The 118929-nt window shown below is 41.4% G+C and overlaps 16 protein-coding genes, 1 long non-coding RNA gene, 1 other non-coding gene and 1 pseudogene across 28 annotated transcripts; 9 read left to right on the top strand and 10 right to left on the bottom strand.

Moving 5' to 3' along the window:
* Window positions 1-2587: 2587 nt before the first annotated feature.
* On the top strand, window positions 2588-3498 carry LOC103987386 (uncharacterized). Its single transcript, XM_009405679.3, has one exon. It carries the CDS (start codon window positions 2759-2761, stop codon window positions 3233-3235), a length of 477 nt encoding a protein of 158 aa, XP_009403954.1. The 5' UTR covers window positions 2588-2758; the 3' UTR covers window positions 3236-3498.
* Window positions 3499-16885: 13387 nt separating this feature from the next.
* Window positions 16886-22226, bottom strand: LOC135639872 (derlin-2.2-like). Its single transcript, XM_065153854.1, has 6 exons — window positions 21907-22226; window positions 21560-21659; window positions 19035-19249; window positions 18860-18943; window positions 18167-18220; window positions 16886-17366 (listed from the first exon to the last, which is right to left on the bottom strand). Exons 1-6 carry the CDS (start codon window positions 22180-22182, stop codon window positions 17193-17195), a joined length of 903 nt encoding a protein of 300 aa, XP_065009926.1. The 5' UTR covers window positions 22183-22226; the 3' UTR covers window positions 16886-17192.
* Window positions 22227-24712: 2486 nt separating this feature from the next.
* On the bottom strand, window positions 24713-25708 carry LOC135640782 (E3 ubiquitin-protein ligase SINA-like 7). Its single transcript, XM_065155516.1, has 2 exons — window positions 25472-25708; window positions 24713-25351 (listed from the first exon to the last, which is right to left on the bottom strand). The coding sequence occupies exons 1-2, from the start codon at window positions 25706-25708 to the stop codon at window positions 24713-24715; spliced, it is 876 nt and encodes a 291-aa protein (XP_065011588.1).
* Window positions 25709-28320: 2612 nt separating this feature from the next.
* LOC103987390 (transcription repressor MYB4) lies at window positions 28321-29506 on the top strand. Its single transcript, XM_009405681.3, has 3 exons — window positions 28321-28566; window positions 28658-28787; window positions 28877-29506. The coding sequence occupies exons 1-3, from the start codon at window positions 28437-28439 to the stop codon at window positions 29292-29294; spliced, it is 678 nt and encodes a 225-aa protein (XP_009403956.2). The 5' UTR covers window positions 28321-28436; the 3' UTR covers window positions 29295-29506.
* Window positions 29507-31660: 2154 nt separating this feature from the next.
* On the top strand, window positions 31661-34188 carry LOC135640581 (tetraketide alpha-pyrone reductase 2-like). Of its 2 annotated transcripts, XM_065155180.1 has the most exons (6): window positions 31687-31820; window positions 31897-32069; window positions 32493-32681; window positions 33088-33250; window positions 33347-33536; window positions 33626-33767. In XM_065155180.1, the coding sequence occupies exons 1-6, from the start codon at window positions 31715-31717 to the stop codon at window positions 33765-33767; spliced, it is 963 nt and encodes a 320-aa protein (XP_065011252.1). In that variant the 5' UTR covers window positions 31687-31714. The 2 variants fall into 2 exon arrangements, with proteins under 2 accessions (XP_065011251.1, XP_065011252.1); XM_065155179.1 differs by having other exon boundaries at window positions 31661-31820; window positions 33088-33536; window positions 33626-34188.
* LOC103987391 (uncharacterized) lies at window positions 33513-36864 on the bottom strand. 2 transcript variants are annotated; one of them, XR_001978382.2, is made up of 4 exons: window positions 36724-36864; window positions 36296-36385; window positions 36122-36210; window positions 33513-33761 (listed from the first exon to the last, which is right to left on the bottom strand). It is a non-coding gene; the product is annotated as an uncharacterized LOC103987391 (long non-coding RNA). The 2 variants fall into 2 exon arrangements; XR_671890.3 differs by lacking the exon at window positions 36296-36385.
* A 3050-nt stretch (window positions 36865-39914) lies between these two features.
* On the top strand, window positions 39915-51592 carry LOC103987393 (carbon catabolite repressor protein 4 homolog 5). Of its 6 annotated transcripts, none has more exons than XR_010497032.1 (16): window positions 39915-40269; window positions 40616-40779; window positions 41479-41544; window positions 41617-41669; window positions 42759-42840; window positions 45064-45119; window positions 45335-45416; window positions 47864-47956; window positions 48087-48119; window positions 48209-48303; window positions 48435-48558; window positions 49275-49360; window positions 49448-49532; window positions 50649-50752; window positions 50838-50894; window positions 51392-51592. XR_010497032.1 is itself a non-coding variant. In XM_065153717.1 (15 exons), exons 1-14 carry the CDS (start codon window positions 40062-40064, stop codon window positions 50736-50738), a joined length of 1317 nt encoding a protein of 438 aa, XP_065009789.1. In that variant the 5' UTR covers window positions 39915-40061; the 3' UTR covers window positions 50739-50752; window positions 50838-51360. The 6 variants fall into 6 exon arrangements, 1 of the variants encoding a protein (XP_065009789.1); XR_010497030.1 differs by lacking the exon at window positions 51392-51592 and adding an exon at window positions 51003-51360; XR_010497031.1 differs by lacking the exon at window positions 51392-51592 and adding an exon at window positions 51025-51360.
* A 1898-nt stretch (window positions 51593-53490) lies between these two features.
* On the bottom strand, window positions 53491-55363 carry LOC135641582 (pathogenesis-related genes transcriptional activator PTI6-like). Its single transcript, XM_065157056.1, has 2 exons — window positions 55041-55363; window positions 53491-54943 (listed from the first exon to the last, which is right to left on the bottom strand). Exon 2 carries the CDS (start codon window positions 54791-54793, stop codon window positions 53861-53863), a length of 933 nt encoding a protein of 310 aa, XP_065013128.1. The 5' UTR covers window positions 54794-54943; window positions 55041-55363; the 3' UTR covers window positions 53491-53860.
* Window positions 55364-58443: 3080 nt separating this feature from the next.
* LOC103987396 (uncharacterized) lies at window positions 58444-59291 on the bottom strand. The gene has a single exon (XM_009405689.3). The coding sequence runs from the start codon at window positions 59138-59140 to the stop codon at window positions 58559-58561; it is 582 nt and encodes a 193-aa protein (XP_009403964.2). The 5' UTR covers window positions 59141-59291; the 3' UTR covers window positions 58444-58558.
* An 11375-nt stretch (window positions 59292-70666) lies between these two features.
* On the top strand, window positions 70667-72960 carry LOC103987399 (uncharacterized). The gene is made up of 2 exons (XR_010497345.1): window positions 70667-71671; window positions 72562-72960. It is a non-coding gene; the product is annotated as an uncharacterized LOC103987399 (transcript).
* Window positions 72961-75480: 2520 nt separating this feature from the next.
* Window positions 75481-77293, bottom strand: LOC135641013 (uncharacterized). Of its 2 annotated transcripts, XM_065155972.1 has the most exons (4): window positions 77138-77293; window positions 76618-76826; window positions 76436-76499; window positions 75481-76231 (listed from the first exon to the last, which is right to left on the bottom strand). In XM_065155972.1, exons 2-4 carry the CDS (start codon window positions 76785-76787, stop codon window positions 75950-75952), a joined length of 516 nt encoding a protein of 171 aa, XP_065012044.1. In that variant the 5' UTR covers window positions 76788-76826; window positions 77138-77293; the 3' UTR covers window positions 75481-75949. The 2 variants fall into 2 exon arrangements, with proteins under 2 accessions (XP_065012044.1, XP_065012045.1); XM_065155973.1 differs by lacking the exon at window positions 77138-77293 and having other exon boundaries at window positions 76618-76846.
* A 2377-nt stretch (window positions 77294-79670) lies between these two features.
* Window positions 79671-80957, bottom strand: LOC135641012 (ribulose bisphosphate carboxylase small subunit, chloroplastic-like). The gene is made up of 3 exons (XM_065155971.1): window positions 80694-80957; window positions 80473-80604; window positions 79671-80292 (listed from the first exon to the last, which is right to left on the bottom strand). Exons 1-3 carry the CDS (start codon window positions 80871-80873, stop codon window positions 80062-80064), a joined length of 543 nt encoding a protein of 180 aa, XP_065012043.1. The 5' UTR covers window positions 80874-80957; the 3' UTR covers window positions 79671-80061.
* Window positions 80958-82279: 1322 nt separating this feature from the next.
* LOC135582714 (metal tolerance protein 7-like) lies at window positions 82280-85504 on the top strand. Of its 3 annotated transcripts, none has more exons than XM_065155968.1 (6): window positions 82280-82606; window positions 83853-83953; window positions 84080-84325; window positions 84498-84578; window positions 84650-84880; window positions 84970-85504. In XM_065155968.1, the coding sequence occupies exons 1-6, from the start codon at window positions 82429-82431 to the stop codon at window positions 85312-85314; spliced, it is 1182 nt and encodes a 393-aa protein (XP_065012040.1). In that variant the 5' UTR covers window positions 82280-82428; the 3' UTR covers window positions 85315-85504. The 3 variants fall into 3 exon arrangements, with proteins under 3 accessions (XP_065012040.1, XP_065012041.1, XP_065012042.1); XM_065155969.1 differs by lacking the exon at window positions 82280-82606 and adding an exon at window positions 83394-83766; XM_065155970.1 differs by lacking the exon at window positions 82280-82606 and adding an exon at window positions 83403-83685.
* A 2989-nt stretch (window positions 85505-88493) lies between these two features.
* Window positions 88494-92200, top strand: LOC103988317 (uncharacterized; annotated as a pseudogene).
* A 2872-nt stretch (window positions 92201-95072) lies between these two features.
* LOC135640785 (uncharacterized) lies at window positions 95073-96096 on the bottom strand. The gene is made up of 3 exons (XM_065155524.1): window positions 95779-96096; window positions 95249-95317; window positions 95073-95177 (listed from the first exon to the last, which is right to left on the bottom strand). Exons 1-3 carry the CDS (start codon window positions 96094-96096, stop codon window positions 95073-95075), a joined length of 492 nt encoding a protein of 163 aa, XP_065011596.1.
* Window positions 96097-100507: 4411 nt separating this feature from the next.
* On the top strand, window positions 100508-102326 carry LOC135639440 (transcription factor MYB78-like). The gene is made up of 3 exons (XM_065153189.1): window positions 100508-100922; window positions 101059-101188; window positions 101427-102326. Exons 1-3 carry the CDS (start codon window positions 100697-100699, stop codon window positions 102073-102075), a joined length of 1005 nt encoding a protein of 334 aa, XP_065009261.1. The 5' UTR covers window positions 100508-100696; the 3' UTR covers window positions 102076-102326.
* Window positions 102327-105566: 3240 nt separating this feature from the next.
* On the bottom strand, window positions 105567-107136 carry LOC135640111 (uncharacterized). The gene is made up of 3 exons (XM_065154248.1): window positions 106189-107136; window positions 105981-106040; window positions 105567-105883 (listed from the first exon to the last, which is right to left on the bottom strand). Exons 1-3 carry the CDS (start codon window positions 107080-107082, stop codon window positions 105833-105835), a joined length of 1005 nt encoding a protein of 334 aa, XP_065010320.1. The 5' UTR covers window positions 107083-107136; the 3' UTR covers window positions 105567-105832.
* Window positions 107137-109389: 2253 nt separating this feature from the next.
* On the top strand, window positions 109390-110630 carry LOC135582725 (uncharacterized). Its single transcript, XM_065153271.1, has 2 exons — window positions 109390-110261; window positions 110435-110630. Exons 1-2 carry the CDS (start codon window positions 109533-109535, stop codon window positions 110495-110497), a joined length of 792 nt encoding a protein of 263 aa, XP_065009343.1. The 5' UTR covers window positions 109390-109532; the 3' UTR covers window positions 110498-110630.
* Window positions 110631-112945: 2315 nt separating this feature from the next.
* LOC103987405 (uncharacterized) lies at window positions 112946-118342 on the bottom strand. Its single transcript, XM_009405699.3, has 5 exons — window positions 117714-118342; window positions 117572-117642; window positions 115750-117492; window positions 114839-114965; window positions 112946-113861 (listed from the first exon to the last, which is right to left on the bottom strand). The coding sequence occupies exons 1-5, from the start codon at window positions 117850-117852 to the stop codon at window positions 113155-113157; spliced, it is 2787 nt and encodes a 928-aa protein (XP_009403974.2). The 5' UTR covers window positions 117853-118342; the 3' UTR covers window positions 112946-113154.
* Window positions 118343-118929: the final 587 nt, after the last annotated feature.

Raw genomic sequence — 118929 nt, forward strand, 5'->3', positions numbered from 1 at the left:
CATTTAGTAATCTCCATTTACTAATATGAGTATTAAAGAGATCATATCAAAAAATTATTTTTAACCTCGTGTAAATGATACATCGAGAGTTTCATCTTGAAGATCTCTCAAATAATTCTTCGGATCATATTAAGCTAATAAAAACATCAATGATATTTTTTTTTAATAATTATAAATTTATGAGATGAGATAATAATGTGATTGACGTGAATTAGACGAGAAGAAAAGGAAAGCAAACAACTCACAGCTGATAAATCACAAACTTTGACTGGTTCTCCGATATCAGATGGTCAATTGTGTTACTTTCATGGGACGTTGACGATGGACAACTTGGGATAAGTGTCGACTTCAAATTACTTGTCAAGCACGCTATATTCTCTTACTCTGACATCATGCAAGAACAATATGGTGGATTTCAACCTACCAAACTAAAAGTCAATCGACCATCAATCTTCTAACATGACTTGAGGACATTCCGAACTCAACCAGAGAAATCAAACGGGTCAGATAAATACATATATCCAAAAATGATCCGACATTTTTTTTTTTATGATAGAGAGAAATGAAATTGATTCAAAATCCACGAATTTCATCTTACTAAAACCTGAATAAAATTAATTATATAATTATCCAATTCAATCTTGACTCCAGCAATTAGGCTGCTGGATACCAAAGTTGATATCTATCTGAATTAGCTTCTTTGTTGCAATCAAAACCTCCGCCAAAGCGGTAACACTTAATATAATTAAGATCATTCGTTGCCTCGGTTTCTTCAAAAAAGAGTTAATTTTTTTCTTTGGCACAATAATTTAGTTTGCTAAAGAACATTAATTAATGGTACGTACTGCAAAAGACGATCTAACCAGCATTGGTTAAACCGTCCCACCAACGTAGACATTAGTAATGATCACACACACACTGGTCCTCGAGTTACAATTCCAAATCCATGCCACATGATTAGCCATTGGCGCAATCATGTAACCCTAATTGAAGTGTTATTAATCCATGCATACTTTAATCATTTAGGGAACAATCAAAGCGACAGGGTCTGCCTTTTCACTACTGCCATCGATTACAACCAAAGAACACAGAGCCTCTTATTTAATTGAATATTCATTCAGAAAGGACATTGGCCCGATAAATAAGGGAAACTAAACAGGGCCGGGCCACAGGCCCAGAAGGGGAAACTGATGGTTTCTCGATCACATCATAATATATAGCAAACTATATATAAGCTCATGCCAAATACACAAAATCTACTGGAAGCATAATGTGATCCGTCCCATTAGATTCTTCGGCTTCTTGTTTTCCCAGTGTTGAACCCGCGATTAATTACATGAGACTCTCATCTCCATTTCATGGATGAGGGCAGGAACTCGATGACAGACTTCCACAAGACCCTCGAGAATGGAAGACGACACCATCTCCGGAGACATGAGATTAAAACTTAATTGATGAGAATTCAGATTGCTAATGCTTAAAAAGAGAAGAAAAAGATTTGAGGAGATACTTATGTACAAACACGGTTTCCTTCTGGATGTATCCGCAATGAAGACGACACCGAATAATAATAGTTCGGACTCTGCACTTTGGTCCACAGACTAGTCGGTCTAAGATGAACAATCTGTCTACTTGATTGTTTTTATGTTCTCTAATCATTGGTTCCGTGCCAACTTGCACAGCCTACCTACAGGAAATCTTTGGATTACAATAAGAATAGCTTAGCTCCCCATTGAATTGTTTTCAGGATTCCCCAAATGATGAAGCGTAGACCCTTTCTCATCCCCACAACCACCGCGGATCGTTCGAACTGCAGAGATATGGACATGACATGAACAAAACTACACCAACATGCAACTGAGAAAAGTTCGCTCTCCATATTAATATATGGCCATATGCTTCTCTGCAAACGCCAAGTCCAGTATCATTTTACCGAGTATGCCGAGAAGGCAAGGTTGCTGCAACTTCAAGAACAACACAGACTTTTCCTCCGATCCACTTGACAGTTCTGAAGATGATAAGACCCTTTGTTTTAGTTGAGTTCCCTGGCTGCGACTGAACTTGTTCAACACAAGTTGGGTCATTATAGTTTTTCTTTACATGAAAGTATGGGGAAGATTTGGGCCTGCGAACAAGGACAGAGACAGCTTGCACGGTCATACCAACCAGTGATCGGTCCTTCTCAGGCAGTGACGGTGAATGGGGGCCAAACCAACCAGAATGCGCCGAGAAAGCAAGCTGGATTTGGCACTTCCGGTCACTGGCCAAACCCCATTAGACCGAGGTCAGTCCATTGCCTGAGAGAAAGCTACCAACATAAGGTGACAGATGGGTAGACTCCTACATGATCCTATGAAGCCTCTCTCTCTCTCTCTCTCTTTGCTTTTTTGTTCTACCTCTATCAGAAAATGCCGCGAGAGGTGTTAGGTGACGGCCCAAGCAGATGCAATGACTGTGCTTCCTTATTTGATTTGTCTGCTTCCCAGCCCATGTGCTGTCCATTAACAATTCCCCGTGGACAACAGCGACCCCTTGCCAAATCTCTCCTCCGTTCCCTCGCACGCCTTTTAAAGTGCCTGCACCATCGGCATCCACAGGCATTCATCGGCTCTTTTATCATTTGGAGGTGGACAGCAAACGGACTAGTCGTCGCTGCTTTCTTCCTCGCCTCCCCCATCTCTCCCTCTATCAACCTCTCTGTCCCTTCACCATGTTCATTTAGTTGCCGGGAGGGGTACGGAACAGAAACGGTATTCTCATGGGGAACTCTGCATGCACGCCTTTTGCTGCCTCAGGTGGATCCACAAAGGTCATCAACGGCGAGGGCGGACTCGAAGAGTACGTGCAGTCGGTGAGAGCGGCGGAGCTGATGGTAGAGAACCCCGGGCAGTTCGTGTGCAGCTCCAACCATCTCAGCGTCGGGTGCCGGATCCCCGGACTGAAGGCCGACGAGGCGCTCCAGAGACGCCGGGTCTACTTCTTGCTCCCGATGGACATGCTCTTCTCGGTGCTCACCGAGGAGGAGATGGCAGCCCTTTCACGCAGGGCCTCCGCTGCAATGAAGTGGGGGGCGTCCAAGAACAATATCAGGAGGAGGATCTTCCCCGTCCTCAGTGACTTGTGCCTGCTCCCTGCAGAAGCCAAGAAAGTGAACGAGCCCGCCAGGATCAGCAAGAGGATGTCGAGGCAGCGGTCCTGGAAACCGGCACTGGACACCATCGTAGAGGTTCCATGAACGAGTGTCGGCATCAGAACGAATGTGGAGCTTCATATTATTTTGTACATCTTTTGGTTCTCTTATCCTGCACGGATTTGGTTCGAGCTTCCACCCTGACATCTGCAAGATCTTCCTTGAATTATAATGCGCGACTTGGAATAATCTGAAGAGCGAGTCGCCTATGTAATTCTATCTCGCTCCGAACATATATCTACATGTATCTTTTCTTCCTTCTCTTTTGTTGGCTCCACGGAATGATGAGGTAAGATGGTCATTATAAATGCTTCTTGATTCCTCTGGATGGACTTGGACAAGGAGATCGCAGTCCTTATGGCAAAGCCATGTTTTAACCCCAGCTGACTGCAATGGTAATATTTCGTTGCTCGACTGGACAAATGATATCAGCTTTTAACTGTTACCTGACAGGTTGAAATCTTCTGACCAAAGATCTAACTCTGCCTAGTTTAATACACAACTCGTATGAATTGGGTGAGAACAGATCGATTAAAAATGTTACTGAGCATGACTACTCTGAATTATGTTGATTAGCATGGTAAGAACAATAAAGCAATAAGAAAAGCTTGACCAGCTATGGAAAACAAGATCTAGCCCGTAGGCAATGGCGAGACTGTTAGATAGCATGTTTTACCGGAAGGACAGCAGAGCAACATGGCAAATGATTACACGGTATGCATCCAAACAAACTCCCTACAGTTTCAAGAAACAGAGAGGGATCATCACTTTGCCGAGATGAGATGCATCGTGTTATTTTTCTTTTTATTTTCATCATGATGATCAACACCTTGAGGTCATCGTTCCTCATTTTCTTTTGTCTTCAGCAGACGAAGTGAGACGATCACACCACACAACACGCACGATCGTCATTGATCGACTGACAGACCCATATCTACGAGCGAAGACAAAATGGTGTTGTCTGCTTACTGTGACGAGATTCTAATCTGCCTCTCCTTGCAACCCAACTGCACTCAAGGAGGCCTTAGCCCTACGAATTTAACTTGGAAGTCCCACCCCTGGCATTTTTATTTATCTTTTTACTGTCGTAGACTTTGTTTGTAGAGCTGATCCGATATAGAATATTATATAAAGACCTAAAGCTTCTATCTAACACAAAATCACCAGCAGAATCAGTCGAGCTTTAGCCTGAGCGGTTGACCAGAGGAAGAACTAGCACTGTGGTCTGAGCATCAGGGACGACAGAGGTGGTTGTCTGAGAGCAGAGCCACTGCATTTAGTTCTTAGAGTTGGTTTCCCCATCGTTTCTCCAATAATGGATTTATAGGTGGCAACGTACAGAAATCTGAGTGAGAGCAATCCGCTCCTGCCCACAAAGATCAGCGTTACATATGGGGGACATGTGAGCGTGTTCAGGGGAGAGTCAGTGGTTCTATTCATGCCACTAAGCATTGTCTGAAGACTTCCTTAAGATTATAGCCAGAGAGAAAAGAGTAAAGGAACAGAGAAAGGAAGGAAGTGGGGGGAGAAGCTCTCCTATAAAAGCACCTTCCTATCTCCCAGTAATCACGCCCACCTCGAGATTTAAGTTGTCGTGTCATGGCTTCTGGCCTCCGGTTTGCAGTACGTGGTTGTGGATGGCATCTGAGTTCGCTCCATTTATTTTTCTTCTCATGGTTCTTTTTGGGACTTTGGAATCGATGAATTGAGCTAGAGCTCCCCCTGTGTCCAGAAGTGTGTCTTGGGTGGTGGATCGAGCTGCTGTGTCATGGATTCCATCTGCCTATCCCATGGATATATCTTGCTACCGAGGCGTACTAGAGTTGGAGAGAGGGATGGGTAGCTGTGTTTTGAGACAGGCTTATGGCTTGCATGACCCAGGAGCTGCATTACCCATTCCTGATCTTTGTTTGGATTGAAGGGAGCTCTACATCCAGACATTCTTCTTTTCTCCTGTATAGCTGCACATTTTCCAAGTTTTTGACAAGTTCAATGTCTCCGGAAGCAGATTCTACGGTGGAAATCCCTCCTTGTTGCAGGGAGCTGCCCTTGGATGTGATATTCCTGCATGTTCTTGCCTGTTAGATTTCCATCGGATTCTGCATGCTTGTCTTCGGATGCACTTCACCTATTATTTTGCGTATCTATGTATATCATCTAGCACAGCAACAAAGTGCAGAACCTTTTACTTTGTTGTCTTCATGCATGATCTGTACCTTGAATCATCTGATACTAGTTCTGCTTTCTTATCTTTGTATGCTGTATCTTGATGCATGCCTTCCTTTGAGCGCAGATGGAATGGAAACAAGGCAAAGGAACTATATTTGCTGTTCTTCTGTTATTTTCGTTTTTTCCATTTTGTGATGGAAAAATTCGTAGATTGAAGCCTCAAAGTTTGGTAAATCTACAGGCCACAAACTGAGACAGAATGGGATCTTGCAATGAATGGCCTGTCATCAATTCGCCCTCCCAGAGTTTGTACCTCACCGGTGATGCATTTACTTTCCAAGATGGATTGCCGAGCTTCGAAAGGAAATGTAGTAGAAATCTTTACTTCGGGTTAAAGCTTGTGAAGACCGACAGAAACATGTCGTCAATCGTGCAGGGTTTTACTGCCTATCAGTCTCCTTCTTTCGGTTTTGTTTGCATGGAGAGGTACACTCAGAAATGCAACTGTGATTCGAGACATGATGAGCAATCTCTTCCTCCTACAGAAGACAAAAAGAAATGGCAGTAGACCTCTCAATTAGTAAGGAAAATAAAGGGAAAATGATGTTTGTTCATCCGTCCAGTGAGCATGATGGTTTTACTATTTGATATACGTGACATTGAATTCTTTAACATGATTATTCGTTAACCATTCTTCTCCGTGCTTTATTGTATCCGAAAAGCACGTAAAATGGTAAAAATATTATATTATTTATTATTGTACAATGTCGAGATCTTGGATTCTTTTTGTTCTTTGCACCGTACTCGATGATTCTTCCTGATCTTCTATTTTCCTCTTGTTAGTCTCTCCGTGCGTGATGAACTGAGATAGTATGGCTTTCTTTGACGTTTCGACGATGCCACCGAACTTGAATGCGAGCCCAAGAACGGCAGCGGCTTTCCTTTTACTTTCATGGGACGTTGACATTGCATTAGACGAAGGAAAGATCGAGTGTCAACTTCAAATTACTTGTATGCATGTTACACTCTTTTAATTCAACGAAAGAACAATATCGTAGACGTGCGAGGAATTATCTATTTTGGTTAATTTGTATGTCTTGGTGTAGCCCATAGGCGTGCGAGGAATTATCCGCTTTGAACGATGAGGATCGAGCCCGTATGGTTTTGTCATTTTGGAGCATGTAAACTCCAAAAAAAGGTAAGGAAGACCCAACGAACTTACAAACCCTTAGATTCCATGCTACTCAACGAAATGGAATTTGCTCAAAATCCATGAATTCCATCTTACTATAATCTGAATAAAATTAATTACATAATTATCTAAATCAATCTTGTTCAAAATCTGGTTAAGGCGTAGCTGCGGCTACCGAAGTTGATCTCTGAATTAGCGCTAATACTTAATATAATTAAGATCATTCTTTGCCTCGGTTTTCTTTTGACACAAGTAAATTAATCCAAGGCCCCAGGTGAAAATATGGGCATGAACAAATATTTTCTTATATGTGATATATTATTTTTTATCAAAATCTAAAAAATAATACATTGCATAGGATTGGTAAACGTAACCTGAAATTTTGCGTTGGGCTTAGATGGACATATGTCATAGTTTTTATGAAATATTCATCGTGAATTATGTGTCTTTTTTATTTTTGATAAAATTTTCTCATTTTAATAAAAAATATCATTAATCCATGTAATGTTTTTCTGACATTTGAGCTTCTAAATTAATTCAAAATAAGTGATAAATATATGGGAATGAGCAAATATTTCCTAACATGCGATGCATTATTTTATCCAAAATCTAAAAATAATACATCACGCATTGAAACTAGATGAACATATGTCATTGATTTTCTATTTTAGAAATTTTATTTGATATTTTATAAAATATTCATCTTATGAACTGTGTCAATTTTTATTTTTGAAAAACTTTTTTTTTCATTTATATAAAAATATCATTGATCCATGCAATGTTTTTTTATATTTGAGCTTTTAAATTGATTCAAAACAACTGGTAAAAATTTGGCTATGATCTATTTTTTTTATTTTTAAAAAATTATTAGATATTTTTATAAAATATTTAGCTTGTGAATTTTGTGTCATTCTTTATTTTTGGTAACTTTTCATTTTTCACATAGATATCATGAATCCATACAATATTTGTTGATATTTGAGCTTATAAATTGATCTTAAACAACTAGAAAAAAATTAGGACTGAGCAAATATTTCCTATTATGTGATGTCGTATTTTTCGCTCAAAATCCAAAAACTGCATCATATAGAAGGACTAGTCAAAATGATATGAACTTTTTAAAAAAGGTTTGCATCGAACATAGATGGATCTATGTCATAGATTTTCTATTTTAGGAAATTTATTCTATATTTTTATGAAATATTTATTTCGTGAACTATGTGTCATTTTCTATTTTTGACTAATTTTTTTCTTGTTTCCAAGAAATATCATGGATCCAAATAATGTTTTGAGCATCTAAATTCATTCAAAACACCTTAGTATAAATTTAGGTGTGTGCAAATATTTTTTAATATGCGATGCATTATTTTTGATCAAAATCCAAAAACAATGCATGGTATAGAATTATTGATCAAAATGAAATATTTATTTGATATTCAAAAACTACTAATTTTCTATTATAGGAAATTTATTTGATATTTTCAAGAAATATCTAGCTTGTCAACTATGTGCCAATTTTCATTTCTTCCCAACCTTTTCCTATTTTTATATAAATATCATAGATCTATATAATACTTTTTGACATTTGAGCTTCTAAATTGATTCAAAACATTTGGTAAAAATATGGGCAAGCATAAATATTTTCTAATATACGATGCACTACTTTTGGTCAGATAAAAAATAGTCTATTTTAAGATATTTTTAGGCTCTATAAATAAATAGATCCTTAAGCATCTCAGATATTTGCACATAAAGATTCATTTATTTAGTTCATCAAAAGAGGCTAAGTCTCTCCAAGACATTGCTCGTAGGAGGAATAAATCTTTGGGTAGAAGTCTTGGCTAATTCCCAAACATAGGTATCGGATTTTATATTAAAAATATACTTATGTACCTTCTTAAACCTTTTTTTAAATTTATCATTTCAATATTTATTATTTTTAATTAGATTTATGTTTTTTTTACAAAACAATTTAGTAAAATCTTGATAGATTTTGATTAAGGAATTATTGAAGAATTTTTCAAAATAAATTATTTTTTTGTTTGTATTGTGTTGTCGTAATGCTCTTTTACAATTATAACTTTGCATTTGATGTACATAGGGATTAACTTCTCAATCATATTCTTGTTTGTCGATTAAAAATAAAGGTAGGATAAAACAAAATTGGATATTGAGCTATTTATTCCCATGCTAAAGTAGGGACTTTGCCCAGGTATTTAATTGATGAAGTCATGTTAGAAAATATCTGAAAGTAAAATTTCAACTTTCAAGAATTTTTTTGGTTCCTTTTATATTTCAATCTTTACTTGAAATAAGTGTGGCATCTTTGATTTCACTTTAACAGAGTAGTTATTCCACCTTTAATAGTCTTATAATGATGTGTAAACAGTAGCCACTGGATTCTCATTATTTTGTTTCTTCTACTATGAGTTTTAATGAACTCAAATTATTCAGTTTGTTTATTAATTATATTGGAAAGGATCAATTTTTTTTAATGAAATTCTCTTTTACTTTTCCTTTTGTGAGTATAATATGTTAACATATACTTCATCTCCACAGCCACTCATTTATATTTGCAGAGAGCTACCACTGCCTCTTTTTCATTTGTTTAAACTAATTCACAATCTAATAATAAACCATGACTAGTTGAGAGCCTAGCTTTAATTTTCAAAATGCATTTGTTTGATCATAGATTTCATTTTTTTTCTTGTATTTAATATTTCTTATATTGTATATCGAATCGTTTATAATAGCTTTTAACTGAATAATATTTATTATTGTATGATTTCATATTATAATGTCAAATGTTCTATGTGTATATATATATACACACACAAGAAAAGGAAAAGAAAAAGAGAGGTCTTCAAATGTAAGAGCTATAAACATATCCATCACATTTTTACCATTTTCAAAATTTCCATATATGATAATATTATGTTTACCAAAATTATAAGAAGAGATAAGAAAACAAACCTCTTTTATTTTCATCTTCAATTGAGTTGTTTCTGTGCTTACTCGATTGGCTGAATGAGATGAAGTTAAGTGTATATAAGATTGTACTCGTATGAGAAATAATACTAGTTGAATCTTAGGATAAAACTATTTACTAATTTTCATACATGGGATCGAGATTTTACCTTAATATTGTGTTTATATGCTTCTGGATTCTTTCTTAAATTCTACCTTTTGATTTATTATTTTAGTATTCCTTAGATTCCCTGATTAGATTATTATTATTATTATTTCTTCACCTCCCCATTGGATTTTTTTGCTCATTCCCCGTTATTTTTATGTACAAACCCTTCTCTCTATAAATGGAGTTGTAAAGCTGAGATCGAAGATCGATCTACTAAGATATGGGCGGATCGGATATTAATAGTAGTTATTATTTTTTATATTTTGAAAAAAAAAAATATTTAGATTGAACATATTTTCCACTATGCAAATTTAATATTTTTAATTTAATAACAAAAGTAGTGACACGCTTTGTGCTGAGAGAATTAATGGCCTATAAGATCATATCAAAAAATCGGAAATAAAATTCTCAATGGATTTAGTTCATAAATTATGTTTTAATATTTAATTCATTCCCAAAGTTATTTAAACTTGTCCATGCATCTTCAAATCTTTCGACAAGGAAAATTTTATTATATTTACTATTTTCTCTAGGGAAAATTCTACTTAGCTATTTAAACTTGTTTAATATTTAATTCATTCCCAAAGTTATTTAAACTTGTTCATGCATCTTCAAATCTTTCGGCAAGGAAAATTTTATTATATTTACTATTTTCTCTAGGGAAAATTCTACTTAGCTTCGAATCATTCCCTTCCACTAGATTATGAAAATTCTTTTTTATGATATTATTCATAAATTTTATTTTTTAATATAAAATTATAATTTATTATTAAACTTGTGATCCATTGGTTCAGGAAATGAAGCAACAGCATGAGAATTATGACATATATGATCCTGGGATGTTTATGGTTGGTTTTGGTTACTATTTTAAATTTTTTCTATTGATTTGGTGCCCATCATATTTTTGGAGTCTTACGTTAGATTGATTTAGAAATTCATGAGTAAAAGATCTTATGTTAGGCTTATATATTAATTTTTGACTTTTTTTTTAGGCAGATTATTGGTGTACTTTTAATGATAAAAATATTGTTAACTCATAATTGTGGTTTTATTATAAAATGTTAAGATCTTGGGATATTTGATATGTTAGTTTGGTATATGCATAAATTGGATGATCATAACATCAAATTATTAATTATTTATAATTTAACATAGGTTTCAGGATACTGAGTGAAATAGGTAAAACCTAATTTAGTAGATCAATAGTATCATACTCAATAAAGGGGTTATAAATCCATGAACTTAAGGGCTAATTACATATTATCTCTATAATTAGCTACGTTAGCATCCCAGTTCCTATACTTTCAAATGTTATATTAGGATTGAAACATTAAGATCTCTAGAGTTAAAAAAATAATTTCATAAGATTAAAAAAGTTTTATTAGAGTAAATAAGTTAAATATTTTATTTTCGTAAGTATATGAATCTCAATATAACTTTTAAAAAATATATGGATCGAAATGTTAAAAATAATTAATTATAAGAGATAATCAGTAATTAGGCCTAAACTTGATATTGGTAAAAAAATATCACTACAAAAAAAAAAAAAAAATAGTTGAGTCATGCAGCCCTGTGGACCTTCATAATGATCCTCTCACTGAAACTAAATAAATAAAAAGAATACAAAAAAATTATTCTTATATGCTTAAAGAAAACTCAATTTAAACACTCATTATATCACATATAACAAATCCTAAAACTAGTACAATTAGGACTTCGCTAGCCCTGTCAAATTTTATTGAAACCCTAACTGCACTATGATAAAAGTTATTGTAGATATTTGTTTGATGATATGCTAATGGCATTTGAATGCTTCCTTTGCATGTTTGTTCATCTTTTGCTTAGTATACAACATTTAACTTAGTCATGACTATATAATTGCCTTTTTTATGGGAATATATCTGTTGATAGACATTGTTGGACTCAGTGACTAAAAAAGTTTGTAAATCTATGACATTGTTGAACTTAGTGACTAAATAAGTTGTGAGACATTACAAATAAATGATAGCATGTTTCTTGTTTCTATTTAACTTTGTAAATCACACCATGTAATAGTATATTTTATTTTTCTCAATTGATTTTTCTTTAGCCTATAGAACCTACTTCGTACTCATTTTATCTTATATTTTTTTCTTGATAGAGAATTAAAATAATTATTGAAAACAAGACAATTTTATGGAAAGGATACCCGAAGACATTATTCACTTTGAAATCCTCCAATGGCTTCCCTACAAGACCCTCTTGAGGTTCAAGTGTGTTTGTAAGAGGTGGCTTCAGCTCATCACGTTCGACCTTGTATTTGCACAGCAACACTTAAAACACAATGGATCATTCGGCTTCATATATATGAATGATCAAAAAATTGAATTTCAACCTATCAATGTCCTTGGAAAACTTGATATTTGCAAACCTATGTCATCTTTCTTTCCCGATGACATCGAGGTTGACGCGATTATTACAGTTACTAATGGACTCGTCTTATTAAAGCTGCAAGGATTGACTCCCTCCAATAATAAAATATATTATGTATGGAATCTAATGACTAACGAAGGTCATGCCATCCCTGAATGCTCCAAAAATAAGGTTCTTGGATTGGCTTTTGAGCCATGGGCTACTCCGACTAATTATAAATTAGTAAATCTTTTTGAAGAATATTTACAGGGATTTCTTAAGTTTACATTCAATATATACTCTTCAGATATTGGGCAATGGAGGATGTCTAATCGGGAGGTTATCCTCTCGTTTAAACGTTATGATATACCAGTTCCGTCGAATATGTTGTACAAAGGAGGTGTCATGTACTGGAACCTTTCTCCCTATGTATTATGGTATAATCTCAATGAAAACAGCGCAGGCTATATGTTGTTACCAGCATTGAAAAAGACAGTGTTTCGATTAATTGGGATGACAGACGAAGGGTGTTTGACAATCATTCAACCGAATCCCATTGATGAAAACTTGGTATGGATAATGGACAATGATGGAAAATGGGTCAAGAGGTATACCTTCTCATATAAAAGAAGATACTATAAGATTGACTGCTTCCACTTTATACTGCCATTTATGGGAGGAGATCGGATATATATGGTGGTGACGGATGAATCCCTGCGTTGGAAGAACATGCTGTGTTATCACAGCATGACGACCGGGGAGATTGTAACGATCGGTGAGTTGAAGAGTTTTCATTCTGCAACCTTGTACACATTGTTGAACTACAATATCTTGACTCGGATGGGTGGCGTACAAAACTGAGTGAAGCGAAGCATATCTCAGCAGTTTCTATTTTGTAAGTGATGCAAATACAATTAATATGTATATACATATTGTGTTGGCTATATATGTTGATCAATTTTGCAAACCTACCTCGAAGAATTTTATAGCTAATAAATCAAAGTGAACCACTCGACAACATCTGTTTGTTCACCGTCCTCATTCGACGTCAAGAACAAACATCTTTTCTTTTTGTGCCTGTCAATGTGTACAGGAAGATGATCTTATGGTGAAGGGTGATATTGCATAGTGGATTAGACCCTCAAGATTAAATTATAATAGCTGTAGTTTAGAATTAAGATGTAATAGGTGGCACAGCGCCCTTGAAATCATCCCACGATCAAGAAGAGAACACAACATCAGAAAAACCAACGCAGGCGTCTGAGGAGAAGCTGCATGGCAGCCCTTCCTCTCTTCGGCAGAGAGCGGGAGAAGGAGAGATCAAAGAGCGAAGAAGAAGAAAAGAAGAGAGAGAAGAAGGATATTTTTTCCTTCTTCTTTTCTTCTCGTCCTTGATGTTCGACAGGCAGATCTTTTTCGATTTCTTGGGTGTGCAATGTCAAGATCTTGGATTCTTTTCCATGCATTTTTCTTATTTATATTGTATATTCCTTTTTTTCTATTTTAATAATTTTATGTAATTGCACGAATCAACCCATTGAAAGTATGTGTCCGTTAGAATAATACCCACTCGAGGTCTCTTTTAAGACACTTTTAGACTCATCTTAGATAAACATACTTAAATATATTTTTTTATATTTTAAATTATATTATTTATTTTTATTTATTTAGTTCGTTGAAAGAGATCAAGTCTCATCTCTCCAAGATATTGCTTGTTAAAGGAGTAACTGATAGAATGAGATAATGAAAATGAAATTATAAGGATAAAGCAAAAGGCACACTTCAAGTAGTATAATGTGAAGTCTATTTATACATAGTGAAAGAGGATATTTCTTTAACTGAGCAGAGAGATTTCCTCATGCAATTGAGGAAATCTCATCTGCTATGCAGTTGAGGATATCTCTCTTTTATCAGAGAAAATCTCTCTGTTATCATGCCCCCGCAAGATCGAGCTCCTGTCAAGGATACCGATCTTGGATCGATGAAACAAAAATAGTTTGCGGGCTAGAGGCTTCGTGAGTGAGTCTGCAAGTTGATCAGCCGCATGGACATGAGAGACACGAAGTTGATGTCTGACAACTTGATCTCGCACGAAGTGAAAGTCGATGGCGATGTGTTTCATGCGCGAGTGGAACACTGGATTGGCACATAAGTAGGTAGCTCCAACATTGTCACAATATATTGTGGGAGTATGAGTAAAGCTAACTTTGAGTTCTTTGAGAAGATTTGTGATCCAGTTGAGTTCAGCAGCAGTGGTAGCAATAGCACGATATTCAGCTTCAGTTGTAGACTGAGCTACTGTCTTTTGCTTCTTAGAACTCCAGCTGATTGGATTAGACCCAAGAAAGATGACATACCCTGACGTGGAGGTTCTATCATCAAAGTTTCCCGCCCAATCAGCATCAGCAAAGGCATGGAGATGAAGTTAGAGTGGTTTTGCGGAGAAAGAGACCATGATTAAGGGTCCCTTTAAGATATCGCAAAATTCGTTTAACCGCAGACCAATGTATAGCAGAAGGTTGGTGCATGTATTGAGACAATTTATTGACTGCAAATGAGATATCTGGACGGGTGAGAGCCAAGTATTGTAAGGAGCCTAGTACTTGCCGGTATTGAGTTGAGTCTGTGGTAGAGCTGCCATCACATAATTTGAGTGATTCACCAGTAGAGAGAGGAGTAGCAACTACTTTCGCATCCTGCATATTTGTCTTTGATAATAAGTCTTGAATATACTTTCTTTGAGAGAGGAAGAGACCGGAAGATGTAAATGTTGCTTCCATTCCCAGAAAGTAGCTCAATGGTCCTAAGTCTTTGAGGGAGAATCGATCAGCCAATTGATTTAAAAATGTCTGAACCTCCAAGGGATCATTGCCGGTAACAATAATATCATCTACATGAACTAGAAGATATATTGTATTGCCATGATGTTGTCGGAGGAATAGAGAGGTGTCAGACTTGGAGTTGATGAAGCCAATTGATAGCAGAAACGATCCAAGTTCAGTATACCAAGCTCTGGGAGCTTGACGGAGACCATAAATGGCTTTTTGTAATTTACAAACATGTCTCGGATACTGGTGATGAACAAAGCCAGGGGGTTGCTGCATAAAGACATCTTCAGTTAGAGTCCCCTGTAAAAAAGCATTGTTAACGTCCAGTTGTCGTAAGTTCCAACCTCTGGAGATGGCCAAACTTAGAATAAGCCGAATTGTTGTGGGTTTAACTACAGGACTAAAAGTCTCTGTAAAATCAACTCCAGGTCGTTGATGAAACCCTTTGGCTACTAATCGTGCTTTATATCGAGCAACGGACCCGTCGGGGTTTCGCTTAATTCGGAATACCCATTTACACCCAGAAGGTCCTCTCGGAAGCAGTGAGGATAATGTTGCCGGAGTCGAGGACAGCGGTGGCAGAGGCGTTGGAGGAAGAAGGCCAGGAGCTGGTCGATGGACCAGCGCGCGGAAGCAGAGCAGATCTGGAGTAGAGGGTTAGTGACGGGGCGCTGGCGGCGATGAAAGGTGGGAAGTGAGAGGTGGATGACTGCGGTGGTTTGATGATGATGCAGCAACAGCTTCCATGGCCTGCCGTGAAGCTGATGGGTGAGGTTGAAAGACTCAAGGAGGAGAACGCCGCTCTGATACCATGATAGAATGAGATAATGAAAATGAAATTATAAGGATAAAGCAAAAGGCACACTTCAAGTAGTATAATGTGAAGTCTATTTATACATAGTGAAAGAGGATATTTCTTTAACTGAGCAGAGAGATTTCCTCATGCAGTTGAGGAAATCTCATCTGCTATGCAGTTGAGGATATCTCTCTTTTATCAGAGAAAATCTCTCTGTTATCAGTAACTCTAACTGAATCTTTGGGTAGATATCTTGACTAACTCATGCATTCTTAAACCTTTTTTTATATTTATTATTTTAGTTAGATTCATGAATTTTTTTCCCAAACAATTTAGGGTAAAATCTCGATGGATTTTGATTAAGGAATTATTGAAGAACTTTTCAAAATAAATTATTATTTTTTGTTTGCATTGTGTTGCCATACTCTTTCATGATTATAAATTTGCATTTGATGTACAGAGGGATTAACTTGTTCAATTGTGTTGTTTCATTTCTTGTACTTGCTCAATTGGCTAAAAGAGATTAAGTTAAGTCTATCTACGATCATACTCATACTCATACTCATAGGAGAAATAAGATTAGTTGAACCTTAGGATAAAATTATTTACTAATATTGTGTTTATATGTTTCTGGATTCTTTCTTCCTTAAATTTAACCTTTTGATTTATTATTTTAGTATTCCTTAGATTCCTTGATTAGATCATATACTTTTTCTTTTTTTTTGCTCCATTTTAGATTTTTTTGCTCATTGTATTTATGTATAAACCCTTTTCTCTATAAATGAAGTTGTAAAGCGATCGAAGATTGATCTACTAAGATGTGAGCGGATCGGATATTAATTTATTTGATATTAATTTATTTGATCACATGAACCCTTCATTTTTTTTTTATTTGATCACATGAAAAAATAAACATGCAAACGAAGCATTCGAATGCCATGAACCCTTTACTGTTTTTTCACTATATTGTAGCTATTTATTTGATCACGACTACATAATTGTTTTTTTTGTGGGAATATATCGGTTGATAGACATTGTTGAACTCATTGGCTAAACAAGTTTGTAAATCTGTAACATTCTTGAACTCAGTAACATTGTCAATTAGTGACATTGTTGATAGACATTGTTGAACTTAGTGACTAAATAAGTTGATAAACATTGCAAATAAATGATAGCATGCATATCAACGCACAACAAAGCGGCAGTATTTCTCTGTTGCTCTCCTGGCATTTGACCACAATTAATTGCCACTATATCTTCTATGTGTTCAGTTAATTGTTTGAATCCGGATGCTGCAACCTGGCACCCTTCATCGACAAAACTAAAAATAAATCTACCAATAAGTGCCGTCCATTATAAAACTTCTGCATTTACAACACACTTTGCATATTAGGTTCTAAAGGAAAAAAGGGTGAATTCAGTTTTTCCACCTATAGTACAAAGATGAGCTCAGCCTTCTCGCCAAATGTTACACGAACAGACGATCATCATCAATCTTGATGAAGATTCTGTGCTGGTGGAGCAAATCTGGCATCTGCCGCCAACACCACATTGTCATCTGCAAAGAGTGCTTTAATAAACCAAGGGGTTTTCAGCAGTCGGCGTCCTGTCATTTGAGGATAGACATCCTCGAGGAAATAGTATGTATGACCCGCAATCATGCCCTGCAGTAAGAACCACATATAATCAGCTCAGAGATGCCAAAAAGATACATCGTAAGAATGGCAACACAACCATATGGCAAATCACAGATCAAACGATGCAAGTGGTCACCTACAACTTTTGTAAATCTCAGATTAAGCACAATATAATTTAGTTGGGCCAACAAATCTATTTTATAGTTTCCACCTTGAAAAAGGTGAACCAAGAAACCAAACCTAGCGAATCCAATGGTCGAATAAAATACCAAAAAATTGAGATTTTGGAAGTTGACTCTGTGAACTTTTCGCTAAGCATGTGTAAAACCACCAATGAGGATCAAATCTCAAAGTGTGTTTTTCTGTTGTTTTTGTGCATAAACACAGGGTGATAAGTTTCAACTTTCAACTGTCAGCATCACATAAGTTGCAACAACCTTTGACTGATTCAACTAAATGTTCTAACAAGCATCATATATTTAGAGTCTAAATTCTTAAATTAGACTATTAATAATTACCAAACCAAACCACATACCCGACAAGACAGTGACCAACCAAAGGCAGCAAAAGGTCATGGACTAAAAACTGAGCACGTCACTGCCACCTAAGTAGAGTAACCCTTGCCCAGTTTAACAAAATTGGGACCACCATCACCCATGACAGTCATTTACCAGAATGCAAGTCCACAATTACCACCATATCGATTATCTAGACAGCAGACCTTCCAAGGACATTATTCAGAAATATGGAATTCATGGATTAACTAAAGTATAACATTTATTTATCTGAATGTCAGCTATGCAATACTTATATCTTCAACCGCTTACCAGAAGATCCACCCATGCGTTGCTGCCAACAAGAACAGAGAACCCCAGAAGAACCTATAACAGGGAAACTGTAAACATTTAGATGACTTTTTCAAACATTGTTACTACTAAATCCAGCTGGTAGAACACAGATGTTAAGCACTCATAATTAGCTGAACATCTATTGAAAATAAGAAACAATTAATTTTCATTTTGATGCCTGTGCAGACACCCTGTACAAAGAGACATGATGTTCATGACAAATTTCATTATTAGAAAGCCAAATTTACAGTCATGCAGTACAAAGAGACATGCTGCTAGAAAAAGGGCCATAACAAAGTAATCCTTGTCAAATACACAATATCAAACAAACTGAAAGTCTTAGAAAGCCTTTTCCCTCCTAACAACATTTCACTGTGAGATTCTTTTTTGGAAGTGTCAGAAATATATGCAACCCTCCCAATTTCTTTTCAGAAATTACTAAGTAGAGAAGAGGACATCACAAAAATAGTATAGAGTAATAATCAGAAATATATGCAACCCTTCCGATTTCTTTTCAGAATGCACTATCAAGAGAAGAGAATATCACATTAATACTAGAATTAAGATACATAAGTTAAAAATTAAATAAGTTGGCTAATTAAGAAAAGAAATAATTCAATAAAAGCTCATGTTGAGCTTGGCTGAGCGAGAAAATTCAACGATGCCACTCACCCATGGTAGATAAGCAGCAGTAAAAGTGAAAAGACCCAAGAAACTCATGGGAATAAAAGGATTATGCTTGCTCCAAACATAGACCTGCAAATTTCAATATAAAGAGAGACAGAAGGTTAATCAAGGTTTTAGCTATCACACACGGAATAAGAAATAATAATATTCAACAACTGACCATCATGAACGTCAAAGAATTGCTCAGGAAGAAAAACTTTGCAAAAGTCTCAGACACATACGGTATCATCCCACCAATTAAAACAATCCCAGTCAACACAGTTGCACCAAATAAAAGCATGAAGAAAAAATCAGCTGTCCGGCCCCTGAATGAGTTATCCTCAAGCAACTTGCAGTATCGAGCCAGAAAAAACATATGGAATAGGAAGTCAAAGTCTGTCAAATTTCAACAAATAAACACCAATGAGAGATACAGCATATAATGAATGCTTCTGGTTAAAATTGCCTCAACAGAAAACTAAATGGTTAATAAGAAGAATAAAAACTATTGAATGGAAGTCAACACTTAGCAACAAGAACCACAAAAATAATGCACCAAAGGAAAGGATTATTGGTGCATTTGTATGCTTGTTTTGACTTGCCAAGCCACTGTAGTGATTTTTTTCTCAAATATTTTCAAACAGAATCATACCTAATTGCTATCACAAGTTCTTTTTTGGAGAAAATATAAACAACATACAAGTATTTTCTTTTTACATTTTCTTCATCAACTGTATCGACAAATAAATAGCAGCAGTGTCTCAAGAAAAAAAGGAAAAAAAGTATGGCACTGCTGTTTTTATAGGATGGTAGCAAAAAACTTATCGGACAATTAGACATACTAATAGTTTCTGACACTTCATCAAGCATACTAATTATAAAGGCATGTCATACTACGGCACACGGGCGGTATGTACCGGTACAGGCAGTACATGTTAGTTTGTCAGTATGCCCTATCATACCATGTGTCAGTATATCGGTACGATTTGATATGTACCATATCAATGATTGGTCGATATACCTGTATGGACCAATAAAGTGAACCATGCTAGTTATCCAAGATACTATGATCTCCCACACTCAGGCAAACTTCAATAGAGATATTATCAATTCCTTTGATATATAGTCAATGTACTTCTAACTACACTGTCAGGAGAACTATCATCTTTTATGCCTAATTGGGTGGAGATGCTAGTTAAATATTATTCATCATAATTTATAACTGCAAAATAAAAGTCAACTTTTGTAGTATATATTATCATACATATATACATTGTTACATTCATGTTGTTATTTCCATTTTTAAAAAAATCAATTTTCTTTGTTTCATATGCATCATAGCTTAGATATGCTAACATAATAATACTTTATAATTTTTTGAAACCAGGAATTACCAAATTGGAACTTGGATTTTTTTAGCTGAAACACATGTTTTGTTAATAATCGATCAGAAACCTTTGAACTGTAACACACTAATAAATGAGAAAAGACTGCAAGATGATACACTTTGACTTTTTTTCATAAAAATATAAAACAAAATAGCTTAATTCTTCTAGCCAACACATACAATGTGCCGAGAATGGACTTATTTATTCAACTTTCAAGTGTGGCCTAAATGAAAAAAAAATCAATTGTTTATTCAAACTTAACAGTGAACAACCTGACTAGCATGCTTTGAAAGACATGAACCAAGAAATGACCAACAAAATGATAGCAAATGTAGAGGCTTCTAAGGCTTATTTGATGACTATATGGTCACACCAAACGAAAGATTACGGCATCAGTACCTGAGATTTTTTGTCAACATTGGACTCTCCTTGGTACCAGCATAAAATTAACATATGAGGGAATTTAACCAGAATCTAGTTTTCATACACAGCAAAGAGCCAGATAATCCATTAGCTTTGTGTGACAAGCATTAGATGAAGCTAACATAATTTCATCAAAAACTAGCAACAGAAACAAGCTAGAACAACATGAGAAAGCAAAAACTTCTAGGGGGATATCCATCCTAGTGACAATCTCGCTCAAGCATGCTTAACTTTGAAGTTGCGATAGAATATAGTACATCGGTGCTGGATGATCAAACCCAAGATATTTTGCTGGGGATTGAATTGTGAGAAAAATCAACTTGATACAACAACCAGCGCTCCTTCTAACATTTGACAGATGTTCCCAATCTATCTCCACATGTTCATAAGGAGTCTCAATCTAAACACTTCACATTATGAGTACACCTTCCTTCCATAAATGTCTAGAAAGTAGCATCCAGGACTCCAAATGGATGACTCTGTATAATCTCATTATTAATAAATCAAAATTTTCTAGCATATTGAGAAATTGGGAGATGGCTCGGTCACAGCGGCATGTAACTGCTACTCAATAGTAACATGCGAGTTTTTAGAGTAGCCCCTACCGACCATAATTCGTTCATCAAGGGTTCCATACATAACGGAGAAAATAAAACCAGCAGGCTCCAAGACCAAATAAAAGATATTTCTGAAAATGATCTTGTTTTTTCGTGTCAGAATGATCTTTCCCGATGTACATGAAAGATCATTCTGATACGAAAAAACAAGATCACAAGAATGTGACAGAATTCAAAAGCTTTATCGTAACCCATTTTTCCGAAGCACATAAAAGATCATTCTGAAACGAAAAAACAAGATTCCAAGATTGTGACAGAACTCAATACTTATTCGTTACCCATTTTCCCGAAGTACAAGAAGTTCGTGACCAGCCGCCAAATCTCATACTGCTGCAAGACGAGCTTGGGATTCAGATACAAACTGTATGGCGATAGTATCTGAGAAAACAATCAATTCAAGCATCCATCAAACGAGTACCCCGTCAACCTAAGAATATATGATGGACAACCTAATAAAGAAGGCATACAAGTGCCAACCATTCGAAACTCCTTCCAAGAAATCGCTAATATTCAAGAACGAAAGGGGTGCGAGAAGCATCGACAAGCAACAATGAATCTTGAACCCTAACCCTTCACCGAACGGAGAGATCGGAGGAAGAAGAAAAATAAGAAGAAGAAAAGATACCTCGATCGAGCACCCGAGGGTAGTGGCGACGGCCGCAGTGAGGTACGATCTCGTGATGAGGGGCATCTGCTGGTACCATTCCTCCACCGCTTGCGCCATTTCCAAAAACACCGAGTCGGAACCCAACAGAGAAGGTGGGAAGGAACGCACGCCTCGCAATCCACAAGCCAAGAAGCCAAAACCCAATCGTGAAATTGGTTGAGGGTGAGAGACGCGTTGAAGTACCACAAGGTGGACCGGATCGAGTTGGTAGCGAACCACATTAAATATGTCCATGGCAACGGCGTTGCCAGAGACACGTGGAACCCATCAAAGGAGTGCTAGTGAAACTTAATCAGGTTGGATCGAGTCGGTTGCTTCTTGAACCGAACACATCGACTCTCTCTCTCTCCCTCTCTCGCACAACAATGCTACTTAATCGAGATACTTAATTTCAGAGAATAGTGGACTCTGATACTTATATCAATGATTACACTCAAACACCACTTTACTTATACCACCCCAATAGTTGAATCAGAAAACCCATGCACTAGTGTATCGAGTGATACATCAGGGTATACCGAGTGGTACATCTTATACCGAATAATTTAATATATTTTCTTTATTACTGTAACACTATAGCACTACTACAATATAGTACTGTAACAATGTAGTAATACTATAATGTAATTCTGTAGCACTATAATGATATCGGATGGTCCGTGTACCAGTATGCTGTCGGATCGGTATATACCATCCTGAGCGGTATAATTTGGTACTGCATACCATACTTCACACTATTCTAACTTCGTTGCAAGAGAAATAGATAGCCTGGCATCAAGTAACATAGAAAGAAAGGAAGCAATGATGCACTCTAACCTGCGAACTACAAGAGCAAGCCAAGCACCTTTCCTAGAATGAATTGAACCGACTCACTACTTGGGGCTGTACTTCAGCAGAGTTGCAGAAGCCAAAGTGCGTTAGCTTATGTTTATTTCAGGCTCTGGCTAATGTGAGTTTGCCGATGTAAGAACCAAAAAAACAAATAATAAGCAGAATGCAGGTAAAGCAGAGTCGAAGCTAGCCGTAATAGGTGTTGTTACCCAAAAGAACTCACTATCGGCACACAGAACATTGCTGGTTGGAATCAATCAGCAGTCTTGTCACTCAATTATATTATAGGATAACTCTCCAATTCAATTCTTAAAGCAATTCGGGTTATGCATTTGATTCCGAAAGACCAGATGAAATAGCTCCTCATACATTGCAGCAACAGCACTTAAGGGAGAACACCTTAAGCTCTTCTCCTCTCCGCACTAAGCCCAACTAGAGGCACATTCATGTGCACAGGCAATTCAATTCAAAAAAGCATTCTCCTACAGCTACTAGTCCTAGCAAAGAGCGACACCATCTATTCTAGCAAACCAAGGGAGATCCAAGCAGCAAAATCAAGAGGCTTAAAAAGAGAGTGCGTTTCAATACAAGAAATGCCGATTCTGATTTGAAACCACACCTTCCCATCTGCTTAAACCAACCCTTGGCTTGGTCTGCAGCTTCTGATTCAATTGCTAACAAGCCCTTCGTGGCAAAGGAGAGCCTTTGATATTAGTCCTACCGTGGCCTAAAGGAAAAGTAAAACTACTCAGGCTTCAGAATATACCTATTGATACAGACTACAGCAGGTTATAGTGATGAGAGAAGAGAGTCGAGAACCTGCAAGTGAGGTGGACTGAGGGGACCGAAGTATCTCCAAAGAAAGAAAACCCGCATCGACAACACAGCGGACATCGGCACCGGCAGCATAAACCTTCGTGTTCTTTAATGTCCTGTCTTTTCTTGTTCGCCGAGTTCTAAGCGGTCACAATTAACATATATCAGATTTCACACCATCAACGCAAAAGCTTAAGCTTCTAAGTTGTCGATCAAACCAAATCAGATTCTCTCGATTTTTATCGCCTTCCTTCAATCTTCACACACCAAAATTTCGGAACAGAGAATTGCAAGATTCTTTCCCATTCCTTATTCCCCACGATGAGCCCTCTTCGGTTTCTTCCAGCGCCATCGAGATCGCTGTTTCACGATGACGCATTCATTTATCCAAGAGAATCGAGTTTAGCAACACTGGCAAACATGAATCTTGAACCCTAGCCATAAATCGAAAAGAAGAGATGAGAAGAAAACATATCTCGAGTGAGAACCCGACGGAGGTGGCAACGGCGGCGACGAGGTGCGATGAAGCGACCAATGGAATTGAGCCAGATCCAAAAACAACCGAATAGGAATCCTGAAGAGAAGGGGGAAGAAGCACGCCGCGCGATCGAAAAGCAACAAAACAGCCATAGCGACAGTTTTAACGGTGGAATTGGATTGGATTGACAGAAAAGAAGAAAGAGAAGGGAGAAAGGAAATCGGATCGAAACGAATAGGATGCGAGTGGCGTCGAAAACGACCGGCAACCATTGCCACGTGAAAGTGGCGGACGGGAACATAGACCGATAACAAATATAAATAGTAACTACTTCCGAGTAACGAGAGAAGATGAACGTCAACACATTCCTTCAACCTGTCAAACCAAACCGTCTAAAGATAAATAAATATAAATTACTTCTGTCTCAGAAGAGACCACATCATTGTGGTCACCGTAAATAATAAAAAGCTTAAAAGCTTTTAAAAGGTCTTAAAAGAGACCATCATAATAATATAGAAAATTAAAGAGATTTAGAGTAAGAAAAATGTTTCAATAGGTAAGCGTACAAAAAAGACAATGCAAGAAGGAGCTAACAACACCTAAACCACAAAACAAGGGAGACACCAAAAACAACACCTACTATGAGATTTTGCGAATGCAAATTCTCAAGTTGTCCACAAGGGGAGTACAGTATTTCTGAGGTACAAAGAGAATAGTTTCAGAAGAGGACTGGTTGTCCAATTGTTCAACAGGGGCATCGCATAGCCGAAACTCCAGTACATCAACCAACGACAAATCATACAGCCAATTTGTCCTTCGCAAGCATGATCGATTGGATACGACTGAAAAAGCTCGCCCTGAAGCTATCTCACCACTATTACGCAAGAGAAAGCAGGTATTAGTTTCATGATGAATAAGAAATATAGATTGGAAATCCAAGAACTCATAGAAGGGGCTCCCGTCGATGAACGAAAGGGTTGGGAGGTGATGCTTTTTCGTGGCGTGGATGATCAGTTCTTTAAAGGAAGCCGCATAGTTACAATCCGGAAACAGGCACGAGGAAGGAGCATAGGTGCACTTCTCCGCGTGCTCCTGCTGCTTAATGTAAGCAACAGTTTCTTCGCAACCAAACGAGGCATGAGGGCAAGAGATCATCACGGATTCCATCACGTTCTCCAGAGCTAGATTTCGAGTGTAACTCAGGAGAGATTTACAGGTGTGGCATATATAACGAAGCTTCTCGTAGCATGGATGGCATGCAACATGACCATTTTGGCACTGAGAAAAATTACAAGAGATGACAGTATAAAACCATCTCCGTGAAGCTCACCTGTACACAACAGGATTGCTACAGACTAAAACAACCACCGATAGTCATGAGAGAAGAGAGATAAGAACCTGGTAGATAGGTGGCAACAGCGGGCCGAAACATACTATGCATTCCAGAACCCGGAGGGCAATGCTGCCGGTGTCGACGCCCGTGTCGTTGCTGTTGCGGCTTTTCTGGCTCCCTGCTGCCTCAGAGGGAGCAGTAGATGCATGTTCTACCTTCGATTTCGATTTCGATTTCGATTTCGATCCCGAGCACTTGGTAGAAGCAGCTTGCCCTCTCTTGCTCCTGGTGTACTTCTCCATGGCTGACAGGCGCCGAAGATGCAAATGCAACTGAGCAAGGATGATGCAAATATACTACTCAAGACGACTGCATGTTACTTGTGACTTCCCACTTTTCCATACGGGAAACCTGCAATAGCAGACAAGCATCATGACCATGAATCGATTGGAGAGTCGCCTCGTTTCCAGTTCAGAATGGCCCCTTCATATCCTCAAGAGACTCGTGTTGCCAAGCCTCGCACGCTTGATCAGTGTAAAGAAGGTACAAATAGAAACAGAAAGCTGAACACATTGCACATATAAATAAGATACGACACCTGAGCACTACGTAGTGAAACTTACAACAAAACTTCTACGTGAAATGATCCCCCCCAACTCCCATGCTAACGATGCTCTTTCACCAAACTGTGTTTTGTTATTATGCATCGTAATTCTTACGGTAACCTGCACTTTCACTGCATGTAGTTTCCTGTTCCATATTTCCCAAAAACGACACCTCATGGCGCACTTGGATTCTTCAGGCGTGGCCTCGTTTGCTGTTTCAAGATGGCCCGTTCGTATACCCCAGAGATCTGAGTTTATCTGTACTGGAAACAGATGTCTTTATTGCATATGCATGCATCCATTTGTCTATCTTTTACTTTCGTTCAAGTATCATATAGCAACATATGTACTAAACGCTTCCAATGCAACTCGGAAAAACCTTTGTTGATCGAACTGTTTGCAGGTCTGCAAAACATTTTATTGTGATCAGTAACTATGATTGGATAAAACTTATGTAACCAGCAGACCAAGAGAGTGATGAGGTCACAAGGCAAATTAGTGGTAGGACGAGAAACCAAGCATCGTATTTGTGATATTTCCAACATAAAGAGGAGAGCTTTGTAACGCCTAGAATTAACCTCTGCAAAGTTTTGCTTGATCGTACTGATACTTCATCTGACACTCAATCATAATGATCTTATCTGATTGAAAACTCAAAGAGTTACAAGTTTACTACTGATAGGACACATTTTGGTAATCTGTCAACTACTATTTATAGCCACATCAGCATCAAAATCAATATAACGGACCATGCCCCTCGGTCAACGTCGTTCCGCAAAGGTCGAACGACGTCGATCGAATACAGCGTCGTCCCACAAAGATCGGGACGGTGCCGCCCGAGCACAGTGCCATCCCGCAAAGGTTGGGATGGCACCAACCAAGTATAACGTCATCCCGCAAAGATCGAGACAACGCCGACTGAGTACAGTGCCGTCCTATAAAGGTCGGGACAACATCGAGTGTGACGTCATTGTTCGACGCCATGGCACTAAAGACGTCCAACATTTGCTTCAGGAGTAAGCCCACCGCCCGATGGGTCGACAACCATAAATATAATAGGTACGGTCGGTCCCGCTGAAGGATAAAAACCATCGCGGGGTCGACGATTGGAGATCGGTTCTTGGCTCATTTTCCGCCCAGTTCTAATAAAATCTTCGGAGGGATCGAAGTTGGGAGTCCCCTTCCCGACTCTGACATGTGTGTAGGGATAGGCGATAAAGTGGAAGACGACCAACCAAAGGAGAGTCTCCAGATCTTGAAGCCAAAGCTCAAGCCCGACCCCATCGGACGACGACTCCCACCGCCCAAGTACCGACGTGAATAATCTTGCACACGCAGGATCGAACCAAACCGTGCTAACCCCTCAGCAATGGTGTCAAAGGATCACTATCAACTACCAATTCAAAGAACCAGAGTTCGGATATCGTCTTCCACATTAGAGCAAATGGGGCTGGAAATAATTAGAGAAGATGGTTTGATGCTGAACACGGGAGAAAATTATTTCCCTCAAAGCCTTAAGCAAAATGGTCATCTCCTCACATTTTAAATGAAGTTGGGTCCGCTGGAATAAACGTAGTTGCGACACTAAATTGGAAGACACGAAGTATGATGGAACATGTTTTTATTACGATAATAACTAGCTATAATGTTTTCCAACCGTTTGAGATGAGCGAAAGTGACGACAATAAATCCTAATTTGTTTAAATCGTAGATCTCTCTCGATTTAAAGCGAGCTTATCAGGATGGATTTATGATGGTTGATATCAAAGCAAATATAATAAATGAGATTTGAGTGGACTGTAGATGAAGGCCTCAACTTCCTGCCAACGCGCATCGCACACGGTGGCATGGGATTAGGTAAGACCGTCCAGTGTTATCTTCCCTGTACATGCAGTGCAGGTGACCGGAGCTCACAGGCCTAGCTTGTAATTACGGCCGATAGAGCAACAAAGCTCCGTCCAGAAGTAGTGTTTATCCTTAAAACCATGAAAGAAAAAGAAGGATCCCATGAAGGCTCCGATTGATATTCCAAGTTTGGACTGAGCATGAGCTGGTGGCACATTTATTATTATGGCTGTGGGGGAGATGACCGCTTGGAAATCTATCAGTCAGCACGTGCTGGCCGTCCTCATGCGGCTTCTCGATTTCATGATATCCACAGAGTTTGGTCACTTTACTTCCTTCAAGAGTCGCAAAAGACTTTTAAGTTCTACCTGCAACTAACAAGCTGCACATCGCAACCCCCACCCCCATCGCCAAAACCACCAGTCTTCGGTCAACTCTCTCCCTCCTCGCCTTTCAACCACAGCATCCCTTCAATCTCTGTACCCACTTCCCTCATCCCCCATTCACGCTATATATCCTCCAACTCTCTCCTTAGCCTTCATCATCTCTCTCTCTCTCTCTTTGGTCTATACCTACAACAATGAGGAGTCCTTGTTGTGAGAAGCAAGGCAGCAACAGGAGAGCGTGGATAAAAGAAGAGGACAAGAAGGTCGTCGACTGCATCAGAGTGCATGGCGGAGCCAGTTGGAGATCAGTCCCCCGGGGTGCAGGTCGTCGGTCGACAAGCACATACAGCTTTTTATCATGAGGTGTAGCTTACGTTCGCTCGACGGCTAACCTTTGAGACTGTTTCTTGGACAGGACCTCTTCGACGCTGTCAGAGTTGCAGGCTACGTTGGAGCAATTGCCTCCGTCCTGATGTGGGAGGAGGGTGCTTCGAGGAGGACGAAGAGGACCTCATCATCAAGCTCCACGCTTTACTCGGCAACCGGTATGCTTACTGTTCCAGACTGGCCAAAGAAGCGTGTCGAATTATCTTAAGAGTAACGATCTTTCTCGTCCGTGATTTGATTGTTTTAGGTGGTCGTTGATAGCCGGGAGACTGCCGGGACGATCCGACGACGAGATCAAAAACTACTGGAACTCTCATCTGAGGAAGAAGCTCAGAAGCATGGGTGTCGATCCGGACAACCACCGGGTGACCCAGAACGTGCTGCTCCGTCGATCCCAGAGCTCGCACAGTGCAACTCTATCGAGCACCAACGACGCCACCAATGAGCGGGTGGAGTGCTGCTGGCGCTTCAACCCCGCGACGGAGGGCCACCGGGTTTGCTACGCCGACGGACGTCCGGAGGAGAACTGCAACGGCGGGTTGCCCGATCTGAACCTTGACCTTACCATCTCCCTGCCATCTTCGCTTGTAGAGAAGAGACCAGGCTCGGAGGATTCGACCGACCCAGCACGTCTCGAGAACCCAACGCTCCTCCTCTTTCCATAACTCGGTCGCACGTACGACGTGGAGTGATGGTGCAGCGTACGAAGGTCTCGGTTATGGAGTAGCGGAGAAGAGGGCTGCGGTTGCTGAGCAGCGGAGGCACTACGTACAATCTGACGTGTACTGTTCGATTCTATTGTAGCGTAAATATATTATTTTTATCCCTCAAGTATCTCCGAAAAATCAACGAATAGATGGGATCGATTACATATGAAGTCATAAACTTTGTCGTTCAAGAACGAGTACAAATGATCGGAGAAGCAAACGAACATGATCGTCGACGTCGCATACGGAAAACGTCCTCCGTTCTCTGTGTGCGTGTGCAAGCGTCGTCCGACTGTACGTATCTTGGAGCGTATAAATTGGCAGCAAGTAGATTTTGAAGGTTAATGTTGGATCTTTACTTGCGAAGGGTAATGTTGATGCGAACCTACCATTCCTTGTGCTTGCGTACCACATGACCTTGATTTTTCTACAGTCGTGATGGCTTTAAGAAGCTAAAATTTAGGTGCATGGATGATGGAAGATGAAATTAAATACTCCGAATCGCATGCCTCTTCTGAAAAGCGAGAGTTATTAAAGAGGATTTGCCATTAAGAGCTTGGTCTCTTTTCGGGACGAAGTGGGGCATGCAACATTAGTTTCAGATAAAGCCAAGATTGATATCCTTATGATCATCCGAAGGTCCCATGTAGGAAGGAAGGAAGGAACACACTCCACAGTGCTTCTGCATGCATTAGTTCTCCGGTCTGTGACGAACATCATCGTAATTAAAAAGATGGAAAGAAATCAAAGCCTTCGTTCTTTTTTCTTTTTGTTATTCGAGCGAGCTGTAGATAAGCATGCATGAGGGACCAGCCCTCGTCCGAGTGTCACTGTTCTCCAACCTGGCCATGGTGACACTTGACTGGAGGCCATGCCCCCCCACAGACTGTGCTGCCTCTTCTATCTTGTGATGACGGCGACCGTGGAATAGAAATCAGACCGTGGCTCTCTGTCTGCAACGAATGGATGGAACCTGGAACTTGGAACTGAGCACCCACCATACGATCGAGTTCATGTTGGACGTCTGATGTCGACGAAGAGGCAAAGTTCGAAAGGAACATGTGGAGTACCTAAAAGTCTTAACCCTTCGCTTGGCTGCAACTTGGAATGGCAACATGAGATCAGCATGTAAAGCTCCTGATATAAGGGGACACCGATTGTGCTCAAAAATTTTAATGTCGATGTGCATTGGAAGAATGGATGAAAGCTTGTCCAGCACGGGCTGTGATGTGGATGTTCTCACAGGACCGGACTTGTATGCGTGGGGTCCATGCGACTGTCGCATGTTTCATCTAGATTGCGAGAGACGGACCATTCATATGACTCATCGTGAAGGATGTTAGGATGATCGGTTCCTCCACCTAACATACAAACCACCTGAATATATAGTACAATCTTTATATACCTTTGAATAGCGAATAGCGCATCTCCTCCTCCTGCGAGTGCGGTAGATGTTGTTTCTACTATCGATTTCAAGTGTTATTTAGTTATATATTCTGGATAACAGGAACGAATAAATAACAAGTAACTGCTGACCTTCAAACTCCTAGCAGGGTTTTTCTTTTTTTTGGATTCTCAATTTTATTCTTTGGTCCTCTGCAACTTAGCATTTTAATTCCTCCAAATATTTAGATTTCATGTATCCCTTCAAATATTTATGTTCTTCTAATTTATCACCCCTATTAGCATTCATGAAGTAAATTTAGAGTAAACAAATATTTAGTTTGAAAATTCTTAAAATTTTAAATATCTGAAGCGCCCAGTACATTTCACCAATTATGACTCCTAATTTTCTAAAATTAAATTTACAATAATAATAACATGCAATTTATTAATTCAAGAGGAATATATATATATATATATATATATATATATATATATATATATATATATATATTCTTAAAAGATGTTTAGTCTAATTAAAATGTTGACATTAATATGCGACCAATCTTACAAATTTGTAAGTTTGTTAGTTTTGTATGACAAGTTTACAATATGAAATCAGTAATTTTACAGGAATATATATGTGTACTTTTATAATTTTAAACTGCTATAGTTCTGAATAAAGTTTTCCCTTCTTAAATTAATAAAATAATAATGAAAATTATTATCTCTTTTTTGTTTAATTTCACTGTTATTATCAAAATCCAACACAAAGGGTCGTCCCATTCTCATACCTGTGTCGCAACTATCTCGTGAAGAACATTTCATATTAGCGCATGATCCAAAGCATGAAACCCTGCACACTTCACATGATCTGCCTACCTTTCAACCTGTAGCATTCCCAACACCAAGTATAACAAGCCAAGGCTTCACCGGCTCGGGAACAGGAAGCACACATCACCAGAAAACGAGGCCTTCCCTGGAGAGAGAGGAAGATGCCGGAATACTGTGTGACCGGAGGAACAGGTTTCATTGCGTCCCACCTCATCAGAGAACTGCTAAGCAGAGGCCACACTGTCCGGGCAACGGTCAGAGATACAGGTATATCCAACTAGCTCTTTGTCTTTACGGACTCGACAAGGCCTCAATTATCTCTGTGACCGATTTGTTCCCTCAGAGGACGTGGCCAGGGTTGGGTTTCTGTGGAGCATGGGTGGAGCCAAGGAGCGGCTGAAGCTGGTGAAGGCAGACCTGCTGGTGGACGGAAGCTTCGACCTTGCCGTTGACGGCGTTGACGGTGTCTTCCACACTGCATCACCTGTCTTTGTTCCGCAAGACCAAAACGTCCAGGTCCACGCACGCACACTGAACTCCATTGTTGTTCCCTTCTTGTTGATTGTGATCTGTGAGTAGACTGCTAAGGGAAAATTTTGACAAAATATTCGTCTGTCTTCTCCGATTAAACCTCGGTAGATCCCCCGACTAGTGGGTCCTTTGTGCTTTCTCCAAGATGATCGGCGACAACACTGCGCTAGGTCCTCCTCGTTGGTCTTTATCATGTTAGGATATAATACCTGGTAGCTGCATCTGTCAAGCCTCTGCTGAACGAGTTCTTCCTCCAAACCGGTGATGGCCACTGCGCTGGTTGGATTATAACTGGAGAGAGAGAGAGAGTGAGAGAGTGAACCACTAAAGTAAAAAGATATGCACCAATGTCATGCTAGTCTCGACTGTTCTATAGATCTAATACCGATAAGGTTCAATTGTTGGCAGCAAGCTCTGATAGATCCAGCCATACAAGGCACTACGAATGTGCTCAAATCCTGCTCCAAAGCAAGCTCGGTGAGGCGTGTCGTCCTCACCTCTTCCTGCTCTTCCATCAGGTACCGATATGATGTCACTCTGGTTTCCCCACTCAACGAGTCACACTGGAGCGACCCCGAATACTGCAAAAGATACAATGTAAGCCTTCTCATATTCCTGACATGTTTTCAGCAGTGTGCTTTTCATGATACCCATAGAGCTTGCTCATCTATCTGGGAAGAACACTTCCGAACAACTCTTTGCAGCTGAATAATTTGTATATGGCATCTGGTTCCCAGCAGATGGCCAGGCCCACCAAAAAAAGGGTCCTTCCCTGCAAACGATTCCTGGCCAAAACAAATATGTGTTTGCAGGGAACCCAGATGCCCAATGCAAGTTAGTTAACTGACAAAGAACTGCTGAGAAGTTTTAGCTTGTGTCAGCAGCATATCGGCAAACTTCACATCCAACTGCGATGCGCTCTATCTGTATGTGATGGATGTCATTGACACAGCACAAAACTCTGGGTCTACCCTTTATTAATTTAAGCATCTCCAAATGGCAGCTGTGGTATGCATATGCGAAGACATTGGCTGAAAAGGAAGCATGGAGATTAGCAGAGCATTTTGGCATCAATCTAGTGGTAGTGAATCCATCTTTTGTCGTCGGACCATTAATTGCACCACGACCAACGAGCACCCTCCTCCTCATACTCTCCATCTTGAAAGGTAAATACACCTATGTTCCAATTTCATGCTCTGAATCACAAACATCACGCAAACACTTCAGTCTTGCTCTGTTAAAACCTGACCATCTTCTTAAAGGAAATATTTCCTGGTACCCGAACACAACCGTGGGATTTGTTCACGTTGATGATGTAATCTTCAGCCACATTCTTGCCATGGAGGACAGCAGAGTCTCTGGAAGGCTCATTTGTTCCGGTAGTGTTGCCCGCTGGTCGGAGATCGTGGAGATGATTAGAGCAAACAACCCATCTTATCCGATGGCATCCAAGTGATACTCTTTTGTTGTTCCCTGATTGTTTTAGTTATCAGGAGATGCCTCCTGAGTCAATATTACTGACATCGAATTGGAACCGACAGGTGCAATGACCAGGAAGGTGACAGCAATCCACACAGCATGGACACTACCAAGATCAGGGAACTCGGGCTTCCATGTTTCAAAACTCTCCCACAGATGTTTGATGACTGCATCAAGAGCTTCCGAGAGAAGGGACTCCTGTGAATAAGATGGCCAACAGAAGGGATATCAATGAAATAAGGTCCTTGAAAGTGACACATCACAGCCAATTAACATGAAAAAAAACCATAGTTTAGATATCCACTTAGCCTTAGATGCTATGATGCTTTCATCTATTTTTGTTTAATTTAGATTAACTTTTCCATTCAGTCTGCTTCCACATGATTTGTCACATCACGAGAAAGGTAATGTGATAGCATTTAAAGAAATCTTGGTGTGACTTCTTTTCTAAAAATAAATTCTAAATAATCACTGGGTTTGGTATTGAATTTCTTTTTCGATTAATGGCTTTGGTAATGTTAGAAAATGAGGTGTGAACTTACAAAGTCATAATCTCAAAATGAGACTTGCAAAGAAAAAACATGAACATTATTTTTACCAAGTAAATGAAGGTTGAACGACAGCCTGTACTTCTGAAAATATCCATACACACCAATAATGGTATCACAAAGGCCTTCACTCAAGTACTCATTGGAACGGTAAACTAAACAATCTGTATACAGACGTCCGGAGACCAAATATTATCATCACATCTCACAGCAAAGACCGATTGGAAGACTATGCTATTCTCTGCTTTTCAATTTGTATTTTATGTGTCTCATAATGCACTCAAGCAATTTGGTAAAGCTTTAGGAAGACAGTCACAATAAAGTCAGATAGAAAATGAAGATGCCTAATCATCTATTAAGCACAAGGGGGCCTTGTCAGGTTAGTCTAAACTGATTAAGTGCTCAAACCAAAAGGAACATGGCAACAGCTCTACCAGTCAGCTCCGACTAGAATCCATAGTCTCTAAACATTCAAGTCTTTGACAAGTAGGTGAATAGTATTATCAAGGATGATTCAAAAAGATCATCTCCAGATTATAATATCAAATCATTTCTAAGATATCGAGGACTCTTTGACATCAAGGTGACACTCATGCTTCTTTTGGATAGCAACATTAAAAGAAACCGAGTACGATTGCAGGATCCATCTAAAATCTCTCTAGACATCTTCAAGGATGATCGGAATAAAGCGAACAAACCATTCAGATGATCAGAATAAAGCGAACATAAGAAACCGAGTACGATTGCAGTCTCCGAACAAACCATATCAGATGGTCATACAGCTCTCAGTAAATTGACATCATAACGTACATATAAAAAATAGGAATCTCACGTAACTCATGGTCATTTGAGAAACCTGACTGACATGATCACTATTTCATATTTATGGAAGCAATCAAGGGAACTCCTGATTGATCGCAGCAGGAGTGAAATTCTAAGGAACGAAAAGCAAGCCCTGTTCCCTCGGATCTGATGGCCTCTCTACACCGGTAGGTGGATGGAAAAGGTCTTGCCAAGAAACCAGTGTTTTTCCACATGAAAGTCAAGCACAATGAACACAGGAACTTATAAGTGCCTTTAAAATATGATTTTAAGTCATTGACTCCCCTGGACCTAGAATGTATGCAACCCCAGTCTCAATCCTATGTGCTACGAAAACATGCCCAATTAGTTGGTTCTTTTCTTTCCATTGTCTCTACCACAACATCTAACTGCTCTGTTGACTTTAGTGAGTAAAAGCATTAATTTAACCTCAGAACAATAACCAAGTGCTACCACATTGACAACAAACAAACTCAAGCAACACCTAACATGTAGGCCTTGATTATGTGTATTAACAAAGACTTCACCCTCATGGCTGCAAATTAGGTGCCTCATTTGAATCTTGCCAGAACACTCTCTCATAATCCAAGTTCTTGGACTAATGAAGGAAACATAGAACTCTTTCTCGGATCTTGCTAGAAAATTATGGTTTTTCACTTCTTAAAAAGTGTTTGGTTGTCATTCCAATGTATAGAATAATAACTTGGGCATGCTGGCCCTATAGCATGAAGCATGGATTCTGATGTTGTATTCTGGTACGCGCAGATACGGACCATATGGTCACTCAGTTGCGTAGGACATAGAAATGAAAAAATATATATTATACATGTATAGTATGGTAATAACTGTACTCCTTATAATATTATATATATAAGGGACCCTGATATTAATTTATTCTTGATGTGTGTTATACATGAAAAATAAATTAGAACAAGTAATAAACAAACACTCGTAATCTATGCGCTGGACAACTTATATTCAATAACATAATGCTGAAAAGCTGCAGCAAAGATAACAAGAACTAAAAATAAACATGCTGATCCAAACAAATGACATCAAACAACAAATATGGAATCATAAATCCATCTCATACATCATTAAAAGATCAACATCCAACAATAAATTTTGAAAAACATATACACACGCAACGTCGTCCCAAAAGCTAAACTTAATTATAAAATAGCCTACCTTAAGGAAGAACCAACATGAATCTAGGAAATATCCTACGCCCATTTGTATCTCCTGCATATTTTGCACGGCAATATTTCCTCAACATTCTGTCACACAAAAAAAAAAAGGCATCCACACTGTTTAGATTGTACTATGAGAAATTAGCATTGTCCTTAAATGAATTTTGCTCACTTCAATGCATCTTTGTTGTTATTGAGCCTTTTGCCCCTTCATTTGTCAGTTGTGTCAACGTAATTCGCATTGCAATACAATGGCATGCATCTGTGATGGTTGGCAATTTAGCCAATAGTATAGCTTTATTTATAGCTACAACTACATTTATAAACCAGGCACGAAGATCTACTAGATTGGTGAACTTAATGAATACTAATCAAAGTACCAAGTTCTAGGCCTATCGTGCCTTTGTTCCCAAGGAAACTAAACTTGGCAAGAATAGAGGCGTACCAATTGGAGTGGAAGATTAAAAATTCAAATACAGGAGGATCGTGCCTCCTAATCTCTCTCGGATATCAACCATCCGACTGCTGCGATGGTGCTAAGAATACGCAGATGACAACATACATTAGGTTGTGTGCATGAGGAGACAGAAGGGTCGTTACCTCGATGGGGGCTACGATGGGGAAGTTGAAGGCACCGAGGGAGGAAGCGCCGCCACCAGAGAAGTGGGAGGACGGCGCTCGATTTGCACAGAGGAACGGCATCCTCCATCACTTCCGCACACGATCAGGAAAGCCCGTTACAGAAAGCTATAACGTCTGTAAAATGTACGGTGCGGCGTTGTGATCGCAATATATCATAAACGAACCATTGTAACGGCACGCGGGTACGTATACGCAATGCTAAGTAACATATTGTCGAATTTTATTGTTGTATACTATACTACTCGTTCTTTACGGCGGCAGATTTTTGAAAAACTTTTCTTTTTCAAAAAAAATTTACAGACCTTCATTGTTTTAAAAAGAAATTATAAAATATTATTATTTTTATAAAAAGATAATTTTTTTCCCTTTCTTTATTATCATTTATGACAATCACGATTAGTCACCTTCATCAATGACTTTGGTGGACGGATTATGGGCAAAAAAGGAGAGGTTGTGAGGTTATCATCGCCTCCATCGTCACCTTAGCGAATGGGTGTAACAGACGTTGTCTTCAAAGGTGTATGGCCCGTCCGTTTACTCGTTGTCACCTTAGCAAGAGTGAGGTTGATGATGACAATAATAAGGGAAGACGAGAGGGGAGGGTGGGCGAAGACGATATGTTACAAGAGTAATATTATTATTTTAAGAAAAAAAACTCTATGAGAATTAAAAAAAAGAGAGTGCTAACCAAAATTTTTTCAAAAATAGAGGTTTTATTTTTAAAAAATTTGCCCTTTTTTTTTTTAATAGAAAATACGAACCACCTACTTATAAATCTACTAAATATGGTATATATATAATTCATTTTTCATTTTCCTTTCACTTTTTTTTTTGCAAATAAAAATCTATGAAACGCGAAGTTGGATATAGTTTATTTCCCTAAGGAAATAATATTATTCACCTTTTATTTTTTATTATTAGGATCCATATGAACGTATGCAGAACAAAATTACATGTACATTTGATAAGGGGTGAGTCATGTTATGTTTCGGTGGTTGCCACATAAACTTAACTTGATGTTACATTCGATACCTAATCTTCGATTGAGCTCCCCACCTTGATTTTAATGCTTATGACAATCTCCAACATTGAATTCGTGTTAACTCTGACCTATTATATATCTCGGACATAATCTATAGCAACAACACCTTTATAATCAAAGGTTTCTTATATAATTTTTTTTAATTCGATATCAGTGTTTATATCGCCATAAGCCCATCAACTTACATATTTTTCTTTATATTTTTTATCATTAGTTGGTTATCGAAGTAGATATATATACGTTCAATAAATATAATAAAAATAATAACAATCGATGATTGTTTAATTAGTATCTCTTATATAATTTTTATTATTAGATAATTAGTATCTCTTATATAATTTAAGTAGATCTATATGACGTCGGTTAATCATCAATTATGAAAGAAAATTCTGATGATTATTTATATACTTAATTATCGGATATGCCATCGGACAATAAAAAAAAGAATAAGATGATATTTTATTCTTATCATTTATGATCGAAAAATATTTATAAATTTTTATAAGCTTTCTTCTCATCATTAATGTGCTCGTTAAGACTAAATATATTCCCATTTATGTCAACTGTAATCATAAATTTTTTTGTGCTCCCGTCTTGATCTTTATAGACGGTTGGTACCAAAAAAGTTTGATGTTTCTATCTTAGAGGCATCTTTGAATAATCTTGTACATACCAATCCAAACCATATTAGATTGATCAAGATGTTAATGATATTTTTTTAATAATTAAATATATCCTCTAATTAGAACTAAAGACGTACATCTAAGTTAGATAAAATCGAACTATCAAATATGCCACATTAGCTTAATATTTTCTTAATTAGCATATGGTTAAGGAGGATCGACTAACTATAAAAGGGGCACAAAAACGGAAGCTCTTATCCTTTTCTTTGTTTCTACTATCTAATCTATTTTAAGAGTTCGACATTGATCTTAGTCTAAATCGATGTCACATCGAGACATACAATAACTCTTTACGTGAGACCAAAGGCTCTAACATAAGTCGGATCCTAATAGAATTACTTATAATTCATTGCCAACATCATCCCCTAATAATATTCTATTAAATTTAAAATTATCCTTTCTCTCTTTCTAACTAAAAATCTTACTTAATCTTCTTCGATTGACTATCGACATAAGGATATTGAAATTCAAAGTGATATTAATACTCTCTTAATAAATATTTAAAAATAGGTAAGTCAAACAATTACTGAGACTATCGAAGGATATTTGATGTATATAACATTTAAGAAAAATAGTAACAATCATGAGTAATAGTAGTTATTTTATTTTCCATGCGAATGGAGATTGAAATGACATATTTGTTAGTGAACTTTTATGTCGTGATTGAGGTGTCAGCATGGCTCGGTCCAATCCTAGATGCGCAAGGTTGCCCATGCGGATACTTGGGTCACGTCGACGTCGAGTCGGGTTAGGTCCAAGCGTCGTCTCTCAAGTGCGATTCACCCTTGACGAGTTGCTGTTGTTTCGTTGTTAATTCCTGCACAAAAAATCGAGGTCGGGAGGAGGATTTCTCGACTCGACCCTTTCAAAGTTCAAGTCAGTGTCGTGGAGTTAAGGGGACTTAAGTGTCCTCCCTTCCTTATCAAGAAAGGGTTAGTTTTTATACCTGCAAGAATGAGTTGGTCGTACAGGATCAATTAACTACGGTTGGTTTCTCGGGTAGCCGGCTTAAGCTTTTGTGCGAGCGCCAATCAACCTACATGGATCGGCATTGCGCAACGTCGCCCTGAGCTTTCTGGGACGACTATACCATGATTATGTCATTCGTACGAAGGGGGCGACTAGTGAGTGTTTGTCACGTGTGTGCTACGCGTCACATCGGATTTGAAGTTACATGTTTGTATTGTCGTGTTTGTTTCCCTGGATCCACATGGGCGATACCAAAATATTTAATATCAATATTAAATATTTAAGTGTTTATTAAAATTTTTAGAGAGATATGCATGTAATAAATTTGGAGGTCTATTTCCTAAAGTTGTAAAGAATAAAGATGTAAAACCTCCTCAAATTTATCATAGCAAATATAATATTTTTGAACTCGCAAAAACATTTTAAGAAAAACATATTCCGGACCGACGCGCGACTCGGTTTAATTGGGGACGAAAAAAAGGCCGGGTCGAGACGAGAATTGGGGGAAGGCCACCAGCGCCGTTCCGATTCACCTCAAGCGTCGTTGTGGCCTACGAGAACGCCAGAAGACTTCGCCGGCGGCCGGCGTCCTACGTCCGGTGATGAGAGCGATGGAGGACGGCACGGCCCCTCGCGAGCGACCTCCTGCTCAACATCGCCCTTTGTTGGATCACCGGAAGCGGAAGCACCAAGCCGAAGGCGGCCGCAGCGACCCTGCCCACAATGCCAAGCAGCGGCGAACTGGCGGCCGTCCCGACGATGGGGCTCGCCAATGGGTCTTCTCCCCTCGAGACTTATCCTCTTTCAAGGGTAAAAAGATATGCTCCTCGCTGCTTCTTCTTCTCCCTTTTTACAGCAGTTGAGGCTTCTAGGGTTAGGACATCGGTTTTTGAATCTGTGGCCTGTTTGAAGTTTCAGTAATACAGTCGTAAGTGTTGTGTAACTTCATTCCTCTCGAATAAAGTGACAATTTATTAATTGAGGTTGACAACTAATACTTTTAGAAGCTTTTTTTTTTTGTCACTGCCTTTTATAACATATATGACGACTTTGATAGTGGATATGCGCCTTTTATCATTACCAAAAGATTGTAGTGATAACCTTTTCTTTTCTGTTTTCAATACTGATGTCTGAAGAAGCTTCTTGTATCTTGCAGAGAGGTTTGTAATTGTTTCCTACAATATATTGGGAGTTGAAAATGCTTTGAAACATTTGGATTTATATGATTCGATTCCTTCAGAATGTTTAAGTTGGGACTTGCGGAAAAGGCGAATGCATAAGGAATTAAGATCATATAACCCAAGCATTTTGTGCTTCCAGGTAAGCATTAACACCCTGTTGTACCTTTTTGCATGGTCAAATGTGTATCTACATAAAATTCACATACTCATGCATAAACATATACTGGTTTTTTGTGTGCAAACTCTTATGTACAGATATTGCCTATCATTATGTGGATGTAGATAGTTATAGTTGGAAAGGCAAATATGTTGGATTATACATGCTGAACAACAAGCTCTTTTTTTCATCTCAATTTGTGGCATATGAGTTACCTATGTTTTCTGGCAGAACTCTGCATAGTTTCTGTGGATGTACTCGTGCCTTCTATATCTGTTTTGTGCTCTTTATCATTGAAGTGATAATTCTTATTTGTGCTTGATAAAATAAAAAGTATTATGTATTAAAAGATGATTTTACCTTCATATTTCATTACTAAACATTTAAAAAAAATGAAATCCAACATATAAAAGACAAAATCTATGTAAGATATCAACCAATCCACCTTTTGTGGATTTTGGCTTGATTGTTACTTAGTTATAGTTGTTCCTCCACAATCGTCAATTTGTTTTATCACATCCATCTGCTGTCCACAAGAACTCAAAACATCAGTATCTATGGCATAATACTTTTAGTTGCAAACAGGTAATTAATCCATCCACTTTTTTTAGTTTTGGGCTTGATAATAACTAAAGTTGTTACTCCATATCTTCAAGTATGACAATTATCATTGGACCACAGGAGGTTGACAAATTTGATGATTTGGCTGATCTTTTTCGGGAGGATGGCTATACTGGTATCTATAAGGTGTGTATTGGCCCCGGAGATTTTTGTAATTTGCATATGTTCCTGTGAACATTCTATATGTTGGTGTTTCAGCAAAGAACTGGGGAAGCAACTGATGGTTGTGCTATTTTTTGGAAGGAGAATGAGTAAGTTTTGTTTTACTTTCTTGAGGATGATGTAGTATATAAAAGATGATATTGTGAAACTTGTATGACATATAATTTCTTATGTGCTTAACTAAATAAAGGTGATACAGCATTTGTGTTAGTTTTGGTTTACAATGATCTGGCCATTCACTGATACAATTTGAGTAGTTGTTTTGAACAATCTTGATATGAAAATACTGGCTATTATTCTGTAATAGGAAAACCTTCCGTGATTATTAATGAGCATGCTGATGAGAAAAATGTGCAATCTATATATTCAAAGTCATAGCAGCCTTCCAGGACCGTTGGTTAAATAGCTTGACCTGTGGCCCTTCTGAAAAGACCATGCTTTGCTTGTATTGTAAAGCAAGGGAAACATACATTTAAACAATCAAAGCAATCTAGTGACTGTTATACAATTCACTTGCTTAACATTTGCAAGCGATTTAGGCAGAAATGTCAAAGCATACCACTGCAAGCATTATTCATTTAACAAATATCTGGCTTACATTTAACAAATACTGCCTTTTTATGGGACAGTATTGGAGTTTTAGTACAGAAAATGTTTTCATTACTGTGAACTAGATAGCAGGTTATGTTGTTTCTGTAAGTTTTTCTTATATGGTTGACTAAAAGTTGTATAACGTTGCCTATAGTTTGGGATTGTGTCACTTGACCCTGTGGGCTGCTAATTTTCACCTCATAGATGGTGTAAGTTCACACTATCGGGTTTTTTCTTCATTCCTTTTTAAAACTAGAAACTTAGAAGTTATGAGTGGCTTGCTTGAACCTGAACTATAAAACCAATGAGGTAGGTTTCTTCATTAATTATATCAGTTGAGATTTATATTCAAGGCAGGTCATTTGGTAGCTTAACTCTTAGCATCATCTGTTGAGTTCAACAGAGGAATGTTAAAGTTGACTGTAATTTGATTGATGAGCTGATTGGGTATGAGATAATGCTTACTTGTTGGTGTGTGACTTTAACTTGTGCGAAAATGGATTTTTTTTTTTAATATGTTTTCTGCCTGATCCATGGTACCCACACTAATTTTTTTTCTTCTCATGATATGTTTATTTTGAGGGTAGATTTACTCTTTTGTACCAAGAAGACATAGAATTCCAAAAGTTTGGTCTTCGGAACAATGTCGCACAACTTTGCCTTTTAAAGGTATAGTAGATTCTTTGTGATAATCACAATGTTCTTATCTCAGTTTTTAATTTTACTTCTACCTCATTTTAATTTACTAATTCCACTGTGAGATGCTTTTTGGTTTGTTAAATAAAACTGAACTGCACATGATTTAGGTCATCACTGGCTTGTTCCATTTATCTACATTTTAGCTGTTGTGTGCTTATCTTCTGTCTTTCACTGCTGGATGAAAATTTTCATTTTCTTAAATTTTATATGATTGAATTATTAGTTTATATTTTGTGCATCTGCTTAAATACATGATAACATGAATTAAATCAGTATGAGATTATTGTCTTTATCTTTCGTGATTTATGGTTCATTTTTTCCCTTTTTTTAGGATGCTTATTCTGTAGCTAGTCTTTTGAAATGACCTGTCTTTTAAGACAAAACCTGTATCTTATATGTCTAATTGGATTTTCTTGAAGTTTTAGATCCTCTGGTAGATGATACTTATAGTTACATTGAATTTTAAATCTCGGTTCAAGTTATCCGTGCATATTGTTACACTTTCCTTTTGTTGCAAGTGTAAGCGAGTTGGATTTCCACACCATGTCCAAACTCCATATAAGAAGTTATAAATTGATACTTTCCAATCACCACTCAAGCCAGTCATAAATTGACATAGCTTTTCACATGCATAATCCACTATTTATTTGACCATGCATTCTTGAGTCCTGATCACAAGAATAATTGAGCTGCTTTTGTGTGGGGTTTAATTTTCATTTTGACCACTTAAATATATGAAAATTCTAATGCATTTTAATTTTCATTTTGACCACTTAAAGATTTGAAAATTTGAAGGCCTATGGTTGCTCATTCGAGTGCCTGTAACTCCCAACAATTGGAACAGAGTTTTTTGTGGTTTATGTATTGACCCACAGGTAGCATTTTGTGAGTTGCGTATTGAGTTCCTTCATAGCAATTCTCTAATCTGCATCAAATGAAATGATGAAAGATTGTTTTTCTAGTTTAACGAGTATATCTTTGTTAATTAATGAAGAAGGTTCTCCTTGGCTAATTGATGTGATTTGTGTCCTTTGGTTGATATAAATTCTTAAGTCTTTCGTTGTTGATTCTTTGTAAATGCACTCTACCAAATACAGATGGATAGTTTCTTTCTTCTTTCAAAGAGACTTTCACTGCACCACACTATTTTTTTCTAAGACTTTGCTTAATAGATGCTTTCTTTCTGTCATTCCATGGCTCTAGTTCTTTGATTGTAGATGAGGACAACATTCTTAAGGAACTGAAACTAAGGAGGAATCTGGTTTCCTCTAGTGTAAGCCAATAAGGCATTCACTGTTTTGGAAAGGCAAAATTTTGGTTGATATCTGAATATGCACTTTGGGCATTTCACCTAGTTTTTTCTGTGTATTCAATCTGTTTTTGTTGGATGATATTTTTATTTCTGCCTTGATACACAATTTAACCAAAAAGAACCAGTGAGAATGCTTCTTTATGTTGTTGTTAACTGTTGAAATGTGAATAGCCAATGAGATGTTGTACTGAGTGTACTCTTGACTTACCGACTCATCATGAATATCTTCCAAGTAATTCTAGGGAGGACAGTAGGTCAAGTGTTTTGGCACTCTTACCTACCTGACCTGCTTATGCCGGGTTGGATACCCGTGAAACAGGTATGGAACAATTATGAATTTGAAAATAGGCATTTGAGTTGGGCATGGGATTAGTTCATGTACCTAGATAGTTAATTGGGTCCCGGGATTGGTAGAGTGAAACTCACGGATAACGTGTCCATTGTCATCCATAGGTAAATAGCAAGTCATAAGGGGTATACTGACTTGAGAGCTCAGTGGTCTCAGATCTTGCAAGAGCGAAACTGGAAACTCAATCCTGTCTTTATTTCTTCATGCTAGTGTTCTTTACTTATTCACTTATTTTATCTGTCACTTATGACAAGTTGTTTGTTTCTCTGGCTATTAACAAATCGGAGGTTTAGGCATTTATTCATTAATCTGTTTATGGATCTGAATGATGAGCATCATGTAGGAATTTGTTGTTGAGTTATGGTCCTTGTTTTGTGCTGAGTGAAACTGTACTTGCATATTTAACATCACATAAGCTGTCACCATAAGCTAAAGCAAAATGTAATGCTTTTATCCTTCTCATGATTTAATGGTTTGAGATGTTTTCAGCTTAATGTACTCTTTGCTTTCTATCTTTATTCCCATCGTTCAGGTATCTCTCAATCAATCAAATGATCAGGTGGATAAAGATGCAGGTTCTGAAATTGAGTAAGTTTTCTAAACCTTGATATACAAAATGGTAGTTTATCTCTTGTTCTTGTTGGGGGTAAATTTGCTTTAATGAGCAAAAATGGAATTCATGCATTAGACAACCATTGATGGTTATGGTTTGTTGTCACACAACCAGTTGCAATATTTTTAAGTAGATAAAAAATATAGTTTTTTCTATCGATATTGGTTGCTGATGTCGTTAAAAATCGTAGGCCAGTGTCTTGTCGGACTTTACTTGTTGGCAACATCCATGTCTTATTCAATCCAAATCGTGGTGATATCAAGTTGGGACAGGTATACTAGTCCAAGTGCCCATATAAAGTTATTGATTTTTTGTTTTGTCTATGTAAAACAGTCACCTGTTTGCCTCTACCATACCTTGATTATTTGCTAAATGATCTCTTTGGTCATGGATATTATTGATGCTTTTTTTTGGTAGCTTAAGTCAAGGAGTTTAATTACATAGCACATCCTGATTCCAGCGAATGGCTAGCTGGGTAAATGCCATCAGCAAGGTCTTCTACATTGATGCAGCTTGCCAATGGCTAGCTAGTTAAATGCCATCAGTCAGGTCTTCTATATTGTTGTAGCTTTGTGTGCCTGCTGCAAAAAAGCAACAAGAAAAGTGACAAAAAGGGAAAGAATATAGATGGAGAGAGTAACACAAGTTGTAACCCCTGAATTTTATAATATTATTGTATTTCGAAAATTTATAAAATAGGAGTCTCATGTAACTTAAATAGTTATGCAGATAGGAATTTCAGTTCTATTAGAATTAAATCCTATATGGTCTGTCCTCTATATAAACCCTAGCTTATCGGCCCTACCCAGTCCCTCTCATCTGCATCAATTCTTCGGATAGCTCGATTTGGCTTGGGTGATCGGATTGATAGCAAGAAGGGAGTCATTGGTATAAGGAGAACAGTAATTTTCTTCACTACTTTTCTATTTTTAAATTTATTATTTTATATTATTAAGTTTTTTGAAATTATTGTAAATTAATTGGATTTTTATTGGTTATAAAACTATTTCTTGATTTGAGTATACTTCCATGTTAGATCTAGAAATAAATTATTGTATGAATTTAATCTAGTACAATAATGTTAGTAGGGCATTAATAGCCCATGTTTGCACTATTATCTAATTGTTCTCTTGTACATTAATATTTTTCTGAAGATAATGTAATGTTATAATATATTTGTCATCACAAAATTAAATTCATGAAATAATATTGATGGTTTGATTAGTAATCCAATTCTTATTTAGTTGATTAATTTTGTAGCATGGTATTATTATTTTATTGTGATTAATCTAAATTATTAGGATTTATAATCTAATTTTTATGGGGGAATAGAGAGAGAGAGAGAGAGAGAGAGAGAGAGAGAGAGAGAGAGGGGAATCAGTTCAAAGCTGGTCCAACATAGGGATGGTCTGGCTTGGGCCTGATATGGCTATCCATTCCCAGGTCGGATTCGACCGGGCTGACTCGATTGGCTTCGGGTCCGGTTGGATCAGATCCAATGAGCACATGGACCAGACCCAGACCATGAGCCCAGTGTCAGGCCCAAGCAGTTGAACACAGCCTCAAACAAGCTGGCTAGGGCAAGTTAGCTCAGTTGTGAGCCTCACTCAAGCCTGAGTCCAGGCCAGCCACCCAGCCAGGATGGCCCAAGTGGCTGGCCTAGGCTAGCAGCCTATGTGGCTGGCCTGTAGTAAGCCCAACAGGCAAGCAAGTCATGTGGTTTAGCCATAGCTCAAGCGAGTCGGGGCCATGCCGTTGGTTTGAGCCTGGTTTAACTTGATTTGAACTGGTTCAGGTTGATATGATGGGATATCTCCATCAGCTGTTGGGAGAATTAAAACTTAAAGGGTTAGACACTCCATTAGCCATTTGGGGAGCATCCGTCAAGACATCCAATCAATGCCCTTGATGTTTGTTGTGGACACTATGGCGTATGTTGGATGAAACATGCTTCATATCTATAGCATGAATATTTAAATGTTATTTTGATTATTTGCTTCATAACCTTTTAGTCGGCCATTATTAGTTGATTTTTTGAGATTATTTGGAGAACCTACTTAGCATGGAATGTCGATCTACTTGTTTGTTTAATGTTTCAGAGCACTTTACTTAAAGTGATTAGCAAGAAGTTCTATTATCTATAATTTAGTCAGAGTTAGTTTCTTTCATGGAGACATCAGCAGGAATAGATTAGACATATGGATATTTATTTTTTAAACAATAAATTGGATTTACTTATTTGATCCGAATGGCCTGCAACTCTGAGATTGTTTATTAGTGTTATTTACAAAGATCTCAGGGCATGACACCTTTTAGTGGTATCAAATCATGGGTAGGGAACCTTTAGGTGTTAGAGTCCTATGATTTCCATAATGATTGTGTTAATGAATTGTAGGAAAAAATGAATCCTGATGCTTTCCAATGAGGCATTTGATAGTAATTTTTTGTGGATTTTTTCCCGGTCCATTTGAGATATCTGTGAATTCAATGAATACAATACTATGATAATGATAAAGACATTTATTGATTTAATATGTTGTAATTAAAGTTGTTTGACCATAATTGTGTTTCTAAAAAAATGTGCCAGCTGCATATGCATTTGTAAAGAAGACATGGGATGTGAGATGACTTGCTTTTGGATGTGTTACATCCTAATATATTTACACTATTCTTTGAAAATAGGTGTTTGATTGGTTCCTTGTTTTTCTTGCTCTGATAGATGCGGGTGTTACTAGAGAGAGCAAATACATTGTCAAAACAGTATGGCAACACTCCTGTTGTAATTTCTGGTGACTTGAATAGCACGCCAAAGGTTGTATATCTTGTTGTTATCCACTTTCTAATTTATTGTGCACTAGATCTTATGAAAGGGAATTGTTATTAATTTAAAAAATTTCATAATCTTTTGTTTCTGGGAGCTGAACATTATCATAATTACTCAGAGTGCAATATGCCAGTTCTTAACTTCGAATGAGGTAGTGATTTGATGCTTCATTCTTTGTGAAAATACTTATGGTTAAAGATATGGCTGAATAACCTTACTTTCCAAATTAAAATATTGCAGCTCGACATTCTTCAATATGATCGGAAGAAGATCTCTGGACAAATTGAATATCCAGTAAGACAGATGACCTATGCTATTCAGCATGATCGATTCAGGTCTTTTTAATATGAGACTCTGTCTAAGACCTTCTATTTTGACAAGAATGTTGGCCACTTGGCATTATGTGATTATTATCTCTTAGCTAATTTTGAGTGATGCTACATATTTAAATCTGCTGGATGTGGAGGTGCATGGCAAGTCAGCAGAAGTTTAGATGGAGTGAAGAAGAAGTCTGCCTTGCATCTGGAAGGAGAGGATGCACGCGTTTGCAGAACCCGCTAACCCTTTCCAGTGCATATCGAGGGGTTCCTGTAAATTCTAGTCATTGCCCTTTGTTTTTTCTTTTCTTACTCTGTAGTATGCTTGTCATTGAATTTGAGTCAAACTTTTCTTTTGTCAAGGGGTTAATTGGGAACATCTGTTAGTGAGGTTCTAACTTATAACACCGTGGTGCTTGTTGATACATCAATAGTGGAAAGCTTGTTGAAACAACACACCAATCCACTTGGCTGTATCTGCCCTATTAATATTCTTTATGGATTTATTTGAAAATTCACCAGATGGAAACACACACACAAATATAATAACAAAAGGTCATGTACATGTAAAATTTAGCTCCACGATCAAGCCATAAAATAAACTAGAACACAAGGATTTTTAGTTTCCTGATAAACAAGGTAAATAGTTGAGTTTCTTGTTATTAGCTTTTTGTTGCCATTTCTTTTTACCTGGTGAAACCTTCAAGTGGAGGCATGAAAATTAAAAAAAAAAATTGTGGTTCTAAAATTTATGTTCTGCAGTGAAAGTTGTACCTGACTATCCATCCATGCAGATGCATATGGTTTTGCATTTACTGCTTAAATATTCTTGGTTCTGAAAAAGTAACCATCTTAAGGACCTAATGATTTTTTTCTTGGAATTAAGTCATCATAATAGTTCTGGCACCTTTTCTCTATGAGCACTAGTTTATTCTTCTGTCATCAGTTGAGATATTCTGACTATTTTCATATTGCAATTTGTGTGTCAGGGTAATCTCCACACAAGAGATGAAAATGGCGAACCTTTGGCTACTTCTTGTCACTCCAAGTTCATGGGAACTGTTGACTACATCTGGTGATAATTTCTTATTCAAAGTCAAAAGTTTCTGCTGCTAGAAAACAAGAATGTTTATTGCAATTTAAAATAAAAAATGATATCCAGGCATTCTTCTGCACTAGTTCCTGTTGGGGTGGTTGATACCTTACCAATCAAAGTTTTACGAAGACTGAGAGGTCTTCCTAGTAAGGTATATGCCTATCCTGTACTTCCATTTATGTGACAGCTCTCGTGAACTCCTCATTCCATTTTCTTCGAGAGTTTATTTCATTTCTGATTTGGTGTTAAGTGATTAGACAACTTTTGGAAGAGGATAACCAGGAAAGTAGTTGTATTTCAAAGTTGTTGATGAAGGAATTTAAACAAGCTGCAAGAAGCTTCCATTTTGGTATGTTGGAATTAGAAAAAGGTTACTTTACACAAAGAATATCTTTCAGGAGTATCCCGGAAGAACGAAATATTACTAGGGAGAATTAAGTTTGCTTATGATTGACAAGCGATCGTTGTCCAGATATAAAACGGAGGTAAATATTTTAATATGAAGAATGCTAAATATTAAGGTCAAGAAAACAACACATGAGTATCTATTTAGGTGTGGGAAAAAGTTGTAAAAGATCACTCAAAATGTATGAATCCATGAATGATGTTGACATCTTTGCATTATTGTCCAATAGAGTTGTAGCCTCTGGGATATCTGTCGATTAAGGATTGTGCATACAGATTATGCCAACCAGCACATGTCGGCATGGTAGGGAAACAGAAGCATGCCACATATGGTGTTGCAACTTAGCATATGACCATCATTGTTTGCCATCGGTTTTCATCTCTGCCAACCTGTCCTAACTGGCTAACTCACAATTTACTAGCGTCAACCTACACACTACCGGAATGGGGTTATATGATTAAACTGAAAACCTTGCAAACAATGATGTCTTAGGAACTTGGACACACAACGGAGGTGCTGTAGGAGAGACTGGAACTGAAGTTTTTTATGAAGAATAGAAGAGAGAACAGGCAGGATGGTTGACTAGATACTATTCTTTTTGAAGTGTCTATTCTTTTCCTGTAGGCTGCTAGTGGTCGGTTCTAAACAAAAGCTGATCTTCTCTTTTCAAGTGATCAGTGCTTCTTTTCAAAGCAATTATTTTTGCTTTATCTTTTTTGTGGTCTTATGGTATCACTTGTTTACCATTCTAATGATAGAAAATATATCTTATGTTATTATATTGGACGATGAATTTATGATGGCCATATTACCCCTTTTTCCTTTCATCTCGGTTCTTGTTTGACCATTATTCTTCTACAGAAATGGGGTAGTGATCATCTTGCTTTGGTGTGTAAATTTGCTTTCATCGATGATGAGGCCAACGCTGCTAGTACTATGGACAATCATTAGCTTAAGATTGATTGGTAAAATATTTTTTATAATGTTCTATTTTTTTATTTCTATATAGATGTCATGGCCATTGTAATCTTGCTTATACTATATTTGCAGGTGCACTCGATACTTGCTGGCTTCTCATTTTCACAGTGTTGGCTGTCGTTGAGTCAGGTTTTGTGTTTACTTGTTAAGATCTCCAATTTTGACATTTTTAGATAATGTCACCCTTTTTTTTTGTTTTGCCTTTTGACCTCAACTCGCACTACCACGCCTCTGAAGGGGTGGGGTGATGTTGTACCAGGATGGGAGTGGAAATGACGAAAGGATTAGGAACAGCAGGGAAGAAAAGACAAGGAGAGGGGAGTGGAAACCTTTCCGTACCCAAAAGGCTCCTCCTACCTATGTGGAGTCTGCATAGAAGCCTTACCTGTTTCTGTGACTTGAATTTGGACTCTCAGTAGCACGAGACTCCTAGATCAACATTATTATTGTATCAAAGTCTAGATTTAATTGCTCATAAAAGAAAGTTAGATCTATATTTAATTATTCATAGACATGTTTACTTTTGTCCAAAGAAATACATGGTATTGAAACTGTAGTTGATTAATTATCAAGCCTTGACCAATCTTATGTTTTAGTTATATTAACTGGGTCAAATATTGATGCAGGACTTTGTGGTACGGGAAAACATGCTGATGAATTAGCAAGCATACGGCTGTAGCCCAATAAATTATGGTTCGTTGATTTTTTGAAGATGCGATTAATTTTATACACGCACTCTCTTTAATCATTTGTATCGTACTGATCATTGGTGCTTCTATGGATATCGGTTGCCAATGTATATTTATTCATGAGACTTCATTTTGTTACTTGATGTATGTGCAAAAAGTTTTCACAGCACAGAAAGGCAGCAACTCTTTTGGTTTAAGAGTTGGTGTGAGTGCAAGGACTTGTTCGCATGTTTTCATGTGAGGAATTAATGATGTCGGGTTTGTTTCTCGGAAGACTTTATTCACGTCACGAGTTCCCCGCCCCTGTTGTGGCAGCCGAGCTATATTGTCTTTCCCAGCGGCAGCCGAGCCCTGTGGTGAGTGACCAAGACAGACGAGAACGATTGGTGTCGCAAGCAGCACCATCTCGGCTCGGAGGTTGAACTCTGGCTGAGGTGGATCCTTATTATGATACCAAAAATACTCCTGCGGCAGAGAAGGGGTGTTGGGAGGAATGTATCGGGTGACATCCTTCTCCCACGCTCGAGTAAAGAGAAGGAAAGCTCTTTTACCTTTTGTGGCGACCCCTTTATAACGTGCGAGTCCTTAACGATCGAGCCTTGGTGGATTATTTTTCTTATATAGATAGATGGGTTACGTTATGATTCGATGACGAAAGAAAACAAAAGATCGTGGAGCCATTCCTTAACACAAAGTTAATTGTACTGAAAGTGAGTGGAGGAGGGTACAGATCGATACGTCCAAGGAAAGCAGCGCCGGGGGGAAGACAAAGACGTGTTACCTTTCCACTGGCACTCGTGGTCATCGATGGGTTGAGGTAACATGGTAAGATAAAGCCGGCTGACTAATCTCTCGGTGTCGCATGGAGTAGCTCCAAAAGACGGTCGATTTCCTTGTCTGCGACTCCATCGGATCCCCCACAAGCCATGACTCCCATCCCATCTTATCCGTGTGTTGTGGCCCTCGTCATCCTACCCTCGATCTTCCGATACAAAGCGACAAGCGGTGTAGATGGATGGATACCTCCAAAACAACAGCATGGGCTCTTCCCTCTGGCAACCCTCCTCGACCGAAGCGATAGGGTATCCGACGACTCACCAAATACTTTTAGCATCACCATGTTTTACCGCACACCCAGCCGGAGATTAAACTTTGGGTTCTGCTGGTCGCCTCCGGGCTGGAGGTATCGAGTTCGACATTCAAGGAATCCTAGCGGGCTTCGAGCAGTGGTGGTGATGATGATTCGCTTCTCACATAGAACGACCATTTCATTTGTTTGTACCGTCTTATTCATGACTTATATTCTTCGATGACAATGTCTGGAATTGTTGTGTCTCACGTTTCCATATCTCAAAACAATTTTCACCTACCATAATATTAGGCCTTCGTTTCCCGTGGCTGGGCTTGGGTTGGCTTGTCAGAAACAGCTTCCCTGGCACTGGTGGCATTAAATGGATAGTGTTGTATGCCGATCATCCCAATAGCTTACTCATGTTTACACGACGACCTTTCAGGCGTAAGTCAACCACTGACTGATACACACACATGTTCTTTTGATTTTACCCCCCATTCAGCACAGAATGCGGTAATCACCGGCATCTCTCTGCACAGCCCTTGCCATAGAGAGAGCATCCATCAATAGTAGTAGCCAGGGTTGGGCAATATTGTTTTTGTTTGCACTTCAACAAAATAATCAGAGGTCTCTGTTTTTTATTTGTCGTAAGACTCTGTTTCCTGCATCTCGAGGCCAATATTAACTCTGATGACCATGGTAACAAATACGCATACAAATCAAACCGGCTTTAAATAAATATATATTTGGTGTACCATAAATGCATAAAATACTCAAAAGGATTGATGCTAGACAGTCAAAGACAGACTGCCACGTGATGGATTCGATGTATCACTGCCCTGTTTGACAGAGATTGCAACCTCTCTTTCTACAGAAGACAGTGACCACCATGAAGAATGGATCCACTTCACCCATCAACTTGTCCAGCAACGATGGGTTGAACAGCACACGGTAACCATGAGGATTCACAAACAATGGATGACAGATTCCAACACACAGTTTGAATGACAAACACAAAGCAGCGACAGATGAGGAGAAGAAGAGACAGAGAGAGCATGGTTAGGTGACAACAAGTCTTCTTGGGGGCGGCTCTTACAGCTCCGGAAAATCCCAAGAATTGTTCGCTCACGCTCCAAAACTGAAACCCTCACAACACCAAACTCTTTCTTCGTCTCTTCCCCTCACCAAACTCTCCAACAATAGCAACCTCACAATTTCATATCCTGACATGTAATATAAGACTATTGTACTAGCAGTCACCATAATAATAATAATAATAATAATAATCACTCTTGAATGGAAACTAAGCTGCAAAATTATCATCCCCTAGTCCCTCAGAAATCGATGTCCATCCACTGGTTAAGGGCCTCGAGGGAGGGGAAATCGCCGCCGACGATGTCGTCGTCCATGTCGGGAAGGTCCTCTAGGCGGAGGAATTCGTTAGGGAGCAGCTCCGACCCGATATCGCCAAGAATGAACAAGTCCGACCCGAAAGCGAACTCTGCGTCGCAGGTCGGGAGCGGCAGCCCTTGCCCCTCGAAGAGGTCCGCGATGGATGGCTCCTCCGCAGCGTCTTGGGCAATTGAAGATGAATCACGGCCATCATCCGCGACGCCGGAGGCGGAGGGGGAGACGTCGAGCACGGAGGATGGAGAGGAAGGAGCCGCCACAGCGACGGCGTCCGAGCGCATGGAGGGAGATGACGAGGTGGTGGTGGAGTTGGCAGAGGCGACCGACAGGTTCTTCTTCTCGGTCTGGAAGCGGAGCGCGGCGGCCGCGTAGGCGGCGGCGGCAGCCTCCGCGGTGTCGTAAGTACCGAGCCAAAGCCTGACGCCGCGGATGGGGTCGCGGATCTCCGCGGCCCATTTCCCCCACGGCCGCTGCCTGACGCCCTTAAACCTGACGGCGGACGTGGTGGAAGACGAAGTCACCGAGCAGAGGGTTTTGACCTTGGGCCTCCGCAGGAATTTCGGGGTTTTGTTGTTCCTCCTGCTGCTCTCCTGCGACGAGGCATCCGATTGAAGGAAGGGGAAGGTACCAGGTAACCGCAGCTCGACAGTCGCCCTCTTCCTGCGGCAGGAACGGTTCACGCCCTCGTCGTCGCTCGACTCGGTTGCGTCGGGATCGTCGAAAATGACGCGAAGTCTTCTGGCGAAGAGCTTAGATTCGAGTTGGGAAGTGGAACCAGATCGGTAAAGTTGCTTCCTCCCTCTCCTCTTCTGCATCTTTTCTTGCTGCCTCAGGAGGAGGCACTGATGCGGCGGCATTTCTCTTTCCAAGAAACCAAAAAAAGAAAAGAAAAAAAAAGGTGAAGTTCTCGTTCTCTCTGTCAAGTGAGGGCTCCTCGCAAGAAGATGAGGAGGAAAATACACAGATCTATATGCTGAAATCCGAAGTACTTCACTCCAAAACCAACCCTGCAAGCAAAACACCCAAAAAGCGACGATCGTCAGGAGTCTCCCAAATTTCTCCCAAAAACATTTCGTGAAAACAGAAGGCGAGATGGGACCGTACCTTGTATATCGCATCGAATCCGTCTTCCTCGATCCCTCGGGCCTCTGTCGCATGCGGAGAGGGGAGGAGCCGAAGGGGCGGGAGGAAAGAAAGAGCGAGAAGACAATACCACCGATGACACAGCAGACGGAGAGATGCCGATCGAAAGCTTGGATACTTTTGGCAGCGAGAAACAATAAATCGAAGGAACCAGACGACATAAATCCACGCCTCGCCTTCGATCTCTCCTCGCCCTCTCTTCGCTTTCTCGATCTCTTCGCCGCTTAAACCCCAAAGCGAAGAGGGAGGAGGAGAAAAGGAAGGGAGAAAAATGGGGTTTCCGCGCATTAATAACGAGCGAAACGGAAGCGGATGAGGAAAGCGGAACCGAGATGAGGAGCGTACGGCTCAGATTTGTCACCGGCCCCGTCCTTCTCCCTGCGTCGCGAATCTCGAGGGGGGAAGTCGCTAAATTAACGCTCACGACGGGATTCGTCGGGGTGTCGAACCGCGACGTCAACCCAGAATCTGACACGCCAGTGAGACGAGGTGGGCCACGCGTGTATGCCTCCGGGTACAGTTTTGGGTCTGCGGAAATCAGTGGCGTCGGGTGGAGGGTTAAAATAGGAAAACAAATATACGACGCAGATGGTAACAGCTGGAATAAATTAAAAGGAAAAACGAAGAAGAAGAAGAAGAAGAACTAAGAAACGTTTGGTCTTCGCAGAACCGTCGGAGGGAAATGAGTAATTTCCTGAATAATGAATACTTTTACTGAGCTATTAATTTATGGTACTTTTATGTTGCTTTTATTTTCCGTAGTAGTAGTAATGGTAGTACTGCCATTAACCTTTAAACATGCTAAAAATTACGGGTGACAGCCAAACATCTATCCCAATTTATATATGTTACATCCATCCCAATCCCATCAGATCTACAAATCTTGGGCTGCTTGCTGACTGTTAGCCACCAAACATGGTACTTTTCCTTTATATATATCTCCTGTTAGATACACAAAATAATTGTTGATCGATCGCTAATAATTTAAATGTTTATGGATATCTTGATGTTTTATTTATTTATTTATTTATTTGTCCTCTCCCTATTTTCTTTTCTTCTTTTTCCCTTTTCCTATGACACACACATGGAATAAAATAAAGAATTAAATTTACAACATCAAACGTAAGAAGAGAGTTTAGAAGCTTGTCGATGATAAAAGTTCGCATGGAAGCTTGGCGAGCTGCGAAGTCGATAGACTCGACGACACATCTTAGACCAGCACGAGGAGGAGGAGAAGGAGGAGATAATCCAAGCTTGCATGCTGCTGAAAAAGAATGCTAAGAAAAGAAGTGCCCCCATTCGGTGTTTGATGAAATGCTTGCTTTACGAGGGGCGTGAAGGAGACGACGCGACGCTTGTTGGTGCGCAGAATGATATCGTGGTACAGGAGAAGATTCATCGGCGTCTGCAGCCCGACCAGCTTTTTTGACCTCTCCATGATGATGATGTGTGGTGACAAAAGAGAAGGAATGCTGCTGCTGCAGTGGCAGTCCATGGCGTCGCCGACCAACCGATCCATCGATGCAGAGTACCACCACCACAGCTCAGGACTTGCCCCTGCTGCCATAGGCCTCTAGGACACTGGAGCCAGTCCCCCACACACCGAATCATTTTCCCATCGAGCACAGCAGCATGCTCTTCCGATGGTGGATGTCCGAGATCCTTGAAACCCAATGCTCCACATGCTTGAAACCCAATTGCTCGAGCCATGGTTTCACTAAAAGATGAGGAGATCACGTGAGATGCCACGTCGTGAATACATGTATGTGTGTAAAGTGTAGCAGTTCTTTTTTCATTTGATATTATTATTATTCCCTCTTTGTAGTCAAAGATTTGAGTCAAGATGGACTGTCAGATGGTGCAATTTCCATGGCTTTAAGGATGTCGCATGTGACGCCCTCCGCCGGTGACGACGATTCCGCTTCTCACGACGCACGTGACAGTCCGCACCATATGATTCTAATATGAAAAGTAAATATTAAAAATAATAAACTAAATCAAATAGTCGCACGACGACGTTTGCCGTCAGATGGGTTGGCCCAGAGAATCCCATGCCACTCCCGAACGTGTGGATCAACACGTGCACGCCCGTATAAAGGCGACGGGAACCAATCGAATACTGGAATAACAAGTCCTATCACATTCACGATGGGAAGAGAAAGCATTTCATTATATCCGATGGTTATAAAGCCTTCCCATCATGTATACATTCGCGATCAATACCATTAATCAATCGCATGGCAGGCTCCGGAGGTGACGATGCGATGGAAAGAGGGTGATGTAAGCCCATCAGGCCGACACCAATCCCAGTATGTTGAATGCTGGACCTGCACGGCTGCATGGAGAACTCACGTGCGACAGACCTCTCACGGGGCAAAAGAAACCTTGGTTTCTGCTTATGTAATTGAAATGCTTATAAGATTACAGCAAGCTTTGGATCCGAACATCCAAATGGGTGCGATGGAAGAAACAGGGAAGAGACGTGCATTCCCGTTGCGGCATAAAAGGAGTGATTGATGTTTTAGCACCTTCGTCACGATTTAGTGTCATTTCTTTAGATATTAACATAAACAAGTCGAGAATAAAGAGGGAATCGAGGACGCGAAGGGTAGGCTCACGCTTTTTAGGCTTATAGACTTTCTCCTGCCCGCGAAATGTCCGCATGGCTTCCCGCACCGAAAGATGGTCTCCGTGGGGCCGCAGTGTGGCCTGGGTTTGACCCAAATCTAAACATTTGGGTTATGTTTGCTAAGATTGGGATCAGGAAATCACGATTGTACCTTGATTTGGGTTAGGCTGCGGCCCAACCAACTCGAGATTACTGCTAGATGTGCAACAACACCGTCTTTAGGATGTATTAAGAATATAAATAAGCATCGATCATCTATCGCAGTGTTATAGCATCGACTACTGGAGGCTTCACGCATCGATCATCAATCTTAAATCTAAATTAGGATATAAGATAAATTGGAAACAGTGAGATAGGTGAGCGTTTCTTTGGGGCCATCGAAGTCCATTGACATATTCGCGTACGGAATGTTCGCAGGACATCATCACATGGTGGAGTTAGTGTGGAGCCCACCACCACTGGTTTCGGACGCCGTCGCTGAGACGCCATGTTATTTAGTAATCAGTATCGACATCACCATTATTTTGGCGAGAGCACAGTTAATTCGCGGATTGAGGCCAAAATTGACGATACAGATCCAAGCATTCACCCACGATCGTTTGCCTCGCCAGGCGTACAGCGCCTGTGCCCGGAGATATTTTTCCGATTGGTGCAGGCCACTAATTCCGCACTATTGGAGTGCGTGGTGAGGTCGATCGACGAATCTCTTTTGGTTAAGATAGAAAGCGGAGGACCGATGCAATACTTTGCGACTTGGCTTTCTTCTTCCTTGGTAATTTCCTTGTTGCCAATTCATCTTCCCCTAACCTTTACAACCTAAACGTTTCATAAAGAAGACGAAATGCTTCCATCAGACGGCAGGCAGCGTCTCCGATCGCCAGGGGAGATCGGCGTAGTCGAACAGCCCGCCGTCGAACACCACCCCGTTCACCTCGGCCTCGGCACTCTCCTCCGGCCGGATCCCGAACTCATCCAGCCAGCCGTAGCCGTTGATTTCGTCGTCGAACCCCCAGATCTGGCCGAACCCGATCCCATCCACCTCACCCCCGACGCCGGGAGCCACGGCGACCGCCGCCTCCGGGGGCTCGCCGCCCTCGTCGGACATGGACGGAGCAGGGGGAGGCGGCGGCGGCAGGCCCAGCTCGTCGTCCGAGGCCTCGAAAAGGTACCCTAGATCCGGCTGGTCAATCGCCACAACGGCCAGCGGTTGAGGAGGAGGAGGTGACGGGAAAGCGATCTCCTCCTCGAGGCTTTTCATGACGGAAGCGAGGTCCTGGTCGCTGTCGCTGGCGCCAGCGCCGGCGTCGTCATCGAGGATGTCGTCTAGGAGGAGGTTCTCGCGGAGGCGCTTGGCCTCGGGAGAGGAGATCTCCGGGGAGCCGTCTCCCTCCTCCTCGCCGCGGCGCCTCTTGTGGTCGCCGGATTCCTCCATGGCAAGAGAGAAAGAGGACTTCTATTTGGGCGGTGGATAGAATGAGGAACCGAACAAACCGAGACGGAGGGCGGGTACAGTGGGAAAGTACAAGAAAAGCAAGTGGGAAGAGTATGCGCGGTGGCGGTTTTGTACACGGTGGAGGAGGCGGAGGGGGTTTATATAGGAAGCGGAACGGAGTTTTCCTGGGGACTTCTCCGTAAAAGACGATGCAATACGTCAAAAGCACAGGGACGAAAGTGTAAAAAGGAAGAAACGAGAGAAAGACGTGGGCGGATGGGGTGGGCGATTCTAGGGCCGTCTATCACGGGCGCTTTGCCTTTTCTTTTTCTTCATTAAGAAGACAAATAAAAAAATGGTAAAGGGACACGCCCGTCGTGAACTGGGCTTCGAGTCCGGATGGAGGGGGGACCACTGACCCCGTCGTCGACCTATCTACTCGGCTCGGCTTGATGTGGCGGGTATGTGGTTTGGCTTGGTCTTCTCGGCTCGGCTGGATTTGGATGCCGTCTTCTCCCTCTCCTTTTCTCCGAGGGCGCTTCCTTCGAACGGTGGGAAGCGTTTCCTGCGGGCTTTCTGTCTGTCGTCTTGGACGGTGTGCAACGGCAGGTGTCGTCACATGGCGTGCCGTGTCCCCTATTCCCGTTTCCCCAGACGAAACGAGACCACCATGTACGCCACCCAATCCCATGAGATGCAAGACGTGGGTCCCATGTGAGGCCCACCAACGACGCTATACTCTCGGTTATACTGGTTTCCTACGCAATGGCGTCACGCGCGCCAACACGACCACCTTCAGTTACACCGCGGAAAAGTCGTTGAGGCGTGCCATCTGCATGCACGATGAAACCGCGCCCATGGAAATGCCAAGGGAAATATATATATATATATATATATATATATATATATATACGACACAAGATTTTATTCGTTTCTTGGCGAGGGATAACTTGAGCAAATAGTCCTGTTCTGGTCCGGTTAATTAACCCACGTCACACAAAGCAAACGGATGATGGCAGGTTGAGGATGCGTGTTTTATCGACGTGTAAGAGTCTCATATGAGGGAGCGGGTGTTTGGTGTCGGAAGGGCCGGACAGTAGGGGTCCGGGTTTAGGTATCTGTCGATCTCTCGTCGGCCCGTCTTCCCCATGCCTATCCAGGAAATAGCGTTGGGAGTAACCGAGAAGTGGCTCGTGATACGAGCCGTGGGATGATGGGGAGAGCTAATTGACTCCAATCCGCGCCGTCCTACCGCTTGTCGCTATTATTAATTCTAAAAATATATAACACCTTTTAAAGATTTTTCTTCCGTTTTGGTCCTGACGGGTATGTACACATCATGGGCTTCACGTGAGCCGACGTCTCGAAACCGCCTTCTTCTATCTCGATGTCTACTTCTTCTTCTCCCTCTTTTCCTCTCCCCTCAGTCCTCGTTGTCGCTGCATCATACGACCAACCAAATAGAACACAAATGAGAAAATATGGAACCCGTATCATCAAGTGAAGAAGAAGAAGAAGAAGTAAATCTCTCCCGTATCCAACGGACCCAACGATGGCTACAACGGTGGGTCCCTCGTGATGGACAGCGCATGAAAACATCATTAACTAAGATTCTTCCAACAAGATGATAATATTTGCTGTGAAAAGAAAAGATGCATTGATTGGGCTACACTTTCTTCAATATTCTACATCCAAATCTCTCTTTCTTTAATCGAATAGAAGCATCAAGAGCGGGATTTAATATAATTGTTGCTAGCCTAGCAATTGCTCGATCAAAGTAGGTCCAAAAAATACGCCTGAGGTGTTCGTTCTCGGCCATTTAGTACGGCTGCTTGCGTCTCAAGTAGGGGGAAGAAAAGAATCCCCAGGCGATGTTAGGTTTCCATATTCCATGGCGTAGTGGCCCCAGATAGACGGCAGCGAAGCACACAGTAAACCTAACTATGGGTGTCTGGGTTCAAGATTCCGAGGTTGTCCTCTGCTACTTTTCTCGATGGTTTACTTGGCGTGCAGCTGAGGTAGGCGTCATGGCAGACTTGGCATCACAATACAGTCAAACTCTTCGGCAGGTAATTCCCAGAGGAGACGAGGGGGCGGAGTTAAAAGTGTCGGCATGTCTGCTCCTCGGTCAACTGGGCCACTGCATGTCTGCTCCTCGGTCGAGTCCTAATGGAAGATGCCAACTTGGGCGTAGTTTACTATAAAACATGATATGGTGTTGAATGCTGATCGAACTAAGAGGAAAACATCAAATTAATCTCCCTTTATTATATCGGGTTGCTTTCGTTGCAATCCTAGTTAGGCCCCCACCGGGATGCGGACGGAGCAAGAGGACTTCGCTTTGAGGTTTGGCCTCTAACCATTGTTTTAATGCATCAGGACATCAACGTGGACCATGCCAATCATGCACCCTAGTCTTGTTTTCTTCATCCTTCTCTCCCCCTCCATCCGGCGGTAGGAGGTCGTCATTGTGGCGAGTGTTGGACGCAAGAACACGCATGAAAGCGGCATGTCTCGAGAGCATGGTCTGTGACTTCACATCGCTGTGAGTCACGGATGGTTCCATACGCATGCTTAACTATTTTGCCGACCGCCCACCACCGCAAAAGACACGAGGACAGCTGGGTGATATCGAGCTGCACGCTTCGTTGGAAACCACGGTGAACAGTACAAACGATGTTGTACTATAAAATATACTGCAGTCTCTCGAGCAGTGGGGAAAAGTTTCTCTAGAGTGGCGGTCTCGATCAGCCTTGACCCGTTGTATTGCGTCAAAGACGTGCAACACTATGAATCATATCCCTTCTTCCTCTCGTTCTTGTCGATGGAAACATGGTGACTGATTACCCACTATATATGGACTAGTAGATGTTGTTGACTCGATGCATGATGAACAAGAAGATTCGTCATAACGTGAGGTGGAGATTACTATCGGTGACCGCGACTCTTTCCAGAGATGCCCATTCGTAGACGAAAGCAAAGCCCCATGGGAACGACAACACATGGTGGATCGAACTCGCCCGGTGCTTTGGGCCCTTTATTTGTGCCCAGGGTTTTGCTTTACATGTCACGTCTTTTCGCGTCGACCGGTATCTGATTCATGCTTGAGAATGGCAACAATGGTCTCAATGGCCAGCCACTGGGGTTCATGGCGAGCATGATCATCTACAAGTCGTGTTATTCAGCCTTCGCTGTCCCTTCGTCTGAAGAAATTATTCCGAGGCTGCTTAAACCCTCTCGTTGTCAATCTTTACGCGGGCATCTCCTCCTTCAGTCCCATTGTCGAGGTTCTGTTCTCGTCCTTCTATCATCAAATCCCTAATTTGTTTCCCCTCGTCGAAGGTTAGAAACTCGAAGGAGACGGCTAACTCCTCGAGAAGACGAAGAGCCGGCACAGTGACCGGAACGGAGAAGAGGCCTCAGCGTTCTCATCCATCGTTCTTTCCTTGCATCACTAGGCTGGCCCGCAAGGGTCTCTCTCACAAAACCGGTCCCGGGAATTAAGCAAGCTACTGTGTTTTGCATAAACCAAGTAGCGGCGATTCAAGTTCATGGCCGGGCGACGGCAGAGAACCGCCGCACGCTTCGCACAAAAAAAGATCTCAGGAATCGGTTTCGCGAAGAACATGAAGTGATCAGCTGACGCATCGGCCAATAGAAGAATGAACATGTTGATGTGAAGATAAATATGTACATCCGAAGCTGTCCACGTATGTCTTTTCCAGAATGCACCGCCCACCTCCGTGTTCAAGATATTATTATCTTGCGACAAGGAAATGGCAGTGACCGCACAGAGAGAGAGAGAGAGAGAGAGAGAGACGTGGCCATCAACCTCCAGCTTTTGGCATTATTAGGCAATCTTGAGATGGCTTTCATACCTCAATCGGATGGGGGGTTGGACAGCGGAGAATGGCACTGATCCGTAGCTGGTGCACTGTGGTTTGAAGGTGGCCACGTTGATTGCTTGTGAGCCCAGCAAACTGTGCCATCCGTGACTTCCTTCCACCTATCTCATCAGAATTCAGAAAGCTCTGTTTACGGACGCATTTATTTGCCATGAATTTAGTGACACAGATCTTTACTTTTTCTTCTCTACTTCCTCCAAACGCTCTGAGCAATAGGTCTCCATCTGAACTGGATCTCTTTATGTCTGATGTTCCCGTCTTGTCTAAGCCTTCGACGGTCGGTTCGAGCTGCAAGCATTATCCAAGTGGGTTTGATAGGAACCGCTGCTTCTTCGTCACGGCTCCGCCTACCGACGACAATGGAAGCCGCTCGTACTGCGCTAACGATGCATCGCCACCTAAAGGCATCGACAACCACAATACTCGGAGCAGAGTCGTACCACGGCATGGCTTCGCGTACACAGCATGCTGGATCGAGCCCAACATACTCGCCAAGGCCTATGCGATCGACGGATTCTCTCCGTGGGCCATCATATATCCGAAACCTGGAACCGTATGAAATATGAATTGCTCATCCGTTCGCGAACAATGACTGCCGTAGAGGCTAGACGCCACTGTTCCATAACAGAGAGCGTGGATGTATACATAGAACAGAGCTCGTAGATGGGAAAGCGGTGTGATGCGCCGGAACACAGAGCATTCTGGTACCCCCAAACGACAGAGACAAGGATACCACAACACGGAGCAGATCACCGGACTGGGACAGGACATAGGAACCACGAACGCTCTCCGACAACCCCACTGTTCGGCTTCTAAACCAGCTGTCGGTACAAAGAACCAAAAGCCTGGGCATGCGGTGGTACAAGATTTAGTTCGCTAGTCGGCAGCAAGTAGCAGCAGCTTGCAAGAAACAAAAGCTGACAAGCCATTTAAGGGAGGGTGATGCCAAACAACATCATGGAGCTGTAGCGAGCAGTGAAAGCTCGGATGGAGCTTTCTGTTTCGGACTTGTATTCCTGCGAATGTGGTAAATCTTGCCTTCGTCATCTATTTCATCCTTCGGCGGGCTCACCAGAAAAAGACCAGCTTTAATTTGAGTTCCACATCCACACAGTGAGTTAAAATATAGAACATTGGGAATAAAATTAGACTCTTCAAGGAGCTATCGTTCTTATGAAACACACATAAAAGCATACTTACACACTCGGTTATAAGGCTACAAGGAGCCGAGATGGCGTCGAACTACATGAAAGACGGCACAAGCATCAGAAGGATGGAAACAGGAACACACCATTTCCTTCTTAGCTCCACAGCACCCCAAAATGGAATCCCATTTTCCCAGAGAGAGGTGCAAGAACACGAGAAATAGAGGGATGACGAATGCAATAACGATATACCTATAGTCGGCGAGCAGCAGGAGGCTGCTTTCTTGCAGCAAGTCTCTTACCTCCCCTTCGCCATTCGTGGACAAATGTACTTGAAAGCTAAAACACACAGCAAAAGACCCACAGACCACTTCCAAAGGAGCAATTTTTATCGGTTTCTTGTTGCTTGCCTCGCCTGTCTTGTTCTACTTCTTCTCACTGATTCCTACCCTCCCTCCAAAACAAGAACAAAAGGCCAGCATCATTTGGCGGCGGTGTGAGGGATCTCGTGGATGTGTTGCAGTTGCCAGATATCATGGTCCGCCTCTTCCCAGAGCAGGCCGCTCCACCACCCCTCGCCTCCCCCGCTGTCGGAGCAGAGGAAGTCTTCGTCCACGAAGGGGAACCAGCCCGAGAGCTTCTCCTCCTCCACGCCCCACAGGCACCACCGCTCGCCCAGCTCCGCCGCACCGTCCCCCCACCCCACCGCTTCCTCCTCCGTCAGCGCAGATGGAAGAGAAGAGGACGCCTGCTGCGAGCCGGCGGCCGCAACCGGGTGATTGTCGCCTTCTTCGCCCTTCTGTGGAGCATTCTCCTTCGAATCCGGCGTCCGCGCCCTCCCCGCCGCAGCCGACCTGGGCGTCGACGCCTTCTGCCTTCGCGGAGCCTTGGCGGTGATCTTGGCGGAAGGTGGCGCGCTTTCCGGTCTGATACGCTTCATCTCCGTTCGCCGTGCAAGAGGAAACGAAGCCGACCGGTAAAGACAGAGGCCGCCTTTGGATTCCTCATATATATAAAATATATATAGAACGTGCGATATTTATATAGAAGGTAAGTCGGTTTCAGATGCTCCACTGGAACACTTTACACTATGCTACACCGTTACTCTTTTCTCTAGGATAAATATTCGAGAAAAGGAAAAGATGGCTAATGGCAGACCTGAGAAGCTTGCTGAGACTGTGCTTCTACAAGCACGCCTGCATCTTTGTTATTTGAGTTTCCCTGTATCGTTTACAATGACAACATCTCTTAGTATCATAATTATTCGGGATCGATCGTATGAGTTTTAGTTTTATCATGAACGATCGAAGTATGTATTGTTACATCAGAAAATTAAATATTATTTTTCTAATTATGATTTTTATTTTATTTATCCATTTCAATGGTTTTAACTTAATCATTTTATTGAACCCGTTAATACGGGTTCTGTGGTGTTTTATTTTCCATTGAAATTTTTTTTATAATTTAAGATATTTTTAAGTGTTTTATTATTTAAAGTCTGACGTACGTATTTGTTGGAGAAAAAAGTCATTGACTTCTTGAATAGTTCGACGTAGTTTGAATCCGTGTGTGCATAGTAATCCGATGCGTAATATGTATGAAAGTGGAGAGGTTTCTCAATATGATTCCTCTGATGTATAAGTTAGTTATCCAAGATGTATTAGTACGAACATAAATAGTCAAAAGAAGTAAACTTATTACTCATAAGCTTTTATATGTGATTATAAAAGAATAAAATGTTTTGTAAGTTATGAGATAAATCTTTAATTGGTCCCCACGATTCTTTTTTACTTATTCATGTGAACAATAATTTTTATAATTATAATATAATATAATTGTAAAACAAAATGATGGATGACACACTTAATGGGATGGGGAGAGACGTAGCAATCACAAGTGTGTCACATCTCCATTATTATCGACATTCTATATTACAACATATATCACGGTGAGGAGCGTGCATCCTTTACGCTCAAAGGAGGAGATGATAATGCAATCATCAAGGCATCAACAATAACAATGAATAATAGACGATCGCATATATATATATATATATATATATATATATATATATATATATATATTGTAAAATTTTAGATCGTTGAAGGCGTCCGTGAAGGAGAAAATTCTTGAATTGATGAATTAAAATATATTAGATGTATACCTAAAACTTTTGGATGAGGATAAAACAAAGATGAGATCGAAGGCCGAATCGGCCTCCGTTGCTGTGGAGGAATAGGAGATACATGCAACCGCCGAGATGATCGATGCCGACGTTGCGGAGAAGGATCTTTCAGGTGCTCTGTCAACAGAGGCGGAAGGGAAGCGCTGTCGGCATGGCATGCATCCCATTCCCGGTTGGATGATTCCATGTACTTCATATCTCTACATCCGTGGATGGGAATCTGACCCCCAATTAATTAGATTTGGTGTTGAGTACTATGTCCCACGAGGCCATCAACCGAACTTGTCGGCATAGTTAATACAGCTTTTCCTACTCATTTTCTTTTTTGTATTTATAATTTAAACATCGAAGTGGTATTTATGGAGCACATACAATTCAATCGATCTTAAACTAAGTTGACTTGTCGTCGCACATAAAAAATAATAGCTTAGATGGTCTGAATAGGGAAACGTGTATTCGATTTATTTTGACACGAGTGTTCTTAAAGATCAATCGAATGATCACAAATCGTTAAACGTTTTGACAAATTGAAAGGGTCAGGAAAAGATGCGATTGCCGTTGACCTAGTCAACTTGGTGGAGCTCGGTCAAGCGTGAAGCTAGTCAAAAGCCATTCGATTTTGCATGCTATACACGACCAACCTCTCGGGATGCGGTTGCTCGGCGACCAAAAAGCTTCGGTTGACTAGTCCACGCCACGCAATCCGATGCAAGTCAACGTCTTGCCACCCGAATTAGACTCCACTCGCGCATCACACGATAGGCTCTCGGAGTCGTCAACCCTCACTCATTAATTTCACGTGTGCGGATTATTATATTAATCCATCCATCGACTAGTCTGATGGAATGCCACACACATATAATAATACTATATTGATGCTCGAATGCTACCGAATCTCTTTTCCTTTAATGGTGGGGAGATAATATTTTTATCCTATCCTATATAAATTGTATAATAATAATAATAATAATTATTATTATTATTGTTTGTATTATTCTGACAAATAATTAGCATTGAGTTAAGAACTCGGTCTAATAATTTCACGATACCTCAACGCTTATCTCAGTACTATCGTTAAGGACGTCGAAACCACGTCAATGGTAAAACGAGCATCGAAGTTCGCTGTCGCTGCTTTTGTTTGCTGTCTGGAATGGGTTCGTCTTGTCAGAGTGTATATCATCTTCCTCTCTCTCTCTCTCTCTCTCGGCATTGCCTGTTTGCATTTCTTATATTTCTTTTGGAGTTGTAAGCCCAAAGAATCTCTAATGGATTCTTATGGGCTTCGCTGACGGCGATGGACCAATTCCAAGCCCCAAAGAATCTTTGTTTGAAGGAGGTTATGTAGCACTTAGCAGGCCTCGCATCCCATTTCCCTATGTCTCCATGCATTCATCTCGAGCATCCATTTCATTATAATCATTAATTCATCATGTTTTCTAACCCTTCCATGAAAGGCCTTAGATCCTACCATGTTAATATTTTACATGTCTTATATTTATGCGTGATATGATATATTTTGGCATTATTCATGTGGCAGAGTGACACCTCAGACTCGGACGAGGTGCCACGGGATCTCCGCATTGTTCGGTACCGTACAAGTTGGTGTTGGATACCTCGGAGTCACTCCATGAAACTCGGGATGACGCCAACCCGAACGACATTGCATGGCGCTAACCCGCACGATGCCGAACACCCCAAAGTCATTCCACAAAACTTAGGACGACATCGCATGCCGTCGACCCAAGCAATGCCTCTCGGTGTCGACCAATACGGGTCGGTCGGTGCTTGGTGCCGGACACCCCAGAGCCGCTCCGCAAAACTCGGGATAGTGCCGGACAGCGTCACACGACACTAACCCAAGTAGCGTTGTGCGATGCCAACCGTTGCGACACCAGACACCCCAGAGTCATTCCGCAAAACTTGGGATGACGCCAACCAGTACGTGTCGATCAGTGCACGTCCGTAGAGTATAACTCATCCTTATGAGGAGTCAACAACCATTAAAGGATCGCGTATGACTAACTATCCCAATATAAAAGTCAACCTTCTAACCAATGAGGGAGACAGTGAATACTAAACTCTTTATCATTCCACTTCATTCTAACTTAAGCTTCGAAGAGGTCGAGTCGAAAAATCTCCCTCCCAACCTCGTCCTGAGTGCAAGGGCTCACGACGGAGAAGCGAGTGGTGAGGCTCATAGCTCAACCTGACCTGACATTCGTTTCTTCCACTCGACTCTTCGCCTGGACAACCTTGTGCATCCGGGATCGGACCGAGCCATACTGACTTCTCAATCATGCCGTAACAATTCACCAACACTCCGAAGCTTAGATCATGTTATATCAGTTCAATGGTAAACGGTTACACAGCATGATCATAAGTTAAATCATGCTCGATCCTGTGCAACTACCACGCGTAGCTTACCCCGAGCACCCGTTTGGCTCTTGAGTGCTTTGAAGGGTGAGATAAATGTGATGCCATTTGGATCGTGGAGGGATACATGACACGATCTAGATGACCGAAGGGTCACTCGGATCGTCATGACAATCTCATCGAATCCGCCCCAATCTATCCAAAACTTGATTGGCTTAGACCATTAATTCCGAACATAATTCGCTTCGATCAATAACATAAATGATAAAAGGAGACATTAAGATTATTATATATTAATAAGTCGTAAGTCATGTATCTATCAAAACTCCATTCGAATAATATTTCGAATAATTACATCCAATGAACGTATAAAATATTGATTAATTCTTGGGATATATTTTTGATATAGAAAGAAGGGGAAGTAAAGGTTTCATAAAAGTAAGAATGGCCCGATTATTTTTGTGATATAGAATTCGAGTGAAATCGTCTTCTATTGAGATAGTTCATTTCGAAACCGCGTTGTCATCGATCATGGCATGTGACTTTGTGGGTCAATGGAACGATGAAGAGTTGTTCGAATCATATTCGTCTTGTCAAATCCAACGAAGATTATTCTTTTCTTATTTTAATCTCGACAATGGCTTCGGTCATCTTCCAATCCACCCGTTTGGATTTTGCGGTATGAATGTGGTGTGTGTCTTTCACATGATTCACGGAATCCCACTAGTTTTATGGGCCCCATAAATCATGTAATCTTTTGTTTGTGTGGAGCTTTGCGTTTGCATGTTTTGGAGAGACGGACTAAACCAACTCTTTGCATATAATTAATCATCGATCACTATTCGTTTGCTTTCATTTCTATACCTCTCTTTCCTTCCTTCCTTCCTTTGTTTTCCCATTCGTTTCAGTATCTTTGAGTTAGCATCCAAAACCTTTTTGACTCGTCGATAAGAAAAACGATCGATCAGTCGTTTTGTTCGATGGCGATAGACACCTCAATCTTATTAATTATCAAAGCACCTTTGGACCGGTCCTTTCGACTCGCAAACCACAATATGCATGTCGGTCACCGGAATGGAAGCGAAGTGAGCTCTCTCCGTTCTCCGTTCTACGTGGCACTGTTCGACCACTGAGCTCCTCCTCCTTTTATGATTCCTTTCCTCTGTCTATCTCGACATTTGAAGAGCTCATCGACCTTCGACGTAGAACGTTCGAAATCTTTCTACATCACTTTACATAAAGCAAAAAAAAAAAGAAACTATACATAGATATACGCTTTGGAAAAGTTGGGTTGAATAATTCAATCTCTATAGCAATCTGACATAGCACCCTCACATCGATACAAAACTTCCAACAAGCGTGACTGGCCTTTTGCGTGTGGGTCTTCGATTAGGTAAGGAAGCTGACACCACCCCCTCCTTTGCTACTGTGTGTTGATGATGTCGATGACGACGATGTGTCTCGGATTCTTATCTTTATTGGTACTCTTAGTTTTAGAGCAACCAACCTAATAATCAAGTGAATTAATTGTTCCAATCACGCATAGTATCATCATAAAGAACACTAATATAAGAACAGCCGTGATTCTCTCTCTTTGTCGAGATGACTGCTGTGCAGATTTACGTTTTCCTATACGTCGAATACCATATGCTTACTATGCTGCGAGACAGCATTAATGACTCTAAGTCTCACTATTTATTTGGCTGTACTTTTATGGTTACCTTTGATCGACTGAAATCAGATGAGAGAGAGAGAGAGAGAGAGAGAGAGAGAGAGAGAGAGAGAGGGGTCTTGTGTTGATGGTGTGAGGTCACATTCGATCGGTGTTTTACTTGGATGACTAAAATAAGATAAATGGGAAGACTGCTTGTTGACCGTCGACCGCTGTTGGGGGTGCTGACGCGGGGGACCGTCCCACCTTGACCTCATCGACACTCCGTCATGTTTATGCCACCGTCACGTCATCCCGTTGATTTATGGGGAAATCGGAAGGGATTTCTGTTGATTCGACTCGTAGAGGAACTGAGCGGTCGTCGGCGGAAGCCGCCGATGAGTTTCGTGAGGTTATCCTAATTAACGTCCTATTTTTGTTCTAATTATTCATCCCATATTCAAATTTATTATATATAAATAATCGATCGTAATATATATATATAGAGAGAGAATTTTTTTTAAATATTTTTAATTAAATTTATGATATAAATAATCGATCGTAATATATATATATATATATATATATATATATATATATATTATAATATAATATAAGTGTGTGATATTTTCCTTAAAGGATGAATAAAGAATTTGTTTTGGGTACTTGCTTTCCTTTATAATTTTCTTCTTCCTCGGCAAGGAGAAGAGTGAAGCGACCGCCACTCGGGGAACTGAATAGAAAGCTCCGCTGATCTCCGTCTACATACCAATAGAAAGCTCGCAACGTCGTCAAGCCTCCCTTTGATGGACTCCTCCTCCAAGCGGAAGAGACGCAGCGGCGACGACGAACCCCGCCCCTCGAAACCGCGCGCAGCATCCGGGGACGATCCTCAGGCGACCGACGACGAGGTCGAGGAGTTCTTCGCCATCCTACGCAGGATGCGCGACGCCTCGCGCTCCATCGCTACCGCCGGCGGAGGAGCTCGAAGCGACGCCAGGCCGCAGCCGCCTCCGCCTCTCCCTCCCCCTCCCGCTGGGCCCAGGTGGAGCCCCGAGTTCGCGTTGGAGGACTTCCAGGGCGACGGTTGTGCCAGGGACGGTGGCGCCGCGGATAAGGTTGCGGAGGAGAGCGCGGCGAAGCCGTCGCGTTGCCTCGATCTGAACGCGGACCCGGAGCCGGAGGGCTTGGCTGTGGCGAGCCCCCGCGGTGAGGCTACCGCCCGCTGCGCCCGTGCGCCCGCTTAGTCTTTCAAGCTCGAACTTCTTAGCGGTAATGTTACCGGCTCTTATTTTGTTTTCCTTTTATCTTTGTACTGTTGTCTTTCCTCGAATGAGATACTTGGGTACTCCGTTATATGTGAATAAATTTAGTGTTTTGTCTACGAGATTCATAGACATTTGATGTTTTTTCTAATACTATGACCACAATATCCTTTTGTTTGAGACATAAATCTATTAAAAGGTACGGAGAAATTGAATATTGGATGTGTTCTATAAAATAAATAGAATACAAGATTTATTCTAATTATTATTCTACAAAATAAAATAAGGAGAAGTTGTCTTGATGACAATGTATAGGGGAGCATTCGTGGTGGCATCTTTTGTTAAAAGTCATGGTGCCATAGGATTCTTTGTTAGGTCAACTGTTGAACAATGTTCCAAGGCTTACTTTGCTAAGTTTTCCACCTTTTGCACTTTTCATTGGCATACTACTTGAATTTGTAGGATATAAATGTATCCTTTGGATTAGGAAGTGCTAATTTATCTGTACAAATTTATAAGATCTATCGAGGGAAAAAAGAAAAAAAATTATAGGTATAATTGATGCCTACAATGTTTGGAGTTCTAGGATCACTTTTTTTGTTTTTTCTCCCCTTCTCTATGCATTCTTTCATTTCCTTTTCCTTTCCTCTTTCTGAATTACTAACATTTTCATATTTGAACTATATTATTAATACATTAGACATCGAGGTTAGAAATGCAATATGAATTACATTGTGAAATACGCTAGATTTTGGCTTTTGTTCGTGTAGTTTGCTCGTAAATTGTAGACTAGTAAAAATGTCTTGATTGTTTTAGTTGTGCTGACTTGTGACGAATTGTTCTTTGTCGACGGAGGCTTTTGGTATCCAACTTTTAGAAAGCACAACTCTGTTGCAGCATAAAGGTTCACTTATTCTTGTGGCATCACCGCGGAATGAGATAGGCGAGAAGCTTGGCTGAGACCATCACTACGTAGATAAAAGAGAAGGGGGGAATAAGCAAAAACCCCTGTGTCGCAATAGGATGCCTTTTCCGAGGAACCGAAATGCTATGCCTTTTTTATGTACAGGAAACTGACTTAATGAACCAAAAACCCATGGTCATCTCAGAAGGTGATCTACGGCGGAAGACTGAAAAAAGCAATGATTGAAGGCCTATCCAGCAGAAATAAAATCCGATAAATCAGTTGTTTAATCCAACTTAGCTTCCGGTTTTCTATAATTAAACAAATCTAGAGTTTCTCATTGGTTGACAATAGAAGTAATCAATAGTTTGGTGGTGTTGGCAAGTTCTCCAGTTTATGTGCAACTCTAATAGTCTGAATTAGGAGATATGTTGTAAATGTGTGGGTGTAACTCTGCTATCCTTGTCGAACAACAGCCCTGCAATAGAAGAGTTGGTGATCCCATCAGCCAGCCACATTCTCTTCATTGATGATGGCAGTTTTCCGCCGATGTCTGCCGTCATGAAAGAATGACTGAAATCTAAACCTTCTGGCATCCTTCATTTTGGTTTTTTAACCTTCACCTGCACATGATATTTGAGACATTATAGAACTGCTATACATAGATGTGTTGTGTGGTGACTTTGTCTACACTGAGCAGTGGTACTGTTTTAATGATTTCATGGTTCATTTTGATGATGAAATTTAAGAAAGAGGCCTAATGATGATTAGCAGGAAGGATCCATTAAACCAGAGATTGTAAGCTCTGTATTGTTTTGTTTTGTTTACTTCTGCTTGATATCTTGCTTGCTTTCCGAAGGTTCTACGAGACAAAATTAGGTTGAGCTGATGATGTCTTGTAAGTCCAATTTATTTTATGCAAATGTGGCTGTTTGATTCTGAAATCTTTGTGTGGTCGTCCTCTTTGGAAGGTGGTCTGTGTGTGTGTACTCAAGCAAAAATGTTAGCAAACCGATACGTTCTTGCATTCATCTTGGTTGATCCATTCTTGATCACGTAGATGAGGCCTGTGCGTCCCAGTCTCTTCTGATTCATCGTTTTGGCTACTCAATGACACGAGGCTGCGGACGTCTTTCGGTAGGATCTCGGACGGTAATAGAAGTGACATTAAGTATGTCACTGAACTCACCACCTCCGGTCAAAAGAGGTCTCCCGTCGCATCACCCACATGACTGGAATCACACGTCCTTGGACTGCACTCCACTCGGAGCGCAGAGTCGAAAGCCGTCTTCGCTTTGGCGGTAGATGGCACATCGAAGGGATGGGGTCGGAGCGGGATGTCCACTCCACTGCGCTCACTTCGCCACGATTCGCATGTCCGGCTCTCGCACATAGTCTGCAAAGCGACAGCCATCCACAGGGCCGAAAGATGGGTTCAATGATTCAGGGAGACACCGTTAAAGGCATGGGGGTGGCTGGTCTTTCGAAGCTCCAAAGGCCGATGTGTCAAAAGAAGAAGAAAATAAATCTGCAGCAGCATGACCAGGTAAACAAATCAAAGCCACAGAGAGAGAGAGAAGAAGGCAAAGGGTGGTGGAAGAGCAGCTGTTGTCGACAAAGACGCGCCACCGTAGGTCACGGCAGGATACGATGTCTACCTGGATTGGGGTGGGATGCATGCGAGTTATGCCCGACCTAATCCTCTTAATTAGTTACTCCCTGAAATAATAAGGCACGGATATTGGCTTCCCACTTTGGTTTTCTCTATCGTGCTATTAATCAAGAAACTTAAATTGTTGAGAAAGAGTCATTAATATTTAGAAGCTTTAATATCTCTTTTGATATATATATATATATATATATATATATATATATATACATATATATATATATACATATATATAATACACAAATACTAATTAAATATGGAATGAAAAAGATAGGAGACATCGACGTATGCCATTAAATGTTACTGAATAAATTAATCGAGAATAAAATAGGAGACAGCCACCAACGGAGTCTTTGATCGGCACTTGCCGACTACTTTTCCTCTTGCTTCTCACTCTCGAATTCCACGGGTCCCATTCCGAGACAAAGCCGCCGCCTCACAACATTACCGAAAGATTGACATGACGCAAGTGGTGGATTAGCACAAAAAAATCTCAAGGTTAGCTTCACCTACTGCTGCCATGGTTGTGTTTGGCGATCCAAATCCATGTCGATTTAACTTTAGGCCTGCGATAAACCATCCAATGGACTTTTTCTTCCATTGATCTCATCGATGCTAGGTTGGAGGTCTCTTGTTTAATCTTGACACTGTTCGACTAAAGTCAACTAGAAAAGTATGCGAGAGGATCCAACTTTGGATTTAGATGAAACTTACGATTACACTGGACGTCGCCTTCCTCTCCGTTTTATTGCTCCAATTAATGCACAGGGATCAACGCGACAGGGCAGCAGCCATCCGTGGTGGATGATTAATGCATCATTTTGACTCCGAGTGTGATTGAATGAATTGTTGATGGATATCTTCATGGAATCATATTACTCGGGGAGCACTCAGCCATACAAATCAACCAATCCTACACCAAGTGGTGGTGGTTCACAGTGTCTGTGCCGTCTGTTAGGTCACCACCACCAAGCAAGCTGCGTCAGCCCCATGTTCTCCTCAGTCGGAATCATCCAACAGTCTTTACGTTGAGCCACACCTGTAGCTCGAGCGGATAAGGCCATGGACCATTGTACTCCTTGGAAGCTCGAGTCCCAATCGTTTCAACTCGAGATATTCCGAGAGCACTCACAGATCGACAATGGTGGTGCACAGGCACCACCTCCGAAAGGAATCAAGCTCATCCTGCATCACATCACGACACTGGAGAGAGGCAGACGCAGGGGAGGCAAACAGAACAACATGGTTCAAGCACACTTTATACATCATGAGTATTTACATGTTTCATGATTCCAAATCTTTGTACACAATGGAATGGGAACAGCAAATAAGCTCAAAAAGAAGCTCTCTCTCTCTCTCTCTCTCTCTCTCAGAGCACCTAACAATAGCTGAAATCCAATGAATGGATCAAAAACAACAGGCTTGCCTTCCCCACTCTTCACTCTCATTCTGTATCTACACAGAGTCACCCTCCGATTACCAAATAGAAAAGATTGGCACTAGGAAAATGTACAATTACAACAAAAGTTGAAAGGCCTTCCAAATCACCTCAGATCTCCTCCTTACCTTAAACGCTCTTCTCTTTTTGTTTTGCTATGCTTAGAGCACCTAATTGTTGTTGGTCTTTTTCTTTTACTTTTGATGTCTTGATGTTAATTCTGCACTGCGCTCCAGAGGAAAGCACGGAGCGCATGGGCGTGCGGGGGGGATGTTTAAGCCACAGCGGTTATGCCGCTGCAGCGCCGGCGGTCGCGGTCGAGGCAATCAAAACCCTCGATGCGCACGGCAGCCGGCTTAAGGCCAAACTTGGCATGGGCGCAGCCTTGATTGGGGGACAGGGGCGGGCCGGACTGGATCAGTGGTAATGGGGCGAACGGAGCCGGCGGGCGGTCCTCCCCGAACCGAGCGTCGTGGACGACCGGGTTGGCAGCACGGCTGGGCGGCGAGCCGCAAAAGAACGGCGGGGACGAAGCAACCTGATTCTCTTCTCCACCCTGCAACAAATACCATATCAGAATATGAAGATCACATGAATCCATGCGTCTTTATTAGCCTCGAAATCGCTTCTTTACGAGAAAAATGTTGAAAAGAATTTGTCCAATAAACCAAAATCATAGAAAATAAGAAAGGAATTTTTCGTTGATCTTTTCGTTCGATTTATTACACGAGTTGACAAAAAAAGGGAATAAAAATCTCACCTTTGCTAGATATACATCAAGAAGTTCTGCCCCGGCCTTCAAATCAGTGAAATCGGCTTGATGACTGAACAAAACAAGAAGCAGAAAGACGGATTAGATGTAGGGAAAGAGAGAGAGAGAGAGACTCAGATTGTTGTTGCAGAGGTTTAAGATTTAGAACGAGGAGGAGAGGAGGAATATACATGGAGTGCCAACGGAGGGGTCGGACCGGGTCAGCGAAGGCAGGAAGCGGGCTGAGCCGGCGCGGCTTGGGGCAGAACACGGGGGGCTTTCGGTCCGCAACGGCGAAGGGGGCCCTCATTTCTTCGCAGGCGGCGAAAGCGTTGTGCTGCTGCATCGCCCAGTGATTCATATTTTACTCCCACCTACTCGAGATCCGCGACTATACCGCCTGTAGATGCACAAATCCAGGAAATAAGACCTTCCATCCTCTCAATCCCTTCGCACATACACCAAATCAGACAGGTAAGCGAGATTTCAGAGGCTTCCGGAAAGATTATCGAACAAAAAAAATCCAAAAATTTCAAAACAGAAAACCATAAAAATCTCACTCTGACAAAACAAGAGCCGAAAGGTCCATAAGAAATCAGCAAAAGTTCCATCTTTGACATATATAGCAGACTATGATGCCACGAGAGAGATCGTAAGGATCAGATCTCAGTAAGAATAAGCAGAAGAAGAAAAGATTATATCTTGATTTACCTTGCCTACCTCTCTCTACTAGCGAGAGAGAAGATGCAGAGAAACCCCAGAAGGAGAAAGGAACGGAGAGGACCGAGGAAGAGAGGAAGGAAGAGATTTGGAGGAGATATATAGACAGAAAGAGTGGATGGAATAAACCAATGCATGTGGCTCCACTTATTTTCTATTTAAAAATTAATAAATGTAAAGAAAAATTAAAAAAAAAACTAAAAATAAGAAAAGGGGAGAGGAGGTGCGTTGGCAACGACCTGTCTGCAATAAAAGAATCGAAAGATAGCTTACGTATTTTATTTGTTTTTATTATACCACGTGATTTGAAACCCACACGTTATAATTCGTTTTTATATTACCACTATTTACTCGAAGAAAAAAAAGAAGAGAAAATATCTTTCAGTTATTGTATGCCCTTCTTTTTGCGTGACGCTTCTGCTCGTTATGGGCATCCACCAGTTTACTTTTTATTATATATATATATATATTCACTTAATAATCTTATTTATTCGATTAAGTCGACTTTTACACCCCCACGATCATGTCATGGAGCTAAAATTAGCTTCAAACACGAATGCTTGAAATAGAAACTATTAAAGTATTAATCAAATATAGGATTTGTCATGACTAAGACGGAATCCTTCAAATGGAATGACCTCTGTTAATGGACACCGCTTTGAATGCAATTTCCACACCATACTCAATCCCATCACGACGCGTGCGCGACTTCGCCTGAGACCCAAGTCACACGTCCGCACATGTGCGAGCCGGTGACCTCACCACCAGCTCCATTTGGAGGCGCGGTGGGGGGAGCGCGTGCACATAACGCCACGTGACATCAGGTCACGTTGGCAATTTGGGCTCGCCATGTTCGGCCCAAACTACATCGAGATGATGGCCATCATGTGCTGTTACCGTAGCTTCCGGAAACACCGCGATGTGTCTCTCACTTTTAATTAGCTTTGGCATGTGAGCGATGATGCATGTCGCACGCCATCATGCATCACGATCTACTGTGTGCAGTATGTTGGGAGCGTCACGGAGGACAGAGAAGATGCCGATGTCTCAGAGACTTTGGGCCCCGTCGACGGCTGTGGCCTCGCTGTCCGTCATCATCTGAAGCCTCGCTGGAGTTTCTCCGAGACTGAAAACTTTCCTTTTAATCGTCATTATTCTTTTATTTGCTTTAAATGCACGGCTTCTGATTTTATTCGTGTTACATACAATTCATATGGTATTAACGATGAGCAATATACTTCACGAATGGTGAGTGAGTAACGTCTCCGTCAAAAGTAACGCCGGCAAGAAATCTCCTCTGTTCATACGGGCGACCGAGCCACGTGATGCGTCTCGCTCTCTCACTCCCCTCGCAAAAGAAGCCTTCCTTCCCAGTTTGGCGTTGTCTTCCCCTTCGCCATCGTTGTGTCTTGCCCCGATGCAGCTCATGTGCCAATTAATATTATTCTCCACGCCCTGTATCCCATGTCCTCCACCGACCCTCACGGTAACGACGAAACGATGAGAGCCGCTGAGATCGTTGATCGGCTAGCTGGAATCCACCATGGCTACGTCTTCCCACTAAGGGATAGAACAATGCACATCTCGCGCATGTGAGAGGCTAAAATAGTTGCCGGGGTTTGGTTGGATCTCACAAGCCTCGGCGCTTCTTGCGTGGAAATGTTTGTCCATGTCGGGTCTCCGGGAGGGTCTCGGATTAGAACACGAATCTTTTGATACACGTGGCATTAGATTAGTGCAAATGTCGCCCTCTGTTTAGGTTTGATGGATGCGTGCACCGAACCATGTCCCACGGGTCTGCATTAAATAGAACACGGGGGGGAAGGAAGGCAGGAGGAGGAGTTCACGGTCAGTCACAGGCTGGCTTCGACCCACTTGTCTTCTGGTTGGTCGGGTGGAGAGGACCATCATGCTAAGTTGGTGCTTAAATAAATGGTGCCAACGGGGGAGAGCTTGACCCGAAACCATGTACCGAGACGGATCGATGACGACTTCAGATTTACTACTCATCATCATATTCCCAACTTGCTGCGGCAAAATGATTCTTGACGATGGATTTGTCGCCGACTTGACGTTGTTCAACATCGCGGATGCCAAGCTACTTACTCTATGGACTGAATGATGGTCGTGTTGGGTGCCTGCTTTGGCCCTTGGGAAGAAGACCGAGTCGATCCAATGATTGCCATGAGGATCCTGCTTTGAGTCTCTCGTTTTATGGGGCTTCTTTCTACGTCGAAGAAGACGGAGTGAGTCTGGCCCGACCATAAGCCCAATTCTGCATTGTTTTCGGCCATTTTAGGATCTATAATTTTATTGGACGTTCAGATCGAAGACTTTTAATTAGTCGGAGTGGAGAAGTAAGTACTCGAGTCAAGTCGAGATTTAGTCTGACGCCACCATGGTTAGTTATCTCTACAGCTCGGCCACTGTAGATGGAAGCTAAGAAGACTAATGGCGGCAGATGGATGTGTCGTCGTCCAAGAAGAAGAACAGGACATATGTGTTTGTTGAAATGCGACATACATGATGGGAGATATTTTGTTCCTTTGTTTCAAGAAAATAGAACTCCTTGCCATCATTTGCATTCTGCATACAAATATGGTGTAGACAATATATAAACCTCTGCTACCTCTATTCGTATTTGCAGACCCATTGCTTTAAGTTGGATGGGTTCAGCCAGGATGCAGCTCTGCCTGCAAACATATTTTGGAAGCATTTAAGCTTTTAGATGGACCGTGAGCAAATACATCTTCAACTCCGGTCGCGTCTCTGTATGTGTACATAGATAAACGGATTATTACGAGGGTTGTCTTCACCAAACAAAACACGGACAACCTTATTGGATGCTTGGGAAGAAGGCAAATGGAGGGACCGACGAGGCAAAAGCAAGGAGGCGCCGACCACCACGCTACCTACTAGTGGCCATCGGGCTTGTGTGCGATGAAACTGATGCACTGCACTTGGCGGTTGTTGTCGAAGCCGATGATGCGGACGAAGGCCCTGGGGTACTCCTTCTTGCACTCCTCCAGCTCCTTCGCCACCTGCGTCGCGTCGGTGCACCCGAACATGGGCAGCTTCCACATGGTCCAGTAGCGCCCGTCGTAGTACCCCGGCGACCGGTGGTTCTCACGCCACACGAACCCCTCCTGTTAAAGGTCACCGTCGAGTTCAGTCCCCTCCCCCATCACGCCCAACCGGTATTCGTGAGAATGCATGCGGGCATGCTTCCCTCAGACGATCGTACGAGAAAGTCCAACAATTCTGAGGGTTGGTTGGTGGACATGGAAGCATAGTCTAACTAAACTTTCCTTTGAAGTGGTACTTACGTGGCTGAACTCCAAGCAGGGAATCCATTTGGAGCGGAGAAGGTACTCGATCTGCTTGAGCAAGACCTCGTCCACCAGCGTAGGAAGGTAGGAGAGGGTCTCGAACTTCTTCTTGCCCTCGATCGGCCACACCTGTCAACGACATCCATGGTGATTACGGGCGGTCACTGCGACAGAGAAAATGAGGAGAAGAAGCCAAACATGAGAAGAGTGCTCGCTACCTTCATGCACTGGACTCTGCCACCGTTGCTGGGGAGGTGCGAGAGGTCAGCGTTGGCCTTCCTGGTGACCGGGAAGGCGGAGGTGGACTTGAGGCCGGTGAAGGGCGCGACCATGCTGGATTGAGCCGGGGAAGCCCTGGAGACGGCGGCGGAGGAGGAGACCATCACGGAGGAAGCCATTCCTCTTGCTGTCGTTCCTCAGCTTGCCACACGGACGGACGTAGCCGCAAGAAGAAGGCTGCTCGCCGTGAGGTCTCACCGCTCCAACAGCAGACCTATATATATAAGGCGAAGCCTCTCCGATGATGATATTTTTGGATCCATATGAGGGCGGCCGATGTCGTTCGTCGGGGGTGACATGCACACTCTGCGCACCACACACCAAGGGAGGCAATGGATGACATCCTTATCTTTTGGTGCGAAGTCTCATCTTATCCCCATGACCGCCAACGAGTGATGCCCCTGCGTTCTTCCATCTTCTTCTCCTGCCGTCGGTTTCTTTCGCTTTATAGAGTTAGTGTCACATTTGCATGGCAACAAAGATCACCCTATGCCGCATACGACATCTCCATGAAGTGAACGACAACACTACGAATGAATGCAGAGCATCCCTACATGATTAAGCACTACATAAAAATCTTCACTTACGATTGCAATAGTAATTAAATCGCTTTTATCTCACGGTTGATGGCAAAAAACAAGAGCAGAAAAGGTTGCTGGGAAGAGTTTGTCGTGAGATCCGAACTACTCGGTCCTTCGACGTCGATGGGTAGGTGATGTCACATGTAATCAATCCATCCTTAGCCGACCGAGCGCGGTCCACAAATTTCTTCCTCTCAAACTCATCATAACCTTCCAATTCTCCATCTCGATGGGGATGATGGACTATCATTATCATTCGTTGGCTGGCAATTTCTACATTTATATACGTCCCCAGGTATATTTCAGGGTCATGACAAAAGAATGGTCGGTGAGATTTCTATGAATGCTTTGATGGCTTTTCATCTGTGAAGAAAAAGGAAAAATAAGAAAAAAAGAGATGGCCTTCTTATTCATTTATATTCCAACATAATAATGGAAGGAGAAGGAAGAAGGCCAAACAACAGGGACCCACTTGCATGTAGTTTGCTTCGTATCAGCTTCCATTTCTTCACCAAACTTCTGTTCTGGAAGCACAAGATGTGGAGTTCACTATCAGAATCATATTCTCTCCTCATCATTCCCTCAAATAGTATTACGTCCGCAACATAGAGATCGATTCTTGGGTTTATCCGGCCTAAACTACAGATATGCGGCACCATTAGAATCTTAAATCTACCGATCAAACCAGCTTTCTTGATTTCGAAAAAGCTACAATTTCCATTAGATAATGGTCCGATCATCGAGTCCATGGGGGCGCATCGCAGCGGCACACGTACGCCTTCTCGATTGCTCATGGCGTTCTCCATATTAACCCCAACTGCCGCATCCCATACTTATCGGATAATTTTGATCGCTTATGCAACCGACGCCACCGCGTGTCGCTCGCTGATCAAAAGCGAAGACTCCCCACGTCTCTTTCTTCTCTCCTTTTCCGTTCGGCGAACGAACGATAAATATATATATGTAGGCAACCGTTCATGCCAACCTGCACCGTCATTGGATCGTAACCACTCCACCCGCTCCTGCCTGCCTTTCCCAAGCAACATTGCTCATCTCATTGGCTTCGTCATCCATCGGACGGTCTTCTGTCGTCATGGCGCTGGAGCGGCAGAGCGATCCGCCGGATTACCGCATCGAGCTCCTGTCCCCCATGAGGCAGGAGGGCGACTCGGCGGCCACGACCAGTTGGAGGCTGAACGTGAGCGACTTCGCTCTACCGGAGGCCCCCAAGGACCCGCCGCTCGTCTCCAGCGTGTTCCGGAGATACCATGGTATGCCTCCTCCTTCCTCTTCTTCCATGATCTTAGATATCAGTAAGGTGTTTCTGTAGACGCCATTTCTCGTTCTCTTTATGACTCGATGCATGTCCGCCATAAGAGGTGGGTTGGGGAGGCATTCTCGAGTCGATCGCTTCATCTGATATATTTTATTCTGTCTTGGTCGTATCTAAAAGCAAAAGCCTAACATAAAAAAACAGAGCTTTGTAGAGAAGCTGATCGTTAAACAGATTGTTCTGTCACCGCTTCATCCAATATGCCTAATCATCTGTGGTTTGGTAAGTCAAGAACAACATGGTGCGAGCATTTAAGATCCAGATAATTATGGGTAGATCGATCTAAGCCAATGTAGGAAGCCAAAAGGTGTTTCGAACAGGGATAGAAGGTGCAGGATTAATTTCATGGTAGAGGAGCAACAGAACATTATTCGGTGTTGGCAAGCCAATCTCCAAACATCTTTAGCAAAACCAAGTAGAAGAAGCATAGATTATTCCCCTTTTGGCAGAGTTCAGACCTAACAAGAGATGACAATCTTCTTTATTCTTGATATACAAAATGGCAACAGTTTCTTATTTGTTCATACAATAAGCCTGTATTGTCTAGATGTATATGGATTCATAAATATATTTTGATTCGATACAAAGGTCAAAATTCCCATCTACATCATCGTTATGGAACCCGCAACCATGCAGTGCTGATAGCTCTCCTAATTGAGAACCCGGTCCTTCTTTCCTTCAGTGGGATTTCTCATAGTTGCAGGACAAGATGCAAATTCTGAGAGCGATTTCGAATATGCATCTACAATTGGCGTCAGTGCTACACGCGTCTGAGGGTTCATGATCGATCGGATGGGCTACTTCTTAGCTTTCGTCTCAGGTCGCATCTTCCAAAACACTGGAGTTAGTGTGATGGTGTTGGAAAGACAAATTAAACACACAACACAGGTTAAGTGCTGTCGCATGAATTAGTCTTTCACAAATTCAAACAGAGATGTATGTGCAGGAGTGATGCTCAAGTTTGTCCGATGTTAGTCGGGCCATTAGTGCTCTATGATCTCCGTACTTTCCTTGAAGGTGAGGAGAAGAAAGAAGAGGAAATTATTGAAGTTGTTTCTGTCCCGATGTTTATGGTCACAGATTATGATCTTTTGAAAGGTTACTGTTGTATGCAAGAAATCTTTAGACTCTCGCTATATGGTGTACATGACGCTAACTCCTCTCCTTCAATTTTATCTTCTTAGGCAATCAAAGGAAAATTGCAAAGTACTATAGGAAACAAGGGAAGCTTCTTCAGGGATTCAGTGAGATGGAAAGCATCACCGAGTTAGAAGCACCTACACAGGTATTTCATCTCTCTTCTCGCTGCAGCCTTCTACTTGTCCCGTCCACGATGCTCAAGCATGGAAAGTTGTATATATTCGTGGAAGCTTCATGTTAAGTGCGAGTTCTTCCTTCTGCAATTACGTAGGACGAGCTAAACGACTTGGCAAGAAGCGAAAGGCTCGCGATCAACGTTTCAAATATAGTGAACTTGATCCTCTTCGCTTCGAAAGTATTAGCATGCGTCGAAAGCAAATCCATGGCGGTGATCGCTTCGGCTCTGGATTCCCTGCTGGATCTTATGTCGGGACTGATTCTGTGGTTCACTTCATATGCCATGAAAAAGCCTAATCAGTATAGCTACCCAATCGGCAAGAATCGAATGCAACCTGTGGTAAGTCCATCCTCCGGCAAAATCTTTTCCTCCTTTCGAGGAACAGTTAGATGCATCGTAGCCGCATGCCAAACATACAAATTTCTTGCCGATTTCTACTGTACCTCAGCAGCAACCATGAAAATTCTTTTCATCCCTACCGTTTGTGACTCAGCTTGTTGTTATTGTGCAGGGCATCATTGTTTTTGCTTCTGTGATGGGCACTCTTGGTCTGCAAGTGCTGTTAGAGTCTGGCAGACAACTTATCACCAAGGTACGTCGTGTATCAGAATGCAAGATTTCCTACTACTGTCTCTTATTTATGTTCATCATAAATGCCTGCAGGAACACCCTACTTTCGATCACGAAAAGGAGTTGTGGATGGTCGGCAGCATGTCGTCGGTCACGGTGGTCAAATTCTTCCTCATGCTCTACTGTCGTAGCTTCAAGAACGAAATCGTGCGAGCTTATGCACAGGATCATTTTTTTGATGTCATCACCAACTCCATTGGCTTGGTCACATCTTTGCTTGCGGTGAGATACTACTGGTGGATGGACCCGGTGGGTGCCATACTGGTGAGTTCGATTGCCAGCATTTAAGTATTGAAATCAATCCGGGAAACTGCATGCAGAAATCACGATTTAATCGTTCGATGATGGTGCAGATAGCGGTGTATACCATCAGCACCTGGGCGAAGACTGTACTGGAGAACGTGTGGCTATTGATCGGAAGAACGGCACCGCCTGAGTTCTTGGCCAAGTTGACCTACCTCATCTGGAATCACCATCAACAGATCAAGCATATCGACACGGTGAGAGCGTACACGTTCGGATCGTATTACTTTGCCGAAGTGGACATAGTTTTGCCTGCAGACATGCCGCTGAGCCAGGCGCATGACATCGGCGAGTCACTGCAAGAAAAGCTGGAGCAGATTCCGGAGATCGAGCGTGCTTTCGTGCACGTAGATTTCGAGTTCACTCACAGGCCTGAACACAAGGCCAAGGTGTGAACTGATCAGACATTTTTTATCTTCTGATGCTTTCTCTTTAGTTCATTATCATGATGATACGCCTTTATTCAATAAGCCCACGGGGAAGGGAACGCATCTTCTTCGTCCGTGGGGAAATCCAAATCTTTAGGGTCAAGATCGTGTAAGATATAAATCCAAACATTAATAATAGATGAGAGTTCTTTGTTTCTTTGTCGCATTTGTTTTTGTCTCAATCCTAGTCCATTGTTGACATTGACGAGTGACATTACACCATGCATATACTTTACTAAAGAGACAATGTCAGACATCCTTGTTACGAGTCTACCAACATATTAGTCCATTAACTATTATAAAGTTATTATCTTAAGCTATCATCTGATTCATTGCACATAATTCTTTATTTATAGAATCGAGATTTTTCTCTAATAGATATTTATTTTGTCGAAGTAATTTTTCTTTTTGTCTTATTCATCCTTGGAGATTACCATCCATTCATTACCATCTTTCATTAATATAGCTCGTACTATGTCCAACTATTTCAATCATCAAGCCATCCATTCATGACCATCTATTTCAATCATCAAGCCAACTCATCTCTCTTTACACGGTCTCATCCTTTACTAAACATCATCGTTTATTTTAAGCAATATCAAGTTTGGTTACCAACATTGAGTCGTAGCTCAAACTCAGTAATCCTAATCTTTGTACGTGATATATTTTTTTAAATTTGTTTATCCTCGTGGTATCTCTCACGTGATGGGTTGACTATTTCTTTAAATACCATACTCATGCCTTGCTCGTCTCAAACTCAGTATTTCTAAGTATGTTTATCTCATTCTAATAACATGTCATAGACTTAAATTAGTTTTGCTTAAGTCATATAATATCTTTGCGTGTCGGTCTATAAGGGGTTAGCCTTACGAAAACTTCATAGGTTTTGAACAAACATGCAACAAAGGGTTCAAGGTGGTTCGTTAAACCAAGTCTCCATAAGTAACAATATAATACCGTTGCGGAATAAGATAGTGGATTAGTCATAGACAATACTCTAAGAACCATCAGTCATGTGTCAACCCAATAGCTCGAGAGTGTTGTACTAGTTGATGCTTCATACTATTCTATAAAGTAAAAATTTTAAAAATGATTATATAGATGACCTATTCTTGGATAGTTTTACCTCAACACTATGATTTTACACAATCTATGTTTATATAACTAAAACTATTATAAAAGTCAATCAAAATAAGATTATCAAGTCTATTATAATCCCTCTACGTTCCATAAACAAAATAGAAAGATATAAATATTAATCGAATATCCTATATATATATATATATATATATATATATATATATATATATATATATATATATATATATATATATATATATATATATATATATATATATATATATATATACACACACACGACACGTGATATTACGTGCATAACTTTTGGTCAAAGAAATAAGCGACGGACTAATTTATAGCAATTTTAAGATCCAAATGTCACTTTTAAAGGTCTAGAGTGAGTGGAGATATGTAATTAGCTGCTTCATAATCGAATACTACAGCCACAATTATAATTTTTCATTCGTGTTTTATAACTTTAGTGGACTTTAGCCCACGAGTGAGTGTTTAGTTTCATAACGTTGGAGCATCCATTCTCCTCGTTTGACAGCAGCGGAAGTCCCGAAGAGTTGAGTGTTTGTTTATTAACGTACATTAGATGAATTATAGTGGTGTATTATTAGTATACCAGCATTAATTAGCAGAGAACAGTAATCTTTAATGACGTCCTACATCGATGCTTTATATAATTCAGGTCATCTTTAAAACTCATATCTCGATTTAATTTTGCATGCTTTGTAAGTCATTTCTACTGCTCCTCATCGATCCGGATTTAGGCATGGCAATGGAAGAGCACAAATCACGCTACTATTCTGTAGAGCCCTTACGTACCTTTCCCTGGGATTACAGAAATAACAAAGTGACTTGGAACATGGGAGATGACGAGGAAAGCTGAGTTACAGGGCTCCAAGCAGCTGCTTGATCCCTTGGATTCCTGCTAGCTTCGTCGAATTACATGGCATCGTCGGCTCAAAGCTGCGGCCCAGCCAGCGCCGTCGTATGAAACGAGGAAGACTTGTCCCCACGCTTCTTCCCGATGTACCGATCATCGTGACGAGTGCACAACCTTGAACTACGGGACTCATCGGTGCAGGGACGCCCGGTGAGATTTTGTACGAGCTCCGTGAAGCTGGAGCGGCCGGTACGTGTCATCTTCGGGGCGCGAGCGTGCTTGATCACGGGATGTCTCCGCTGCGTTGCGGCGGCAGCCGCCAAGAGTGGGAAGGACGACGACGACGATGGCTTACACACCAGACGAGACTTTTTGTATACCTTCAGCCGCGCGGTGCGCGTACCATTTCTTGCCTCGTCCAATGCTTCACGCGGCGGAGGCATGGTCGATGGCAAGGCGAGGAGGGCGAGGGATCGACGAGCATGGAAGTAGGGGGATAGAGATGCCGCGTAAGTAGGCCGACGGAAGGGGAAACGGATGGCTGGTCGGGCAACTCTTGCAGGGACGGCGTTGCGCGGTCTTCGGCCCACGCCACCGATCTGGGACCTGTAATGTGGTGGGGATTCGCTATAAACGGTGAAGCCATTTCCGACCGTTGGTGGTGGTGGTGGGGTCGAAGATGGTGTTCGATCAAGACTATTCAAGCGGAATCGAGGAATACTTCATACTTCATGCAATGGTCAATACTCACGACGACGGTCATTTTCTCGAACATTGTTGATCGACTAACATGTGCAAAATTGAGGATTTCCAATTACCCAACATATATACGTCACATGATGCCATATTTGGAGACTTTCCAATTACCCAACATATATACGTCACATGAGATGATAAGCTCGTATTGATTATTTCAATGACATAATGTAACATGAAGAGAAATAAAAAGGAAAAGAAAATTAATGGAAAGACACAACAAGAAAGAGCGGTCTAAGATGACATAACATCGCCCCGGTGCTTTCTGTTGGAGGCCCCACCTGGTATTGTTGGATCAACCCGGCCGAAGTGGGGGGCCTATCCTTTCGCTTCTCTCTCTCTCTGTTCAATTCTGTCTATATAATGAAACGATTTCGCCTGGCTTTTCCTCTCCCCTTCCCTCCCCCCTTGAGACGCCATGGAGGAGACCCTCGATCTCTCCTCCCTCGACGGCGCACCGCCCTCACCCGACCCCGATCACGGCTGGCAGAAGGTCACCTACAACAAGCGCCAGCGCAGGCATAAGCCGCCCCCCGGTCCTGATCAAAACGGCTTCGACTCCCTCGAGCAGAAGGCCCACGAGCGGCGCAGCGCCATGCCGGATCGAGGCCCGCCCTGGCCGCGTCGGATGATAAGGACGACAATGACGGCGTGGAGGCCGCGCGCGGAGCCAAGGAGAACGGGGTAGGGGGCGCCGAAGGAGGAGTAGCGGAAGAAGCCTAAGTAGCCCAAGGTCACGGTACCTGAGGCCGCCGCGAAGATCGATGCGGCCGATCTTGCTACATTTCTTGCCGATAGCTCGGTGAGAACTCGGATCTGCTTGGTTCTTGTGGTCGAAAGATTCGTTATAAACAGAGAGATACATGTCTATAACCTAATACCAAAATGTTTTCTTTGACCTTGTTGTCTTTTCAAACTTCGTACGAATCACAACAGGATATTCAACTCATGCGATTTGTGGATTTCTTCGCACGCTCCTTTGCCTCTGTCAGTGCACCACAGTTCCCCTGGGTTAAGATGTTCAAGGAATCCCCTGCTGCTAAGATCGCTGATGTGAGTTTGTTCTGCCCCTTTTGACGAATTTCTCTCTGGTTCAAAACAATCCTGTTGCCAATTTCTTATACTAATTTTATCTTTTCCTTCCGTGAATCAAGATTTATGATTGATTGGCATCATGGAAATTGATTCTTGTATTAGATAACATACATTCTAAGTAATTAATTTGGACAGCTATCATTTTTGGCAATGACGACCAAATTTATTGTTGTTTGCACGAACAAGCAGGATTTAATCCATGACAAATTCAAGGATCAATTTGAGTATGTATTTCTTGAAAATGTTCAATATTTACCTATCTTCCATATATTTTATGGGTCATCAATTTTTCTTGCTTGATGTTTTTTTTTCTACAATGGTGGCGACCTTGTGGCTATTATTTGAATAGTTTTGGAAACATATTCGCTATGTCGTGTCTACTGTTTCATTCATATAACTTTATAATGTTGGGTCCATTGCTCTCGAAAGAAAACTATATCTGATAAAAGGAAAATTATGGATATTACACAATTATTCTATTTTTTATTAAAGTTTCCAAAATATGCTACATAATATGGTAAATGCAATAAACAATTGAATGAAAGGAACATACTATTTAAGCATCTTAAAATCATTAAAGATCATCACTGATAGGGTTTAAAATGATTTTTGGTGAACTTGTTGTTTTCTTGTTTGACATGTGGTACTTGTTTGTTTGCCACAGTATGCTCTATGGCAGTTGACTTCAATGAGAAATTTCCCACCTGCAGTTTTGAACAGTTGACCCTGTGTAAATCATGAAGTTTTCTACATCTGCGGCAAGCAATATCATGGCTCATTCTAAGATGATGCTAGGGTATAAGCTGCATTATATTACTTGCATCACATATGCCAATTGTCTCTGTCGATATGTTTCAAGATTTTTTATCTCATTGTGCATGCTATGCATATTTTCATAACCAACCACTGAAAATCTAACTGGTGTTCATTAATCTGGAACAGATTCCCTTGTGCCATATATCTGTATCTGTTTATAAGACTTCGGTTGATTGGATTGCCTTGAAATCTCCTGAAGCTTTGGCCAATTTTGTTCTATGGTGCCTGGATAACATTGTTGCTGACCTGGCAAATCAACAGTCAGCCACCAAGGGCTCAAAAAAATCTGTTCAACAGATTCCATCAAGTAATCAGGTAATGTTCAAGTATATTATTTCCATTTTTTCCCTGCTGGTAAAGTAATTCTGGTGGCATCATAGAGAAACATGTTGGTTTGCAAAATTAATCACACTGGTGCTCTGAGTGCTTCATGTTTTTTTACACTTACTTTAATTCTCAAATTTGTACAGAAAATGAATATTTCATGTTTTTTACAAAGGTGCTCTGAGTGCTTCTTGAGACTGGTCATCTTATGGCCAACAAGTTTTAATTTTCACTAACATAATTATATATGACAACAACTATAGGTTGCAATATTTGTCGTTCTGGCATTAGCCTAGATGGAAGCCTGATGCACTATTAAGCCTTTTGTCCAAATTAAGGGATAACCCTCGATATCAAGGACAAGAGAATCTCCCACATATTGTTTGGGTTATTGCACAGGTAATGTGCTATCTTCTGAATTGCATGGTTGACCCAAAGATGCAAGGTGGCAATGTAATAGTGTCATTAAATTGAGAAGTTTCTTCTTTGATAGGCATCTCTGGGAGATCGAGTTGTTGGAATGTACTTACGGGCGCACTACCTATTACCTGTAGTTTGTGGAAAACCACAAGGGAACCCACAATCTAGAGACTTGATTTGCAATTGATTGGAAGGTATGTCTTACGACCAAGTTGACATATTGATAAATCTGTTGTTTAATTGCTTGATTTAGTGTTTTGGAAAGCGTTAGCCACTAAGAGGCACCAAAGTCCCAAAATGCCCAAGGCTCTAGGTGCCCGCTTGAGCGAAGTGAGGTGCTTTGAAATATTAAAATATAAAATAAATATAATATAATTGATAAATATGATTATATAAATAAAAATATGACATTAAATTGAAAATATCTAAAGTATCAAGTCACATTATCCATCTTCTAATAACAAAAATTTCAAAAGATTCAAAACAATAAAGCCTTATATCAAATTCAATCATCATCATAATCAAGTAGGATCCTTTAGATAATTGTATTTCCAAGTAGAATTCTTTTTTGAATTTTTTGATGAATCTTCTGAATTGCTTTGTATACTTTTCATTAATCCTAAAACTCTAATAACAGTTCTAAATAAATAGAGATTAACAATGCTAAATAGCGACTAGTATATGGTAACATTAGTTAATGCTTAATAGTAATTTTAATATCAGTTAAAGATTAATAATCTACTATTAATAGTATTTAATCCACCGTTAACATTTGTTAGAGGAGGAGAAAAGAGTCACCGACGGTGAAATATGGGGAAGGAGAGGGCGATCGTGATGGAGAAACTTTCGAACGATGACAATGGCGGTGGAGGAAGTTGCGGATGGCGCCAACAACCATGGAGAAAGCTTCGGACGGCGGCAGCGATGGTGGTGAAAGTTGCAAATGGCGGCGTTGTGGGCGGAGGTAGCTTCAAATGTGTTCGTCGGTGGCGGAGGAAGCTATGGTCCTATCTCTTAGTGATGGAAGGAGTTGTACATGGAAGTAGTAGCAGCGGAGGGAATTGCGCACAAAAGCTAGACCTTCGGACTTGTCTGTCTGCGGCAAAGGAAGCGTTAGACATGTGTGTTGGCAGCGGAGGCAGCAGCGGGAGTAGAGGTGAGCCGAGGCAGCGAAGCAGTGTTTATGGGTTAGGGTCGAGCGCCCGGGTGCCTTTTAAATCACTGGTTTGATTCATACTTCATTTTTGCATTTTGTTTACAAAATTCTCTCAAACCAAAGTCTTGATCTATTTTTATTAAATGGTGCTGTCAGAAAGGGGAAGGCCTAGTACCGCCTGCTGTATTTGATTTGCTTATGCGGATGACATTTCCTGCTCCTACAGCTCTGGTCAAGGTTGTTTATATGGTTCCATGCAAAAAACTGCATATCATCCAGCCTCAAAGTTTAAAACTGGCTTTCCTGAAACATAGATCTTTTGCAGGCCACAGAGAGGTTTAGAGCAATTTATCCTACTCCGAAAGAGCTGGTTCTCCTGGGACTAAAACTAGGAAACAAGCATCACAGCAGCTTTTGCCCACTGCTATTTTAGCCATTCAAGAAAGTATAACTGAAATACTTGACATTATTAGATATGTTCTAGATTGAGGCTTTAATATTTATGGTTTTAATTGAAACTGGCACCTGTTTGCAGAGAATCTGGAACTAACAAAAGAAGCAACAGATTTATTCATTTGGTGTTTTGACTCAAATTTGTCAGAGTGTTACAGGCAGTGGGTGGGTTGTTCTTGTACAAACTTACTCTGTCATCACTCTTCTCTTCTTTTGTTATCTCAAGCAAACCTTCTAACTGCTTTAGCTGGTCCATTGCGAAGGAAAAGTTGCACCTAGAAAACGTCGATGCAAGTATTGTTGTTCCCCATGAACTCTCCAGTGAATGGAAAAAAAAAAAAAATGCTTGGCCAACATCTCTCCTGATTCTTAGAATAACACTTGGGAATTCGAGGGTCATAGTAACTGCTCCCAACACTTTTTTTGCTTCTGGATGTTTTACTAATCACTTGACATTACGTGCTTTGTTGTCTGGATAAATTGGTCTTAAATATGGGGCTCATGGAATTGATTATAGTTACAATTATACGAATATCTTCCTTCCGAATAGAATCCGACTCCATTCCCGATGATTGGTATCCCTGTACATGATAAGTTAAAAATAAACACAAGACAATGGTGAAAGGAATTATTTTGGGGACGGTGATCTACTAGTGGTGCACCAGCCCACGGAAAACCTCTGTGCAGGCCAACAGAATACCAGCCAAGCCAGCAACAACTCGTGCAACGCATCCATCTCCTTCCTGCACACGGACCCTCACACGTTTATCAATCGACGAGGCCTCCTCGTCGGCGATCATTCGCGGTCCGAGTTGTCCGTTTCGTCGGAACTAATATATCTGGCGTCGGCTAATCTGTCGTTTCCCCATGGGATGGTTGTTGGAACGGTGGTGAAATTAATCCATGACGAATTTTTGGATAGGAAAATGAAAGTTGGAAGCTTATCCCCGCATGCATGCCTGCAATTTGGTATTGATTTTGAGTAGAGGCACATGAGTGCCGTAAAATTATGCCATCCTCGCTGTTTTGATGCTGCCGGCTCACCTGCTTCCAAATCAATGGATTACATTACATTACATTACATTACATTACATTACATTACATTGTAAAAGAAAGAATATTTTTTTAAAAAAATATATATAAGATTTGGTATGTGCATATATATAAGATTGGACTCAGCAATTTGAGCCGTTCATCGATCATGTTGATCGTGGATATGACAACGATACAAGTCAATAACACAGCCCCTTCTCGAGTATGAAAGCCAAAGGTGTTGGCGTTGCCTGCTCTGGAGGCTCCCGTCGACCACACACCCCTCTCCTCCTCTACGTGGCGCCGCCGTCCGTTATCCGTGACGATAAGCCACGAGTCAAGTGGGTTAAGTGCCCAAAGCAGTCAAGATAAGAACGTGCATGGAGTGAGGCTTTGACGTAGACAATCTGCACCATAATGTTTAGGCACATGCATGTCGTACACCGCTGGACATCACGTCAAAGTTCAGGTCTCATGCGGCCGCCACCCTCCCCCCAACCACTCTCTCTCTCTCTTCAAGTGGGGTAACTCAGTAACTCGCAACTTTCATGTTCTCGTTAAACTTCGTTCATTATGGAACCATGGGTTCTCCTTTGCTGATTCGAGAGTATAGTTAGAACATCTTTTTGTTTTGTGGGTAGAGTTTAAGTATGTGAAAATGAGCTTATTTCAAATAATGATGATTTATGATATTATTATTATTGTTACATTTAAGTATCGACAATCCTCTATTATCTACTTCGAATGCATTTTGCAAAAGAAAAGTGGAATAGTTTGGTCACATATAGTAAATTAAAATGATTTATTACTTGCCAAACAAAAGCTCCATCATCATATATCAAAACACAGTCAGTCACAAAGTAGATACATACATACATACAATATAACCTAAGAAGGAAGAATACTTTATATATATATATATTTATATATATATTGGAAGGCTGTTGCATTCGCCATCCCCCTCTCCCACCAGTCTCGCTGCCTCCTACTCCGCCTGCAAATTAATAAGATAAATTAAAGGACGACATTCTTTCAATCATTAACTCCACAATCAGATGCAGACATATCAATAATCTTATATATATATATATATATATATATATATATATATATATATATATATATATATATATATATATATATATATATATATATATATATATATATATATATATATATATATAACACACACGAAAGTTACGCTTATAACCTTCTTCTTCAGAGCATTAATATCAACCAGAGTGCAACTTCCAGAAGTAGAAAGAGCAGCTGACTAAAAAGATCGCTTTAAGAGCACATAATGAGTTGACTCTAAGTTAATCTATCAGGTTTTATAGATAGAAATTGGAGGGCTGATGATTTTTACGTTTCAATCTAAGTTACTTGTACAGTGACCTATCTGAGCGATACTGACAAGCATCTATCTATTAAATAAGCTCTAAATGTGGCCTACCATTAGAGGATGTCAAGTTCACCTCGACTAGACATGACCTTCATTGACACCGATCAAAGAATCATTTCTTACTGCCATGCCACTACAAAAGCCAATTGGATCGTTCTTATACGCTTCAAAGTATTAGACATGGCAAAATGTTCGTAAGTTCATCCGTTAGCATGCTCAGTTATTGCTGGTATCATATGAACTGGTTAACATTCATTGTCGTAAGATCCAAAAGCTTATATGAGAACTGTCCATGCACTTCAGAGCTTCATGCAAGCAGACATCACCTGTGGTGTTGCAATAGTCTCCATGTCGAAGCAGTAGCCATAGAAGGAGCTTGCAGCCGAAAGTTTCATCGAAAGAAACTGCATCAAGAAGAAGAACAAATAAGAATGATTGTCGATGATAAGGAATGCGAGAGCCAGACAGAATCTACCTCAACTTGGTTCTGCAGTGATTGTACATAGTTAATTATCTCGTCGAGCATCCTCGCCGTGCCCATGGCCTATAAATTACAATGGCATCTTCTCAGATTGACTTTACCAGAGCAATAGGTGCAATGTGTGCAACAGAACCACAGGAGCCAAGCTTGCTTGCTCTCTCGGGCTATTATTACCTTACGACAGCAAGGAACGAGGCCTTGTAAGCAATGCATTCTTTCGTTGATCCTCTTTCTTCTGACCTGAAGCCATTAGTGAATCATATATAGAGGTAAAGTTCATCACAGAGAAAATGTTGGCAAATTAACGTGTTTTATGCAATTACCCGCTCGGCCAGGCTGTGGCTGTCAGTGGCCTGCCCTCTTCTTGCCCTCACATGAACCACCTCTTTTGGCTTCTCCGCTTTCTTCGAATCGCCTCTCGCTCTCTTCTCGTTTCCCGAGATCTGATTGGTCAAATTATGAAAACCTTTCGCACCTCGCTACGAAGAATATGAGATAACAACGAAAACCTTAGCGCTGCATACATTCTTGTTGCTCTTCATCTTGACCTCTGTCAGACGAGTCTCAGGAGGAGCCACCGGAGAGTGTTCGTTGCTGGCATCAGGCGCCTCGATGTCCTTCCTTTCCTTGGCTCCGTGACTCTGCCCTGCCCTACATGCCACGGCCTGCGGCTGCGGGATGGGTGTTTGGCATATTGCGGAAAGCGAACCAGACAAGTGATCCGCAAAAGGGACGCAGAGCTCAGCCTGGTGGAACAAGTAATTCTCATTGACTGCCGGGATCTCCATGACAGAGCCATTTAGCTCTTCAAGGAGGCTCATCAGCTCCCAGCTCGGGTCCATTTCCATGAAGGAGTGGGAGGGGTTTAGGCAATTTAATCTCTCGACACACTCTCCCGTTACTATACAAAAATGCAAAAGGAAACGTGAGAGAGGAGCGACGCAAGAGATTGGAAGTGGAGGGAAAGAAAGAACTCTGCTCTGTCCACTAAACGAGACAGGTGCGTCAATGGGCTGCTTAATAGTCCTCGGTTCACCTGGCGGAACCAGGTTCCGTGGGTCCCTCTCTTTTAGAGTATACCCTGACTTTTTTTGTCTGTGTATATAAGACATGCTGAAACATCATCAGCAGGCTTGCACTGTGGAGTGCTCACGATGATGATGACACTGTTCTTGCCATGTAGAGAAGCATACCCGAGATTTCCAAACATCAAATCCTATGATGACTTATGTGTATTCCATCGTCATGTGAGCTCTTTAATATGTTCTTATGAGATCATGATATTTTTCGATGTATGATCGTGATCTCGATCAAACTGACTATACTTAGATTTATCTTTTTTTATAAATAAATTCTTTATTAGATGAAAATATTTTAAGAGATTCTTATTATTTATTTATAGGAAAATTTTAGTTATAATCATATTTAGAAGGGTCAACTCAGGTGTTGGGTGAAATAACTTAGGTTATTCATTTCTCCTTTGTCACGATGAACTCAGGGTCATGACTAATTGTAACCGCTTTTGTTTTGGCCTATTAAGTGACTCCTCACGTTTGCCAAATATTATTGTTTCAACAATAATATATTGATTAATCTTTTGAAATACCTTGGGTATAATCATCGATGGTCTCTCTATCAACAATCAAAATAGGTGCGAGAACATAAATCCCATAATGAAGATTTGTATTATGAGTAATGAATAGACATTTACTATACCTCGAATCTCATTTGTGAACCAAGTGTCGAAGTATATGAGCATTTTCTCTACCCCTGCCTAAGTTTGAGAAGTGTTGTCGTAAGACTGAAGGCATACATTTCCAATGAAGTAAAGTTCAAACTCCCTTGCTAGCTGGGCAATAGAGTAGATAAAAAGCATTTTCAGGTGAGCATACTATTCACGTGTCGGACATCTTAATATGGTCCGGAAGACGTAATATATTAAGGTATCTAAGGTGTCATATAATGACATTTGGGTATAGAATGTTATAATATGCTTGATCGGGTCAGCACTACTATCGAACATTTTCAAGAATGAGAAGACAAAAGTTTATTAGAATTGATTCCTTTAGATTTTTTAGGTAAATGATAATCGACCTAACATGGGGTCAACTAGTGCCCCCTTTCTAATTGTTAGAACTCTCATCAAATGTTCGATGTAATATATGTGTATGTACATGTCTTTCGATTTTGGCATACTTACATATAGAGGCTTTATAGTAGACTTGATAGCCCCATTTTGATTGACTTTTATGATCATTTCAAATTTGTAAATGTAGATTATATGTAGTTATTACGTAGAGGTAAAACTATCCAGAAATAAGCCATCCTTGCAATCATTTTGAAGGTTTTCTAATTTCACAGAGTGGTATAGAGTATAAGCCAACACAACACACAAGAGCTACCCGGGTGATATATAGTTAGATGATTCTCTAGGATAGTGTCTAAGACTAGTTCATCCTATTTCATAGTAGTATTATGTGGGTATTTGTGAGGACTTTTGAGTATGAGAAACTATCTTGAACCTGTGGTCGTATGATCACTCAAAACTTACAAAATTTATATTTATAATTTATATTTCATATTAACTGTTTGGTAAAATAGTTACTGAACTATTTCTTCTGACGCGTTCAGACCGTCGTATAGTGATCCTGTAGTAGTACTGTGATGAAGAAAGACAGCTTCTAAGTATCGGACAAAGACTCCTATCCTTTGATGGGCATGCATGCAGTCAGTCAGTCCACTTGGATGCTTATTTCTCCTTCATGAACTCTGCCGACGAGCCAAAGCACTTCGGGCGTCTCACTGGATCCAAGGACTCGATTTGCCCAAATAGCTTCCTTCGTGGCCCATATTAGATTCAAGATGGCTGGTATTGCTACAATATCGTAATCGAACTCGCTATTGTGAGTTCGTTCCTACATGATAAGAAGCTGAGCAGGTGGTACTGTGGTCTTATATTCCGGCTCTGTTAAGCTTAGTTGATGACCTCACTGCGACCATAGAACACGGTTAGTATGAAGGCTAAGGATTCAACTCGCCAACGTCTCCCTTAAATTATTTGGCAAATTGCGATGTCTTGCAGTCTTAATTCATAGACGGTCAAAAGGCGAGCATCATAAAGAATAAAGTAGCTCAGATTACTGTCTAATCTCCAATTAAATATCATCGGCCTCCAAGCAATGTTCGAGATGTAGGGTCAATACACATGCAAGCTTCATGCTTTATTTAGTCGTGTTTAATGTGGCTTACAGACATCTAATTGGATTGTTGACGGTCGACTGCTTTAGCTTCAAAAGAAACACGCCAAAGAAGCTGTGCAGATTAATCTTTCCTCTCGAGGGCTGTGAGGATCACTTAAAGAAATGCCAAAAAGTTCTACGTTGATCCACCTGTCACAGGCCTTTCTGATGATTATTTTAAGCCGAGGATAAAAAGATGGCTTCCGGTGCTATTGTTAATAATGATCCTACCTTAGGCCCCGGCAAAAAGGATCGACTCTCTCTCTTGTTGGCGTTGCAAGTTCAACGAGAACACTTGTGTTCTTGGAGCTTAAACTGGTGGTGCCCTCCACCATGTAATGTCGATGATGCTCTTTACAACATGGGATGTATTCGTATCGTCGTCACAGTCGTCATCCTCGTCCATCGCTCCTGTCATCATATAGGTTTTGACGAATTCCGAGCGTAGGTTAGGGCTACACGACGCACTAAGTGAGGAAAACTTAAAAGTAGCACCGCTGCATCGTTGTGCTTGGATTGACCGGACCAGTGCTGGGAATTTGAGTCGAAGAAGCAAACGAACCATATGAAAGGTATGCCAAAGTGACATATAACATGGTCTCTCTCCTTTTCTGTCATCCACTTGGGTTCACGGAGTCTGGCCTCAGCTGACTGTGTCCGTGTCGTCCTCTCCCAGAATACACTGTGATCTAAGACCAGTCGAATGGCTCCGCATCTCCTCGTAGTATATCTTCCTATTTGGCTAACATTAGGATAGAGGATAGTGATGGGATAGACTCGTGGAAAATTATTCTATATATGTACTCATATAATTTTACCTTTTGGAAGCACATCAACTTATATATATATATATATATATATATATATATATATATATATATATATATATATATATCTGATAATAAGGGTGATTTGACGGACTTATGAATCCTTAATTATTCTATTTCTCAATTAATATAGGACTAAATATTTTTATCAGTATTTTCTCTCATAAAAGAGCCAAAAGCCAATGACTCTCAAACGCCAAATTGATCATAAAGTTAATACGGTTTAGTTTGATCCCGAAAACATAAATCTGTCTTGGGGGCTCACGTTGGAGCGGATGAGGTGGCCCAAGTAAGTGATGGAGGAGGTAGGTAGACTCTCGAGGCGTTGTGGTCTTGTGGTGATTAACTCGAGGTTATCCTGAGGTGTGGCTTATTTGCTAAAGGAAGTTTGGGGCCATCTCGAAGTGCAAGTTGGTCTTTCGAAAGCTCTTAATGCCACTCTGAGGTGTTTTTTAGATGTGCTTGGGTCCTAAGTAATTGGTGGCATGAAACTAATGATGGGTTAGGGTGTCTCTTATCATGTCAAGGGATCATTGATGGTGATAATTGACAAATACATCTTTTGAAGAATGACATCAGGGCAGAATGACTGTAATGATATACTTTGTCATGATTCTTGACCTTGGACACGCAAAAGATGACCCCATGCATCGTTCATCCAGAAGGTAGGGACGAGGAAGTTGAGCCATGTCGGCGTATTTCAAAGAAGTGACTTTTTGTGTCGGGATGAATCGGTAGTACTATTATTTTTCGTAACACATCCAAATCATTCTGATAAATTGTTGACAGGAAATGGGTAATCCAAAAGGTGGTTCACATTTACACTTCTTTTAGGACCGCTGAAGTACATCATTAATTATAAACAAGTTAATCTTTTTGGAACGCCGAGGACGCTGATCACACCTCTGCGTCCTGTCTCTGAAATGAGAAAACTTTCTCCTCCATGTTACATGTTGGAAATGCGAAGCTTAAGACGATGTGAGAGGAGATGCCATTACGAATCGATTCCATCAGCCTTAAGGAGCCGAGTTAGGTAGGCGAGGTGAAACTCATTATATCTTCACCTGATAACGCCAAGCTCAAGCGTACATATCTGTCTGTCAGTATGATCAATTGCTCAGTCAAACACGTTTCTTGTAGAGCAGAATCCAGAAAGACCTTCAAAAGCCCCCCCAAAGGGGCTTGAATGCATGACTCCATCCTCGTGGAGTGCAGCTTTCTCATCTTTTCTCTCCACTTTAAACCTCAAAGTCTATGAATAGGAGTAGATCGTGTCCAAGTTTTCCTTCATCATTGCCACAAGTCTGGATTGCATTCAGGATACTACTTTTTCTAATCCATCCCATGATTTCTAGGCTTCGTCTTTCCTAGCTAGCATGGCCTATATAACATGGAAACTTAGCCCTCTTCACCATTCAGCTTCTTCAAGGCTCCCTATAATATTGGCACCAGGAATGTCCGAAACAAGGGGATCACACGGCAAACATGAGGACATGGAGCTGCTAAACAGAGGGCCTTGGACGGTAGAGGAGGACAAGCTCCTCACCCACTACATTGCTTGTCACGGCGAAGGTCGTTGGAATCTCCTCGCTAGGTGCTCAGGTACTCCTGCATCCAATATATATACTTAGCTAGCTAATGACTCCAATAAAGGCTAGTCCTTCTTCCTCTTGTTTCTTCTGTTACCGATTTATCTGTTACTAATCCATAGGCTAAGAATCTTTTCGTTAATCCATAGGGTTGAGGAGAACCGGCAAGAGTTGTCGGCTGAGGTGGTTGAATTACTTGAAGCCCGATGTAAGGCGAGGCAACCTTACCCCTGAAGAACAGCTCCTGATTCTTGAACTCCACTCCAAGTGGGGAAACAGGTCATACTATATATACATCGTACCGCAGCAACTGATGATGTGCATATTTCATGTGGCAATCGAATATGTTGAGATAGCATGCTTCTTTTTACTTGATACTTGTATATTTTGATGAAATTATGGGCAAACACCAGTGGAATCATTAGCTTCTGTTGATGCAAGTGCAACTAGTTTATCCATTTACCTGCATGTATAGTAGGGTTTTGATGCACACGACTGTCGGTATTTACATACATAGGTGGTCTAGAATCGCACAGCATCTGCCGGGGAGGACAGACAACGAGATAAAGAACTACTGGAGGACTCGAGTGAAGAAGCAGGCGAGGCAGCTGAAGGTCGATGCCAACAGCTCCAAGTTCCGAGATGCCGTGCGGTGCTACTGGATGCCGAGGTTGCTCCAGAAGTTTGGCTCTTCACAAACCATGCAATATTCTCTGGAGGCCAACACCAACACTACCACGAGTGACCAAGTTCAGCATCGTCCTTGCCAAGAGATCATCAATCCAAGCATGCAATATTGCCAATTGGGAAGTAGCAGCTCCCACGAGCCACAGGCTCCGGAGAATCGATCCGCTGTGTTTCCTCCGCTCCCGGTTAACATGTCCGAGTTCCCGTGGAGAGCATCCGACGAGATCCATGGCGTCGCATTCAATCTTTTCTCTAGTGACTTCTCCATGAACAACGCCTACGACCTAGGCACCTGCGACCTAACGCCGGTGTCGGCATCAGCGCCAATCTATTCGGATTTGGATTACGGTACGGATAACAATGATTGCAGCAACTACAATGGAGATAACTTGTGGAGCATGGATGAGTTATGTGACATGTTGAAAAGCTACGTGAGTGGAGCAGATATTAAGGTTCCTTTCAGTGATTATAATTCTTAGGGGGGCAATTATGTAGCACTCTCAAGCGTCAGCACTATACTATAAGAAGTCTGTAACAGGGAGTTCACTGTTCTTGCACTTGAAAATGAAGGGGGAGAGAGAGAGAGCGGTGGTGCTTCTCTCCATGCGATTCCTTTGGATAAAGCTTATCAGCTACTTCTGAAATAGAAAGGTCTGGATGTAGCTCTCGACCAGGCGTCTCATGTTCGGTCACTTGACTTTGAATCAAGATAAGATGGTTTACTTGTCAATGATGACTCCTCAGCTAATTCTCTAGCCTTTCCTGCTCCCCATCTTCGTCCACTAATGCGTTGCAAGTTGCAGGCAAAGACAGTGAGTGTCCCACTTACATGTAGTTCCACGATTTGTTACAGGGAGCAAACCGCAAAGCTTTCAACTGCAGCCATGGGGTAGCTCCAAAGGGAGTGAGTCCCTGCACCACCCGACGGATGATGACGCAACAACCAGAGATCAGTGAACGGTGGTGAGTGCGTGTGATGGTCGGAAGACAGGGATGGTTTGGTTTTGGCGTTTGTGAGGGCCGGGCCGCATCACATCAAACTGATGGATCACATCTGTTCACCTCAACCCACGTATATTGCAGACAGCTGTCCTCAATTTGCGTGTCGGTTCCATCTCCGCTGATTCCTCTGTTTTACCCTTGCACCCATCGCCACGTGCTACACGACAAGCCAAGCTCGTCGGCTTCCTTGACGTTTAGTTAAGACAGCCGCCGCAAATGCAAGCCGTTGATGCATTGCAATTCCTCGCGTGCAATATATCTGCGGCAGGCTTAATTTTAGATTGTTGCACGTCAAATGAATAAATCCACATCGCTCACGTCGTTGAGCATAATAGAGAATGTAATATCTCTTCTGATGCATTCATCAATATCTGCTGGTGCTTCCATGGTTAACCAAAAGACCAACTCTAGCGTGAAACTAGCTAAATCTACCAAATTCAAGATCTAAACTTTGTTCATCTTTCAATATAGCAACTCATCATTAAAAAGACTGAACGGGAAGAGTATTTATAGTTAGATGAACACGGCTAGGCCTGAAATCTGCACAAAGCTCCATATTTATGCTTTTATAGAAAATGCAAAAGTCTGCCTTGAAATTTACTTCAAGATGATCTAAAGAACAAGTTAGAAACACATATAAACAAGAGTCGACCTTACTGGAGTCTGTTGGCTGGCACTAAACAACATTGCATGAATGACAGCCTTAAGAGTGACAAGCTTGTCGCACACTTGAATTAATGATGGCAAGCCATCCGAAAAGGAACCCTCACAGGGATCTTTCTCTTCCAAGCAAACTAGCCAACCCATCAAGATAACATGTAGCAGATTGTTGCAGCACTAACTACACAATCTTCAATAAACCGCAACATACTATGGAGGTACCTTCAAGTTTCTAAAATGGCATGCATCATTACTCCGCAATGTCATATTTGAGTTAATGCTGGCAAACTATCCAAAATAGAAACCTCACAGGGACTTTCTCTCCAAGAAAGCTCGTCGAACCATCAAGAAAACAAACAGAAAATTACAGAAGCACTAACGACAGATTCTTGAATAAACCAGGTGAATAAGATCACCTGTGCACGCGCCAGTAAAAAGCAAGATACTATGGAGGTGCCTTCAAGTTTCTAAAATGGCATGCATCATTAATCTGCGATATCATAATTCATAGCAGTGATGGTAGACTAAAATAATCAGGATGTGAAAGGAGAATACCTCTTGGATGATTGATTGATAATGATATGCAACTCATATCCGAGAACACAAGCCACTGATCAACCAAGCAATATCACCAAGTTAGTGAACCCAAGAGAAACCTCCATAAACCCATGAAAAATTCTATATTGGGTTCCATCCAATTATAGACCTGTTGTCTGAACAGCATGCTGATATGAAATGGAACAGGTCAGAAGCAGCTACAAGGACTTCATACCATTTCAATTAATGAAAGATTTAAGTTAATAACTCAACAAACAGTCAGGGTAACAGATATTACTATCTTGCATAGAGAATCATGCCGCTAATTATAGCACATAAAAAATGACGAATTCGCCTATCTATAAAAGCATCATTTCTATAATTCAAAATACAAGAAGCAAGAAACTCGCACTACACTGAAACCTATAGTATCCATTTATGGAATTGGTCAGGAGGGCTTATGAATTAAGTGATATTAGGGGTACACTAACAATGCCAAGAGATACCTAGAAATTTGCAATAACAATCAAGTTAAGAACAAATAACCATATAAATAACCTGTTGAAAGCAGCATACCAGCTCATACGACTCCCACTTCTTCTAGACTACGAAATTTGAGGCAGTATATACAATAAAAAGAACGAACAAACAAAAATGTGTACCCATTACCTTCCATATTCTCTTCATAGGATTTTCATGTTAGATTGATCAAATCATGAAATAAGAGTGTTCGCACAAATTTATGATCAAAATCAAGCTCTCCAGATTGAACCGAGAATGTGGATACTAGTAGAACACGCACATCTGATTCAAAAGAATAAACTGGTTCCAATAGTTCAACTCATAAAGCCTTCAACTGGACTAGTGTAAACAGAAGTCAAGTGTTTAATACTATTGCAACTCTCAAAGTTGAACTTGAGTGTGACTCTTTGCTTGGGTCACAAAAATTAGCTCTACAAATGAGCACATTTATATCAGTAATTGAGGCAACCCAAGATCAAATTGACTGGAAGAGTTTGAGACCTGCCCTTTTTAGTTATAGGGAATGCCGTAACAACTTGATTAACATATCACATTGAATAAGGTGCAAACATAATTAGCATAACACAGTAAATTAAATTGTATGCCTCGTTCCGATTTGTTCTGCAGCACACAGATTTATCGGAATATCTAGCTTCAAACTCAATGCTAAGATAACAAGAGAAACCTAGGTATGGAGGATCAAATCATCAGTATGCTAAGATAACAAAAGATTATCAAATCATCGTAAATGAAGGCAGCACCAAAAAACAGAATCCACACCACTCAAAAGCCGACTCTCAACTTCTGCAATGATGTCAGAAATTTGCTATATAAGAACGGAATGGAGTAATGCAGCAATTAGGAACCTACCTAAAGCAGAATAGCCGTAAAGAAGATACATAGAGTTTCAATATTTGGGTAACATGAGGAGCTCTGGAACGATGCAATATGCACAAGCTTGGGGTTTGCAGTATTCCAGCTGCTTATAAGCAGCCCGTTGATCACATCACTAAACTCATACTTTTTATTTTCATTTCAAGGCGACACGATAGTTAACCAAAGATGTATGTGTAGCGGTTTGCATATCATGAATGTCTATGAGGAAGAAATGTCATACCTTGAAGCAAACTAGCTAGTCTATTCACTCTTCACAGCCACTTAACCTTTCCTTGTAGCTCTTGAGAAACACCGACCGAATGCTTTATCAAATTATCTTAAGCATAATTATTCAGAATTTTCTTAACATAAACCTTCCAGGGTAAGAAGATCAAAACTTGAGTTCATTTTGACACAAAACACACAATTAATGATAAAAGAAAAAGGTAGATAAGCTTTATAAATCTCAATTATTACGTCATGCCTTTAATTGAAAACTCTTCTAAATCTAAATGGAAGATCCAACAATCTAATCAAGATTTAACAACCATCTAAACAAGCCTCTTGTTCACACAATAGAAAATACTAGAAACCAAATTAACCATGCCACAGGAACACAGGAAATACTATATTTCGAAATCATAAACTACTCCGAGCAGCGTAGCCCTTTGTCGTCGAACTCACTAACTTCTGCAACCACGAAAGCAAAAACGAAAATACAATTTAATCGGTTGAGATTCAAAAGGCATTTCAAAAATTGTGGAGAAATAAAACAAATGGATACTACCTTATTAACTTTGTAGCGTTCTGGAGCCACCACCAACATCCATGACGAAGGAAATATATCCTGCAGAAATATTTCACCAAAAGAAATGGTATAAGGAAAGCTCAAATTGATTAGAGACCAGAAAAGGGCTCGATCACTAGTCAATTGCAGGAAAAATCAAACCAAAAGCATTAAACAAAATCCTTTTTTCTCGGGTGAATCATGTCACCTCGATCTGTCGCTGGACGTTTCTAGGCCTCTTCTTCGGCCTCCGAGGGGGCTTCGTCCCCTTTATCTTCCAAAAGTCTTCTGCGATTTCCTCTCGCGACAACGACATCGTGAATCTGCCACCCTTACCCTTCTTGGATGCATCCGATCCCGCCCCCACCATCTCCTTCCCGGAGCAGCTCTTCTCCGCTGCAAAAGGCGAAGGAGACACGGAAGCCAAGGAAGGGAACCGATACGGCCCGTTCTCAGCCGGTGCATTATCCGCCGGCCTCCGGGTCCTCAGATTCCATGGCCTGACGGCCTCCGCCGGCGCAGAAGAGGAAAGCGGCCTATCGACCCCTCCTTCCCTGTCTTTCAAGTTCTTGATCCTCGTCGATCGCTTACGCTGCGGGAAGGACTCCTCCTGAGGGGAGGGCGGCCGCTCACTGGCCGCCCGGCCGTGTCGATCGCCCGCGGGAGCCATCATTCCGACACCATCGGGTCCGCCGGCCAAGGGGAGGTTGGAGGATCGTATGGTGCGGAAACTGGTGCAGTTGCCGACGGGGAATGGTGAAGCGAGCAGTCCGGACCCGGAGAGGCGCGACCGCCGTGGAAGCGGAGCAAATGGGAGTGGGGGGATCGCGCGCTGCTCCGCCTCCGGCGATCCGGCGGGTCCGTCCTCCTCATCCTGGGAGGTGTTCGCCATCGCACGGGGCGCTGCAGAAGGGGGGACAGATCGTGCAACTCGGAAAGAGGGGGGAAGGGGCGGCGGTTCCAATAATGTTGGCGGGCAGTTCTTTCTCCCGTCGCCGCGTTCATATAGAAAGCACGGGGGAACTAAATTTATGGAATACTTCGAACTCATCGCACTCAATCGCCTCCTTACGACTGGCGAGCTGAGCTGAGCTGAGCTCATCTTCGGTTACGTCTTCCGTTGAGATCAACGAAGCATCTGATTGATCCTGATGAAGGAAAATTATTTCCTAGCACTATTATCTTATATTTAAACTATTTATAATCATATAACATCTCGTTTACCCTTTATAATTTGTTTGCATTTGCATTTTTTGGCATGCTATAATTTACATGTATAATTTTTGATATTTTATTATTATTTATATCATAGGTTTTAGCTATTATTACATTTATTTTATAACATATTTTTTTCTTTATTTTATTGTGAAAAGGAAAACTAACAGATAGGAAAGTCATCAATGAAAAAATTAAAGTTTGAAGATGGTAATTATATTATGAATTTAAAAGAAAAATATATTTTTTTTCTTGCCATGTTGTTCTCGTTCTCAATTGTTAAAGATGGAATTGTGTTATCCAAGCTGTGCAAAATGGTGGGGATGCTTATTGCAAGCTGTTGAATAAGGTCAACGTTGTGAGTTTGGTCAACGATTAATATATAAATGATGTTTCCTACTTTGTGAAATCAATAATTTGTTTAAGACTTTGCTTAATGACTTGATGCAATTACTAATGCTCTAAGCAGCTACCACACAAACTAAATTTACATGACAGGTCATGAATGAATGAGATAAATAAACATCAACAAATAACTTTGGTTGAACAGATAATATTTTTAAAAATATATATATTATGTTGTAAGGGAAGAATATAATATACAATCGATCTCGGTGTTATACATAGTTAATTTCTCTTGAAAATGATCAAACTTAAACCCTAAAATAATATTAGCCTGATTTCTAATTTTTTGACCATTTTTTTTATATAATTATAGGCTTATTCTACCACTATAATTATTTTATATATATAATATCACAATTGTAGAAGGATAATCTCTAGTTTTATAAGACCTTTTATCTTATTTCCTTTCACATGTCTCTCCATAAAATGTTCAATTCCTCCACAAACAAGAAAAAGGAGGAAGGATGGACCTTTACATCGCTTTCTTTGTTGGACCTCCTTCTTAGTCGCTTTCTAGGAATCGATATTTATTTGTTGTTCTCATTCTTTGAAAAGACCTCTCAACATATGTATAAAAGAAAATAAAAAAAATTAGAATGAACAAAAGAAGATACACCCTTCTCACAACTAAATAGATATATGATATCGGAGAATTAAAGATAATATACTAACTCTAATTATTCCTTTATTGTTATATGCTCATCTAACTAGTACTCCTACATTAAAGATAGTTATTAGGATTATCAATTAACCCCTAACATCCTTTCTCTTATTTTTAAAATTAAAAAGTAATTAAAAAGTTAAATCTTCTCTACATCATCCCTCTTAAATCGAAAAATAACATGTTCAATTTGCATGATAATATACAAATATTTTTTTGATATTTTTATTTACACAAAAAAATCTTTCTTTTTGAAGTTTTTAACATTATCAACAACAACATGAATGTCAGCAACGAAATCATCTCGCAAAGAATCTAAAACATATTTTTCTTATTACCTTATATCCATCGCCATCACTATCGACATCATTAGTTACATGTAATATATTTATTATATAATAACATAATAATTTTTCATAAAGAATAAATACGAAAATAAAATTTGATTACATCATGATGCCCATTTAAAATTTTGTTAGATGAAATATATTATAATTGAAGAAAATTATCACGATCAAACAATTCATTTGGTGTAAATGTTTAGATATTAAGGGAAAACCACAAGAAAAAGACCACATGATAAAAAAAGAGAAGAAAAATATATGCGCGTGGAATTTAAGTGCCTATCGAGTGAGCAACGCAAGAATTCGTGAACCACAAGGGAAATATACGGATTAAGGTTCCCATATCCCAACACCGACGCAGCGCATACAAAGCGATCCGTGGTGGGGGCAACGCCCTCCTCACACGTGCTTGGCAGCTGGTGTGTGACTCCGCTACGCCAACACCCACCCGCACACGCGCATCCTTACGCTACGTCGGTCCCGTGCATCTCCACCACACCCTCCTCTCTCACTGTATGCACCGACCCACGTGACCCAATACGCGACGGCGAAGCCATTGCCCAACTCATTCGCCCGCCTCTCCCGACCCCACACCACGACGCTTTCGTGTGGTCGCCTCACATTCGACGCCCCCTCTTCCTTCCGTGGCGCGCTAATAATACAGTAATTATAAGAATCCTATTAATCCATTTTCGTAATTTACTCATAGTATATGTGTCTTGAGAGAAGCCTTCTGTCTCCCCCTCGCCTCGCCTCCCCTCCCCTCCCCACACCCCCCTTTCTCTCCTCGCCCTCACGCCAACCCAACCCAACCACGTTAGAAAACCCTCCCCCCTTCTGCTTCCCCTCACCGCCGGTTTTGGCATCGGCGGCTGCCGCTTCGTCTTCGTGCCGACCTCCTGCAGCGTCGCGTTGGGTCACCGGGCCATGGTCATCTCGGCAGAGACGGCACCCCGGCTGCCGGAACCTTCCGTGGAGTCGGCTTCGGCGGTGGAAACGGGAGCTACGCCCTCTCCTGGGGTGACGCAGGGGTCCCTCCTCCATAACTTCTCCTTCCCGATCTTGAAGACGTGGGGCCGCCACCGGGTGCTTCGCTGCATGAGCGTGAACGGCAAGGGGGAGGCCGTCGCCGGCGGCCGACGAAGATCGGCGCCCTGTCCGAAGCCGGCGTGGCCGCGGATCCGTGCATCCGCGGAGAGTGGTGATGGCGACGACCCTGGAATCGAGGAGGTCAGGGAGAAGCTGCTGGTTCACCTCCGGGAGGCGGCGGACCGGATGAAGCTGGTGGTCCCGCTGCTGCCCAAGAGCGGGAACCTCAAGGCGGCGCCGGAGCCGACGCCAGAGCCGGAGGTAAGGGTGGATCCTGAGGCTGACACGTCGTCGGCGCCGGCGGCGGTGCCGTGGAACCTGAGGAAGAGGCGCGGGGCCGCGAGGGCTACGATGGAGATCGAGCGGCACCTGGGCAGCTCGCCCCCGGGAGCGGCAGAGAAGAGGACGGTGCGGCTTAGGTCGGAGGACTCCGAGCGGAGGGAGCGGCCCAAGTTTTCGATCTCGCTCACGAGGGAGGAGATCGACGAGGACATCTACGCGGTGACAGGGTGCAGGGCTCGACGGCGGCCAAGAAAGCGGGCGAGGGTCGTCCAAAAGCGACTCGACGTGAGTTTCTTCCCCGACCTCTCCTTTCCTTCTGCCTTCTTTCCTTGTATTTCTTGACGATTTTTGGTGACTTTCTAAATCAAAAAACCCATTTTTGCATCGTTTTCTAGTTCAAAGGCTCCTTTTTTGGGAAGAAGGTGGGATTTTTCATGTTGGTTATCCTCTTCTCTCAGGCATTGTTCCCCGGCTCGTGGCTCTCAGAGATCGCCGCCGACGCGTACAGGGTTCCGGATTAGAGGTAAGCGCACCGGCAGTGACATGATATCTCTTTCTCTCTCTCTCTCTCTCTCTCTCTCTCCCCCCACAAACCGCCCCCTCCCCCAACTCTCGGTTCCTCGCTTCAAAATTCGCTGCCGCCATTGATCTCTGAAAGCTTCTGATCGGATCCTCGAGCAGAAGAGTAAGAAAAATCTAGTCTTTCCTTCAATCGTAGCTGCGTCATAAGGAACCTCATTCTGTGAAATTTGATTGCCGTGTGGTTGGTCTGTTTAGAGAGTCCAAATCAGTGCCTGTTCGATGAGTTTATTGGTTCTTGCTCTGTTTCTAGTCTAATGTTATGGACATGGAAAACGCTCTTTATCAACCTATATTGGTTATTCGTATAAAGACGACTTCTTCGTTGCAAAGTTGGGAGTTTTTGATACTTCTGCTGCTCTGTAGTCCGTAGTGCCACAGTTGATGAATTCGCTCGCTCGCCTTCTCAATCTCGAAGTCGGGAGCTTTTATAGTTCTCCTTTGTGGATTAATCTTGGAAGTATCCTTTGCTTGTAAACAATTACTTACCAGCTGGAATTTTTGGCTGAGAGTGGGCGGCGGCGGCGGATGCCGAGAGGTGTAAGGTGCATGCGATGCTGGGGCAGCCATGGCCGTCGGATTAGGGGCAGCCGATACCGTGATACGGACACTACGGTTGGGGTCGGTCAACGTGGCTCCTCCTCCCTCTACCCACAGCCTCACGCTTTTGTAGGGATTGGAAGCCGTCTTCGTCGTCGTCGTCCCCTGTGACCTCACCTGGACCTCCATCGGTGACGTTGAGCCGGTGCCGTTTGATACGACAACTAGAAGCAGTCCGAAAAGATGCCTTGTATCTCTCGAGTCGCAGCGTCAGGATGGTGAGACATGGCTGAGAGCTACACGCCATGCTTGTTTCTTGATGTCCATCGATTGGGCCGTGAGACAGATGACGGAAGGGTGGCGTATGAATCATTGCAGTGTGTCCTCCGAAGGAGCGAAGAAACAACTGCCTACTCTGCAACCTTCCTTCCATTAGATTAGCCGATTAGATTGCAGTCTTGTGCTAAGGTTAATCTGCAGTGGGACTTCACATCACCAAAGATTATTATTACCTTATCTGGGGATGAGACACAAGGAGAGACGTGCCAACACCTTATGCCTTAGCTGTCCAAACAGAGAGCTTTCGATACGCTCGCCATACGCAAATTTATTGCATTCAAAGATAGAACACACAGTCCAAGAAATTGATTTATCGTGTGAATCATTGTGTCAAATATCTAACATCAGACCAACCTGCTTCCTGGTCCGGGGCAAGTCGCCGTCATCTTCTTCATCGACAGAGAAAAGAAAGCTTCTTCTCAGTCATGGCTGTCGGCAACAATGGCGCAACCAGACAATGTAATACATCCCCACAAACCTCGAACCCAACATGGCAGCTCTCCATCTGACACTTGCAAGCTGAACTGGTGTGTATCAACGCTGCTCTAATAAACCTTTTTTGAGGAAGCTATCAGATAGTTTGTATATATATATATATATATGATAAAACCCAAGTACTGTCTACGAATCGTCCAAAAGTTGCATTATTTGCTCAAATTATTGAAAGAAAAGCTGTGGAAAGGGATGATAAGCATGGTCAGAAGTAAGATGGAAGAAACTAGTGGGGAGCATAAAGAAGCTGAATCAGGAGGTGTTAGGTGAAGAAGGTTGGGAGATGGGGAAGGCAAGTGGCCTGTCAGCAGCATGGATTCGAATCACTCGTGCTGATGCAACTGCAGAAAGTGCTGCATCTGTCCCTTGCAAAATGGCATCGAAGACGTACTGACAATAGTTCTGATAGTATGAGAAAATGCATGCCAACATGATGAACGAAATTTGAAACATCATCATGAACAAACTTCGAGTGATGGCCAAACAGTAGATATCATAGGAGATGGATGCATAGAAACTAAATAAGGCTCTTCTCTTTGATTTATGTCTCTTCTACAAATGATTTTTTTGTGTTTTCATTAGCGTCTTGTGCTTAGCTTGATTCACTTGGCACTTGAATTTTATATATATATAAAATACAGCAACATCATACAAGGTCACAGGAGAATCCCAACCGAGAGGCCGAATCCGTGGGTCCACTACATCAACGACCAATCACGCGTCTCCTCATTTGGCACGTAATCATCGAGTGGCGGTGGCAGCCCAAGGAAAGCAGATTTCTAAGCAAATACAAAGAGAGACTAACCTTGACGCTAAACGTACCCAAGTAACACACTGTAGCTCTTGGAAGTAAAGAGACTGTAAGACATGTAAGAAAAGCAGGAACTTTGGAAGGATCAGAGAAAACATCAATACATGTCCATGTAAACATTCTCTCTTATATGATGAATCAGGGGAAAATGCAACTCTCCATGTAAACATCAATACATCCCAGGCTCGGAAGACACAAAACTCCCAGAGACAAAGCAAAGAGCTCCAACAAACCAGCCTTCCACAAATCTTCCTTTTGAAATTTGTACATAAGATCACATCTTGCTTCCCAGTGTCATAATTACAGCCAACAAAAACAGAACAAACAAAACGAAACCTGCACTCCACTGTCACCAATTAACCCATCAAACTTCTATCATTTTCTTCCTCATTAAGCAGCCATTGATTAGTGTCCCTTTCAACATCGGCAGAAATCTATCACCAGTTCATCGACCAAATTCTGAAGTATGTTGCTCTCCATCTCCGTGCTTGCTTCAAATGCTTCGATCTTGCAATATGTCCACTTTCCAGATGAAGTTTCCGTTTCATTCTTGACCAAATCATCCAGATATTTCCCAGCCAAATCTATCCACCCTCTTATCTCCTTGGCAACTTCTCTCATCAGCTGCTCTTGGGTTGTGAGGAAAGGTAAGCTACGACATGCCGTATAATCTGAGTTGCACAAATAGCAATACTTGGAGTTCAGGCACTCGATCATGCAATCAAATATTAGCTCTCTGAGCTGATCTGTCCCTTTCATCCCTGTGTAACTGGGTTCACCTATCAGCTTTACACAAAGAGCATCTAAAATTGCTTGTAGCATGTCTAAAAGAAATGATTCTAGAGTGCCTACAGAATTATCTGGCCTATACAAGGCAAAGTTTTCAAACAGCAGTACTGCATTTAAAATTGCATGCCTGGCTTCACCAAGTTTAGTTTTTGAGAATCCAATGTCATCACATTGAATGTCAGGGTCACTTAAACTTATGTAAGTCAAATGCCGGATCTTATGTATGATAGACCTCCTGATGTCAACTGAAGTTGCTGAATCCAAAAGTTCAGTGTCCAGATCAGATGATTGTGTTGCGTTGCAACTTTCTGCCAGCCCAAATTGTAATTTTCCACCTGAAACCGCAAGCAATGTTACTGAAATATGATCTTAACTTACAATCTCAGAAACCTAGAAGTGCCATATTTCATGCAACTATACATGGGATTCCAACATCATTATTATTGTCAACAAAATAAAGTTGGTAATGTAATTCAATGGATTTGTGTGCATCAGATTCATAGAATAATTCTTATAACAATTCTCAGTTCACTACTCACAAAAGCCACTGGGCACTCACCACGACATCTCTTTTTGTTTAGATAGAAGAAATCAAAATAAAACATAAATCTCAACTAGCCAAAATAGGTGAAATAAATTAAATCCTTTACCTTGAAAATTTTCAGTGTCTAACTTTCATAAGCTTTTTACCTTCCACCAAAATATTCCGTCGCTAGAAACCAACAACACAGAAGTCCCTTGTGTGTACATGAGATTGCAGTGAGTTATGAAGGGGTACTAAGTCCCTTGTGTACATGAGATTGCAGCGAGTTATGGTGTACTGTCTTGTAGGTGTCAAGTTCTCACTTCTGTGGGAAAAGACAACCTGTGTGTGTTCCACCAATTAACGAGTGCATTAGTATCTCATTTGTTTGAGACTGTGTTCAAATCCTTCGTAACTGTTATTATTGCTCAACGATATCCTTTTGTTTGCTTAACAATAATTGTGATGGCCTGTGCTCGATTTTGAGTTCATGTGCATACAGTAAAATACATGGTTAGATAACCAACATGCACACAAGCACCAAGAGTAGAAGATTTTCATCCTGCAAATTTGATTATTGGTAGCATAAACAGAAAGGTGTCGTTTATAAGCAGGCTGTTGGCCATTTGAAAGCATATCCATCGAATGCCAAAGACAACATAAAAAGTGATGACATCAATTCCAGGAGCTTGTAGGAAAGGAGGCTCCTTGCTTTCTCCCACCATATATAAAATGACCTCCGTAAAACTAAAAGGAGAGCTAAGGTGTACAAAGTCAAATTGTTTGTACCTGAGCTAGCATCGAGACTTCCAAAAGAACAACTCTCGTTTGAAAATGAAGCCTCAAGAATAGATACTGGGCTGAATTGATTACTCTCGGTGGAATGAACTGTAGCAGCAGGACCAAATTTTGCCTCCTGAGGCAAAAAGGAAGTCATGTATGTCAGAAGAATCCAATTTATCAATCTTCTTACTAACACCAATATTTATCAATATTTTTATCTTAGTTATTGACCATCTATAGCTTTCTTCTCCTCCTTAAATTTGTAGACATTTAGAACATGATATGAAAAATTCTTCAAGTTCTTCGATCCAACCATATACATGTTATGATGAACATGTATATTTAAATTAAACATATCGGGTCAATGTAATAAGAACAGCATCGGAAAGGATGAAAAGGTGATAAATCTAGGTGCAATATTCACATAGTGATACCAATCCAGATGCTGCAATCAAGGAGCCTTCATGCTGCAACAATATATCAGATGCATGATATTGTTATAGCATGTATCTCAAGCTCAAACATCAGAAACTTTTACATATTTATAATAAGCCTCCAATTGAATATAAGAGGCACAACCCAGAATTCCATGTTCAGAAGAAAATTTTCCCATGTCATATTATGGCTTCTCATTTGCACCACACTTATATTGCAATAAATAGTTGATCAATAGGCGTTAGCCGGGCAGTGTCATGCAAATCTTGTAGGCCGTGTCCATGTGCAGCAGCAAGTGCCCAAATCACATGCAAGGTTAAAAATGATCTCACCCTCAAACAGACAGCAATTCTAAAGTGATATATACACCAGAAGAACAGCTTGTTCTAGTCAATGTGTAACACAGTCAACAATTATTTTGTGCAAACATGTACCGATATTTTACACGAGAAATGGGAAACAGAAAAACTTAAATGACACACCTGTGATTGTTGGATAGGAAAGACAGAGAGGTCTACACTGCAAGACATGATACCCTTCTGGGAAGACCCATTAGTATATTTATGATAATTTGGCTCGGATATAATGGCAGTTCCCAGCTCTTCAAAAATGGAAGAAGCAGACCATGCATCCCTAGCTTCTAATTTTTCTCGATCCATGGAAGTTAATTCCCTGATTTTTTGTTCGAGCAGGTTGCTTAGTTCGTCTCCCCTTAAAGTTTCTCTTCTATTAGAAGTCAAATTGCTACCTTTTGCTAATGACATCAAGTTTTTATTGGAACCAATATCATTAATATGTTCTTTCTTTGTCCTGCTTCTCTCTGTTGCCCCTTCGGATACAGATGTCATAGATGCACGCCTAATTTGTGAGCTGAATGTGAAAGAAACAATGTCATTTCTCCTGAAAATAAGATCATCACCATGATCATTCTTTGAGTCATTTTCGATGCATTTCTTGTAAACAGACCCGATATTGTTATGTCTTATTCCCTTCTGGTTACTCATGTCACTTTTATCGCTTTGCTTAGCACAGCTTGAATGGAAAGCATCGACATTCTTGACACCGAAGCTACTAATTGTTCTTTTACGGGGCATGTTCTTCCCCAAAGATTTACTACCCAATGCCCTTCTATGGCTACTTTCCTCATAGGCTGTCTTCAAACGGCTGCAGTTCCCTACATTTCTGTCAATAAAGACAGAACCTTTCGTGCCATTCAAGCCATAAGCATCTCTTCCCCCCTGCTTTCTTGAAGATATGCTGGAACCAAAAGCTGCTTTATTTTTTACCCGTGTTGATTGATTCTGTGTAAACTGATTCCGTGGAAATACAGTTGGTGACCCATCCAGCTTGGTCTTGCTTGTATTTTGGTTATACCTCTCTGCTAAGCCCTTCACTTTGCTTTGCACACTAATCTTAGCTTGAACAGGGACAGATGTCTTTTGGTTCCTGCTGTGTTCACCTTGCATGTCAAATGGTATCAAACTACCTTCCACGAAACCAGCATGAGAGCAGGAAGCATTACTCATTTTGAATGAAGATGAACCAATCTTTGGTCTCGAAGATTCTTCCTCGCCTAGTTCTGATCTCGAGGTTCCACCTAAACTGCCATAACTCATGCTAGACTCGGGAAGAGGATCACATAACGGTTCCTTGGACTCCTTCAAGATGGCAACAAAATCAGCGCCTTTTGCATCACCTGGCAAAGAATCCATGTAAGTCAAAGCAGATTTGGCCCGACGTCTAGACTGCAACCCAGGCTCCAGAATCTTGGTGGCAGCCTTCATCAACCGGGTGCGATGATCCACCGACGGCAATCTCGGGCTTTTCACAGGTGACACCAGCTTGCGAAGCTTCTCCTTTGAGGGGGACGAAAGGACCTTCTTGCCCGACGCACCTGGTTTTGTTCGGCCATGGTCAGTCCGCTTCCTTTCCAAGAAAGCTCCCGTCTTTTGTAACTTGTGCGGTCTAGTTTCCAGCTTCCCGATCCCACCATCTTCCAGGCATAAATCTTGATCGATCCGGAGAGACTCCCGACCGCTTCTCTGCTCATTGCTAAGGCGGCTAGAATCAGTAGCCTTTCTCGGCCTTTCATGCGCAACGACAGGCATGGACTGGAGACCCATCAGCCTTGCCACCAGCCCCGGAGCTCGCATCCCATTTCCAAGATCAACGTCGGTCTCGGGATTCTTTTCGCCCGGAAAACCTCCCTGGTTGTCATCGTCGATCTACCATTTGATCAAGATTTCAGAAGAGGGCTAGCAAAATCAAGCTACCAAAGAGTAGGAAGTCAAAAGTCATCGTTACCAGAAGCAGCTTCGCCAATGGCATCTTGTCGTCGGCGCCGTACTTGTTCGCCGACCCTTTCGCGGCTCGAACTACAAGGTACAGGAACGAACCAATGAACCAAGGATCCATACATCAACAGAGGACGAGCTGCTAGAAATACCTGAAGGGAGGGGTTTCCTGGAGAAAAGCTTCTTCTTGGCGAGCCGGCGGTTCCAATCCAAGAGCTGGAAGAAGATGGCGACGAACCCACCCGGCCGCCTCTGCTGCTGCGGCTTCTTCTCCGCGATGGCCAAACTCATCTCTGGAGTCCACCTAAACCTCAGAAAACCCCTCGGAGAGAGAAGGGAAGCGAGCAGGGGTTCATCACTCACTCAACAGTCAAGAAAGAGAGAGGCGACGAATCAAAGAGGCTTTTCTCGTCTTCTTTTTGGCCAGTGTAGCTGTCAAGCAACTCCCGCTCCGCATACACACGCATATCAAAGCGAGCAATGGAACATTGAGCGAAGGGGAAAGGCGAAAGGAGGACTACTGAGCAGTAGAGGGAGCGACGCAGTGGCGCAGGCGAAGATGAGTAAACAAACAGTAAAAGGTCATGGAAACCAGGGAAGCATGGAAAGGAGAGTGCGGTGTCGGAGGGGATTCCCTCTCGCTTGCGACGAAAGCCATCTCTCTCTCTCTCTCTCTCTCTCGCGATTCCAAGCTTCCCTTTTGTTGTGAGTGCAAGAAGGAAGAACGCAGCGGATGCAGAGGGTGGCAGAGCAGAGGAGGCCTGATGGTTATTTTAGTGCCTTCTACTTGGGCTAAAGAAGGGACCTGAATATTATGAGTGCTCGGCGTCGAGACCCACCAGGTGCTCGACATTGGTCTCTATGGCGGTAGGTTCTGTTGCAGAAAACTCTCTTTTCCTTCTTTTTCCTTTTTTTTTTGTCTTATTCGGAGGAAGCAGCCATTTTCTTTTGAACAAAAGGCCATCCAGTTACGGCGCGTGTTACGATTGTTGCCACGACGCACATCCATGCGCGAACGGGAAGGTGACGGTGAACGCTTCAAGGCACGACTTGAGCCGCGAGATCCGTGATGTGGACTAGTGGGGGACGCTGTGTCACTGTCGATCGGGGACGCGTCGCCCGTGTCACGAGATCGAGTACTGTAAGGCTTTAATGGTGGGATCGTATCGGATGCGTGCTTGCTTCGCTCGCATCCGCACGTGAGACCACCGTGGCATCGACGTATCGCGTAGACACCCAAATAAATCGAAAAACCGTATAAAAAAAATTCCCTTTCAATGAGTCGGTCCCACTCCTGTCCACGGTGGGACCCACGTGACATGCGATCTAAACGGCGCACTCCACACGCCACCACGTACCAATGATGAC

The sequence above is a fragment of the Musa acuminata genome, chromosome BXJ3-6 (assembly GCF_036884655.1).
Source record: "Musa acuminata AAA Group cultivar baxijiao chromosome BXJ3-6, Cavendish_Baxijiao_AAA, whole genome shotgun sequence".
In the NCBI taxonomy this organism is placed as follows: domain Eukaryota; kingdom Viridiplantae; phylum Streptophyta; class Magnoliopsida; order Zingiberales; family Musaceae; genus Musa; species Musa acuminata.

Excerpts from the sequence above, each read along its gene's own strand:
- LOC103987386 (XM_009405679.3), top strand. The coding sequence starts at position 2,759 with ATGGGGAACTCTGCATGCACGCCTTTTGCTGCCTCAGGTGGATCCACA.
- LOC135639872 (XM_065153854.1), bottom strand. The coding sequence starts at position 22,182 with ATGGACATATTTAATGTGGTTCGCTACCAACTCGATCCGGTCCACCTT. Across the intron at positions 21,660-21,906 it reads CCCTCGGGTGCTCGATCGAG|ATACTATCGCCATACAGTTT; the intron begins GTATCTTTTCTT and ends TTGTTTTCTCAG. Across the intron at positions 17,367-18,166 it reads ACGCATGGGTGGATCTTCTG|GGCATGATTGCGGGTCATAC; the intron begins GTAAGCGGTTGA and ends TTCTTACTGCAG.
- LOC135640782 (XM_065155516.1), bottom strand. The coding sequence starts at position 25,708 with ATGGAGAAGTACACCAGGAGCAAGAGAGGGCAAGCTGCTTCTACCAAG. Across the intron at positions 25,352-25,471 it reads TGTTGCCACCTATCTACCAG|TGCCAAAATGGTCATGTTGC; the intron begins GTTCTTATCTCT and ends AATTTTTCTCAG.
- LOC103987390 (XM_009405681.3), top strand. The coding sequence starts at position 28,437 with ATGAGGAGTCCTTGTTGTGAGAAGCAAGGCAGCAACAGGAGAGCGTGG. Across the intron at positions 28,567-28,657 it reads ATCAGTCCCCCGGGGTGCAG|GACCTCTTCGACGCTGTCAG; the intron begins GTCGTCGGTCGA and ends TTTCTTGGACAG. Across the intron at positions 28,788-28,876 it reads CACGCTTTACTCGGCAACCG|GTGGTCGTTGATAGCCGGGA; the intron begins GTATGCTTACTG and ends TGATTGTTTTAG.
- LOC135640581 (XM_065155179.1), top strand. The coding sequence starts at position 31,715 with ATGCCGGAATACTGTGTGACCGGAGGAACAGGTTTCATTGCGTCCCAC. Across the intron at positions 32,070-32,492 it reads CGCAAGACCAAAACGTCCAG|CAAGCTCTGATAGATCCAGC; the intron begins GTCCACGCACGC and ends AATTGTTGGCAG. Across the intron at positions 33,537-33,625 it reads TCTTATCCGATGGCATCCAA|GTGCAATGACCAGGAAGGTG; the intron begins GTGATACTCTTT and ends TGGAACCGACAG.
- LOC103987393 (XM_065153717.1), top strand. The coding sequence starts at position 40,062 with ATGAGAGCGATGGAGGACGGCACGGCCCCTCGCGAGCGACCTCCTGCT. Across the intron at positions 41,545-41,616 it reads GCTATACTGGTATCTATAAG|CAAAGAACTGGGGAAGCAAC; the intron begins GTGTGTATTGGC and ends TTGGTGTTTCAG. Across the intron at positions 49,533-50,648 it reads TGAGAGGTCTTCCTAGTAAG|AAATGGGGTAGTGATCATCT; the intron begins GTATATGCCTAT and ends ATTCTTCTACAG.
- LOC135641582 (XM_065157056.1), bottom strand. The coding sequence starts at position 54,793 with ATGCCGCCGCATCAGTGCCTCCTCCTGAGGCAGCAAGAAAAGATGCAG.
- LOC103987396 (XM_009405689.3), bottom strand. The coding sequence starts at position 59,140 with ATGGAGGAATCCGGCGACCACAAGAGGCGCCGCGGCGAGGAGGAGGGA.
- LOC135641013 (XM_065155972.1), bottom strand. The coding sequence starts at position 76,787 with ATGAATCACTGGGCGATGCAGCAGCACAACGCTTTCGCCGCCTGCGAA. Across the intron at positions 76,500-76,617 it reads CCCCTCCGTTGGCACTCCAT|TCATCAAGCCGATTTCACTG; the intron begins GTATATTCCTCC and ends TGTTTTGTTCAG. Across the intron at positions 76,232-76,435 it reads TTGATGTATATCTAGCAAAG|GGTGGAGAAGAGAATCAGGT; the intron begins GTGAGATTTTTA and ends TATTTGTTGCAG.
- LOC135641012 (XM_065155971.1), bottom strand. The coding sequence starts at position 80,873 with ATGGCTTCCTCCGTGATGGTCTCCTCCTCCGCCGCCGTCTCCAGGGCT. Across the intron at positions 80,605-80,693 it reads GCAGAGTCCAGTGCATGAAG|GTGTGGCCGATCGAGGGCAA; the intron begins GTAGCGAGCACT and ends TGTCGTTGACAG. Across the intron at positions 80,293-80,472 it reads CCTGCTTGGAGTTCAGCCAC|GAGGGGTTCGTGTGGCGTGA; the intron begins GTAAGTACCACT and ends GACCTTTAACAG.
- LOC135582714 (XM_065155968.1), top strand. The coding sequence starts at position 82,429 with ATGGCGCTGGAGCGGCAGAGCGATCCGCCGGATTACCGCATCGAGCTC. Across the intron at positions 83,954-84,079 it reads AGTTAGAAGCACCTACACAG|GACGAGCTAAACGACTTGGC; the intron begins GTATTTCATCTC and ends GCAATTACGTAG. Across the intron at positions 84,326-84,497 it reads AGAATCGAATGCAACCTGTG|GGCATCATTGTTTTTGCTTC; the intron begins GTAAGTCCATCC and ends GTTATTGTGCAG.
- LOC135640785 (XM_065155524.1), bottom strand. The coding sequence starts at position 96,096 with ATGGACCCGAGCTGGGAGCTGATGAGCCTCCTTGAAGAGCTAAATGGC. Across the intron at positions 95,318-95,778 it reads AGATGAAGAGCAACAAGAAT|GCCATGGGCACGGCGAGGAT; the intron begins GTATGCAGCGCT and ends TGTAATTTATAG. Across the intron at positions 95,178-95,248 it reads CACTGCAGAACCAAGTTGAG|TTTCTTTCGATGAAACTTTC; the intron begins GTAGATTCTGTC and ends TTCTTGATGCAG.
- LOC135639440 (XM_065153189.1), top strand. The coding sequence starts at position 100,697 with ATGGCCTATATAACATGGAAACTTAGCCCTCTTCACCATTCAGCTTCT. Across the intron at positions 100,923-101,058 it reads TCTCCTCGCTAGGTGCTCAG|GGTTGAGGAGAACCGGCAAG; the intron begins GTACTCCTGCAT and ends GTTAATCCATAG. Across the intron at positions 101,189-101,426 it reads CACTCCAAGTGGGGAAACAG|GTGGTCTAGAATCGCACAGC; the intron begins GTCATACTATAT and ends TTACATACATAG.
- LOC135640111 (XM_065154248.1), bottom strand. The coding sequence starts at position 107,082 with ATGAGCTCAGCTCAGCTCAGCTCGCCAGTCGTAAGGAGGCGATTGAGT. Across the intron at positions 106,041-106,188 it reads ACGTCCAGCGACAGATCGAG|GATATATTTCCTTCGTCATG; the intron begins GTGACATGATTC and ends ATATTTCTGCAG. Across the intron at positions 105,884-105,980 it reads AACGCTACAAAGTTAATAAG|AAGTTAGTGAGTTCGACGAC; the intron begins GTAGTATCCATT and ends TCGTGGTTGCAG.
- LOC135582725 (XM_065153271.1), top strand. The coding sequence starts at position 109,533 with ATGGTCATCTCGGCAGAGACGGCACCCCGGCTGCCGGAACCTTCCGTG. Across the intron at positions 110,262-110,434 it reads TCGTCCAAAAGCGACTCGAC|GCATTGTTCCCCGGCTCGTG; the intron begins GTGAGTTTCTTC and ends CTCTTCTCTCAG.
- LOC103987405 (XM_009405699.3), bottom strand. The coding sequence starts at position 117,852 with ATGAGTTTGGCCATCGCGGAGAAGAAGCCGCAGCAGCAGAGGCGGCCG. Across the intron at positions 114,966-115,749 it reads TTCCTATCCAACAATCACAG|GAGGCAAAATTTGGTCCTGC; the intron begins GTGTGTCATTTA and ends TTTTTGCCTCAG. Across the intron at positions 113,862-114,838 it reads AAGTCTCGATGCTAGCTCAG|GTGGAAAATTACAATTTGGG; the intron begins GTACAAACAATT and ends TTGCGGTTTCAG.